The 110,191-nt window shown below is 38.3% G+C and overlaps 1 protein-coding gene across 1 annotated transcript; it reads left to right on the top strand.

Annotated features, from left to right (window-relative positions):
• The first annotated feature begins 34,840 nt into the window (after positions 1-34,840).
• Positions 34,841-84,452, top strand: SLC9A3 (solute carrier family 9 member A3). The gene is made up of 16 exons (XM_059850762.1): positions 34,841-35,375; positions 59,842-60,144; positions 64,811-64,971; positions 66,940-67,018; positions 67,843-68,020; positions 68,893-69,113; positions 71,002-71,204; positions 72,001-72,090; positions 73,860-73,930; positions 76,132-76,261; positions 79,158-79,273; positions 79,897-80,026; positions 80,547-80,723; positions 81,294-81,369; positions 82,732-82,845; positions 84,205-84,452. Exons 1-16 carry the CDS (start codon positions 35,186-35,188, stop codon positions 84,450-84,452), a joined length of 2,487 nt encoding a protein of 828 aa, XP_059706745.1. The 5' UTR covers positions 34,841-35,185.
• The last annotated feature ends 25,739 nt before the right edge of the window (positions 84,453-110,191 follow it).

Here is a 110,191-nt window from a genome sequence, read left to right as displayed (position 1 = left end):
AAAATAGGGCAATAGAACCAAGTGGGCAATAAGACCAATAGAAGGGAAACTTTGCTAATGACAGAGCAGCTTCAAGGTTGAATGAATTTGTCCCACTGGGCAGTGGGAGTGTGCACAACAAGCTTTGTACAAACCAAGTCAGACAAGGAAAAATGAGTGATGCCCAGCACAATGGTCACAGACACATCACACGGGGTCCTGCTCCATCTGCTGTGGTGAGCATGACAGAGACAAGGTGGGGCACTGGTGAGCAGCATCCTGTAATGGCTCATTCTCACGTGGACACTGCAATTGAAAAGGCAAAGTCTGGCTTTGGACCAGTTGACTCCTGAACAGCGACCAGCTGTCCCACTCTCACAGGTATCTTCCACATCCCCAGCAAATATGGATTTGTTTGCTCCTACTATTTCTTGCACAGTGCTGAAGATTTGCTTCTCTGAGGGGAGAGATAGAGAGGAGGTAGAAAAATTGTGCTGGCCTTGCTTTGAACTCTCCTTGCACCTGCTCAAAACGGGCCTATAGAAAGCAAAAGTTCTCCTAGGCAAGACCTGGCAACCTGCCCAAGCTGTTGAAATGATTTGCTGTGACCCTGCTCTGCTACAACTCCATCAATTCTAGGTCCTGTGCAACTTGCCAGTCTGGATGAATATTTCTGCATCAATGACATATTTCTAGTGAACACTGTATCTTTGAAGTTGTTGTTGGACTCAAAATATGACAGGTCATTGGCTTCCAGACTAGTACTAGTCCTCTCACACACATCCTACATAGTTGGCTGTCTGACCTTCCTGACACTGGTAATGTCAAGTTCCTGAAACACAAAGAGAGCTTAGGCTTTGGCAGACACCAAGAAGTTATCCACTGCCACAACACACAGACCTTTCCCACCCTAGGTAAGTTTTTATCTCATGCACATACAAGTCTTGATTTCGTGGAAGGAATATTTAGAATACATGCAAACTTTATTGGAATGCACTGTTCTGGAGATGATACATTCCCCTAGGTGTATTAATCCATGCTTCATGTGTAAATCACTTAACTGCTGAGATAAGCAAGTAGGTTACTACTTCCTAGCAGGAGTAGTTGGCTTCTAGTTGTCAGCTAGCTCCTGTTGCTATTTAAAGCCTCTAAAATCTGTTTACAGAGCTGTTTGTATGAAGGCTCCCTGTCATTTTCATTCATACTTTTTATCCTGATCCTAATGGAGCTTGTTTTACTGTGAGCTTTACACTCACTGGGGCATATTTGAACAAACATACTGTTCCAGGGAAGACAGAATTCCTTATTTTCCAAGGATTGGCTGTGTGATAAACATTACTTAGTTTGAATTGAAACTAAAAATTCAGCCCTAGTGCTGGAATGGTATGAGAGCGAAAATGCCAGAGAATTGTTTCATTATAGTAATTTGAAAAATTCATTATTCATTCTGGTCTCTGGTCCTTTTTCTTTGCCCTCAAAAAAAAAAAAAAAATCATTTTATGGCAGCTCTGAGTAGTTTTATGCTATAAAAAGATGGTTTGTTCCTAAATGTCACAAGTCAAGCAGACAAGGCAGAAGGACGGCTTGGCTGAACAAGGACCTTCTCTTGAAAATAAGATGGAAAAGGAAGGTTATGTCCAGTGGAAGCAAGGTCAGGTGACTTGGGAAGAATACAGGGATGTTATTTTCCAGTGTAGGGAGAAAATTTATGCAGCCAAGGCTCAGTTAGAGATGAAGCTGTGATGATGTTAGAAATGAACTCTGGAGGGGCAATAAAAAGAGGCTTTTTCAAATATGTTAATGGCAAAAGTTAAGGATGGTCACTCACGAACAGGGACAAACAAAAGTGTTTAATACATTCTTTGCCTCTGTCTTCAACACAGGCCAGCAGTTGGACTCAATCACCCTGATGGTTCCCTTCCAACTCAACATATTCTGTGATTCTGTGATTCTAAGTTTTTCTGTCATTCTGTGTATCCACTTAGCCCCAAGGTGTGGAAGCATAATGAACAGCTCTATCAGCAAAGTGTTTTTCAGTTTTTCTCTAATATGTTTTAAGATGAATAAAGGGCATGAACATACCAGAGTTCTATGGGGCATAAGTAGCAAATAGTGATCTGTGGGTGATTGAGAGGCAGACAAGGGTCCTGTGATGAATCTAGATATAACCTGCTGCTCTCTGCTAGAGCATGTCTCAGTAGATGGAAGCACTCAGTATTGAACACTACATATGGGTTAATTGTGCTATTTGCTGTCACATAGTTCTTTAAAAACCTATTCAGACACATTGGGACCGGCGTGAAGAGTAGTTAAGATTGCATTGTTCCTCCTTCATTGTCATGAACTCTGGAGGTGCTTGAGGTTGGCCCAGGAAACTGGCAGTTCCTAAGGCAGAGCAGCTGTTTAGTGCCTACAGTCCTTGCAAATGGATCTGGAACCTTATCTAATCCCGTTTTTTTCTTGACCACAGAGAACTCACTTGGGATAGTTCAGAGCTGAGCATTGTCTTTCAGGACTGTGCCGTTCAGTTCGAATGCAGATTCAGCAGGAGTTAAACAAGTGAAAACAGCTCAGCTGACAGCAGTTGCAGACTTAATAAAATAATAGGTGGGGAAAAGGAGTATTTGCCTCAAATAAAAAATATGTTTCACTAATTAGTTAATATAACTGTGAGGGCATGGTATTTTGTCAGCAAAGGAACTACCGAGACAGGTTTCAGGCAAATCTGACTCCTGAAAAACTAGATTTGTCAGGTATGTAGACATGTCATTAACTTGTATCCTTTCAGGACTTAAGGAAAATTCCTGCTTTTGTTTTTTCCCCAGTAGAGCAAAAGGCTATTTTATTTAAAAGGAAAAAAAAAGAGTTGAATTGATGTTCAACTCAACTAGTTAAGTAATTCACTTAGTTTCTTAAATCCAAAAGCAGCCAAGAACTTCTGCTTGAGCTATAAATTAGGGCTTTTCTTTAATTTAATGTGAGACTCCCATGTTCACAATGCTGCAACACAGATTGGAATGACATTAGGGTTTAAAGACAGTCTCTCTCCATCTCTATGTGGATGTTAAATTTATGATTTTTAGTTTTGTTTAACAAAAGATCTTTGTTTAGCAAAGTATTTTTTAGCAAGATCATAATTACAGAAATGCTGAACAAACCTGGTATCGGACGTTTTCATGAGAACTTGAGATTTTGACCATTATTTTTCCATCCTTCAACAAGAGGCAAAGTCTTATGAGCATTTCTCTGTGTCAGATGTCTGGTTTTGAATCAGAAATTCTCTGAGCAGAAGAGATCCAGCAGTCCAGGCATCTCTCCTAGCAGAAACTCGGGATCCTAATGGAAACATTCCACCCACAATGAGATTTGATGAATCATGGTGCTGGAAATTTGTTGGTCATCTGCAGCCAGAAGGCATGAGATTTGAGAAAGAGGGAACTGATAAGCAATATTTGCTAAATAAGGTTCTTCCCTACTCTGCTCTCATCTTATAAAATCATGTATTTGAGGAAGATCTCGTTCCCATTTACTAAAAGGCCTCCTAAAGTACACAATTCAGTTCAATTTAATATGTGTTTAGCTAGCTTGAAAAATAATGCATTTTTAAACTTCCACATGAGCTGCATTTAATCATTGCCAAGCCTGCACAAACCAGCTCCTGCTGATCTGAAGGTTTCATTGCAAGCTGTATGAATTGTTACAGGGTACTCTCTTGAGACCACAGTGTATGCTAGTTAAAGTATCAGCATGAATATGTTCTTACATGCTAGTACCAGAAATGTGATTTACTAACGTCTAGTAAGACAATCGACAGCACATTCAGTGATTCAGACAGTAAAACTGAGATTGTAAAATCTGCTCCAGAGTTTAATACTTTCAAAAAGAAAATACATAAATATTAGAAACAGGAAACTGCTGCTGTGCAAACACTGTTATAACGTCTGCAACAATTAAGAGGTAGGAAGCCCTTAGGATTTTACTCACATGTGCACATAGAGACACAGGCACATCCCCTTGTGTAAGAGTCTAAAGGTCCTAAGAATTCTTCCATTTTTGGCTCAATTTGTTTCAGATGCAAGCTTTGAATACCCCACCTAACTTGCGGGAAATCCTTTCTCTGTGTTTACAGATGGGGTTTTTTGTGTTTACATCATCAGCAAACCGAGAACAATGGTGGCTTTTTTGTAAATTGTTTTATCTCTTGGAATTGTTAGAGGTCCCACAGCTCTGCTGTCACTAGGTCACTTAGACAGTTTAGCTTTTCCCCATTGTGTGTACTGTGACTGAGCACCTCTGCTTCCATACTTAAGGTCAGACTTCAAAGGATTCATCCACATCTGAAAGCTGGCTGAAGCACTGCATTTCTACAGAAAAAGTAAAAAACAATTTCCTGTTCTAGACACGGTTTTTCAGCTGATATAACTTTACCAGACTATCTAGGCTTGCTCTCCTGAGGTGCACAGTAATGGCAGAGGGATGTGGTTTCACTTGCGTTTGGTGACAGGGATTCCTGTCACGTGTCCTGCCTTAAGTTAAATGACAGGGTTATGATTCTGCATTGCTTACCACCACAGACACATCCTGGATGCAGCCACCCCTCCTAAGGACCTGTAGTTTCATAAGCAATGACCGGGACAGGGAGAAGGGCTGGTCTGCTCTCAGCTCAGTTTTTGAGGTAGCCAGTGAATTTAGGCAATTTTCTTTATGTCATTGTATCTTGATTTGCAAATGATAATGATTTAGACCTCTTTCTACAACACATTAACAAATTCCATATAAGATCTAAGTAAGAGTATCGTTCCCAGAGTCTAAGTATGCTCATCATGGCAATCACAGGCATTTTTTATCCCAAGGACCTTTTGTTAAATGAAATATAGGCATAGGCAGAGACAGAAACATATCACTCAGACACTTAGATTCTTTATTTTTCACTTTTTAAAACTTTGATTTTTAATTGGATTGTAATGTGAATTTGGCTAAAACATGATGTGATGTGTACAGATGATGAATGGGAAAATGCTTGTGTTCAGAAGAGCTTGTCATTTATACAAGAACATTTGCAAGCCATGGCATACATATAACCCTGCAGGAAATAATTTGTTCAAATTAAAAAAATCATTTATTGCTCAAGCTTAAAAGATTTTTTTATTGCCAATAATTGTATGTTTAGTGCTAGAACCTAGATCATGAAACATAACTTCAAATTCTTGTTCATTCATGTATTGGTGAGCAGTATTGTGCAATTCATCTAGAAAAATGGAAAATGATCTTAAAACTTTCTAAACTATTAGTAACTCATGTACTTTCTAGTAAAGTAAAAAAAATAGCTGGCCAGCAAACGCGAAAAGACAACCCATGTCTTTTACTTGTACTTCAGTTTTGTTGAGAAAAAAGCATAATTTTGAGAGATGGCATTTAAAATATATTGAACATAATATATGTTCAATAAAACAATATTTGCTACTAAATTTTTTAAACCTGATGTGCCACCTGAGCTATGCCTTTGCTTGTGTGTTAGCACCTGGCAAACTTTTGTTTGTTGATGAATTTCCTTTGAGACATGATATTATGGATGTTTGAGTATGTCTTGACTGGTTTTGAATCTGGTCTATTATTTCTAACATGTTATTTTTCCTTTTATGCAGCATCTCCTAAGTGTGCTTGATAGATCCAAACTCTGGGTCTGGTGTGGTTTTCCTGGTCCTTCTGTCGTCTTTTCAGTTCTTCATCATAAAGTTTGCAACAATGCTAAACAGTAGTGAAGAGATGTAAACTTGTATTAACTTGGCGATTTCCCACGTAAATATTCTGTTATCAGGTGGTTAAAACCCTACAGGTCACTTTACACATCTGAATATGATGATATTGATGGACTGAATTCCATAGACCTGAAAGTCTATGATATAGGACTTCACAGGATAATGCCTTCTGAAAAAAGACACAATAGGTGTTGGGGTTAGCTGCCTATTCTTTGAATGGTCTTAGTGTGAATTCCTGCTAATAAACAGCATGTTTAATATGCAGTAAAAACAACAACAGCATCTCTGTTTTCAGCTTGTTTTGAGTTTTGTATCCTGTACGTTCTTCTTTTGTGCAACAAGAACTACCAAGATTTCTCTCTGGTTGAACACAGTGAAATATCCTTTGCTAGATATTCTATCAAAACTTCCAAGTTTTGTTTTCAGTGAGCAGTGGGCCCCTTTTTTCAGTATTTACTTAACAGTTCTGACAGCTTTAATGGTAGAGTGGCTGTTTTAAAACCACCTTTCTCTTTTTGCTTCTCAGTTTCTTGATTACAGTCTGTTGTTGCGGTCTGCAGCGGTGGTGGCTGCAACCTTCCCCGAGAGCGTCTTGTGCCATGAGAGCACCAGCACACACACACACACACAGAGGGAGCAACTCAACAGGGAAGACACGGGAGGGTCCAGGCATGGAGTCCCAACAACAGTCTATTAGAGTCCAAGGCTGAAGAAGTCCAGGGACCAAAGGAGAATCCAGGGTATAAATACAGGAAAAGAGGGCGTGGAGAAGAGCATCAGGGATCACACAGTCTGAGGGCTCAGGGGCCGTACACAGGGAAGGGACTAATAGGGAATGCCAGGGTGGATGGGTGGGGTTGCACACCAATGGGATTACAGGGAGTGCAGAATTTACTAGAACACGAACATATAAGGGGGAAAGGCATCGGGAAGGCCAATGGGCCAATGAAGAGAACAGAACTGGGACAAATTAACATAGTGCTGCAGAGCACCATGGGGGAAGGTTCTTTCCTCACCCTGAGCTGTGAGGAATGCCCAGAACTTTCGGTGATCTCTCCAGGGAGTTACAATTGCTCTCTCTGCTGTAGGCTTTCAGGTCTCCATGGTTTATATCGCTCATATTTCCACTGGACTGATGGTTCACATATTTTACCAGAACAAGTAATGTGCTGACCTAGTGGACTATGAGAACTCCTTTGAAGTGTTGTGTTCATCAACTTATCTGCTTTATCTCAACTATGAGTGAGTTAATGCTGCCTGAATAATTGGTTATTACCAGTAAATACATGCACCATGACTTCTCTCACGTCTAGTGAGTCCCCGACTCCTTTAGGACTCCTTTAAATGCTTGGGTTGTACTGCTTCAAACAGCAAGCTGAGATGGACTTGCAACATGGTGCTTTCCATGGTGACTTAATAAATGGCTTGTTACATGGGCAACAGGCTCCCCCAGAAACCAGCGCTGTGCAATGGAACCTTATCTGGATGGTAAAGCAGACCCTTCTGTCCAAAACCTGAAATTTTGGGTAAGTCTCCATCACAGTGGGCAGCTTTACACATGAAGCTGGAGCTAGTTCTGAGCAAGCTGGTGTGTCTACAGAGGGCAGCTCAGTGCCATACAAAAATGTGAGCCTTGACTGACATCGGCTCAGACTCCACTCTCTCTTCATGCTTCACAGTTAGAATAATTGCACAACAAGAGAGCTTTACCCTGAGGTAACCTTAATTCTGATCTCTTGGCCAACTAGTTTTCAGTTAGAATCAATATCTTGGAAAGTCTGTTCCCTGTGCTGCAGAGAGGTATTCTATACTGCAATGCTTATATACTGTGTCATCTTGGTTTTTTGAGCATATGTATCAGAAAGCTATGGGATAAAAGTGTAAACCTTCCCTAACTAATCCAAATCTGCTTGTAATTTCAGACTTCAAATATTTCCTGGAATGCATCTCTTAAGGAACATTCTTATTCATGTCAGTGCTGGTAAATAAGTAATTATTCTTTTTCCCCAGGAACAGCATGGACTCAGCTATCACAATCCTGGAAGGTCAGAGCCTACCTTAATTTTATTAAGGTTGCAACCTGCTATCTCCTCACTGCTCAGCACAGGTCTGTTCTCTGCTCTTTGCCCTGAAAATAGTACAGTGGTTGTGCTGCACTCTGACATATATAGCACTTAAAAGATATAAAGTTTGACCTTGACCTCAAGCCCTTAGAGAGGATTGAGCTTCAAGAAGTCACCTATCAGCCTAACAATATGTTTTCCCTTTTACAAGTCTATAAGAGAGAAGGTAAAAGAAGAGTTTTAGCCCATTATCTTCTTTTTGAAAATTTTGTTATCAGTGTTTCAGAAGACACACTTACTGAATACCTTATTAACTGTTGTATTTTATGTGCATTTATTTAATAAGCCCAGGGAGCTGATGGGAGCTTTGGTGGTTTTGGTGTAACTCTGCTTCTCTGCATTGAATATTTATTTTGACAGTTTGTCCATTAACAATAAAAGCTCTTTCCCTCTTCTTTTCCCCACCTAAGCTCTTTATAATCAGCACAAATGACTACAAGTTTTTTCCCATTTTTTACTATAAAATTACCGACACAGTACTGGATTACATGAAGTGTATTCCAAAATAAACTGGCAGGGATGAACTTGAATGCTGTTGGCAATTGTTGTAAAGAAAACAAAACAAATTCTATCCCAATCTAGGCAAGATTTTTTAATGCAAAAACTATGTAGCCGTGATGTGGGATAGTAAAATCAACAACAACACAGTGCTTTGCTCCAGTACTAACTTTGCCCACAATAAGAATTTCAGTAACAGTAAGTTTTCATGGAGATTGTGTGTGTCTAAACAGGTATCACCTTGCACCTGATATCTCTGTCTCTGTGCTCTCAGTTGTGTAATTGCCTCTTCCCAGCTTTTGGCACTACTTGTTTGATCACATGCTAAGATGACTCAATTCACTAACTGAGCAAAAAAATGTGTGTTTAGCTTGAATAAGTTCGCAGTGTAAGCAGACAAGTGCCAGCATTAACTGAAGATGAAAACAGCATGTGATTAGATAAGGAAAACAGAGGAAAAAGGAAGTGAGATCTCTCAAGTGCTGAAAAAAAAATTAATTTGGCTCCCTGTAATAAAACCCCATATTTAGCTATACAAGTAGACTGCAAGTGCAATAATGATTCTGCAGAGACAAGAGAGCATGCTCTAATGCTCATTTCTCATTTATTTAACTTGCATGCTTGAGAATTTATAAAACAAATTTGCAGAATGGCACAATCATTATTAAGAACAGGCCAGTTTGAATGCAGTTTTTCTTCTGGAGGAAAGCTACACATGACTGTGCAGTTATTATGGTTAAAATCCTGTATTTTCATCCACATCTACTGTATATAGCATTGCAAGTATTTCACTCACCAACACGAATTGGTAATGAAAATAAGCATGAATTAAATGCCATTAAGCTGCATATTGCTAGACTGTGTTTCTAAAGAGTAAATACAGTTTGCTAGGAAAAAGGAAAAATGTCTGCTGGAGTTCCATTTATAAAAATGATCTCCAGAACTTTTGTTTTAATTTTTTTTCACAAATCATTTTTATGTCTGAAGTAGAGAAATACGTAGACCTTTCTTTGAGTAGCCCAACCACTGACAGCAAAATAATGATCAGAAAAATATGTCTAAATTGAGGGTGACTGTTCACTCAAATCTTGCTCAAATTTTGGCTGTCACACAGCTCATGCTAAGGCCCTGCTGGGAGCAGTGCCATTAGCTCAGAATGAGGGCAACACATAGGCAGGGTATGATTGGGCAGAAATGGATTAAGATAATTGTGCAGCCACTATCACCCACAGCTTATGCTCTCCTGCAGAATCCTTGCATTAGCAGTTTTCTCGAGGTTTCATCAGAATCCAGTAAAAATGCATGGAAATAGACCAGATTTCCAAACTGGAAGGTATAAATACATCAGCTTACCCTCAAAAAATTTGAGATGGATCCAGCACCAACTGGGCTTCCAAAGTTTTCATGCTTTTTGGTGGAATATAGGGAGTGTTTGCATCATGGTGGGGGGAGGAAGGATGGGCATTCTCATTATCAGCTAGGTAACTACTTTGTTCATAGGTGCATGAGTTCCAAGTTATGATTTATATAACAGCTGAGTTACAAACTTCATTAATTAAGAAATGAGTTAGTGATTTCCTGTGTTGGACTATTCTATACAAATGTTTATTAATTTTCTTTCATGATGAGTTTATAAGATAAGATTTGTTTTACAAAGTATGTTTTCCCCTTACATGTGAGGCATTTGGACAGACAGTGACAGATGATCTATGTAGAACTCTGGGACTTCTGACCTTACTTCAGAAAAATCACTAACAAGTGAGGAGGAGCAGGCAGATTTAACAGAGGGATGGAAATTTATGTTGAAATGTGCTGGACAGATCTCTTTGAGTCTGACCAAGCCTGCTGTGTACTGGTGTGATCTTGTATCCTGTAGGGCAGAGTGCCAGGTAAGAATATATGGAATGCTGTCATTTCCATTGGTGGAATTACAGGTCAAATTCCAATACTTGTATGTAAATCCCTTTAGGGACAGCATGTCTGGCTATATGGAAATAAAAGTTTAGCAAATAATTTTAAGTAATCTTATCTTTAAAATAGAGGGAGGAACCTCATCCTAGTCTGATTTCACTTTCTAGGTGAGCCCAGATTGTCAGTATCTTAGATCAGAAAAAAATCTCTTGCCAGCAAGACTTTACTCCCTTTATCACCGCTTTAATTTGCCATCCCCCTGCTTCTCAAGCACAGTCCTTCATGGAGCCATCCAGCTTCCCTGCAGTGTGACAATTGTCAGCAATAAAACACGTTAATTAGGCTCTCTTGTTGCAGACAGCCTAATGCATACATTCAGCATAAAATACTAAATTATATTTATAATTTTATTCAGTCTTTTCTCCCTCTGGCCTAACCTCCTCTATGCTAAGCCATTTTTCATAGTAAAAGTGTAGCTTTAGGTGCTTTTCCAAAGCACTATATTCTGTCAATTCAGTACACTCTGTGTTGAATTTTACTTCTTCTTCTTGTCCTAGCTCAGGTACTTCAGGTAGTTAAACTTAACAACCCCGGCTGACCCCTCCACAACCCCCCTCAAAAAAAAAAAAAAAAAACACACCAAATCCAATTAGTAGAGTGATTATAGCCTAACAATAAGTTTTCCCTTTTACACCTCTATAAAAGAGAAGGTTTGAAGCAGAACAGTAATGGTTGGAGTTTGACATCTGCTCATCTCAAGATGGCAAATGAATAAAGAAAATTCTGTCTCACTGGAATTTGGACAAGGATATGATGATCTACCTAATGGAAAAATCTTGGTTTCAAGGTTACCAGTCCATTGTGTACTATCAGATCAGGCAAAGTTTAATCTACTGCTTCCTGTCATGCACCAAGTCTGGTATGGGGAAAGAATTTAGGTGCTTGTAGAAAGACAAATAAATGGAAGAACATTCCACTCATCCAACAGTACTTTTGGTATCTAGATTTATACCTGGAGTGAATTAGACACCAAAATAAAGACTGTTTTGTACTTTTTTCTGGTCTCTGACATGAGCACAATAAAACTAGTGCTAGTGAGTCCAGATGAGGGCCATGAAAATGATCAGAGGGCTGGAGCAGCTCTCCTAAAAAGACAGTCTGAGAGAAGTGGGGCTGTTCAGCCCTGAGGAGAGAAATCTCCAGAGCAAGCTTCAATCAGCCTTTCATTATGTGAAGGGGGCTACAAGAAAGTTGGAGAGGGACTTTTTCCCCATATTAGAAAGAATTATTTCCTGGGAGGATGGTGAGACACTGGAATATGTTGCCCAGAGAAGCTGTGGTAGCCTCATCCCTGGCAGTGTTCAAGGTCGGGTTCGATGGGGCTCTGAACAACCTGGTTTAGTGGAAGGTGTCCCTGCCTGTGGCAGGGGGTTGGAATAAGGTGGTCTTTAAGGTCCCTTCCAGCCCAAACTGTTCTATGATTCTATATTGCACATGAATTACACAATAATGTATTGTATACATTTTGCATTCAGAAAGAGGTCAATGTTTTACTTGAGAAATTTAAAAGTTTCAGAACTGGATCAGTTAAAGGTGCATTTCTTAAGAATGGTCCTATTCCAGCAATGCCCAGGCTTGTAAGTTCTCCCACTTCAGCTAAGTTGGTGAGCTCTTGAAAATAAATAAAAGGTGTCCTTCCTCAATTGTTGTTAATGGAGGTCAGCAGTCTACAGAAATATTTTTAAAAAAACAAGATTGTAAATTACCTAATTATAAAGCCTCACCTATTGGTTACAAATCCCTTTCATAACTGTTATACATATATATAACTTTCCATACCTATTGCATTACCATAGTTGTACTGGTTATTCAGTTGCCATGAAGTCTGTACCACAGGTAAAACAGCAATTTCAGTCAGTCTGAAGTATATTTCATTCTGGTACAAATATATGTGACTAAATGAAGCCAGGTTTATTCATAAAAATTCTATTCCTTTTACAGATTTAGAAGGAAATTAAATTGCAATATCAGACCATATGTTTTTCCACGTATTGTTAGGCTAAAACTTTAACACATCCTGCCATATTGTACTTGAGATTTCATGCCCCCTCTGCGTTATTTGGCTCATTGGCTATTTTCAAGTTTCAAAAGATAAGAACAAGATAAGGAAGAGCATGAAAAGGATCAATGGAAAGAATCAGGAAGGCCTAGAACCTTCTGTATAATAGTGAGTGAACACAGTGATTCTTGAAGGGAGCCACACCTAGGTGAGACAAGAGCAATATACCAAAATTTCCGAAACTACTTGGGCTTTAAAAGAATCATAAAATAATTTGAGTTGGAAGTGTCCTTGAGAATAATCTAGTTCCATCTATCTGCTATGAACAGGGACACCTTCCACTAACCAGGCTTCCTTGAACACTTCCAGGGATAAGGTATTTACAATTTCTCTGGACAATCTATTCCAGTTCTTTACCACCCTTCACAGCAAAGAATTTCCTCCTAATACCCAGTCCTCTACGTTTCTTCGGTTCAAAGACATCGCCTCATGTCCTATCATTATCCCCTTGTAAAAAGTCCCTTTCCAGATTTCTTGTAGGCCCCAGTTAGGCACTGGAAGGCTGCCACAAGCTCTCCCCAAAGCTTTCTCTTCTACAGGCTGAACAGCTCAAATTTTCTCAGCCTTTTCTCCTTGGAGAGGTGTTCTGTTCCTGTGATCATCTCCGTGGCCCTCCTCTGGACCCACTCCATCATATCCATGTCTTTTCTCTTCGGAGGGCCCCAGAGCTGAAGGCAGGACTCCAAGTGGGCTATCACAAGAGACTAGAAGCAATGATAGTTTTGAATCCCAATGTATTTGGGCCAAATTTTGCCCAGGAACACATTTTGCAGGTCTGTAAAGGAAGTGCAGTTCAGGAGAATGGGAAACTCTAAAACTAGTGGCAGGTGCTGAGTTCTATCAAAACTTATTGCAGTAGAAGCAAGTCAGAGAAACCAGTTCTTCAGCTGAGTTTGACCCGTCAATCAGCAGAACATGATGGAAAGGGAGTCCGAAGTCAGCTTTTCCTTAAAGGAAAAGGGAAATTGGTATGTATCTGTAAGACTTTTTTGTCCTAAAACTTAATTGAATAGTTTTGCTTTCCCTTCTTCAAATTAGCCTAAACCTTAAAGATGATAAGATGATAATGCAAGTGGACTGCAGGGAAAAAAAAAAAAAAAAAAGTAATTCAGGTTAACAGAAAGAATTGAAGTGCCTTCACTGTCTTTTGGTAAAATAGAAGCAAGTTTTTCTTCATGGCATGAGAATTTTTATGAGTTGATGAATTTCAAAGTGAACACCAAGCAAGGAACCAACAAAACAAAAACTAAGGCAAATTTCTAGATGCTAAGGTATCTGGCTAAGTTTGGAAAAAACCTTAGTTAAATCAATACAATCAATACTTCTAGGATTTCAACTGTTTCATGAGTTCTAGTGGAATATGCCACCTTTTATAAGCTTTCTCTTTTATTTTTCAATAATTATTTCTTCCTAAGATATGACTATTTTTACACATAATAAAATGAAGTCCAACATATAAATTCTTTTGAGGTTATTTATATGAAGCAAATAAAAGGAGCAGAGCAAGTATGCTTTCCCTCCCTCCAAGCCTTATTTGATCACCCTTTTCCAGGGTGTAAATACTGCCTTCTATTCCTTTGCCTACAGCTAGGTAAAGTAAGGAATTACAAAGAAGCAGTGAATCTAAATTATATAGAAAAGATGAATAAGTACCATACAGAAATGCTAGATCGTGTGGAAAATGTCTAAATAAATTCAGGTGGAGATTCAGTTCTCTGGTGACTTATCTGGGCTAGACACTTGCAATAGTTATTGTGGAAGAGAGACTGTCTCTTACACACTTGCATTCTTTTCTGTGTGCAAGCAACCTTCCATGGCAACATTCCCAACCTTCTCAGAGCACAGGGACGGACAGAAAGCATGGAAGAGAAGCATGTTCCAAGCCTCATATCAAGCATGCTACAAGATGATGGGCAATGCTACTGATTGAGTAGTAAATTATTACCCCCCTGCAGCAATGAGGAAACAATCTATTTAAGTTTGGCCCCTGAGGTGTGGCTCTGGGACACATTACCTCCTGTGACTCCCACTGGAAGGTTAAGCACCAACCTTTGCTTAGGGCTGTGCCCAAGGGTATCTTTTGGAAGCAAATTCGGGCTTTTATTTCTGCTCTTAGCTGTATGCAGTCAGCCAAGAAATGGAATGGCAGCCCTATATTCTGCTGATTGTAAGGGTGAAAGCAAAGCCTGACCAGTATTCAGCTATTCCTGAATCAATTTTGCATCATTGCACTCGGCTGTAGGTGAAATGCTGTGGCTTCTGGAGCTCTAGCTTCATAAAGATGCAGATGAGATTTGAGTTTCACTGCTTTTTTTTTTTATTTTGGGCTGCTTTGGCCTTCCCAGAGGTGGGCTGGGCTTTGAATATCAGAGGCAGATAACTGATGCAAAATGATGGTGGTAACCTGGGTTGTAGAAAACTTTCCCTTTCCAAGACATATTCTCTGTAGGATTCATAAATAAAAACATAAAGCATTTATGGTTTAGCTGATGAGCTTTTGATTCTGCTCTGCTTCCTGTATGTATGTGGTGGTGGAGGCTAAATATAATTTAGTATCTCGACTTTTCCAGTATTTTCTCAGATTTTAATCTGGCTGCTAAAGTGGATGTTGTAGTATATCTTAGTGCCATTGTATAGTGCTGTTAATTAATACATCACATATGGGGGAAATCCTTCTAGGAGTTTTTGATTGACTGTATATGTGGCCAAATAAAGCTCAAAAATAATGTGAATGCATTCTTCCCATGCTATTTGTTACTTAGAGTATTCAGTAGTAATTACTTCTGTGCCATAATTTTGCACACAGTTTTTTGGGGGCATTTCTACATTATAGGAATTTTACCGTGTAAAAATATGTCTGCCTGAAACTAGGAAGCAGGTATAGGCATCTGACTTGCTTTAGCACTCATTTTGTCCTGTTTATTCTGTATTTCAAAGCTATTGTATGGCTTGGAGCAGGCATTAGGAAGTCCTGCATCTTAATATCTGCAGTGTCACTGGCAATTTGGATGTCTTAAGCTGATGGTCATGGAAAGCAGTGGAGTACTCTGTATTTTTCAATAAAATACTCTGTATTTCAATAAAATACTCTGCATTTTTCAGTTTGCACATCTCTACCAGGTGTAGTCTTTAAGCTTTGGGGGCACATTTTAAGTATTTTTCTTGAGAAGTAGGCTGGAGAGGATTTCACATCATGTCATGTCTTCTGATACTACACAATGAGGGATATAAATAGATATAATCAATACGAAAATTAGCATCCTAGAACTTCCTGAAAGTTGTTATTAAGCCTCCACATGCTCAGTTAGTTTATTCAGAGAAGGATTCCCAGGAAGGAGCCAAAGGTCATAAAAATGGCCCTTTGCTCCCCCTGGTTAATGATAGGCTATGGCCAATAGGAGTCCCTGATTCATTGGCAACATTCATATTCCAGTGTCCTGAAATAGAGAAGATAATGATGTGGTAAACAACTCTGCACAGTGGTAGGTGATAATACACAAACAGAGACACATCCCTCGTAGGAATATCCATGCATTTGTCTTTTACAGCAGCTGGAGAGCAATTTCTTATTATTTTGTCTCACTTTGATGTCAGAATAATTATTAAACAAGTAAGTGTCCCCATTTGGCCAATGGTCTTTATAGCAAGTCTGCCCACAAATAGAAAAGGGTGAGAGTAAATGACAAATATGTATATCTCGTGTACCAGTTTGTGCAGATTTGCTAAAACACTGGCAGAAGCCCATACAAAAAGAAACTGTAAATTGTCTGTTAACAATCCTGTCACAAGGAAGAATGTGAGCGTGTCTACGAAATGGGAGTAATTTTTAGAAGTGATTCACTCCACAAGAGCCTTAGTAACAGACAAATGTGGTTTAACAACAGAGACACTATGGTTTAATATCCTCCTTTGGCAAGTTACTGACCAGTTACTAATGGGTACGGAAAGAACACATTGCATCTGCCGATCTTTATTCAAGGCTCTGGGTACTAACTTTAAGAAATGCAGTAATGTGTTTTGTCTGGTTTATGTGTACTTCTGTTCCTGTAGAAATAATGCACTGAAGTGTTTTCCTGCTGGGCACAGTATAAAAACAACCATAGATGGTCACAAGGAATTCCCACTTGTTTGTAATGAGTGGTTCACAGGAGTAGGATACATGGGCACTAGAGATACAGCACAGGACCCAAAAAAATAGACTCTGCTTGTGCCAGAGTACAGTTCTGTCTGCACCCAGCATTGCTGGGAGCAGATGTGTTGAGCAGCACAGTGCAGGGATACAGTGAGAGTTCTGAGCAGCGTTAGCTCATCCAGTTTGTTCGGCCTCGGAAGCCAGAAAGTGACAGCAGTAGCCCTGGAGCAATGCAAGGTGAAGGCTCACTTCAGGAAGCTGATCCCAGGGAGATGCAGAACACTGGCTGTTGCTTTCATATTCAACAAACAGATCCAGAAACTACGGCCTGAAAGTGTGCTGGTGTTAAATGGTGTTCTAAAGCAAGCAGCTGTGTGGCTTGTCTCTCTGACAGTAACCGTGTTTTTCCTTTTTCTTTTCGCAAATGTAAAAGCACTGGTCAGTATTTCTCTGCTCTGCAGTTTGAGAAAAATTTCTCCTTCTCAGTTGCAGATTCTCCCAGCACACCTGCAATATGTCAAGAGACTTTTACACATTATTTTTAAGGAAAGGTTTGAGTGTACATGAATACCAACATCAAAGTGCTTTTATTTGTCTAGGCTTATTGGAGCCAAAAGACTTGATTTGAGTAATTCACTCAAAATCTCAGTCCAATTAGAATGCTTCCATAATATACATCTGAAGTTGTTTTAAAAGATAGATTGACTTAGATTGTGGTTATTTGAGCTCTTAATCTGTTATGACAACAGGTGGGAAACATTACCACTGAAAAAGGTTTAAGTGAATGGTTCTTAAAACTATTTCATTTCTCTTGTAGCAGACCATGTACACACCTCTCTTTCTTCAGTGACAGTAATTTCTTTGCCTACTGCTATTCTTCAAAATTCTGACTTGACTATGATGAATAGGAGATGTCAGATGAATTGGAGGAGTCTCAGGAGCAATAAAGTTTGCTTCTGGAAAAGCAAAAACATAGTGCAGGCTTTGCCTAAGGAAATTTAAGCTAGTTTTAAAAAGAAAAACCATGAGACTGAAATGGATAGGTGAGCAGTGACCAGCAAATATCTGTACTTGGTATTGTGTATGCTGTAAGACCCCTTTTTATTTGATCCACGAATAGCAGAAGAAAGGAGAATTTAAATTTTCTAATGTTATTTTTGTAATTTCATTTTTCAGTTTTACAATTTTTAATAATAATACAAAAATTAATCCTTTCATTGTCGTGAACCCTTTATAATGGATATCCTGTTTTTGTTTTGTTTTGTTCTTGTCTAGAAATCTAGTAATTTTTTCTGTCCAAAAAATGTTTACCTGACAAAACCAGATTGTTGGATAGCTGTGGTACTCAGAAATGCAGTTTGAATATTCTGGGAGTGGCAGCTAAAAGGAGTTTAAGCAACAATGCTTGCTAAAGATGTGTTCTCATGGCTATGAGTAAACCAGCTGAGAAATCCCAAATGCAAGTAAACCATTCACAAAATACAAGGTGTGTGAATGGGATGGCTGAACTATCTTGCTTTCGTTAATAGCTGCTCTTAATGGGTCCGGAGCTACTTTAGATAAACACCACAGATGTAGAAGAAACAGTCAGCAAAGCCTACTTGTGTAGTTCAAACAGAAGCATAAAACAGCATGCTGATCCACCCTCTTGAAAATAATGAAGTTACAGTAATCTCAAATTAATACAAAGAATCAATAATATATGTATTGACTTTTGAAGAAGACTTTTCTTCCTGTAGAGTATCAGAAGTAGTATACAACTTTTCCTAGTAGAAGACTAGATCTGGATTACTGAATCCTGCTTGCACCTTTAAAAGTATGATTTCTTGGGTTGGAAGAGAGTTTGCATGGACAGCAGGATTCATCAAATCTGCCAAGATATTCACCTTCTTATTTGCATTAATGACAAATGAAATAAAAGCAAAAAAGTAAAGAAAGTAAAAATCAACCCCAAAAAAAAGAGATTTTTTTTTTGTTCTCTCCTCCATCGGAGCCTGATAACGGGATACGCTTCTTCAGCTTGTAATATATAATATAAAGTAATTCATGCTTAAGGGAGAAAATGTATAAAATAAAAATTGTAAAATGGATTTAACATCCAACGAACCTCTGACCACCTGGAGACAGATTACCACACTGGAATTACGAAACTCCTGGTGGCAGCAGGAGAAGAATGCTTTGTTAACTAATAAAAGAAGGTTGCTGGCGCAGAGCTGGGCTTCCCCCGGAACCATCAGGGAACACCCAAGGACGATCAGCACTTGGTAAGTATCATCAACCAAAGGAACCGAAGTCTTCGAGAAACATTCGTCTGAGTACGCGACTCCCCTGACCCGATCAGCGCCCGCCGCCACCCAGGAAACAGCGATTGTCCAACCCTGCGCAGTAAAAACAAACCTTGGTGCATATGCGGGGTTACACAAGAAATCGGGGCACCCCTGCCTCAGGCATAAAAACTGTATCAAAGAGCCCCGTCGGAGAACAGAGGGGGATCCAGTGCGACAGAGGTCGGACCCAGGCTCACCCAGCGCCGATCCCAGGCTCGACGCAGTCTCTTTGGCTGTGGTTTTTGAGGACCGTGTTTTGGTCCAAAAATAAAATCTTTCGCATTTATTAATTTGGCTCTCCTGTTGATCATTTCTAACAAGCTGAAAAAACTGGGCAATAGCATCACAAACCTTACAGTGAAAGGAAGGGAATGGCAAAAACCATTTCTTCCTGTTTTGTCTTCATCTGTTCTCAGCTGCAGTCTCTAGCACTGCAAAATTTACCATCAATGACCTACTGAGAGGCTAGAGAGCCACTCCAGGTACAAGAATCCATATAAAGCTGCTTCCCAGTGAGATCAAATTATGGACAGTCATAAAGACTTGTAGTGTGTGCCAGAAGCACAGTTCCTAGGCCACCACACACACCTCCTCAGGCCATTTTCCTGCTGTCCCAAGCAAACGTTTTTCTTTTGCTCTGTGTTCATCATGTCCCTGTTTTTCATCTCAGGTTTTCCCAATTTTCTTCACTACTTACACTGCTTATACTGTACCTTCCCTTAATAGCTGAAAACCAGGTTTCTGACTTTCATTTGTATCTCCTCTCACTCTTAGAAGTTTTGTAATTGAGCACCCTGTGGCTACATACTGACAGCAAAAGCTGCGTTATTCATGCTAAGAACTACCCTAAAACCTGGGATGTGTGAAAGTGAGGATAATTATGTTCAGTTAGTCCCATATATCCAGGCTGACAAAACCTGAAATGCCAGCAAAGCTCTTACTGTGCCATAGTTATTGAATTGTTAAATAATGACTCTATCTCATAGAGATATCTCAGTATTCATAGGTGATGTGCTGTGGTTTTTCAGTGTCTGAGGAGATGCAAAAGAATAAGCATACACCTCAACTTTCCTTAGTAGAGAGGAACATGCAGTGCTCTCTTTTCCTGGGATCTCTTGAGGAAGTTTTATAGACACTTCTCACCCACTGGTAAATCCTCTTTATACTACAGTTAGTAATAAAGCTTACAGTGAAATAAAAATTTGTCAGAAAATATTGATTTCTTGGTGAAGAACGTGAGTTGGCTTTTTCCCTTTGGCCCTGAAGGTCCTGGGAGTCTCATCTTCCTCTGCACTCTGGGGATCATGAAGTGTTAGTGTAGGTTTCATGGTCTGAGGCTTCTGGGCAGCCCGCAGGTGGGGTCTACCCTGAGGACAGGTTTTGATGCCCACACAGGTTGCCCAGAGAAATTGTTGTTCCTGTCAATTCTGATTATTAATTTCTTAGAAGAAAACAGGTGGTTCCTGAACTTTAAATTCTTTGAGTGGCTGTGAGGCACCTGGGGCAGTTTCCTTACAGCTTCAGGTTCTGGGAATACCTGTAACTGAAGAGAATGCCAGACCTTTTCCAACCAAATGTAAACAAGAGTAAGCAAATTCTGCTTTTCAAGGAACTTGACAACTCCTTGTACTTCACACCTGCTTCAGAACCGACTGTTTTAATAGCCTGGGCAGCAACATTTTGAAATTAACTTATTCTGTATTATGCTAAATCTTAGCTCGCTTATTTCTTCACATAGTACTGTACCAGAATAACAAGTTGTACTTAATTAGAGGCCTATCATAAATTGTAAGAATTATGTGATATGTGTTGGGGCATCAACATTTGGAAGTAATATAACAGAAGTTTGTTTTCCAAACATTACTGTTTCTATTCAGTGAAATTACATTTATTTTCCTGTGTACTACAATCAATAACTGGAAAACTTCATTTTCTACTATATCCAGCGTAATAATGCTGGAACATTTTGATTCCTAATCAATTTTAATTGCCAAAAAGGAGCTCAATACAGAGCAATCAGCTTCCAACCAAGCTATCCCACAATGTTTATAAACAGCTGGTGAAAATGAAAATGGAATCTGGGTCCTACTCAGGTATAAGTTTGTAATCAGAATCTATCTTATTAATAGATAGATACCAAAAAGCTAACACTCATGGCAGGAAAATAATAAAAACCAGTTAATTCTGTTTTCCAAAAAAATTTAGGGCAATTCAATAGAGTGATTACTTTATATATGCTCACCATTTCCATCTCTGTTATTTGTAGTTCATTATGACATGGATTATTTTTTAAGGGAAATTCAAAGGTAACCACTAGAGAAAAGCGCTAATTTCTGGATACGTTTATGATCCCAAGCAAAAGATTGCCAAAGGCTACAAGCAAAAATACTGCTGTCTGCCTTCACAGAATGCCAAGTGCAGAATTTGTTTTCCTGCCATGAGCCATCAATCTGCTTTAAAATGTATTTTCTATCAAAAGTATTTCAATGGTCATGATGGAACATACATGTGGGTGTATATATACAGTATAAAATTAAGTACAGAGAAACACTTTTTCTGAAGAAATGTCATAACAGTAAAGTCTGAATTTTCTTTTGATTGGGAGCTTTCAGTTTCTGCTAAAACATTTCAAATATGCTAGATAACAATATAGCTTCAAAAGGATAACATGTAGGAGGAAAAAGAGGTCCTACAGGTAAACAGATCTTTTTGCTTAGTGTGTATTTCCCACTCCTCTGTGATATCTTTGGTGGGGTAGTTACTGTATTCAATTTCCTAAAGCAATACTATTTACAAAGACCCCCAAGAGGGAGAGGAATGACCAAGATTACATTAGGCTTTGTGTTTGATATATGGGAAGTTACTCAAAGCTGCAAGGAAGAACAAGAAGTAGAAGTGGCTTTGTTGTTGTTGCACTTGTTACATTGCCAAAATTTGAGTTTACTGAGGACTACAGTTTAGTTTGCAGACTAAAGCAATGTCTTATTTGATCTAAAATAGGATCATACTCTCATCAGTTCAAAAGAAAATACAAGTAATTTTTATATAATTATGAAAATGCAAAGAGATTTTAACTTTGCAAATACTGCTTTCTATTTCAAGTTTTCAACTGATAAGGTTTTCTTTGTAGCAATTGATTAAGAACTTTTGTAACAGTAGAAATTAAGGCTATTGAAATCAATCACTCCTTGGTTAAAGATGCTTTAAGTTCAAGTATACTTATATTGTAGTAACTTCCAATTTAATACACTTTAAAATATCCAATTGACATTATGTTACAGAAACTAGTCGGGGAAAGACGTAACTGTGTAAAATTCTGAAGTAAATCTTGCTATCTTCTGGACAGGTTTTATGTAATAATTTCTTGGCAACTCAAAAACCACCTCCCAAACCAACAGATGAAACAATCCTGGCAAGCATGTAACAGAAATTATAATTATTTAAAAAAATAGGAAAAGGAGAAGAAAAAGAGAAATGACAATCTTATTTGGAATATTTTGTTCCCTATCTTTCTCTTCAGTCCACATTCTTCTCACGTGATAAGGGTATCATAGAGATAGCTGAATTATGAAGATAGACCACTTAACCCTACTTTTAACATTAAGAGGCATCTCCAGAAAGAAGTTAATTTTTATTTTGGAATATTATGAGTTTTCTTATGGACTGCCTGTGTCTTTCCATTGATTAGGGAATGCTGAAGTGAGTATGGTCCTAACTTTGGTGAGGCGTGTAACATAAGGTTAAATTAAATTGTATCCCACTCCAAAATATTGATATAGTAATTCAGAATGAAGCCACACTGAGGAATCTGGGAAGCATGGCAAAAATACTTGCATCTAAAGAAAAGGTTCAAAGCATTATATGGTTTAAGAGAAAGGTGAGTAAGAGTGTACATGCTAAAGACACATGGTAGAATAACACAGGAAACAAGACAGCAGAATCTTTTGTTCTTCCTATCAATAACAGGAACAAGGAAATATTCTGTGAAATTGTAGAATAATAAACTCAAAACCCATGAACAGGAAAAAATCACTCAGTCTGTAACCACAATCCTAATAATTAGAGTTAGGAGTGGCAAAGAGTTCTTGTAAGCATGAGTCACATTAATTCAAGTAAATAATAAAATCACTGAATGCTCTGGTCTGTAAATATAAATCCTGCCTTCTACATTTTTTTACAACTCTCCAGGCTTTAATGTCTCCTAATTTTATTAAAAACTCATCTTGCTTATGTAAAGTTTAATCATTCAAAATATTGTCTAGACTCAACCCCTAGTGATGATTTTAATTTTTTTAAACTGAATTGCTCATACACTACTATTTTCTATTTTAGAAACTTTCTGACCTTTCAGAAACCTCCCCTGTAATGAGAAACTGACACTGTTTAACTTCTTTTTCCTTTGTTAGATTATTTTCTAGGTCATGAAGCTTCGTGTTAAACGTTACTGATAAGCACCACTGCTAGAGCTAAATGAGATATGAATAAGAATATAAGAACATAAGAAAGGTCACCCTGGTTCAAACCAGTCACCTAGTTCTCTCACAGTGGCAAGTACCTGTTGCTTAGTAAGGAGTTCAAGAGTGGGATAATTGTGGCCCTGGTATTTCTTGTTGGAAGGAAACTGTGTGTTTATTCCTGGGGATTTGTTTGGCCGTTGTTTTCCAATTCCCATTACAATTTTGAGCAGCCAGCAAGTCTTGAAGGTGCTTTGATAGTAGTTGACTGGGATTGACTTCTTTCTCTGTAGCTTGTAGTCCAGAGAATATTAAAAGAATTTTAGTTACGTAGTTCCGTTGAAATACATTTGGGCCTCTTCCTCTTTCCTCTCTCCCACAGCCTACAAATCATTATAAACATACTTCCATTCATATAACTGAAAAATAAATATGATTTTAGGAGTAGTGTCCCATATTAATATCAGCTAAGTTATGATACACTTATTTACATATAAAGATAGCAAAATTTAATCTACCATAATTTATTATATGGGAGAAAGAAAACACATTTGTTCAAAAGAAAAATAAGAAACAGAGATGTTTACTAGTATTTCTTGTAGATCTACCACCATTGATAATCCAAAGTATTCAATCTTATCTAAAGATTGTATATACCAGAATAAATAAAGAGATGATATGACAAGCAGTTTCATTCATCCTTAAATTTGGTGATCAGCCTATAGTAGTCAAGGGTGCATAGTGCCCTTATGCACCGTGTTTTGTAACTAGTAATTAGTCCAAATTAATTAACACATAGGCTTTGATGTAGAAGAGAGATACGTTTTTATCTTACACTACTTGCATATTGATATCTGCTTTTTAATGCCACTAAGGTTGTATATAAGGACTCTCCCAAAGGAACACAACATGCACATTGGGACATCATCATTTCTCTTAGCAATTTGAGATGTCTGTGCCTGTAGGGCCAGAAAATCAAATAGTGTCCTTTGATTAACAAATGTGTCATCCTTGAGGTTTCAAAGAGATTTAGCTGAAGAGTGAGAACTTTAATATGCAACTGGTATTTGCATCTATATGGGACAACAGTTTATAGTGCATTACAGATCCTGAGCTTGCTTACTTGATTGCTTTAGAAGGTACTTGTTGCCTTAACATGGCCATGGTTATTTTCACCCCTGCTTTGACATGGAGGAGTAGGATAAGGATTGCTGTTGCAGGGTTAGTGGGACAGAATATGATGATGCAAGGTGATGCAAACTGATTCAGAACAAACCCAGATTTATTGCCTGACCTAATAGATGGACTGTCATAGTTGTTGTACAAGGCAATAGGGAAGTAAAAACTTCTAGCTCATGTGGTTTCCTCAGATACAGAATGCTGCACTGATGAAGTAGCCTCTCTTTCTTTGCCTCTCTCAAACAAGTAGTTAAAAAAAGAAGGTAAAACTGGACATAGAAAATAGAAGAAATAGATTAAGGAAATTTTAAATTTGTTCAAGAGGAGAAATAAGTCAAGAACATAGAATATCATAGCTAAAATGTTTTAAAATTATTTTACTGAATCTCAATAAGGGACATTGGCTGTACTTCTCAGTGATTCCTCTTTTCACAGTAAAAGTTAAAAGTGAAACATAAATAAGCAGAAGCAAAAATGAAAAGTTTAATTATGCACTGTTTCCTACTCTATCTCAATATTCATATTAATATCAAGAACAGTAAGTCTATAAATTTATCTGGATCTCTGAAATAATGTTTGATGCTTGCTTTGATAGACACTTAGAAGCTCTAGGATTCAGAGAAGGAAAAATTAAGAGACATTTATGAGACAAGAGGCACAGGGAAAAGTAGAATTTTGTTGATGCCCAAGTGTGATCCTGGTTTCCCACTCATGCAGAGAATATGCTTAGGACATATCCATATTTACCTCAGCTTGGAGCTACACCACATTCTCAGTGTTCATCTTGTCAAGGTGCTAAGCTGTTTTTTGTAAACTGCAAGGATCTGTGGGAGCAACAACTATTGAAAAAGCAGGAGGAGAATCAGGCTGGAAGAAGGCCCAAAGAGGAATACCTCAACACTACGATTTGCAGCCCATCTTGTTTCATGTTTTCATTAATGCTTTTGGCATCCACAACTGATTGCTGATAATGCCAAGTTTGGAGTCGCCATCCATATAGAGGAAGACTGTATTGAAAGGACATGGTGATACTGAGGACTCAGGTAATTTTAATATAATGAAAAGGAAGATATACAATAGCAATACAATAATCAGCTAGCTATAGGTTCATTCCTTGGAATCCATCGAAAAGAGTAGGACTTGCCTATGTTATTGGATTTCAGGGTGAGCATTGTGATACGTCCTGGGATGTAGCCATTGAAAACAAATACCATTCACTTGTGCTTCAGGCCGTATTTTTGTGCTGAGGAAGTCTTGCTGCCAGCCTAGAAAGCTCAGCAAAACTTCATTTGTGTGTGTCTTGGTTGGCTCTGTTCAAGAAGGATTAATTAATCCTTCTTTTCGAGTGTATTTTTACCCTTTTAAAGGGTAAAAAACAACAGAAGAAGAAACCGAGTAAAAGGACAAAACACAAGAATAAATATGTTATGAACTTTCTGATTAAGTTTATACAGAAATTATAGGAATATGCTTAACCAGCAGAAATTATTTGAGATAAGGTTTTCAAGACAATGTGTGGCAAATGTATGCAGGAAATATGCAATGGGGTGCCTGAAGTCCCAGGAGATTGGGTTTAGTGACCAGGGCAGTCCTCACAGTCTCATCTTGTATCTCTCTTCATAGCACCATCATGTATCTCTCTTCAGTATTGCCTGCATTTCTATGGGGTTTCTTTTCACATTATAAGATCAGAGTACAGTCCCTAAAACTTGATGATGTCCTGAACCAAGATTAAACTAGTGAGAGTCTTTCAGAACAATTACCTCTGATTTTAGCATCACCTCACTTCAGCACTGCAGCGAGAAATGGCTTATCAAAAGGTCCAAAAAGGAAATTCAAGGAAAACTGTAACTGTGCACCCAGGGGCCAAGTGATAGGATTGAATTCTTAGTCCCAGGAACAAAGTTTCCAGCAGCTCCCAAAAGCGGATGCATGCCTGTGTCATCATATCAAACGGAGTCAACAAGGTGGTACAACAGTTAAAATTTAGAAAGGTTTCCCAAAGTGTGTTTTTACTATGTGGATTCTCATTTTCATGTAGAAAATGAAACTAATACTTCTTCTCTGCAACTGTTCAGCTTTTTTTTTTTTTTTTTCTGTATTTCCAATAGTGAGGCTTTGTAGGAAACAGCAGTTTAAAGTACATTAGTCTGACAAAGCCTGGATCCACTGCCTAATTTTTTTGTGCAGCTTCATGAGAGTAACATTCTCATAATTTCCTTTATTGTTTTCACTTTAAAGTTATCATGTTTTGATTCTTAATAGTATCCTTGAAAATTCACTAATAATATTTCTAATCAAGGCTTCCAGAGGCCAAAAAATTTGTCATAGCAGAGTGATGTAGTTAGTTATAAAATATAGCAGTGTCAAATTATTTTGCATATTTGGATAACATCCCTCTTTCTGTTTGTTTACTCACTCATTTACTGACCACAGTCGGTTAGTTTATGGCTGCTATTTTGGTAATGTGGAAGTGCGTGCTATGTATACTCTGCACTTTCTGGCCTTTGGAACTTCAGTGAGATAAGCAGCAATCCAGTTCAGATTCCCTTAATTCAGAGTGGAGTGCCCTTCGACTACAAAGAATCTCTGTCACTTTTTACACCAGTAGTGACAAACTGACTGTCTCTTCTCATTCTGTTCCACTACTGCCCAGTGGACTGCAAAACAAGTACAGCATTCCTTCTAAATTGATATTTGAAATAACACCTGCAAACATCTCCAAATTGATTGTAACTTTTAGTGAAGATTTGTGTAATAATATATTTACTGTTTTTAATAACCCAAACTGGAGGAAAATTGTAGCAGACACAGGGCCGGCTACGGCTCCGTGGAGGGATGTCTAGAGATAGGTATTTGCTGAGTCATAGGAATTGAACCAGGAGTCCTCACTCTGGTCCTCCTGCTTATCTCTCTGTGACCCCATAGGCTACTTTCCCTAACCCTTACAATTGGTCAGTTTTCAATCCTCCCTAACCCTATAAAAGAGGCTGTCTTGGCTCATTTCTATGGAAGAGCAGCTTCAAGACCCTTCGTGAGACCCTCAGAATAAACCATCGTGGAACCCTTGGCCGCCTTCTCCTCTCTCTTTTCGTCTGCCTCCCGGAAGCCACAGCCAGCCACAGCCCCTACGAGCAAGCTAAGAGCTGAAATCATAAAAGAGCTGATTTTCACTAAGAGCGAGCAAGCTAAGAGCTGAAATCATAAAAGAGCTGATTTTCACTAAGAGCTGACAATCACTAAGCTTGCTAGGGGCCACGGCTGAGCTGCAGTTTGGCCTAGGGCACCCCAGCCTCCAGCGGGCTGAGGTATCCGGCCTTGAGACTGCTTGCCTGGGGCACTTACCCTACGAGGGATCAGCTATGTGGCTAAGAAGCTAGCCCCCATGGCTTCATTTTATTTTACAGAAAATTAGTTCTCTTTTATTTTTCCCTCAAAAATTGAAATTTTAGCTATTGCTTTTGCTTTGGTGCAGAATAAAATAAAATCAGAGCCATGTTAAAATCTTCTGAGTCATGATCAGGGCATTCACCTGAAATACATGAAATTCAAGCTTATGTCTTTGCACTAAACTAGGCAGATTCTTGGTGTTGTCCATTCTGAAGTTACTCCTTCCTCTGTGACTTTAGCCTGGAATACCATTCTGAACATGTGAAGACTTCCAAAGGAAAGATTCATAAAAATATATATGTTCTACTTAAATGTTTGGATTTTAGTAAACTGGAATCAACTAACAAAAATCCCCACAACGATACATCTAATGCATCATTCTAAAATAGCAACAGGTTTTAAAGAACAAGTCAACAACAAATAGTATTGCCTGGCATTGATGTCTTTTTGTACTGATAAAATTGCCATAATCAATACCTTAAGCCATAAATTGTGTTGGCAGGTTTTTTTTTTTTGCATTGTAATTAATTTAGTTATTTGACTCTTTGATTTATGTCATTTAAGTTCAAAGGAATTGCTAATTATTACAAGATTATTGCTGCTCCTCAGCCAAGGTTCACTTTTCCCTTTATCACAATTTAGATAAAGAAAACACATATGAAATGTTGCACTCACAAAATCTCAACTGCCTTGAGATTTAGAAATATTTTAGAGGAAAATTCCTTTATGTGCAATGAAAGAGGGGAGGCTTAGGTTGGGTATTTTGGCATTGGGAAGCATCCAAAAGGTCAGAATATCTTTAAACTATCGGCAGATCCAAGATGCTTAAGGAAGTCCTGTCCTCACAGGTTACTGAGTGCCCTCAAGCCCAGGTAGACCACCTTCTGCTGGAATTAGCTTTGGATTGCAAGGAGGAAAGTTTATTCGTGTGGCTGGTTTTCCACACACTGGTTAAACTGCCCACGTTCCCCCCCATGGCCTAGCAGCTGAAACAAGCATGAATCACTGCAGGGCAGTGGCTGCTGCCAGATGAGCAAACCTCAGCCCGTAATTCATGGAGGGCAGGGACAGCAGGACGCACTTTGGCGAGGCTGGCAGGTGTCACAGGTGATTTGAACAATCCATCTATGTGCCTGCCGAAACAGGAGCCCTGGGGATGGTGTAGTAAATCTGGAGCAGCTTTAGGTGAAATCAGCTGAACTGTTTCATGTCAACATGCACACATTTAGCTAGGCAGGGGAGGCACGAATGATGGATTTCACAAAAACATTGTATATGGAGAATCAAAAAAAGGAAAGATTCCCTCTCTGTAGATCAGCCAAAAATTTAGACCAAGAAACATCAGAGCCTACTTATAAACATAAGAAACAAGTGTAAAATTATCATGCTAGCAATTGAAATTATCTACTTAGCTGCCTTTGTTATTTAAGAGTCTTCCTAGTTTTCCTAAGAAATTAATCTGTTTTGCTTTTCCTCTCAAGTTAAGCGACAGGAAGTTGAATACCTGTACACAGAAACAATGCCAAGGTGCACCTTTACTTTCCTTTTCCCCCCACTGGATCTCTGAAATCTGTGGTTATCATTTCTGTCCCAGTCTTCCCCCAGCTTTTTTAGCATAAAACAAAATGATGATTTTTAAAGATCAGCAAATACAATCTGATTATGGCTAGAGAAATCACTTGTGTCTTGTGTCTAGTGTAAACATTTTTACTGGTCAGGCTGACGTGAGTACCCAGAAGGGGTATATGTGGTGAAAAATGACAAAGCTGAATTGGAAGGAATAGAGAGAGAATCATATCTTAAGTATTGGGCTGAAACATCGTACACAAATTGCATTCTGAGTGTTCCTTAGGTCTCACTAGCAGGGATTCTTGGTGAGTATTGACAGAAGGTGTGCATGAAAAGGAAAGACAGCAGAAACAAGGAGAACAAAGAACAGAGAAATACGAGCAGCATGCCAATAACATGGGAATGAGGCGAGTACAAGACAGAAAGTGTGGAAGATGCAGACTGTGACAAGTGGAAATCTCTGTGGCCATCTTTGACTAATAGCAAGCCTAGAAGAGTCCCAATAAACAATAGAAGAATTTTCCTTGAAATTGGAACTGAAATAAAGAGTACCTTTAATGCACATGGCATTTTATAAAAATATGTGGAGTTTTTTCCAGAACGCAGAGGATAAATAGTATCAGGTGTCTGGTGATATGTAAGAACTCCTTTTTCTGTCCCATTCCCTTTTCACTGTGCATGGCACTGAGAGCTCACACAGATATAATCCCTTATGGGGGGACTCTCCTTAGTGAAGGTCCTAGGCTGTGTCAGTTTGTCATTTGTACTCTCCTACTCCTACTAGATTAGCTTCTAATCTAATATAAATGTGGGTGTTCATTAAAAACAGTAATAGCAAGAACAGCACGCCAAAAAATCTCACAATCTGCCTAAAATATCTTCCAATTTCAAAAATATTTGAGGCTAAAAATGAAGGTTCTGGTAAGAATCCCCTTCACTTGCTATCCTTAAAGTGAGTCTTGTCTTGAAATGAGTTGTGAAGAATTCAGCTAATTTCCTCTTCCACCCTACTTCCCAGCCAAATCTATTTCCAACTACCTGTCTGATTAATTCATTCTCACCCCAGTCTTCATCTTATTCACCTTAACTGGTAGTAATGTGTGTGGGCTGAATTAATATATTTTCTAATGTAATTACAGAGGTTCATGTTTACAATGTTGTAACACAGTGCTCTGCAACATCACTTAGTCCAGCAGTATTTGTCCAACTCCTTGCAGCATAAACTTGCACAGCAGCACTCATTTCACTTGGAGAGTGGTTGGCAAAATGTCAGCTGTTGAATCAAGGAAATTCACTATAAATTTGTGTCGTTCTACATTCATCTGCATTAATTTTCACCAAATTGTGCAGTTTTATTGATACAATGCCATTCACAATTATGACTGTTCTATTTAACTTTATATACAGTTGGCATTATGGAATAAAATTATATACTGGAACTCAAATCCATATGGAATTATATACTGGAACTCAAATTCCATTAAAATCTTAACCTGCTTACGCATTTAATAGACATTCATATTAAAAAAGTGCATTTTCTTGAGGAAAGACAGGAGTGATAATAAGTGATTTATGATAGTTTATGTCGCATCAGGAGATTTTTCACACTTCACTTGCCAAATATTTGCTATTTATTAATTTATTTTTCCTTTAATGAGATTTTTCAGTTTGACAGGGATGTGTTTCTTAATTTCATATCACCTTAAATAGATTTTTGGCAAATGCTAATATTAAAAGTTAGTTGTAGCTTCTACATCTAAATTAGCATAACTGAAAAAGTGTGTGTGCTTTCTGGAGAAAACTGATACAATTTTAGGGATTTTTTAAACTGAAATTGTCTTTTACCTCAGCTTTGAAAAAATTGCCAAGAAGTAATCTTTACAGGACACAGGTCGTGTGAAGGGTATATAAGATACTTGTATAACAATTATACTGAGATACTCATAATTCTTTTCTTTAAGCCATTATGTACACAATATTTCCAGAAATTACAATGCTGGAGTTCAGTCAATTGCCAAAAAAAAAAAAAAAAAAAAAAAAAAAAAAGAAGGCTCAGGACACAACACCATTATTTTTTCAGTAAGTAGAAATTTTCCTTGTGCAATCTTTCTGGAAGTCGGAAAGTATCAGCTGTTGTGTGATACGATATCTTTATTGTAAGCATAATACTCAACCAATGCTTTTTGTTACTGATACAGACCCAGGTTACTGGAAACTGTGTAAGGTTTTCCATAAAGAGCACACAAGAAGATGGACTCTGATAATAAATACATATATGCAAATGTATTCTTGTACAGGTACATATTTTGTACATGAGCTCATGTATACTCAGTGGATTCTTGGTTTATTGTACATGTATTGGTGTACCTATAGGAAATTCATGATAGACAGTCCCCTCCTCTGTCCTCTCTATGTCCTGCTGAAATATTAATGAATCACGAAACAATTCCCTGATATCTACAGTCATTTGATACCCTGCCAACATTAAAAAATTCCATAAGCAGTCACAAGTACACTTTGAACTGTTAACTTCTTGTTGTTAAAAGAAATACAGTGTTGGCCTTTAAACAGTGTTTTAAACCTTGTTTTTAGAAGATGGTACTGACAACTTTTTTTCCCTAAAACTGGTTTCCTCCACCAGCAAACTCAGAATTGGCATGTAACTTTGGTTCCTGTTGTCATGGGCAGAACATTGCCTACAGGCAATCAGAGGCGTGATCTCAACTGCTGCTCCTCCAAGCCTTTGCTTATCTCTAGAAAAGATCTGCTGGAGAAGGCTTTCCCATTTTTCTAGCTCTGCTGCAGGTATTCTTGATCCATGACACATTTAATAATAACCGTCTGGACAACATGGCTAGCTTCAGTACTATCAATAGAGATATTTTTTTTCTAATCAGTCAGCATTTTTTGGACCTAGATTTGGGAAGAATCATGAATATAAGATGGAATACTGGCAGCACTGGTGCCCTTTCATTAACTGCAGCTGAAATGCTTTATTGTGGTATGAAATAACCAGGGCACGAGATCTTTCTCCTTTTTAATGCCTTTATTACAACTGATCAGCTCAGAATGGGGGGTTTGGCCGTTCCGCGGGTTCCGGCCACCACTCCCAACAGTGACACCGAAGACGAGGAACATGCAACGCCACCACCTAGGGGCAAAGCCAGTAGTCCGATCCTCACAAGGGCAGTGGAGGTATGCCGAGGATTCTCCGCTCAACCTGTAGGACCAGGGGGTCCTGGGTCCGACTGACTTCGTTAGTAGTCAGGGCGAGGAGTGATCGAGGTTCTCAGCGTCTCTGCCGGCTTCGGACCTTGGCCCTGCTGTCCAGACACCACCCTGACCTCTCAATTCTGCTTTGGCTCGTCTCTTTTGGGGTATTTTCCAGGATTTGGTGTGGTTCTTGTCCCAGCGCAGTCTGGGTTTTGAGTTAAATTTGCATGTCTCCTGAGATGCAAATTCTCCCTCCCTCCCCACCGTCCGGGGGTCCTTATCATCTTCTTGGCAGCAGGCAAGGGTGGTACTGAAAAAAAGAATTCTCCACAACAGAGGGTTAAACGTCGATACTCAACGATACTCAACAGGTGATTACAACATTTAACTAACAAAAGAACTCTTGGCCAGCGATCAGTTCCCAGCTTAACTTTAAACTCTGCAGCTCCTTCTCTTAAAAAAACGGGTAACTCTTTTTTTACTCAACATGGTATGAGCATACTTGGAATAAGTTGTGACAGTAAAAACACTGCTGACACTTTGTCTCTGCTGAAGTTTGTCGTTCTCCTAATAGCAGCAAACAGGATTCATGTTCATGGCTAGGAACTAACACTCTCCACGGGGCTCAGCAACGGGTTACACAGATGATCAGCAGCTACCTACTTCCTGCTACAGTTTTCTCTCTCGAGTGGCAATCCACAAAAATGTTACTTAGGCATTGGCTACAGCCACCTGTAGAACAGTCACAGAACAACATTTGGGTGCCTAAGTCATGCTCTAAAAAAGATAAAAAAATGTAGAAAGAATTTGTTGTTAGACACTGAAGAATTCTTCAGGTCTTTGTCTACAACATTTGCTGAATGTGAAGGAGATATTTTGCTGTCTGTCATGCTTCCTAAAAAGAGTAGCCAATTCTGTCTTCAGATTTGCTCCCTCTTAACTTCCCACATAATTTCCTTTCACTTAAATAATGAAGAAGGAAGGAAAGTCTCAAGATGTTTCATTGTTTGAAGTCAGTTGGTCCAGTCTGGGGCCTGCACTTGCTTTGAGGTAATAATGACAATAACTTCCCATGGAAATTTATAGATTTTATTAACTAGCTAATTTATTTATGGAGTGTCTCTGCAGGACAGATGACCATGAAAAAGTGTGTAGGTTTTCTCCTTAGTGATTGAAATAATAAAAATAATTTCCCTGTCTTCCAGTAATTTTAAAGAAGTTAAAGGAGTCCTGTTCATTTTTTACCTCTGATAAAACCAGCTGTTTTGTTAGGGAAGCAAAAAGGTAGTGTTTTTCCACAGAAAGTCACAGAAGGAGCAGACTGCACACAGATAGTTTTGGAGCACACAAGAGCGGAGAGGAGCTGCTGCTGCTGTTGCTGAGGTGTGTGGAAGGGCGCCCTCAGCTCTGCCCGTCGGGAACAGGATGCTTTGCTGTCCTTTTACTGCAAGGTGATGACTATCACGGGTCCGTCTGCCTGCAGCACCATGGTCCCGTGATATCATGGACCACGCAGGATAGCAGGCAAATGTTATCAGCAAGAAAACGGGCTTTAGGGGTCGAGTAGAACCTCCTGAAAGGTCTCACGGTGTAAGCATAAAAAAAAAAAAAAAAAAACCCACACAAAAAACCCCAAACCAGACAGCGTTTTAGTAGTTTTTAATACAGCGCATCTTAACAAGCAGCTGGAAGCAGACCTAAGCGGAAAGTCGAATGTTGCACGCTGCTGTCCTTTCCCCGAGCACCGTGGGAAGAGGTGCTCTCTGGTGGACAGAAGGAAAAGCTGGTCTGAGGAGCGCGCTGCTGCGCCCTCGGTGAGCTAGGTCGAGCTCAGAAGGGGACTCGAGGCTGAGAAGCGGAAAAGCGTGCGTTTCCTCTGTGACAACCTGCCGGGACAGTGAGGCTGAGGGAGGGAGGCTGATACAAAAGCATCCAAAGCGCCCGAACGGAGACCTGTGGATGTCCCGCGCACCCGGCTCGGGTGCGGGCGCGGACCCCGGGCTCCCCTAGGACATGCCCGCGGGAGCGTCCCAGCCCCGGCTCCGAGCGCCAGCAGCTCCGGGCCGCTGCTGTTCGCCGCCCAGCTGCCCAGGGCCGCACGGACACAGCCCAGAGCCTGCGGCCGGCCCCGCCGACCCCCGGGCGCTCTGTCAGTCAGGGCATCGCCGTCCCCGCACGGCAGCCTCTGCGGGAGCGGCGGGAGGCTCCGCCTCCGCCCGATCGGGAACAGCCTGATAAAGGCAGGTGCGGGCGAGCAGCGGGACCCCAGCTCGAAGCATCTGCTTGAGCGCGGAGCCCCTGACCCGTCCTTTGCCACCCCGCGCCAGGCGACGCCCGGAGCAGCCGGTGCGGACGGGACAGGACGGGACAGGAGGGGACCCTGCCGCCGCCGGCCGCGCGCGCCGCTGTCCCGCCGTTCCTGAGCCGTCGGGCGCGTCTCTGCGAAGGGACAAGGACCTCGCCCCCAAGGACCTCCGAAGAGGCGGGATCTCTCCGGGAAGGGGAAGCAGGATTTTGTTGTGTGGATTGAAGATGAGGCAGATATCTGGAGTGGCGCTCCTCCTGGGGCTGATGGCTCTCCCAGCGGCGCTGGGACAGAGAAGCTCGGAAAGCCCTAAAAATAGCAACGAAAGCTTTGCCATCGTCTCTTTCAAATGGGATCACGTCAAGGAGCCGTATGTCATTGTACTCTGGATACTTGTGGCCAGCTTGGCCAAAATCGGTGAGTCTGGAGTTACATATTAATACATGTCCTCTCCCTTTCCCTCCCCCCTTGCCCTTCTCCCACCCAACGTAAATGAAGAAAGCTTATCATAGGTCCGCTGACCCGTTTTCAGGGGGTTTACTGTACTCTGTCCTGATTTCATAATACTGCCCTACACGGTGCTTAGCAGTGTGATTTTCACCAGCCTCGAGGGGTTACCTGGTTCGTTTTCACCGCCCACGACAATGGCTTCTGCATCTGACTCCTTGTGAACCCTTTCATTCCTTGAGACCTTGCATTCCTCTTGCTCCCAGGAAAAACTTTTTTGCAAAAGTGAAACAGAAATCGGGCCTTACTGCTTACACAATATCTATTGCACTCCATGATATGCTTTTCTCCTGCCGATGGTTGTTAGCTATATCAGCTGATAATATATTAAAAAAAACCCGCTGCAAACAGCACATATGAATTTAGCGTTCTCAGCTTTGAAGTGCATTGCTAGATCAGTGAAAGAGCATCGTTTATAGAGAAAGGTGACACATATTATCAGACCATCTGATGTAGCTGAAAAAAAGACGAGCTTTAGAGCACCCAGAATTTTCTTCAAGAAATTGGAACAAGTGAAAAGTCAGGACTTAGCCTAACTTCGGTGTAGTTTAAATGAATCTATATGAATGCTCCAACTCTTGTGTTCTGAACTTATTGACTTTTTCCTAAAGCGATCTTGTATCAATAATGCAGTTTGCTGAACGAGAAAAGTCACTGTTTAATTAGAATGTATTTTACTTGATTGATGCTATTACTTTCAGACCTTTTGTCTTTGGATCTAAAAACACACCTCCAGTTTGGCTAACACTGTAAATGCCATTTTCATTTAATATAATCAGTCTCATCTCAGAAGGTCAGCTGAAAATCCTACTGAAGACTTTTCTGAACTTGTACTGTTAATACTAATTTGGTATACCAGAATCACATTCCATAGATTTTTCATGCCACAGAGAAAGATGTAAAAAGGTATACTTAGGTATATTCTGTCTAGCACATAAGAAAAGCATAGTGAGACCTGGATGGAAAATGCTGTCTCCAAACCCCAGAAAAGTATTTTAAAAAGGAGTAGTAAGTTACAAGTTGGGGTGTACATAATTTTCCAGCAGTATTTGCATCTTGGTTTTTACTTGGTTAACCATAGATATATAACTAAATACCTTTATCTGAACCTGTTTGACTACATTATGCAAATAGCTTGTCTTCAGACAATTGCTGCATCACCAAGATTACATAACAGACAATTATGTTTTAATTGACTTTTATTGATGAGTTATAGCAATTAGAAAGCTGGGGAAACCATATATAGGAAACAACGGACAACACTGAGTACCTATAAAATTGTGCTGAACAAAGTAATAAACAGGCTGCTTGTTTGAACCTTCTTTTTGAGATAGTCTTCTAAGTGAGTATACTTATTAAGGCCTTGTGCTGTTTGGGCTTTGCTGTTCTGTACATGTGGCCCAGTTGTACAGTGTAATATTAGCGGTGCACAACCATACCAGTTTGTGTCTAAAGCCACTGAACCCAAACACAGGACAGTTAGATTGTGCTATACTTAAATTGCAAAGGCCTGGATTGAGATTAGTTGAGATTAATATGAGCCATTTTACCATGAAGTCCTTGATATAAACTCTTGATAAAGCACTTACTGTCAAGAGCCGAGTGGTGCTGATTCTGTTTTTAAATTCTTTGTACTTCTTTCACAGCTACACAGAGCATGTCACTTATTAGTAGATCATACCTACCATCAGCTCCATCACTTTTCTTCTCCAAACCTCTCAAGCTTTGTATGTTTCTCTCTTCACATTTGTATTTTTCATCCTATACTTCTCTGGACATAGTTTTTGAAGAAGCAATGGATAACTGCTGTATGCCCCTGAGAGCCTATGAATGTCTCTGCTTTCCCAGAGACATTCCCATCCCAGAGACCAGTCACAAATAACACACAGAAAAACAAGAATGTACACTCACTGTTCAACACATTCTTAATGAAGAAATCATGAAGGTGTTCATGTAAGTCTGTGAGAAAAGGAACTGAAAAAAATAGCTTTTCAGCCTTCTGTCTGCCTTGGTGTGTCAAGGGTTCTGGAAAGTAGGTCAGAAATCTACGAGAAGATTTTGAATTGCAAAAGTCCTGTGCTGCATCAAAGAAAGTTTACATATTCAAAAAAGCAGACAAGAAAGAAAATATAGAACATCTGTCCTTGGTTTCTTTAGTACCTGAAGCAGGTCAGTTGTAGTGGAGTGAAAGTGCTGGTTTTGCCGTGGGTTTTTCAGCAGGGAAGGAGCTGTTCTTACACATGCAAACTCACTTTTCCATGGCTACAGGGATTGGGAGTTATTTTACTGATGGATGATAGACAACTGGGTCAGCAGAAAGTGTTCTAGGAATTGCAGTTGGTACCTGGGGATAAAGGTATATGAGAATTGGAATAGCATTAGTGGTTTAGTGTTGATTTGAATTTTTGTTTTTTTCAGAGTTTTTTTTTAGATTGGTTTTGTTTCATTTGTGTGGAATTTCAGGGTTTTGTAAAAAACAAGTTTCAGTTCATGATGTTATATGACTGAGAGAAGCACTTTTTATTAGGAGATTTTTGCAGATTTTCTGGGGCTTGATGTTCATGTTGTGTACAAGGTATTCTGCAACATAAACTATTGCATGTTAAATCTCATAAGTATCCCAAATACATGAGGAAGTGCCTAGTGTTTTGGGCTTTTGGAGAAGGAAACTGCTTTTTTAGTTTTAGCTTGGTCTAGTTACTGGTCAACTCTAAATATTGCTACAAATGAAACTGGAAAAAGAGTCTTCATACAATTGGCTTTCATGCATTATAGAAAATAAAAAATTTGTGCCTTCCATGAAACTTCTGATGCATCTTTGTCTACTGTTTAACATATTCTAATTTATTTGATTTGACCCACTTCATCTGAGATATTCCTACTCATCATTCTTCCACTTCACATGAAACATTCTTAAGGTTCATAATGTTCTGCTTTGGCTAATGATCTTTATTTCCTCTTGGTAGGCTGTCTTATCACTACAGAGGAATATCCTTGTGGGATAGGGCCAATAAACTACTTAAATTTGTAAATCTAAGCCAGAATATCATTTTATCTACATGAAGAAGGTACATGAGGTACAGCTGAGGACCCTCTTAGTGGACTTCAGGAGTTCCACGTCCTGGTATCTCAGTGCTCCAGATGAAATAAGCAATACCACTGAAAAAGAATAACCTCTAAATGCACACATGTGTGCATTTATAGCTACAGACAGTACAGACATTTCCTGCTGTAGGTAGAGGATATACCATTTTTAAACAACACGCTTACACAATGTATTTCTGGTTTAAGATGAAAGACACTTGTATGCTGACCAGACTCTCACGTTCTTTCTGAGCTCACTTGGCCATGTGCTCTTCTTCTTCTTGATATGCCTGTCACGCATAACATCTTGGAAATAAACTTTAAATAAATAGATGCACAGAAGACACAACCAATATTTCAGCAGGAAAGTCTCTACAGAAAGATGTAGGAACAGGTGGAAGATCAGAAAACTTTGGAAACAAGTAGAAGAAGGGAAAGAATAATGAGCTCAGAAGCTAAAAAATGGCTAAGAGAAGAATTTTTTTAATACTGAACAGTATATACAATTTTGCGACAGTATTTCTCAGGCCATGTCAATGAAAAACAAAAAAAAAACCAAGTATGCTTTCTGCTTGAGGGATATCTAGTACATGTTTCCATACTTGTTCAGAATCTAGGAAACAGAGAGAGATTGTATTAATATCTTCATTGGAGGTTATACTGGGGAAATTGTGAAATTTCTTCTTGCAGTTTAAATCCCTTTCTGAGCTCTAATATTTTTATAACATTTTTTCAACATTTTTACAGAAGAATAGGTAATTGTCCTAAAGTAAAAAAAAAAAGCCATTCAAAGCAGCCTTTCTGTCTGTCTGGCCCCCTGGGTTTGCTCAGTGTATTCAGATAAGCAACTGGAAGAAATAGTGGGAGAGTAAGTGACTATGAACAGGAATGAGGAAGGATACACAGCCTTTTCATTATCTGAGTCAAACCTCTTGCCAACTGTTTTTGTTGGTATAGGTTATGCTGAGTCTAAGAATGTCACAAAAGCTTTTTTCCTCCCTTAATTTCTGTGTAGTTGCATACAAATTCTAAAGGCTTTTATATAAGAAATTAAAAAGTGGGAGTGAAATTTGAATCCAGGGCAGCTGATAAATCTGTCTTCAGGAATGCCACAATGCTTTGGAGGAGGGGGAAGAAATGATTCAATAACAGTGAGCAAACACACAGGAGAAGGCTGGTGAAGGTACTGTGTCAGATGGACTTGTTGTTGAGTCCATCAGCTCTTGAGACCCCGGGAGGACACGAGATTCAGAGCACAATGCATCTCTGAGCTCAGAGATATGGGTCCCCACAAACAGTCTGGTTTCTGCATGCCTGGGCTCCTTCACATTGTCTCAAACTACCCTGAGAAAGGAGCTCTTTAGAATATTTTGTTAACACAAACAATTGCTGTGGAGAATTTTAAGCATGTTAGGGATGGGCTAGGGAAGGAACTGTGAAAGGCAGGTCTAACCACCCATCTAATTTAGACTCCTGGGGCAATATTTTCTTTGAAGAAATCAATAACCCTCCTTCCAAAGCAAACTGTCATAACAAAAGCCCATTTGACTCCAAAGTTTCTCCTCCTGGCACTCTAGCTACTGAAAAGTGTCAGTTATGTAGAGAAAGTGATTTAGGGTATTGTTTTAATAAAACAAAAAATGTGAGACTAGCTCTTCTATTGTCAATTCTTCAGTAAATGACATAGTTAGAAAAATGTTGAAGGGTGCTTAGCAGAACTTTACTGCGTGTATTTAACTGAAAATGGAGTCAGAGATTCAAAGGTGATGATATCACCAGATCCTGCAAAGTTTAAAACCTCCTCATGATTGTAGATCTTGTTAAAAGTTGCCTTCATTAGCAAGTGATAATATGGAAAAAGTCTTTACATTGTGACTTAAGAAGTCTGGAGTTGGCTATCTTCTCCCATATCCTGACAAAGATAAAAAGGGGAAGATGCTTCTTTTACCTTTATTGTGAAGTTAGTAGAAGCTGAAACAGGTTAGCACACTTAGAACAGAGGCATATGCATTTTCTCCCTGGATAGTCATAGAAACAGTATAAAATTGTGCTGGCAACTTACATATCTGCAGTGTCTTCATTTTTGTGTGATGCTGTATTTACTTTTCCAGCGTGCTCTTTAAAATACCTGTGAGCTAGGAATGTTAAGTACTGTAAAATCTCTTATCTTTTAAGGAATTACCTTCTGTATCTAACATTTTATAAGTTTTGGGCATCTGAAAAGAATATTTCCAAAATTGAATAATTGCATTTCCAATACTAGGAACAACTGTGTGAGCCATATTTTTATTAAATCTATCATCTGTAAGTGACTAACTATTCCCACATTTTAATTCCATATTACTCTTGTGCCTTACTCGTAATTTTCCTGTACTTCCTGTCTCCCTGTAACACACATCTATCTTCTTCCCCCTCCCCCTCCAAGTCTTGCAAGTCTCAAGTCTTAATTATTTAGAGCAGGGAAGAAGATATCGGGATAGTATAATTTGACAAGATTCAGATTACATGCCCTGGCAAATAGCAAATGTACAATGGCAACTTGTGCGAATTACATAAGAAAACAATGGCATTTTGAGAATGGCCCTGAATTGAATACAGTTCAGGCATGCATACCTAAGGAAGGATCTCTGCCATCAATTACTTTCAGGCACCTGTGTGCAAAGTGCTCAGCGTTCTCTGCAGAACAATGGAATCCTTTTAATACTGTAGTCTTAGGATTGTTGAAACCATTGATTTACTGTCTTCAGAGCTCAAGCCACTTATTACCAAAAGCCATCTAGGAACCCCAGAAGTGGCTGTAAATCTCTTATGTGGCAGCAGATCACAGCCCCACAAGGAATAAGACCAAGCAGCAAATCCTTCTAGGTGTACAGAAGGAGGTGTACACTTGGTCTTCAAGTGAAAGGCTCTGAGGTCCCCCTTCGTTTTTTGTGGACATTTGTGTGTTAGAGATGCTTAATATGGAAGCTGGTACTGGAAATCCTGAGTTATTACTTCGTTTGACATGTACGACCAGAAGCCTGTCAAAGATCAGTAGTTTTACCACAAGTTTGCTTTAAGAAATGTTTGGAATCCAACTAAAAGAGTTCCCACCCCTATTTACCAGAGTTTTAATTGCTCTGAATTAACGGGCTAGTTAGTTCTGTATTGTATGGCAGGCTCTATTCCAAGATAAAACATTGAGTCCAAAGTCATAGAAGAATATTTCTTATCTGAGTATTCTTTTTCCTTTCAGGAAAATGTCTCTGATTTTTCTCTTCTCTCAGCAGCAGTGAAGTTAGACTAATGGCCTGAAGAACTAGAGTCTTTATTTGTTATTTGGTTTGTTGACAAGCGGCAATCATTTGAAACTAGAGACCATTAAAACAGTCTTGGTAAACCACAGAGCATGGTGGATTGGCTGTGTTGCAATACTTTGTTTCCTTTTGTAAAGCAATTTGCAGCGTATTTACCCCTGTGGAAGGAGAGACTTGATACCCAATTGGCTGCTATGTAAAGCACTGTAAAGTCATAAATACTGAAACTACAGGCTGACAAGGAAGAGCTGACCAAGACGGAATGCAAGACATCAAGTGGAAACACTTTTAATTAAGGCACGAATATTTAATGTTCATTCATGGAAGAAGAAAACTGGAAGGTGTTCTGAAAGGCCTGCACACTAAAGAGATGTTTTAAGTACTTGGATCTGGAGAGTTTTCTCCTTCCATTAATGAAAATAGAAGCAGTAATTCTGGATTCATTAAAATGTGTCTAGGACAGAATTCTGCTTTTATCTATTAAAAAAAAAAAAAGCCTTGGTTTTTGCCGAAGCCAAATGTAAAATAGCAGTAGTCACACACCAGGGAAGAAAATCTCAGTATAGATTGTAGCTTGATTTTCAAAAGCATGTACTTATGACTACTTTTGCTTCAATTATAATTTTTTAAAAATGGGGGGGGTGGGAAAGTTTGAACTAGTATCTTTATGGATTCAGCTAGTTTCATCAGTTAAGCTTTGAGAAAAATATTAAATATTAAGAAACCAGTAAAGGTCTTGAGGCAGTGAGATTTCACAATGAAAATCTCCCAGGTGCAAATAGATTGTAAACTGATAGAGAGCCTAGCTAGCTCCTTTATTAAAATTAATATGGTATCATTCGTTTGGTGATATAATAATATTCCAGGGACTAGGTGATACCAGTTATGATAAGATAGCTTTATGTTAATGTTATGTTATTGATACATTAACAGTTGTACTGAAGGTAAAGTTGTTATGTGATCATACATAAAACTAAATATAGATATAGTTAGGAGAAATTACCATTCTACTCCAGTGAAATACCAAACTGGTGAATATCTAGATGTAAATTTTCAGACTTTGGCAGCTTAGATATATGCTTAAAAAATTCAGTTAATAAATGCTACTTAGTGGTTTAAGTGGTTAAAATATTAATTCCAGAATGACTGAAGCAGTCTTTGAATGCTTCCTCTTCTGTCTGTGCACAGTCTAGAGTTTGAAGTGCTCTAAGACCTGGTTTGAATTAAATGTCCAGATTTTCTGTAGAAATAATTCCGGCTCTAAACTATTCCATCCTATTTAGTTCTGGGAATGAATTGGGGACAGTAGTGAACTGGGGAAAACCGTTTGATACTGGGTCTCCTACAGAGTTCACAGAATCATAAAATAATAGTGTCACAGGCTTGTTGAGGTTGGAAGGTTCCACATCTGGTCCTATGCTCCAGCTCACCCAGGGTGACCTACAGCTCATTGCCACCATCGTGTCCAGACAACTTTTGATTATTTTCAAGGATGGAGACTCCACAACCCTTCAGGGCAGCCTGTGCCAGTGTTTGGCCACCCTCACACCTCTGCCAAGCTGCTCTGCAGCCGGGTGGCCCCGACATATACTGGTGTGGGGGGGTGTTCCTCATCAGTTGCAGCGGCACTTCTCTTTGCCAAACTTTATACAAGGTTCCTGTCAGCTCATTTCTCCGGCCTGTCAAGGTCCCTCTGGATAGCAGCCACCCCAAATTTGTGTCATCAGCCAAATGGTTAAGGGTACTCACTGCCCCATCATTCAGACCATTAATGAAGATGTTAAACAGGACTGCACTCAGTTCTAGTTACCAGCCTCCGACTATACTTAGCACCTCTGATCACCACCCTCAAGGTCCGTCCATTCATCCAGTTTTCAATCCAGCCCACAGCGGCCCATCCAGCCCCTACAGCAACAGCCTGAGGCTGCTCTGGGAGGCAGCATCAAAGGCCTTATTGACGGCTCATTAGAAACTCGTCAGGCACTGCTCTCCCCTCATCTTCCATGTGCATCACTTTATTGTTATCAGGTCAGTCAAACACTTTCATGTAGTGAACCATGCTGACTCCTCCTGAGAAATTTCTTGTCCCTTGTGAGTCTGTTTACCGAATTAGTTGCTCTGTCAGATCTGCAGAACCTTGGATTAGCAGTGGTCATACACGGGATCTTTATTTGCATCTTGGTCAAAGAAGGCAACATTTCTGTATGCAGTTGGTACACTTTGGTTAGCTGGTACAAAATTGCACACTACAGAGAAGTGAAGAATACAAGGTGTTCATATAGTGGCCACATGATCATGCCATCATGAATTAAATAAAGGAATGACAAAGTACCAGCATAGTTTATCTCTCCTCTAAGCTAGGTGCTCTCTGATCAGAGTGGCTTCAATTTTCTGTTATGAATGGCTTTCACTCACCCTTTGCCTTCTGTTACCTGAAACAGTGTGAGTTTCATCTCTTTATTTTAGCCAAAGCTTTCTCCAGGATGAACTGATATTCCAATGAGAATTATTATTATTACTTGATGGGAACATGCAGTGAGATCTGTTAACTGGTAGTATCAAGCTCAAGCAGCAACTAAATGAGTCAGGAAGAACATGTGTAAACTCAGAGGTGGTGTTTGTAGTGTACCCTGTTTCCTACAAATCCTTCTCCTGCACGCAAGCTGTATGCCAGAAAAGCACACCTCTGTGGCTCTCAGTACTATGCGGCTATTACTTCTGCATCTTCCAGTTGCAGCACTGGCACTTTGCAACCTCGTCTCAGCTTGTCCATTTTTAATGGGCTTTTCTCAAGAAGACTTTGTCCTTCTAAAAAAAGAACCCTAAATTATGGCCATAATGGTCTTCTATTCCTTCCCAAAATTATACTCATTTAGCTAACTTCATTTCACTTCACAAAGGACTGTGAAAACTCTGACTCTGGATAGGAGGACATTTCAACTATTGACCTGGTATTTTGTCAAGAAACACTATTGAATTGTAGATAAAGATATTTTGAACTCAGTTACTTGGTCAGATCAATGCTGTGGATGATCATTACTGGAGGATAGTGTATTTTTTTTTCTAAGTAGAACTACTGCTTAAGTGCTGTGTTAATTCTCATGCCTCTCCATTGTTTCACTTGCTAGCATAGGAGCCATGTAGAAAAGAAAGCACAAATAACTTTAGGTAAAAAAGTATTTGAAGTTGCATGCACAATCTTTCTGGTGTAATGAACTGAGAAAGATAGTCTCCATCCAAAAGAATGAGCACTTTTAAACTGAGCAGTGGCCTGAGCAAGAATGAAAAAGTATGATAAAAGGTATGAGATGAAGGGCAGAATGGAAGCTACAGATGAGGGTGCTATTACGTAAGCATAAAATCATTGGAATTAGATTGTGAAAGAACAAGAAAAACTGCAGAAAGAATCTCCATATTTACATTCAAAGCCTAACAAATACATAAATGTATTAATTAATTTCTCAATTTCTGTTGCTTTGTCATCACAAAGATAAGCATTTGACGGTCATTAAAGGTTTTCTGTTAACATTTTTTCTATTCATTGAAAGGATTTTGTCATGAACTACTGCCTGACAGATTCTATAAAGACTTCTGTTAATCATAATGTCTTAACATGAGTTAGCAATGTAAGATTTTTTGGACTTTGCTCTATAGAGCTTCGAGAGGATTGCTTTTGCTCTTGGGCAATCTGTCCTCAGGAGGATTCATCCAGTAGCTCTCCATGTTATCCTGTGCAGTACAGTGTATCTGCTGTACAGACAACATTTCTTAGAGAAGATGAATAGGCATCAAATCACTGAGCATCAATTTTTTCAGCTCACTGTCATGCTAAGTATTCTTTCAAATGAGGGAGCCATGTTTCTACCTGGTCCCAGAAATTCTGTAAATTTTCTGGGATATTTGAAGCTGGATCTGCCAATTGCTACATGGAGCAAAGTCTTATGGTTCAAGGCAAGAATAAAAGTTAGGTTAGAGGCTCACTCAGGCCAGATAACTAAGTGGCTGTGAAGCATCTTTAACAGACACTGAAACTTGTACTGGTGAAAACTTACACTACTTATGCAGTAGAAATGCCTGGAAAAGGAAAGCGGGTTTTGTTACTTTCTCTGTGACAAAACTTAGGAAAAAAGTCAACAATCCTCCAAAATTTTTGTTAAAAATGAAGAACCATAAGTTCAGAAAATTCAATTTTTTTTTTCCCAGTATGATAGATACGTCACTGAAGTTAGTGACAGATTAAATTTTGTAATTCACCTTCCCCCTCCTCTGCTCAAGTTAATTAAATCAATTTTCAGACATTCTCTGATCTTAGGGTGAGGTTATTACAATTTACATGAGCTTAAAAAAAAGGACTGTCACATTTACCGTGGACTTAAGGAGAGCAGCAACTCCTTAGTACACAATACATTAATCTTATTTGAACCTTTTGTTCCCTATCCTTTCAGTAAGCAGAAGAATATGTTGTTTTCATGTCTTGAATACTTGTACTGAAGAAAATGGTAATTAAGGGATAAGCTAAATATTTTTTTGAACCAAAATTATTACTTTTGAGCACTCAATAAGGCATCTTAATTCTTTAGCCTTTCTTACAGCACAGTTGACCTTACTAAAAACCATAATTTTTAAGGCATGTTCACTTGAATAATGCTGTTTGGTGTTTGAAAGTATGAGGATGTAAAAACAGCAGGAGGAAGTATGAAGTTTCCTTCTGTTTATTGTGATTTAAGAGTAAAGATTAAAAGCAGTCCAAGATAAACCTGCCACTGCAAGTGGAAATTCAGCTTGTATGTGGGTACTAAAGTGCTTGTGTCAGAAAAGACCCATGCAAATGTAAAGGAAAATGGTCCTACATTTTCCTCTTGCAACTTGGTCTAGCATGTGTTGTTGCATTTTGGAGGATCCCAAATGTGTCGAAAGTCAGGAGAATCTTGTTGATAGGCCATCATGTGATAAATGCTTTCTGATTATAGGGAGATGAAGAAGTACTACTGCCAGTGGTAGGGCTTCTGCTGTAGTGCCTAAAACACAGAATCCTGGATCCAGCCAGGACAGGGTTAATTTTTGCAGCAGCCAGGAGGGGCATGGCAAGGAGGTGATTCTGTACCCCTTAAGTCATTTTCTGGGGAGGGTGAGAGGGTTCCCATGCTGGGTTGTGTTGTGAGGCAGAGTGGGGCCAGGGTATTGACAGGGGTTTTCTCTGAGGGGTGGACAATAATGTGTGAATCAGTCACTGTTTTTCTTTTACTGGTCTGGCACTGGTATTGCTTCTTGTTTTATTTTATTGTTGCTTCCTGGGCCGCATCAGAAGCAGCATGGCCAGCAGGTCAAAGTGGGGTGATTCTCCCTCTGCTCTGCCCTGGTGAGAGCCGGCCTGGAGTGCTGTGTCCAGCTCTGGGGTCCTCAGCACAGGAAGGAAAGGGATCTGTTGGAGCAGGTCCTGAAGAAGCCACCCAGATGACCAGAAGGTGGGAGCACCTCTCCTATTAATACAAGCTGAGACCATTCAGTCTGTTTGAGAAGAGAAGGCTCTGGGGAGACCCAATTGTTGTCTCTCAGTACTTAAAGGGTGCCTAAAACAAAGACTGAGGCAGACTTTTTAGCAGGGCCTGCTGGGATAGGACTAGGACTAATGGTTGTTAACTAAAAGATTCAGGATACATAGAAGGAAGAAATTTTTTATGACTAAGGTGGTGAAACACTGGAACAGATTACCCAGAGAGGTGATAGATGCTCAGTCACTGGAAATGCTCAAAGCCAGGTTGGATGGGTCTTTGAGCAACCTGGTCTAGTTCAAGATGTCCCTGCTCATTGCAGGGGAATTGGAGTAGATGGCCTTCAAAGGTCTCTTCAAATCCTAATTACTTTGGGATTCAACTGAAGTTTAATTCCTATATATGTGGTAATAAAAGTAAAAAAGAGGGACTACTGTGGATAGTTTAGTAATTGTTTCATACTGAATTCTTACTGCTCCCAAAGTTTAATTTCTGCACAGATGTTTTTAGGAATATATGCAAAATCTTTCCCATGTTAGAAGGGATCTATCTATATGAAGCACATTCTTTTACAATGAAAAGAATCCCATGTTCATATGACTTTATACTATATATCACACAATAGAATCATGAGTAGTCTATGTATGTGGCATTCAGGGATTTTTTTTTTACTTAGGAAGGGATTTGTGTCTGGTTTCTACCTTTCTTTTTTCTTGTAATAAACAGTCATCTTAAGTACCCAGAATATTTGAGTTGTGAGCTGGCCTTCAAATACAGCTTTAGCCAGTTGTTTTGTTCCCTTCCTTTTTATTTCTCCACTGTGGAAAGTAATGTTAAACTAATCTCCTTGTGAACTCCTTTTGCACACTGTCCTGTCTCATTTTGCCTGTGCATTTGTGTACAAAACACAAATGCATGACTGAAAAAACCAGCTGTCTTACCACCTTCCTACTGCATTTCAAAACATCAAAGCTATTTTCCATGTACTACATTTTGCAGTATATGGACCCTAATTACACTACAGTTACCCTGCTGCCACCCTCGTGTACATCACCTCTCAAGTGAGATAATGAAGGTATGAAAGTTAACGTGTTACTTAACTGGAGAAGCTGTAGGGGATAAAAATCAAAAGTCAAGCTGAAGCACATTGGATGATAGCAGTATCTCAGAGCCATTTGCAGGATAAAATTAGAGTGATATAAACTACAATGCATCTTGCCCTTAAGACCAAGGGAAATAAATCACATATCTGGATTTCTGAGCAAATTTACTTTCTTACAGGCAGGAATGAGTGCATTCAGTAACAAAGCATGTCACATTTTCTGTTTTCTGTTGCCTAACCCAGAAACTTACAGGCTTGATTGGTGAAAATGGTGTTTTCTTAATAGACCGAGTACTGTGTAACTATTGTAACATGAGAATTGTTGCCTCTTTCTTTCCCACAGATCACCTTGCTCAGTTCTTTACCATATTCTTTCTGACTAGCACAAGTAGTGTTAAAAGAGCTATTCTGTCATGAAGTAAATTCCATAATGTATTCTCTGTAATAGTGTATGGAGAAACAAGAAAGTGACACATTTTATCTAGAGCATTCTTAAAGACCAAAGTTTTTACTTGCTTCTCCATTTTCTGACAAAGTTTTGGGATCATAAACCATTCACTGAGATGTCTCCAAAGCCCTAAAAACTTAGAGAACTGTGGAATCATAAAATGATTTGGGTTAGAAGGAACCTTAAAGATCAGTTTCTCCCAGCTCTCCTGCATGGGCAAACACATCTTCCTTTAGACCAGGTCACCCACAGCTGCATCCAGCCTGGTCTTGAATACCTCTAGGGATCGGGAGACCACAATCTCTCTGGAAACCTGTTCCAGTGCCTCACCATCCTTACAGCAAAGAATTTCTTCCTAGTATCTACCTTCCTTCAGCTTAAGGCCATTTCCCCCTTGTCCTTTCACTATGTATCCATGGGAAAAGTCCCTCTCCAGCTCTCTTGCATTCCCCCTTTAGCTACTGTAAGGTTGCTATAACATCTCCCTGGAGCCTTCTCCTCTAGGCTGAACAACTCCAAGTCTCCCATTCTGTCTTCACAGAAGAGGTGCTCCAGTCCTGTGATCCACTTGCTTGCCTCCTGTGAACCTGTTACAACAGGTCTCGGCCCTCTCCTTTGCTGGGGACCTCACAGCTGGATGCAGAACTCCAGGTGGGGTCTCACCAGAGCAGAGTGGAGTGGCAGGATGTCCTCCCTTGCCCTGCTGTCCATGCTGCTTTGGAAGCAGCCTGGGATCCAAGTGGATATCTAGGCTGTGAGCGCACACTGCTGAATTGTGTTGAGCTTGAGAAGAGACATCATCTCTTGTCATTCTGGTCACCTTATGTCAATACGGAGTGTTTATCTTTAAAGTATTTCTAACTTTTTGGTTCAAAATCTCACCTAGAAAATCTGAGATGACCAAATTTCTGGCACATATAAACAATATATTTGTGTTTCTGAAATTATGTATAGGAGTTGTAGTCCACCATGAAACTCTTATCAAGCTGCTGGAGACTCTCCTCCAACATATAACTGGAAAAACTTTGAAGCTTTTCAGGGGGTGCAGTAGTATTTACTTTCAATGGAAAGTAGACTGGCATATTTTGTTAATTCTCTCAAATTAAATTAATTTTCAGTTTTAAGCAAGGCTACTTGACATATGTGTGTTTACTTGGTTGGGGTTTTTTGGTCCATGGGCATTGCTAGGGAATTTGAATACCATAATGCTTATTTAATTTACTGCTGTAATCAGGAATACTTCCACTGTAATTCCATGCTATTCCACTTGTATTAATTAAAATCTTACTGGGGGGTAATGTAAGGGGCAGGAAGCAAGTCAGTCTGCCAGTGCCTGAAAAAAAGTACTTTCCTACCCCATGACTTCGAGCAGCCTTCATAGCTATTTGCCCTAGCCCTTAGGGTTTAATTATGTCCCTCATGCCCTTCCTAGCAGAAACAATCCTTACTATGCCTTGCTGGAAGCAGTACAGGGGAAGAAGACTAAAGTCCCTACCATATAAGGACATTTTCAGAGTTTCAGCCTACTACTGGTATTCATTAAATGAGTTCTTCCTCATCTTCTTTTTCTTCATTTACTGTGGACCTCAACCAGGGAGAACAGATTCTGGTTTTTATTCAGGCTTTGGTAATTCCTTACACAATTTATCATACAACAGAAAAACTGTTTCCTATATTACTAGTAACCTATTTCTGTGCAGTTTTTTATCTGTATGAGCAGATGCCAAAACATTCCCATGAGGACGTCTTAGTTTCAATTAATTTATCATATCAAAATGGAGGTTGAAAGGAAAAAAATATGAAAATTCATAGTGTGAAACTCAGCTCTTGTCATTTCTTTATTTAACCCATGTTGCTGGAAAATAATTTGGTATTTTAAAACTAACAAAATGCTTTCGCTATCTGTCAATAACTTTCAGTGAATCTTTGAAGACAATTTTAAAGCTGGAGCAGTTGTATATATTACAACTTAATTATAATACCTTTACATAGCAAGTGAAGCAGTTTTATGATTCTTTTACTGTCCTGTTTTATATCCTCTACTATACTTCAAGGTGTTTCCAATGCGTACTTTGCTCTCATTTTGAAATATTATTTTTGACTGTTCCCATTTTTCTTTCAGTGCTGTTCAGTTCCATAAGGGCCAAATGCTACCACACTTGCACTGCAGTGGGACTGCCCCTTCTGAAAAGAACCATTTAGCATAATTATGATAAACTGTGCCTAACTGTTTAAACTTCATTATGTTCTAAGTGCTTATAGAGGTAATAGTTGCTTACTCACACGCTTCTTTGAGTTTGGCTTGAGGCTATCTTACTATGTTATGACCTATCAGCTGAGAACCTTGACCTGTATGTTGGTTACATTTTTAATTGCTAACATGTTTTGTTAATTGTTCACCTACAGAGACCAGCTACCTAAAATTTCCTCCTTAATGAGCTCATTACAATGCTGTGCACTTTGTAAATGGTGACCATCACATGTGTGACAAATAAAGCAAGCTTTCTTGAGCTGGATTAAACCAAACTCAAACCAGTCCTTCCATATGAAGGACTTTTGTGCCTTGCTTAGGAAAAATATGGCCAAGATTAAGTATAAGTAATATTAATAGTCATGGTCACGTAGTATATTTTAAGGCAGTACCAAGATCCAATACTAGAAGTGGATTTTATCTCTTTTTACAATATATATATATATTACATCTCTGAGTTTCTTCAGATATAAAATAACTCAATTGTTTTTTTCAATAAATCTCTTGTTTTTTCTAGATTGGGTAAAAGCATAAGGTACTGATTAATAAAATAATTTCATTCTGTCTAAGGAGTATGGATAGAAGAAATCCTTAAATCTGTTCTCTTAACAGATTTTTGCCTGTTGTATATAAATAATTCAAAATGGCAGCATCAATTCACAATACTTGTTTTGTTGTTGCAAGGTCCACAGAACAGAATCCAGAGGACTATAAAATATGCTATCAGTGCTCTGAGCAGGAAAAAAAAGAACTGAGCACACTTTGTTGATAAAGATTAGAAAGGCAAATATAGAATAATAATGATCAGCTTCAGTTCTGACAAGTCTGCCCAAACATTTCCTGGACAAACTAGAAATGCAGTTCCCCCTAATGCTTTGAATCTTTGCTTCAACTGTACCACTCTTAGAACACAATGGAAGATATTTTTTTCTTTAATTTAAGTCTAAATTCATCTGCAGATAAGACAGAGTAAAATAGTTTCTGTGTAGATAAAGAAAAGATGAGATAAAAGTATGAAACTATAAGAGGATTATTTTTCAGCCACAGGAAGTCACTAGAGTTTAGTTTTTGGACAGATGTTATGCAGAGCTTGGGTTTGCTCTTTTTTGATTTACCACTACACAGCTGTGGGCCTTCCTACTGAAGGTTTCTGATTACTCATTTCTGCAGGCATTATCAGTATTCATGTAGATCTGGCTATTGTTCAAGGAAAAACATATAATCCTGAGTACTAGGGGAAGGTGTGCAATACAGTAATAGCAAGGGCAGTTTCACTCAGAGGCCGTGACAGGAATTGACATGAGAATGGGAAGGGGAAGAGAGGTACATCTGTACAAAGTGAATGCAAGGTGACTGTGAGTCACCAGTGTGATAAAGAATCCAGGATGTAGCTGAACTATAGATTGTGATAGGAAATTATTAATGCTGTTGGACCCGCTTCTACTATGACTCATGCAGAATGCAATCTATATTTCTGATGGCTCTGAATCCACAAAGTTCACGTGAACTCAGTTTGAAATAGACAGAACTGAGGCCTGAAGAGCAGTGGTTTACTTTCAAAAACCAAAGACAAGCAACAAAACGTGTGTTTTTCTCTGCTTATATAATAGGAAATTAAGGAATTAATATTAGGGCAAACCAGCATTTAAGAAAATCGATATCACTTCTGCAAAAGAAAATGGACATCATGTATCTGTGAACAAGTTCAGGCTAGAAATCAGAATGAAGTCTCTAACTGTGATGAGGGCTGGTGGTGTACCTTCACATAGACTTAGCTGGAGCAATAATCCTCTGAGATGAGGATCATTAAATATGATGGTGTGATAACGAAGGTCTGGATAAACAGCCAAATTGCCCTTTTAGTATTTATGGTTCTTGATGAGAATTCCCAGATACTCTGTGTGGGGTACATAAGCAGCTGTAATTAGTTGAAAGGTGTGCCTATGGCTATGCAGGCAGAAATGCTGTTTTTGCTAAAGTAGGAAACTCAGGAAGTCAAGTTGTGAAAAACATGTTAATAAAGAGATCCAGTACAACTGAGGTCAAAGCACTGAAGGATGCAAAACTGGTGCATCTGTGAAAATAATAAAAATTACAAGGATAGACCAGAAAATGGAAGATCTGAGAGTATAAAGAAATCAAGTATAGCATGTGCAGGAAGTTTATTGGGGAACTAGTAGGTGGGCATGACTGTTGAGAAGTAAAGGGAGCCATAATAAAGGATAGGAGAATTATAAATAAGTAAAACTTCTTAAACAGGAAATGGTATAAAAACCGTCTCTTAGTAAAGTATGGAGTAAGCAAAGATTAGATTTATCAGCAAAACTTCTGGAGAAATTTGAGATTAAAGTGTCAGAATAAATAAATTGGCCTAATAAACAGAAGAAAAAGTAGCATTGAAGAGAACTACTTTTAAAGCTGCCAACATGATTAAAAATGAAACCAAAAATGATCATTATTGTTAAGCAATTTTCTAAACTGTTGCAATGGGGAAGTCTGCTAAGGATTTTGTGCTGTCCATTTTATAAGAAAAATTCACTGTTAGACTGGACAAGGTGATGTGCAGACTGGGACTGACATACACTGCCCTCTGCATCATGAGAGGACCACAGCACACACCAGAGGGAGCCAATTAAACCCAGTGATTATATGAGACCCTTGGTAAACCAAGAGTGAGAAGTGGTTTTAAAACAGTGACTGCTCATCTGCTTTTTAGATGTCAGGGCTCCTACTTAAACAGTTTAATGAGAAACAATCTCCAAACAATCTAATCTAATCTAATCTAATCTAATCTAATCTAATCTAATCTAATCTAATCTAATCTAATCTAATCTAATCTAATCTAATCTAATCTAATCTAATCTATATTACTCTGTTAAAGGAGTTTGCAGACTATAAAAAAAAAATAAAGACATAGAAAATACACAACTGTCTCTGTCCCAGTTCCTACACCATGAATGCTGCAGCCTCTTGCAGGGGTGTGTATTGGCTGTATGTATTTGTACAGCACTGCTGCTTCTTTTTTGGTGTGGCAGATGCAGCTGGTCAGTCTGAGCTGTGACCCACTATGTGGCTGCAACTAAAGTGTGGGGCTAGGGAGCAAGAGCGTGCCCAGGGATCCATGACTTTCAGGCATGGGAGAAGCAAAATGATCCTTTCTTGAAAATGCATGCTGTATATTATATTTTAGAGGGTTTGGCCATGTCTTACTCAGGTAGACCAACATAATAGCAATGGATTCTTTTGAACTACATTACCGACCAGCTACAGTTGATACAATTTAGGTCACAAACTGGTATTTGTCTATACTTTGAGCTATTATATAGGCAAGATAAACCAAATTTTTCTCCAGGTATGCTAGAGGAATCGTGTTTTTTTTTTTTTTTTGGGGTTTTTTTTTTTTTTGTGTGTGTTAAATAATAACATATATCTGCAGAAGGCACCACTGAAAAAATTGCAAAAATGGCAGAACTAAACAGTTTTTGAATTGAATTCTTTCATAATGCTAAGGAGAATGTGAACAGGTACATAAGGTAAGATAGAAAAATTTCACGCTTGCCGGTCAGTGTCCAACTGCTGGAAGAGATTTAGAGGGAAGAGTTCTCTTTGGGCAGAATATTCTTCTGTGTAATTTATTATGCCTTCTCTTAAGAAGTCTCTTGCGCTATTAAAAAAATTTACTGTGTGTTGCCTTGGAGATCCTGTTATTTGCATTTCTGTAAAGTAAAGAAGCACAAAGCAGCTTGCTGTGTTTTGCTCTCGCTTTGGTCAATGGCAAAGGTTTTCACCAGCTGCAGAGGATCAAGTCATGGAGCTCCAGTTAGAAGCACCCATGGCTTGATGAAGTATGTCAACTTCAACTTTATTAGTGGAAATATAAAGTCAGAACTGGAAAACAGACTAATAAGGGAGTGTCAGTGCATATTGGAACCACTAGTAAAAATGCATGTGGGAAACCTCACGCCTACCACTAATCCTGATAGGAGGAGCTTTGAAATGTTTGTGGATTCATATCTATGCTTTTACAGGAACTATGGAAATGATAGGCTGATCAAATTTTAATTTTTTAAATTATTTTATGTGTCTTTGGATTTTATCCAAAGATACATGGAAAAAAATCATCAGAATTATCATCATTATAATAGGTCAGTTTTTGATTTCTCTGGATGACACATTGTGTACTGTGCACATCTGCTAGGTTTTGTGATTTACTAGAACACTGATACTAACTGCAAAAATAATTTCACTGTTTTCAGAGACTTGATTTACACTATCAAAGTTAATAGAAATGTAATTATTCATTTGAAATAGTGTTGAAATGACTGCATAAATCCTGAAATTTAGCAGTATTTTAAATAGGTACTTTCAGATTTTTGTTTTTGCAGTGGTGTATTTTCAAAAGGTTGTGAATCTATCTCAAATTGGTAACTTTAGCTGGAAATAATGCAAAAAAAAAATCCTAGCTCTAGCTAAATTAAAATATTTCCTTTGATAAGAAAAAACCAGTATTGATTAAAAATAGGTTTTGTTAGAGATAATTTAAAAAAATAAGTGAAAACCCTACTTCAGAATTTGTTTTAGGTGTTTACAAACATTACAGCTTGAAGATGAATTGTACAGTAGTATCTCTTCTTTATTATGTTTAAATCAATTTTTTCTTTCTTTTAACCAGTTTTCCTGACTTCATTTCTTTGAGTAAGTGAGAAAAAGCTTATTCTGTTGAATCACATCTTCCAAACCAGTGGCCTTAGAAAGCAAGAGATAGTTCACTAAATGCTGTAAATTCCACTGAAGGATTTAATCAAAGTTACTGCATTTATAAAAGGACATAAATCCCAATTTACTTCTTAAAGTATGTCTCATTCTTCGTGTTAAAAGAAAGTGGTTCCAGTCACCACATTCATAGACTGCTGATTTGTTTTGTCTTTCTCATCAGATAGCTTAAATGCCACAGGCCCTTTTCCTGGATCTCAAAGGAAGCATCTGAAAAAAATCACAGGATGTTTATACTGCGCAACTGTTTCTTAATTTTGTAGAAAGCTTCTAATTTGGTGATGCTCAGCTTGAATTTAAACCCAGTTTACCCAGTAGCCAGTCCAACCCACTTTCAAACCAGGTACAGCATGTATTGGAAGTGAGGCAGATGTTTAACTTTTTCTTTAATACTGCATCTAGACTTAGGCAGAAGAATTCCAAATGCTAAATGTTAAAATGTTAAATGTTAAAATTTATGGATCACAAAATTGCCCTGTGCACAGTCATTTCTTTTATGCCATGAACTGTCTACAGGTGTTCCTCCTTTACCCTTTCCCTCTCCCCATTAAAATATATTAACAGCGGTGAAAGTAGACAATTACATCTCTGGGTCTGTAACAGAGTAATTCATCTGAGCAGCACTGCATGCTATCCTCCTTCCTGATAGTTGAAATTTCTTTCACATCAGAATCAAACTAAACTCTTTGTCCATTAGGAGTTCACAAACCTTGCTGGATTGTATTTTGCTCCTCAGTCAGGTGAAACACCAAGTCATGCTAGACATTTAAGAGTTATTAAAGCTTCCAGTTCTACTTTGTCATGGGGACACAATTAATTTTGTGGAACAGATTTTGGATCTCTTTTAGACAAGTAAAGGCAAACTTCATGAAACAGTGCTATCATTATGTGAGTTTGTAATACTCTCAGAATATATCAGAGACGTTGCTTCAGAATAATGAAGGACAAAAATAAACATTAAGAAATGAATTTGGAATTAACCTATCTCTATCAAATTCCACAAATGTAATAACTACTCATAATGTACAATCTTGATTAAATATATTTTATACACACAGCCAGAAAAAAAAAGAAATCAATCTGTGTAGGTGCAAATATGAGCTCAAACATTAATCTAAGTTCCAATTGCATCTCAGCCCAAAGCTATTTTATTGAATTTCATCAGTTGTGGTATTTTCCTTTTATTTGTTTCTCTGCTTATAGACATATTTCTGTTAATCATATAGCATGCTATCTGCCTGAAGAGTTAGCTAAGCAGTTGTCTTAAAACAAATACAGTCTGGTTTTCAGATTTTGCTTGGGCCATATACAAAAATGAAAAGAGGTGTCTCTAGACCCCATTCATGCAATAACTTTCCTGTCTACGGCCTGCATCCTTAAACTAACAGAGCAGAAGAATTTATTGCTGATAGTATTAAAATCTGGCACAGATAATCAGTGGGTTGGAGTTAAAGGGGACTGAGACAGATAAGACAGAGCTGATTCACTGGGAAAAGGCAACATTTAGGAGGAGAAAATGTTATAACCAAAATCAGATTGGTTTCCCAGCATTTAAAATTGGTTTTGGTTGTAAAGGGGGGAATTCTACAAAATATGAAATTTTAGCTGGACATTGTTTTTTTCCCAAATGCCTAGCTTTGAAAAGTCTTCACAGGTTCATTTTAAATTTTTAACTTCTTGTAATCATGGCTTATCTGCTAATGTAAGAGTAGGAAAAACAGACTTTGGTTAGCAAGACTAGCTCAGCAACATTCATTTTCAGGGATAAGGAGATAATCCCCTCTCTGTGAAGTGATAAATTAGTTGATAATTCACTGACTGGAAGTCCAAGGAATCAAGAATGACTAGTGGGAAGGACTTTTGAGAAGCTAAATGCCACAATTTGTACACTTGTACACATGGAATAGTAGCTAGTTTATTTTTCTTAATTTGATTTCCTCTCTCTTCTTCTTTATTAATGCACGCCCAAGGGATTTTATAACAAAGAGAGGAAACTTAACAGAAGAATCAGAGTTTTTTTCTGTGAAGTGTCATTCATCTCTTCATTACATGACACGATTGACATAGAAAGCTGGCATGGTTTAGTCAGCTTCACTGATAGCAGTTTGTTTTCATGTCTGGTTGCTTTTGTATTAATCCTACTTTTTAGCTGTGCTCCAACATGTTTTCAAGTCTTGTCTGCAAACACCCAGGGACATCTACATTCATACTCATTATTGGCATAGGGAGGCTGTGGTCACTTTTATGTTTTCTATTCTGATGAGACCATGAAGGTTCTATAGCTTAAGGAAGCACATTATTGTGGGGCTGCTGTAATGATGGATGGTGCCTGTCTAGATGCAGCCAAGGCAAAAGCTGACAGTTCAGGAGTGGGGCCCTTAAAACACTCTAAAAGGTAACTAGTAAATGTTTGACAAGGACAAATACTTGGATGGGAAGAAAAACAATGGTCTTTCAGTAAAGTAACCTGGTCTAAGATCTCTGCATGGTCATTGGAAAGATTCTTCCACTATGGCTTAAGAGTCTGGAATTCATAATGATGGATTTTTGTCCAAGCTAGTTCTTAGCTAAATTGCGTTAGCATTGTAACAGCTGATGTTCAAACCAGGAGAAACTTGGTGGCTTTTGCTAAAATTTCCTTCCTGAAGTGTAACTCACACTTTCAACACAAAGCTATGTAAGTAAAGCCACGTTTATTGGGTCAGTTTCACAAAGTACCAGGGTTCAGGCCATCTGGGACACATCATTACTCAAGATAAACTGAAGGACAAGCTTACAGAAATCCCAAGAAAGTCAATTAAACCACCCGTCCTTACTTATTATCAAACACTTCTGCCTCTTCCTCCTATTTTATGTTCCATCTTTCTTTGTATACTTCACTTCTCTCTGTTCTTCTCTCTGCTTTTTTATTTTCTTTTATCTCATACTTATCAAATGCACTATAAATATATGTTGCCACATGTATTTGCAGTCTTAGTTGTGTTTCTGTCACCTTGAACAGTCTTGTTTTTTCTGTCTGGTTGTGCCATCTCTCTGTCTCTTTAGATTTGCTCATGGAACTCAGTAATTTTCCCTCCTTCTAATCATTGGCTAGTTTACTAGTTTGACCACACCATACAGTTACATGTTTTGCTGCGATAGATACTATATATTCTTTGTCTTTATTAACAGATTTTACAGACTATTGTAATATACAAATTTTGTGACACCTTATACAAAAGAAAGCAGCCTACTGCAGAACCATTTCAAACAAACCATTTCACACAAATACATATTTGAAGGAACCACTAAAGCCTCAATTCCTTCGGAAAGCCTCTGAATTATGAGAAATCCTTATTAGGGATGTCTTGAAGAAAAGGCTCAAAAGGGATCTCCCATGATATAAGCTTCATTTTTTTCCTGCTGCAAGCTACATTATCAGAATATTTATACACTTAAAAAGAGTTGTCTTGAAACTAGTTCTTGCAGCATCCTTATCATATCTTCCAATAAGCCTGTTAATAAACTGATCATTTTTAAAGACAATAAATAGGAGGCTGGATGTGTATTTTTAGTTACAGAATCAAATCATAATATCATACATTTCCAGGACTTCTCCACTGCTTTTCAGCCTTGCACTTACTGCTTTGCACAGAACATCATCTTTCCCTAAACAGATCTTGTTAAAAGAAGATAATCCAATGAAGGATATAAATGTCATGCAATATTGGCTCCATATAAGTTAAAATATGCTGGATAAAATCTGAAGATCGACTCCTTTTTTTTATTTTATAAGTGTCCATTTCCCAAACATTCCATGCAAGCTTTTGGATCTAATCACAGTGAAAGCAAAAAGTTTGTGTGGAGTCAAAATTGCCAGCTAACAACAGTTGTTGCTCAAATTGTTTCTCCATTTCATTTCTGACTCACTGTTTTTGTATTTCCTTGCAGTTTTCCACTTGTCCCACAAAGTCACTCGGGTGGTTCCAGAAAGTGCTCTGCTGATTGTCCTTGGTCTTTTCCTTGGTGGCATTGTATGGGCAGCAGATCACCTTGCCTCCTTCTCCCTGACACCAACTGTATTTTTCTTCTATTTGCTGCCCCCCATTGTTTTGGATGCTGGATATTTTATGCCAAATAGATTGTTCTTCGGAAATCTTGGCTCCATCCTTTTGTATGCTGTCATTGGGACAATCTGGAATGCTGCCACAACTGGTTTATCTCTCTATGGTGTCTATCTGACCGGAATAATGGGTAAGTTTGATCTGTGAAGACACAGTTATGAATGCCACTGTATATACTGTTAGATGGGTGATAAATTACAATGTGACAACTCATTCCAGCAGAAAAATTCAATTTTAATGGGAGCAATTTGTAATATCTTTATCAAATTTAAAAATGACCTTTTCCTTAGGGAAAAATCTTCCCTAATGAAAGTATAAAAGCTTCTTGAATCCATGTCTCTTATACTGTCCTGCTCAGGATTCTTTCTCTAATGGACATCTGGACAAAAATACACACTAAAGGGCTTGTTTCTTTCTGCTGTGATAGAAACCTTAAAAGTTACTCTGAAACTAAAGAGTCTTTCTGAAGTCAGCTTTGGTATTATGTGTTAATTTTACTGTTATTTAATATTAAATGTTATTATTGTATTTAATGTTATTAATGCAATTAAATGCTACTTATAATAAGTGTTATCCAATATTAAGTGGCTACTGAGTGGGTATATATGCATGACTCATCCACACATCTCTTTTGCATTTTCTGATTTTGGAAATTGTAACTGAAGATCCAGAAGTTTCACAGAATGAAGTAGCAGATATCTTACCAAAAAAAAAAAGAAAAAGAAAAAGAAAGCCATTTTAATGGGAGCAGTCCAAAGGGGCTTGAAAGGGTGGTGACACACAATTTCCCAGACCACAAATAAAAAAAGTGAGGGTTTCCTATTGCTTGTGCTTTCCACAGAGGAGCTGTGGATGGCCCATTCCTGGCAGTGTTCAAGGCCAGGTTGGATGGGGCTCTGAGCAACCTGGTCTAGTGAAATGTGTCCCAGGTAGTGGAACTGGAGGGTGTAAGAAGTCCCTTCCAGCACAAACCATTCTATGATTCCACAACATACTTCGTCCTAATTACACTGTGATGTAAGGGCACAGGGCTGCTAGAAGAGGCACAGAACAGCAGTATTTAATCTCTACTTTCATTTAAGACTCATGTTATGTAATTGCAGATGTTTGTAATATAGGCAGCTATGATGGATATATTTTAGATATTTACCTTATTATAACTCTTATTTTAGAAGCAGTAATATTTTCTTAAGAAGATACAAAGGAGACAGCTCAGATGCAAAAACATTTGACATTTTTTAGGTAGATATGAGGTTTACTGTGCTTTAAGCAATATATTTAATCCACAATATCACATTTATAATTAAAATCAGGTGTTCAGAAAGAAAATATATGACAGGGATATTTCTGCTGCAGATTGGAAAAGGATTTCTTTATTTAAATATCCAAGATGCTTGGAACAATTTAAAGATATCACCAAAAATATTTTCTTAAAAAACCTGTTCCCAGAAATATAATTTATGATAATTACTATAAAAATATGTTGCTCTAAGTCATTAAAGGGAAAGGATTGATTTCTTTACAATATATGAAATATAAAAGTTGGCTGTTTTCCAAAAAAAATTATTTTAGGAGGAAAATTCACTTTAATTAGTCTTCTCCTCCCAATCTGTAAACAACTCATGACTAACTGCAAAAGCTTGGTTTGATGGCTATGTGTTCTGCTTCATCAGTATGAGAATCTGTTAGTGACAATGCATACTAGAACTCTGAGGTTACAGCTACACAGGACAACCAGCCCCTACCACAGGTCACAGCTAAAGTTCTACAAAAGAAATATGGGGATATTAATAAAGGCAAACAATAAGCTGACATGTCTGGCAAATTTTAATGTTTAGAAAGAACACTATTTGTGTACTGTGGGGGACCTGTCTTTGCCATGAAGACCTACTAGAGTTCTAATTCCAGCTGTGAAAAAGGCTAGACAAGACTGTCCCTGATTCAAACTATGTCATTCTCCAGCACAGCTGAGTAGGAGTCTAAAATATCTACATGACACAGACTTACTAATCCACTAAATCTATTGTGTTGACCTCCAAGAGGTCAACAAGATCTAACCACCACACTGTGAAAAACCTTGCTATTGTTACTTGATGAAGATTGGAGAATGCTGAGTTGCTCAGTTTCTAGAAGAGTTCATAGTACCTTCTGTTTGAAGCTCCATGGCTTATATTTATTTCTATCCCATTTGTTCTACAATTGAAGTGAATAATGATAAAAGTAATATTACTAAAATGAAGAAATGTAAATCCACTACAGACTAAGATGAACTAAAACCAAAGAACTTCTAGCTTTGTCATTCAGTGGGCTTGTAGTACTGTCCATCAATAAAAGAATGCATAATCCAAACTGGACTGCATAGATTTCCTACATAAATAAACATAAAAGCAGCTCTTTGTTGGCATTCAACACCTTTGAGATATAATAATTTGCAGAAGGAAAATTGAGAAGGTGGTAATGATGAAGAAATCCATCTTTAGAACAGAAATAAAAAGATTAGCACATTAATTGTTAACCATTAGTCGTATCAGTCTGCTTCCACAGAGTAGGAAGAATTATGTAATTGCTGATTACAGGGAGCTGTTCACTGTCCACTGGAGAACTAACACTTGCGGTATTGTGGCTGTGACTAGTTCTTAGAACTAGTCACTAGTTTCTCCTGTACAATCTAGGTCATAGCTGTAACATGCTGAGTGTGTCTAAAGGTCTTAAACTGGGCCCAGTGAACATTTCTTGGTCAGGTGTCACTGATGAGCTGGAGGAAGCCATGGTCGTGTACCAATTAAGAATAACTGCTGTCATTACTCTAGATGAAAGTCTGATTTAGAAACTACAGGCCTCTTGACAGTGCTTTGTAGGAATTATAGATGTGTCCTAATCTCCCCATAAATATTTTCTTACTAGATTTGCAAGTCTTCAAAGAATGTACCAATGATTATAATTGGTAACACATAAAAAAGATAAGCAATCTCAGTGAGCCAATTTATTTTCAAACCTTATGTTCTATTATACCTTGATATCTGATAATTATTGTCATTGGGCTTGTTCCTTCCTTAGGCCTGCCTGAGAAGGACAACATTTGGTGGAACCATTGCTTAGATTTAGGTTCAAGGCTGTTGTCAGAATTTTTGGCACAGACTTAAGGTCACTGCCTCAACCCCACTTGCACACTAAAACTGGTAGGCTCAGTCCTTCTTCACAGCCCCATAGGTCCAAGCGTGAGCAAGACTATTTATATTCTTGAAAAAATAAGGTAGTTATACATCTGTGCAAGCTATGAATTTCTGTTTTCAGGGCCATACCAAGATCCCTACAAACTGTATGGAAACCTTGGAGATAATCTGATTGGCAGATAGTAGCTAATAGAATATATACATCTGCAGCTCCACCAGGATATTGGGCATTGTCACATTTGTTTCCTCCTGCCTCTGACTGCCCATATAAGTATCCTTTTCTTGAGTAAATAAGCCTATGCCATTTTGTATCAAAACTATTTGGAATCTGGTTTCTGTTTCATTTACATTCTTGGCACAAACCATTTTGAATTTGAAAAATTACCTTTCAGTGTTTTTTCTAGAGGGGTGGCCATATTGTTCTGGAAGTACCTTATAGGCACTATTGATCCTGTGACTATGGCTACTGATTGTCATTGTCTGACTCATGCTTCAAAACCATTTAATTAGATGAATTTCTTCTTTACCTGTAGAAATTATATCTGATAATTTTGAGCATGGGCCTCTGCATTGTGTTTTAATGAATGAATTCTCAACCTGTTCCTTCTTGGCTCTTCCTCATATAATTTCTAGCAACATCACATCTTCGTAAACCTTACTTCCTCCATCCATTAATGAATACAAAGGGAATTTTACTGCTCAGAAATCTTTTCCCTAGAAAAAAATGACTAGGTTTCCACTTTTGATTTCATGAAGAGGGTAGATTTTGCTAGGCATTTAGGAAGCTGAGCAATGCATTTTTTGTGACTATGCTACTTTTCTTTTTCTGCTACTTTTAAAATTACAGTGAATGCTTGTCTTGGTCTGTTTGCATAACTGAACAAAACAACATTAATAACTAAAAGCAGGTTAAAAAAAATACCGGGTTACACTGTCACCAGAGTTTTGTACCTTCAAAACTTTTGAAATCATTGCCAAAATTCCTTAGGGGCTACAACACAAACATGTTGAGGTACATTTTGGTCCTTCATCTATTTTATGGTCCACTTGCAGACAATTTAACAGCCTCATGAATCCTAATTTGGGAACAAGTAGCTTAACCACACCTATCAGTGAGTAAGGAGGCCACAATTGGTGTTCACTTGTACTGAGTGCAGTTAAACACCACTGTAGCAGTTCTTACTGACCAAAAGTCAGATTTGACCTGTAACATGAAATATTTTGGAACATTTACTTCAGAAGTGCTGGTATGGTCCTCTTAAAATCTTGTGAGTTCTCAGTCATCCTGGGATAATTTAGTCAAGTTAGACAAAACATGCCACACACAAATAGAAGGCTAGTTTAGATCTGGAACTGTCTTGTCACAAGAACAGGCCAGTACTGGTCCTGCTCCCCGAAGCAACTTTGATCCACATGGGCCAATGCTGAATCCAACAAAACTTGTAGAACACAACATGACTCAGTGCAGAACTTTTTAAGTAGTCACTGTAACACGCTTTCAAGTTGATACCTTGGCATCTCTATTTTCCAGTATTTGGCATTATCTCTAATATCCCAGTCTGTCATTGCTATTGATAATACAGAGATTATTCTGCTTATAATTTGTTTGCTTTGTTTTGGAAGGTGAACTGCAATCTGGGCTGCTGGACTTCCTCCTCTTTGGCAGCTTAATTGCCGCTGTGGATCCTGTGGCTGTTCTGGCAGTGTTTGAAGAAGTCCATGTCAATGAGGTTCTATTCATCATTGTTTTTGGAGAATCACTTCTGAATGATGCTGTAACTGTGGTAAGTAAATTATATATCCCAAAGTCAACCTTACTCAAGGGGATTTCTTCTGAAGTGCATTTTCCCCTTTAAAGAAACATTATACTCTCTGTGTGTATCTACTCATGGGCTACTGCAGAGCAGCTCATGGTGTTTTCTGTCTTGCTTACAAACGTCAGATATTTGAGCATGAAAGCTATTTGGAGCTGGTAAGTGACATAAAACTCACAGTCCTAGGTTAGACACTCCGAATGAAGTTTCAGGGGTGCACATTTTATTTGCCCTTGCTGTTTAAGTAGGGCTTTCATGACTTAATGAAATCAGTTTCAGGGATTTTAAGCCTTCCTTTGCTGTTATTTTTAATGCACATACATTTTTCTCTATATTTGTGTTATGCCCATAATTTATATGCATACTTCAGCCAGTGAGAGAGAGAATACTCTTCAAAGTGTTTATGCCTGCTCCCTTAGTTCTACTTTGATGTTTATCAAGCAGATACAGGACAAAGAGCCAATTTGGAAAAAAAAAGTGTGACATTTTAGAAAGTTTCTGATTTATTAAAAAAACCATACAAACATTATTTTTTAAATTTAAAAAGGCTTTAACAGACATGGCAGAATCCAAGATTTCTACTGATTTTTTTTTTTGATTGAAACACCTTTTCACACAATTTTTTTTCCCCCCTGAATAAAATTGTCAATAATTTTGTAGTTCAGTGCTAGTGGTGAGGGACCAGGAAGTCCTAAGGCAGAAAGATGCTATGCAACCAAGTTGCTGTGCAGCTTCAGTTCACTTTTGGATCATTTACAATTCCTGCTCATCTGCAAGGGAGGGTAAGATGTGTTCATGAGGCTTAGTGACTTTTTGCAGCCAAGAAAACAAAGCACTTCAAGGTCATTGGCAGCAGCCTAACTGTTCACATGAGCTTGAAGATGACAGTATGGCTTCCAGAGAAACCTAACTGCCCCTGGATATCGGTATCATTAGTACTTCTGGGGTATTGCCAGAAACAAATATAAAAATAAATGCTGATGAACTCAAGTATCAACATCACTGGCTTTCAAAAGGAAAGGAGATTTTGCTACTGTGAAATGAACACAAACAGTGTACAAATAAAAGAAAGTTTGATTGTTCATTGATGAAAAAACAGAAGAGCAAGTATGATCCAGAGGTAGAAAGCACAGTCTATGGGGAAATTTAAAACAGTGGAGTTGCTACTTTGAAAAATAAAAGACTGGAAGACAGAAGAAAGTGGATGATATAGCTTTCCTTAAGCATAAATATGTTAAAGACTACTGTTACAGAAGAAAAGTAACCTGTACCCCATGACTGGGTGAAGATGATAAGAATTATTAAGTTTAGCTGCAACAAGGAACGCTGAGAAAGCCATAGTAAAGTCCTCATTCACCACTGGAGAAACTAAGACCAGATTAAATTGGTATGTCACAAAAATGATACTCATTTAAACCTCCTTAGGCACAGGTATGGAAAAGGTGAATTCATTACTTTCAGCTCAATCACTGTTAGTCAATTATTTAAAAAGTTTTAGCACAATCATTATATTCTCTTTTATGTTCAACTTATTCAACATATTTCAATTCAGTATCTTATTTGCATCTTATTATTGTCTTATTCAATATCTTATTTATCTTATACATGTGAGTAAATGAATCTTTCAAATACCTGGATTTTACAGAGAGGAGTGCTGTAGAAAACACACCTATATGTAACAATGCTTCTTATACATAGGGGACATACTGAAGGGAGAAATGTATTGCTGCGAGATGTTATTTTTTTATTTTAAAAAATTGTTTTTCCTTGGCCTACTGCATTTCTTTTATTTAGAGAAAATATAAAATTCTCCCTTGAGACAGAATTTCCTTCAGTCAAACTCAATTTCAGACTTCATAATGTTGAGGCCCCTAAGGAAATTATTTTAATAGGCTCAATTCAGGAGCAATTATTAAATTAGTCTACTTTTCTTTCCAGGTGCTGTACAATGTGTTTGACTCTTTTGTTGCGATAGGTCCAACGAATGTGACGGGGATTGAATGTCTCAAAGGCATAGGTGCGTAGAAGTGAATTCTGTATCACACAATTGGTGTGTATATGAAACAAAATATTACTATTCTGCTATTGGTAACAGTTATTTTCAGCCCTTTTCATTATTACTCATATTCACACACTCTTATGGCAAATGTCTTAAGAAAATAAATAAATAAACATTCCTGAATATTTGGGAAACTTAATCAGATCTGTTTTCTTTTGAGGAGACTCAACAGGTCTGGAGTTCATTTGTTGAGAACTGAAATTAGGGAAATGCTCTTAAAAACAAAGAAAATATATATAGCTATTTTCTTTGTATTTAAGAGCATTTCCCTAATTTCAGCCTATGCTCTCCCTCCATTCCAGGAAAGTCCATACTGCATACAGGCATTGCCACTCCCTATCACTGATCACCATCAAGCAATGTTTGCCAGTAACTATCAAGAAATTTTCCCCGAAAAATAAGTCACTATTTCCCATTCCAAGCATTGCACAAAATGAAATTATCTTATTAATAAATGTTGAAATAGTGATTTTGTCATATTCTATAAAATGTTTTTGTAAAAACAATTCTTTACAGACCATGGGAAAAATTAGCATAAAGAAACGCAGTGGGTTTGAATAAAAGTAAAATGGTGAGGCTTAGCAGTAGTAGCCTTGTTTTTCTACAGAATTCTACATTCACGTACCAAGTGCTCAAAAGCCTTGAGCCTAGAAATGAATTTGACATGTCCTCCAAATTTTTCTGTGATTTACTGGCCATTTGCTGTCCTTTCTGTGGAAGAGAACTAGTTCAAACCATTATATTTCTATGGTTTAAGTTGTGTTAGGTGTTTTGTTTTTCAGTGTCATTCTTCGTGGTGAGCCTTGGTGGGACACTGGTTGGCATTTTCTTTGCATTCCTGCTCTCATTGGTCAGTCGTTTCACCAAGCACGTGAGGATCATTGAACCTGGATTTGTGTTTATCATTTCCTACCTGTCCTACCTCACAGCAGAGATGCTTTCTCTTTCTGCCATCTTAGCGTGAGTCTCTTTTTATTACTGACTACGAAGGGGATGAGAAGGGAATATGGTTTTTAAAAACATTGAAAGGAAAACCTAAATTATATTGGACAACTATAGAATGCAACACTCATTAAGTTTATGCTGGATAATATTATGTTCACACTGCACTAGATTATAGTTTGCCAATCCTGTCATTCAGCCTTGAAAAGGAGTGCAAGTTTTCCTGTATCTGCTGAGCAACATGAGAACTCTTTGCAAAATAGAGACATGACTCTTTCGACTCTGTTATTAATAATACTTCAAACTTAACAGTTGTCCATTTGTGTTGACATATTTCCCTATAACTTGAAACTAAAGCAATATTTTTCTAAGGCACTGTGTAAATGTCACTATTCTCTGCTCTCTCTCTCTGTCTTGGCTGGCCATTAAGGTTTGCCTAAATGTTGCCTGTTTTGGCTTGAGTACTTCTGTGGTCTTTCTTAGTCTCCATTTATTCCCAGCATACTTTTCTTCCCAGTTTTTCTTGTCATGTTTGTAAATGATATAGTAAGTGTATTCAAGTTCTGAAAATCTTTCTGCAAACAGATCATTAGTTTAAGATTATGTCTAATGTAAACAAGGTTTAGAAACTTGCATTGAAAGCAGTATGGTAATCTGAAGAGAATTACATGCTGTTGTGTTCTAATGAAATCCTGTCTTCACTCCACTTGAGGTCACATCATCATGTATGTTTGAGATATGCTTTTTACCAAGGGTAGACTCCACAAGTACTCGTGAATGTATCTTTTCTTGGGAATTAATAGTGAGTTTTTATCACTATGTGACAGATGGATGGAAATAATATTAAATGTTGCAACACATATTTTCTGAACAATTGCTTCTTTTTCTAGGATAACCTTCTGTGGAATTTGCTGTCAGAAATATGTTACAGCTAACATATCTGAACAGTCTTCTACAACTGTAAGATATACTATGAAAATGCTAGCCAGTGGAGCAGAAACTATTATCTTCATGTTCCTGGGTATTTCAGCTGTGGATCCAGATATCTGGGATTGGAATACGGCTTTCATTCTGTTGACTCTGCTCTTCATCTCAGTATATAGAGTCATTGGTAAGAGAGTGACCTTCCTGTTCTTGCATTGTACTGCTGATGTAATCACATATTCTTTAGCCCTCTCCCCAAAAAATATTTTGAGTTCCAGGTTTGCTCCTTTTAAAACATTCCATTTATTTTGTTGATTTTATTGTTGGATTTGGATTAGAGTAGTAGAATAAGCTCTACAGTAAATTGAAAATATAGCAGGATTTAATATCTTATGATGCTTGAGAACATGAGTAGCCCAGCAGTGAACAAGAATCATTCAGTGGCTAATCTTTGTTGACCCAGCAAACGGTACTGGCAAAATCTCCCAGTAAAACTGACTTTGTTCTTTAACTTGCAACCTAACAAAAGATGTGACTCTTGTCAGCTGTATCTTTCCTCCAGCTCTTTCAATTTGGCACTAAAGAGATTGTCTTAAGCTAATGTTATGGTTGACTTCAGGTTTTGGGCACACAGTGATATCAGACCATACAGAATTACATTGCAGGTTCTCTGGCTTAAGAAATAATTCTCAGAAACTGATGAAAAACTGAGTAAATAAGGCTGTGGCAGGTAGAGATTACCTACTGTCAATTTACTGGGTTTATATAAATTTGCAAACATTTCAAAATACCAATGATGATTTGCCCAGCTACATAGCTCTGCTGTAGTTTTGCTAAAATCCAAAAGAGTTGTAGAATGAAATACTTGAAGACAGTAACACACATGGGAATTTGGTGTATGTACTTAAGCTGGTTTAATTTATTCCCAGGCGTATCTGCCTGTTTGTTTTGACTTAAAGTCAAATGACAGGTCACACATCCATCTAGCTGGCAGTTTTCCTAGATTCTGTGCTCTTATTTTCTCTAGAAGCTCCTGAGCTGAATGAAGTGCCTACCTCCTTGCCCTCCTTTTTCTAAATATTCTGCAAGCATTGTTCATTTAGCTGCCTTTCAGTAACTGCAAATGTGCCTGAGGTGTTTTAAAAGAGTTTTCCCGGTCTTGTCTTTGACACTTTTTGTATTCCTCAAATGAGTGGTTAACGATCCTTTAATAGATGTGATGATAAGTAAATAGTAAATATTCAGCAATAACAATAAGCACCCACTAAAGTAATTGATCTTAGACATTCACAAATTACCAAATACCGGATGATATTGGGCCGTACATAATTGCAGTTCTCATTCCCTGGAGATTGGTAGAATTTTCAAGGTCCCCTCCTCCAGAGGCCCTCCTTACAGTGACAAGACAATTCTCTTGGCACAAGTTCAAAGTTCTTTAAAAAGAGAAGAAACTGTTTTGCACTGGTTAACAGCCCTGGCCTGCAGCAGTGGGAAACAAATGCCATACCAGTCACACGTGTGGTGAAGCTGTTTTCCCTCTGTATGGTGGGAGTTCATTGAGATAGCTAGAGCCTTAGGTCTCCTGCAGCAGGCAGCATCTCACCTGTAGGTGTGGAGACAGCGTCAGCATAACTAAACAACCCTTCATAAGACAATGACTTAAATGTAATTTTCAGTGATTTGCAAAGGGTACAACACTTACTCCCTAAATCACTGCTGTTTTAACCTGTTTCTGTTAACTGACCCTGTGCATATCACTGGTTACAGTGCTACAAAACCTATTCCTTCTTAACGAATTTCCAAGGTCAGCACATGGCAGAACCTTCCCTGGAGTGCCTGTGCCAGAGGGCAGCACTCTCAGAAGAGCTGCTGGCTCACAGAAGTGGCTTCACCTAATTCCTTCGGCTTGTTGTAATGAGAAGGCACCGAGTGGGCAACACAATGATAAGAGGGGGGAAGTAGATGGTGAAGATTGTTATGAAGGCAGTCTGATGGCACCATTTCTCTTACTCACAGCTGGGATATTGATGTTCCATAAGGGTATTTCTAGACATGCTGACATTTGTTTGTTACAGGTGTCATTATACAAACGTGGATTCTTAACCGCTACAGAACTGTCCAGCTGGAGATAATAGACCAGGTGGTGATGTCCTACGGCGGACTACGAGGAGCAGTTGCTTTTGCTCTTGTTGCACTTCTGGATGAGCATAAAGTGAGAGAAAGAAAGCTGTTTGTCAGCACAACTATCATTGTTGTGTTTTTTACTGTTATATTCCAGGTAATTTAATTTCTCAAGCATGCTTCTTGCAAGGAGAAGGAGTCCCCCAAATGTACTGAATGCTTAAAGCAGTTCTCAGCTGAAGGTTGCATATTGTTTCACTGAACTGAAAACATAATTGAATTTGTAATTTTAGTAACAAAGATCCTATTTTATGTTTTCATGTGGGACCACATGGGGCAAAACACAATTTCCTCTGTGCTAAAAATTGTTCAGTCTTAGCTGCTTGGTATTAATAGTGCCAAGTTAATATCTGATTTAACATCCTTCACCTCATGTGAATAACTATAGGGAACAGTGCTTTTAATGGGGAGATACAGTCATTAAGCTGATCTACCTGAGTTTCAGTCCTTGTTTTAAAATATAGCAGCAAGCAGTGGGACAAGGAAGTATTTAACATCCAAACAAAACAGCACATTCTGGATGAAAAAAAAGTAATTTAAATGAAAATATGTCAGTAGATAGCAGCTTACAATATTTTCTAAACTGCAGTACAGAAAGTTTAATTGTGTTCACAAACTCCTGATTTGTGGAGAAAATACCACATTCAGTGGCATAGGAAACACTTCTTCCACTACAGTATTTTTCCAGCAGATTATATATATATTTTTCCACTGTTGTCTTTTCAAAGCTTTATAATACGAGCTGAGGGTACTGTATTATTTTATCTTCTAGAAGGAATAGAAATCAACTGAGAAAGTATGTGAACCACTAAATAAAACACAAATGTGCTTTAGTTCTGTTTAACCAGTCTAAGAGGACTTCCAAGCATTTATTGTCATGCTTCAATCCTTAGGGACTGACTATCAAACCTTTGGTACAGTGGCTGAAAGTGAAGAAAACTGAACACAGAGAACCAAAACTGAATGAGAAACTTCATGGCAGAGTAAGATATTTAAAAAAAACCTCATGGTATCTTCTGCATTTTTACAGAGCACCTTAGGAGAAAACAAAATTGTTATGAAAATGTCTTTTTTTTGTAAGGGAGTGGGCTATCAAATTTCAAGAGCAAAATCCTTCAAACATTTCAAAAGGTTTTTGTACTGTTGCTGTTTCTCTTTGGTTGGAGTCCTGTGAGAAGATTTTCATATGAAAGTTCTGGTCTTTCACTTGAGAATTCAAAGGGGCTGGGAGTCCTGGGGAAACAGCACAGATGGAATATGCTTCTTTGTCTTCATCTAAAAGAGAAGGATGATTGATAATTGCTGGGGAAAAGCATGTCCAAAAATTTTTATTTTTCCTTCTCAGAAACTTAATTTTGGGAAAAGGTAAGAAAGCAGGCTTTGTAGCTTGCATATCACATAGAAAAATACTCTGCTACCCAGTACAGAATAATTATATACTGAAATTCCAGACTAATGACAACAGTTTCAATTCAGTGTGAGTGTTGTGTCCCAGGATTTCTTTACCCTTTTAAAATATTTTGAAACACAAACTCTTCCAATTGACTTTCACACCACATTATAAAGTTTCCATTAAGTAAAAGAAAACTTTTCAATATAAATACAGGTTAAAGGATGGAAGACTATAAGACATCACAGAATCATCAAGGTTGGAAGAGATCTTTAAGAACATCCTGTCCAACCATCAACACATCACCACCATAGTCACCCCTAAATCATATCCCCCAGTACCACACCCAGACAGCTCTTGAACACTTCCAGAGACAGTGACTTCACCACCTCCCTGGGCAAATTATTCCAGTGCTTACCACTGTTTCAGGGAAAACTTTGTTTTCTGAAATCTAATCTGAACTTCCCCTGGCACAACTGAGGATCATTTCCTCTGGTCCTTTCACTCGAGACATGGTAGAAGAGGCCAACACTCACTTGCCTACATCCTTCCAGGTAGTTACAGAGAGTAAGCCTCCTTTTCTCCAGGTTCAACAACCTCAGTTGCCCCAGCTGCTCCCCACAGGACTTGTGTTCCAGACCTTTCCCCAGCTTCGCTGCCCTTCTCTGGACACGCTCCAGCACCTCAATGTTCTTTCTGAAGTGAGGGGCCCAGAACTGGACACAGGGCTAAAGACACAGCCTCACCAGTGCCAAATGTCAGTCCTGCTGTTCCAAACCTAGCACCTGTATATTCTGCAGTAATCATTCCAATGTTCAGAGTGAAATGTTAATAATCATACACAGAAAAAGGCCAAATTGTACCTGCAGTTGCCTTGGTTTGAATCAAGTGTTATAAGCCTCCAGATTTCTATCAGCCAGATAATATACTCAGTATGAAATTTTGCCCTAGATATTAAAAGAATGGTGCCTACTTCTACTCTGAGGGGAGTATGAACTCCTGAAACATCTAAAAAGAATTACTGCGGAAACTGCTCAACTGAAATAACCACCCACACTAATAGTGGCAGATGTACTTAATAGGGCAGAAATGGAGATGGTAAAATGGGGCTTTAAGTACCATCTCGTTGAGACCCTTGTAATTCAAGAACACTTAGTGAATTTATGAAGAACTGGTTAGAAAGTTCTGGAGCTTTGAAGAAAACTTATAGTAGTTAGTACTTCTGTAAAAGGGGAAAAATTTTATAACAGCCAAAAAATTATTCTGCATAGTCCCCTGGTACAACTTGAAATAAATTGAGCTATTTTCTAATTATGCTTTTTTATTTCTGTAAAGATACTAATTCCATTCTCACTTTCCTAGGCCTTTGATCACATTCTTTCTGCTATAGAAGATATTTCTGGACAAATAGGGCATCATTATCTGAGAGACAAGTAAGTAGTAACCAATTTAGAATCTGGAAATACTGCTAGGAAATATTATCTGTACATTATAATTTCTTAAGCCTGTGAGCTTAGGGAAAGTAAGGATAATGTAGTTAAAGAGGTTGCATACTGAAAATACTGGAAATACAGCAAATGTCAAAACAGTGTATTTTTGTCCCCTTACAACTAGAACCTTTTCTTTCTTTTCCACAGTTCAGGTTATGCCTTTGTAGGTGCTTCAGTTCACATACAGGGGTCATTCTCTCAAGATTAGAGAACTGACTATTTGCAGAAGTTTTCATCTAGAATGTTAATGCTGGTTTTTCTTTGTACTACTACATTTCATGAACACTATTTATGTGTGAAGGCACTAAAAAAGTTCAGCTACAACTATGCTAGCTGTTTATCCTGTCTCTACAAGGATGTGTTTAACACCTGTGAAAGTTATGGCAGGGGGTGCTCTGAAATTGCTCTGACAGTTTCAGCCTATTAGTCTGAAACCAATAGTGAACCATCTCCTCTGTTTATAGTTGATTAATCTAGAGAGAAGCAGAAGCACTCAGCTGAATGATACACCATTACCTTTAAGTACATGTGAAGATTTACCCTTGTGATGGACACACTTCCATACCCAGATAAATAAATGTGGTAAAAAGGACATTATATCTGGACATCCTTAAGACTACTATTTTGAGTTATTTCTCCCTGGAGTCAGGTCATTTCATAGGTGCAAACAGTCACAGTTTTGACCTGCTAACCTCTTGCTGACTCAACATGACAATCCCAATCCAAAAGCTATGTGATTGTGTTAGCTTTCTGCCAAGCACACCCCTAATGCTTTTTAAGAAGCTGAGTCTGTTAGCTTAGGTTTAACATCATGCAAAACAATACAGTTCTTAGGCTGAAGCATGCTTGTACTGGAACTCAAGCAGAATTGCTCACCTGCACCCAGTTATAGAGACAATCTCCTTCCTTTCCTTTTACTCTTCATATATTTATGCAATAAAAATTTTTCCTGAGGCACTACAGAGAGAATAAATCTTCTTTATTTTGGTCTAAGTTTGTATTTTACTTTTTGGGAATAAATTTCAGTAGGCTATATATAATATAGGCAAATATGTCTCCAGTTTTGCTATATTGCCTCAAAGATAGAGCTATATTTTTAAAGTGGCAGATTAGCATGTGACCTCTTGCATGTCAGAAAGTAATCCCCTTGAGTAAGAACAGAAGGAATAGCTTAATGTAGATTCATGATTGAGTATGTGGTTTGATGACAAACGTATTTCAAATGAGACCATCTTAAGCCAGCCTTTTGGACTCTATGTACATGGAAGTGCTGTTTCCATAAAAAAAATGGCAACCCCTAGCATCCTCACCAATGGGTTTAGCTGTGGAAACCTGAATTAAAGCCTTATGGTCAGATGTTCTGGCCAGCAAAGAGGAATAGTCATCAATTATGTGAATAATATTTAACACAAAAAGGTTTAAGCAATCTGAATCAAAAACTGTAAACTCAAAATGGCCATTGGGTGAGATGGATAGAGTAATTGTGAGCAGTAGTCTCCAAAGCTGCCTCATGCCCTTTAGATGAAGTGTTGAGGAAGTTAGTCAGAAGAAAGTACAGCAGTTTTTAATCTTTTGGACCCTAAACATGACAGGGCAGATATTCCACTCTCCGACAATCTTGGAAGTGTAAGTCATTGAAAATACACATGGCTGCTACCTCCAGAGCAGAGCACATCAGTGGCATGAATAAGGCCCTATGGTAGAGCTTCTGGAAGGGCACTGTCACTCTAAACTGATGGTCTGGCTGTCTTACAATACACCTAGGGAAAAGCAGATTACTTTCTCAACAAGGGAAGAAAATTTAACATAATCAGAAGTGGAAAAATAAGGTAGCATAATATCCCAGAGTATAAAATGTGCTACAGACTCCAAAATAGGATACTGTAATCACAGCACTTTTGTAGTAGTGTTGGGTAAGTGAACTGATTAAATGCTTTGTGACAGCTGTGTAAGTCTGTAGCAGGCTTTTCCTTGACTTTCTTTACATACTAATAGAAAAGTTTCAAGACACAAATCCCTCACATTACACCGTTCACTCTTTTTTTCAAAATGTTTAGCTAAAAAAATATAATTTATACTAAATTAAAAATGCTTTGAAACTAAAATTGCTTGATGCCATTAACACAGTTTGTTTAAATTATCAGGTGGTCCAATTTTGATAGGAAATACCTCAGAAAAATACTGATGAGAAGGTCTGCTCAAAAATCAAGGGACCAAATCCTTAATGTTTTCCATGAGCTCAACTTGAAGGATGCAATTAGCTATGTGGCTGAGGTACTTATGAACACTTGTTGACATATTATAGCGTCATTTGGAATTTGTTTTTTTAAAATTTGTACTATAACCTAAAGTTGATCTATTGCAGGAGATGCCTAAAGGAAAACTATTTCCATCTCAGCTCTGCTTTAATTTATTTTTTTAATGTGTTTTGAGTGTCAGTATTGCTGTTTTGAGAAGCTGTAGTTCTCAATATTGTGCCTGATTGCCAAATGCTAGTATATTGTACTTCAGTGTACATTTCTGTTGCATTTTACTGAATATCTTTGTTTCTATATTCATTACACGAAAAAAATACTGTAATTCTGGAGGGATGTTGTCTTTCTAAAGGTACCAGCAGGGTCTGGCTCCTGCAGGATAGTGGGTCTATATGATCACAAATCTGATTTGAAGAAGCTCACTTCTCACATGATGTGCATATGTGGCCAAAGTGTGGGACTGCTAATCTCAATCTGCCAGATCACTGTAACACGCACCAAAAAAAAACCCCCCAAAAAACTAAGGGTAACTTTAATTCAATGGAATCATAACCCCCACGATTCAGTAATTATGGTAAAATATACTACAAATATCAATTGCAATTAAAGAATTGTGAAGTTAGGGAAACGTAAGACTTGGAACAGGAGAAGTTGCAAGAACTAGTATCATTGATACTACTACTACTACTAAGCTCTTTTTTTTTTTTTTTTTTTTTTTTTTTTTTTTTTTTTTTAATGAGCTATAGCCAGGCAGTCTTCTTCAAATGAAACATAATTTTGGAGATTGAATTCAGAAAACAGGATGAAATTGAGAAATTATGTTAGTATGGAAGATGGAGAATAGTTCAACAAGAAAAGCAAATTCTTCCTTTTGAGATTTTGTAAACTATCCATTTGGTTTTTAGACCATCTGAACTCAAGAACTAGTTTTCTTTCTTGTGATTCTTTCTGGGTCACACCTCAGAGGAAGAAAGTTGGATAATGACTTTGAGGTGGACGACTACAAAACTCATGTTCAGATTCATTGCTCAATCTGTTCAGTAGATTCATTACAGTGTTTCTTCTCTTTAACAAATGCAAAGGGCTTTATAGATCACTAATACACGCAGATTTAGAATCAGAATTTTTATCCAATAATGTCTATGATCCCATATAGTAAAGACAGATTTCTAAAAGTTAGTTCACTAATTTTTTAGGAGATGAAACACAGGGGAACTGCTTTTTGTTACCTTAGTCCAAATCCTATTTGCGTATATTGTTTCTTGAAGATAAATTTTGTTGGGCGAATGTCTACTGATCTGATAATAATAGAAAAAGAAATTGGAAGTTCTCCAAGTTCTACAGAAGTTTTGCAACACGTTTTCTTCCAGCAGAAATTAATTATGAGCTGTGAATCCTAAAGTAATTTCACCTTTCTCACTTTATTATTGTCTTCAATATACATTGCTTTAACAACTAAAAAGTTGTTAAAGCAATGTATCATAAGAACGTATTAAAAGAAAACTTAACTTTGCAAATATATCTTTGAACTAAATATCTCTGAATTACAAGCTGACATTGAAACTGAAGCTATTTCTTTCAGGACAAGTAAAGACCTGCCTCCCCCCAGCTACTCACTCTCTTCTTACTTGCAAGAAACTGAGTTTAAAAATTATTTTTAAACTCTTCAGTTTCTTGCAAGTAAGATCTTTTCCTTTGTTCAACTCTGCTGCTGTGGTGCATCTATATAATAAATAAGAATTGAGAGAGTTAAGTCTCTATTTAAGTAAATTCCTTACAGTTGAGAGGGGAGAACCTAAGCCAAGAAAATCAAAAAAACCCAGAGCAACTGGAGGGAAGTGACTTGATATACTCATGGTTCATAACTTGTTCTGGCTAAAATACCTTCACTACTGATATGGTATGATGTATGTATGAAACATTAAACTTGATTTGAAAAGAAAGTCAGATTCACTTAAGAAAATGGATGGGACAACGTTCCCCCAGAATTCAACTTTATTAACCTTTTCTGCCTGCAGAGGTCCCAGTGTATTTCTTAATGCCATTGGTAACCCACATACTGTGATATGTATGTGGGTTACCACATCAAAAGAAAACTTTTTTTTGTTTGTTCCATGAATATGAAAATGTAAAGGGAACACAGTACAGTTAAAGTTGGAGAAATGTAGATAAAATCTCTGTTCTGCAAGGGAGGTGATTTTTCTTGATTATTACTGCTTAAAATCTAGAGACCTGCTATGTGATTTCACTCCACTCATTCAAAATCATAGACGTTTTCAGCCTGAGTAACCACAATGTCACGGAACAGATACCTTTTAGCTAAGCAAAAGATTATGTAAGGTGTAGGGAAAAGTACGAAGACATAAAACTGAGCTTTTCCAGCAGTTCATTTCTGTGACACCAGTTTTAAAATGAAAAGAAAATCTCATATCTTCAATATCTCATGTTTTCATGCCATAACCTCTTTTTAATAGTCTTGTAGACTTCTATCACCTCTTAATATTTGCTGCTTCCAGTCTGGTAGAGAACAGAAAACTTAATGTTGTGTCTTTAAAAATGCTTCTGATAATGTGTTGAAGCATAAACATCCTTATCTATGTTCCTATGCTCTTGGCTTGCAGCATTGTACAAAGTAAAGTTGCAAATCTATTGAGGCACAGGAAATCATTCACTTTTCAAAATCAATTTCTAAAAGTGGAGTAGATTTTCTCTTTGCTTCATTTGTTGGGATAATGTGACTCAATGCAAAGAAACCATAAAACCTAAAAATGGCTTTTATTTGTTACCTAGATACAACTCCTCCGATGCTTCTTGTGCCATTTGCATAAATAGTCTCACAAATTATCTGTATTCTGACATGCATTTTGTCCTAGGTTTTTACAGCTGTAATATGTCTTGTTTCTTTCCACGACCAGGGAGAACGTAGAGGTTCGCTGGCATTTATACGTTCTCCAAGTACAGACAACATGGTAAATGTGGATTTCAGCACTCCACTCCCAAGCACTGTGGAAAGCTCTGTCTCTTATTTATTGTAAGTAATGTGGACTTATGGGGTGGTGTATGAGAGGAAATTGAAACACTGCTAAAAATTTGAAAAATGCAAATTACAGGGGCTTCAGTCACTACTTTTTTGAACTTTAATTAATATTTTCTCCCACAGAAAATGGGTATATATGGATTTATAATTTATACTCATATTTATAATTTATATTCATATTTTACATGCAGTTTTTTTCGGTAAAGTCTGGTAATATGAAGCAGACATCCACTGTATATAACAGTTCACCAACTGTTATATACAGGACTAGATGTTATTTCTGTGTTTGCTCCAGAAAAAGTAAGGAGAGAGGCAAGGAAAAAAATTGCCCCTTCGTTAACTTTTTGATGAATCTGTTACTGAACACACCATGTGTCATGTAAACTGTGAAATTAATTAATACTACATACCCCTGAAAGACAAAAACCAATGATCTTTTCACATTTCCCATTAGGCATTTACTCAGTCATTGTAATTTAGCCAGTTCTTACTCTTTTTTTCTTTTTTTTTTTTTTTAACTTCATCTTGTTTTCTCCTTTTCATTCCTCGTCTTCCTGTTTTTTCTTCCTTTTCAGCAATCACTGATTTTAAAAACCACTGTTTGTGTTTTTCTTCAGGAGAGAAAAAGCTGGACCAGTTTGCCTTGACATGCAAGCTTTAGAGCAGAGAAGGAAAAGCATCCGGGACACAGAAGATACACTTGCTCATCACACCCTACAGCAGTACCTGTATAAACCCAGGCAAGAGGTGAGAGCCAGAGGCTAGCATTGGACTGTTTCCCAGTCTAAAATTAAGAGGAAATAGGAACCAAAACTTGCGAGTGAAACTCAAAAGGAGAGAACCCACTGCAAAATCTGCACCCTTGAGGAAGACAGGCTCTTTGTGTGATTTCCCATTTAAGAACATGGCATTTTAAAAGAACTAGACCCTTTGAAATCACTGGGGCCAGTGGAATGCAGAATTGAGTCCAGCAAATGTTCTGATCAGGATTAAATGAAGTGTATCAACTGAAGGGATTCAGACACTTACAGGGGAGAAGCTTACTTTGAATGACTGACAGTCCACTCTTACACACTTAAAAATCCTGGACTTGTTTCATGAAGAAAAAAGAAAAATGGGAGTTTCATTAATGCCTTCAGGCTAATCTTTAGTTCACTTTTTCTTACGGAGTTGTTTACATTTTCGTGACACTGATTGAATGCATTGATTCAGGGCTTTCAACTGTATTTCTCAGTAAATGAATATTGTCTTCCCTTCCTGGCCACAGCACAAACACCTGTACAGCCGACATGAGATCATGCACAGTGAAGATGACAAACAAGACAAGGAGATTTTCCATAGGACAATGAGGAAGCGCTTAGAATCTTTCAAGAGTACCAAACTAGGAATAAACCATTCCAAGAAGCTCAATAAAATCCACAAACGAGACCGGGGCCAAAAAAGGGTAAAATACTTTCACAAGGACCCAGATACAGCCACCTATTATACAAACTAATGGGTGGGAAGGGTAGGGAGGACTCTGAAGGGTCCTATGTCCTGCACTTATCTCTGTCCTATAGAACTTAAAGAATTTAGAGGACCTAAGAAAGAAAAGATAAAACTAGGAGGTAACTCTAGGGGCTTCTTCTCACATTCTGCACTTCTCTATGCTTTGGGACTCTTCTTCTGGGTGAGAGATTTCTGATCACTTGAAAAACAACAGACTCTGGACAATGCTACTACACTGTGGGAAGGTTTTGCAGGATAGAGGTAGCAGGATAGCATGGAGCATTCAACCAAATTTGTGTGAAACTAAGAGAGAACACACAGTATAAAGAGAGCCGAAGTTTCTTTTTATACTGTCTGTACACACTTCAGGTGTAGGTGAGAAATTAGTGGCATCCATATTGAGTCTCAAACAAAGATTACAATGGATTTTAGGCTTCTTCTGCTGAACTCACCATTTCAAAGGGTATCACTGCCAGTGCTATCTGATGACATTAGCATTTTTGGTCACTTTTTGCTTTCTTTTCAGAGAAATGGCAGTGTCATACCAAATGGAAACATTCCTTCAGAAAATCCAGTACAAGATTTTGCTTTGAAGGAAAAAGGTAAAAAGACTCTTCGACTGTATTCATTAACTGAATTTTACCAGCTACATTGCCAGCAAAGCATCACTAGAAGATTTTGTGATATGCCATAGCAAATCTGACAGTAAAAAGGGACTTCAAGTCATAGTTCAGAACTTGGAGTGGTGATCTGCTTCATGCTTAAATGTAGTGTTAAGAAGTTGGTTTTTTAGGAATCTGGATGACAAACAAAATTTTAGTTGGCCTTTTTGCTCACATTTTAAAAGTATCACATTTATATTCTGTAAACAAAACAATGCAGCAGCTACAATATAAATGAAATTTCAGCTTCTGTTTGGATAAGGTACACAGAGCTGCTAATTTTTTTCATCACAGCAGGACATGTCTACCTAAGATATCAGCCATATAAAATTCAGTAGCTGAGATTGCATTCTTATTCGAGTTTAAGTCCACTGTTTTAGAAGGGTCAGAATCAGAGTTGAGGCTAAGCAAACTAACTCATAGAAGGCGTAGCTTTGGAAGGAACATGTAGTCAGAGGTCAGTTCCAGCACTGCTTCACCCTCCATGAACAGATCTATCACATAGATCAGGCTTGGAAGTATAATAGGAAGCTGACCAGCCTGGGCACCATCCCTAGCAAAAGCTGGTCTTGCATATAATGCCCAAAATTCTTTCTCGTTTTAGCCATTTTTTTGGCACTGGTGTCAGACATTGCCATATGCAATGGATGCTAACATGCTTGTTACCCAATTTTAAATTATATGTGTCACTTCAAACTGAAATGTGGTTAAAAGCTACTGAACTAACTTTGATTTGTGTTCTTCCCTCTGTTTATGCCTGTAACTCCTTGATCTCAAAGACAACTCAAGTAAAATAGAGGGGGATTTATCTTTTCTCAGTAGCTCCAAGCAAATATATTTTTCCTTATGTACCTTCTTTGAATCATTTACTGAGTGTTATTTTTTGTTTGTCTGAGAGGAGCAGCACAGGTTGGCTCCCCAAGTGTAATATTCTAGAACTACTTTGCTTGGGAAGAGCCTTACGAATACTCATTAGTAGGTCATTCAATATTGTCTTATTAAAGAACTCTGCATAGAGATGTCATCATCTACTTAACACCAAAAAAGTTTAATTGGAAGACAGACTTAGCAAGTGGTTTAGCAGCTATTGTAAAACTTATTCTACTGCAGTAAAAGCAGCAATGACCTCATTAGGTTTGAAACTAGTCATTATACTAATGCTGACCGTGTCAAGTGATGAAAATCCTCGTTAAAGATGTATTTTTGATAACCATGACAGCATTAAACCAGTAGGAAATAGCAATTTCTATCAGAACTGATACAAAGCTCTAATGAAATTGCATTTTTTTCCTTTCCCCCTAGATCTGGAGTTTTCTGAATCAGAAGAAAATAACGATTATGAGACATTGCATCTAGGCAAAGGAGTTGATTTCTTGGCTAATGTGACGAAACAAAATTTCACAGATTCTCCTGCTGGTAAAAATATTTATTACCTACAAAGATTTTTTTTCCCCCTCAAATATAACAAAATGTATTAGAAATGCCAATGAGTTAGCCTGTTTTTTTTTTTTGGTTTTGTTTTTTATTTTTGTTTGGGTTTTGTTTGTTTGGTTTGTTTTGTTTTTTTGATTGAGTGATTTTATGTGCTCAATCAGAAAATACAGTTGCTTAATATTAATGTTAACATACAGATTTTTGGATATTTGGAGGTATGGAGAGCACCACTTTTGAAACTGACAGCAGTTGTGAACATGACTACCTAAACCGGTTTTAAAGCCACTAATTATTTCTAGCAGCAGAAAATGTCATTTTAGAATTGTCTTACTTCACAAGACCAGTCAATACTAGTCCTCTGGAATTATTTTTCACTTGCATTGGAACTTCGTTGTGATAAATTTTGTTCTTCTTATTTCAGGCAAGATTTCTACTTTTATGTTCAAAATCCCATCAGATCCTTACAGGCTTATAGAAGTCACTGAAAAGGGCAGATTGCAGCATTTTTGGAGCACTCCATGCTCTTGATTTCCAGCCCTGAAAGACTCCAAAATATTAGATTGGAAGCTTATAAATATATATAACAGGAACCATATCATATGGCTTATGGAGTTATAAAATTCAGTACTTCTCTTTAGCCGTTCTGTGTTTAAGTTTTTTCAGTATGCCACTGTTTGCTTCATGTGTAATTGGTACCTACAGTGAAGAAAAACACTTGTGTCCATACTCTTGTGGCAGACACCCTTAAATGCAGTTTATGCATGACACTGTTTCATGACAAATTCTATGTTTGAGTACGTATAAAGACACCTAGAATTAAGTGGATGGTAAGATGAAAAATGTTTATGTAGAAGCTTGTCAAACTTGATAATGTATGAACAGGCTCCTGTGTCTTACTTTAGACTGTTTCATGGCCTGCCATAGCTACCTCACACTCATCTGTTTATGGAGTGGTGAAGTCGGGGGTTTTTTCACATTTTTTAATGCATTTGATTTGAATTTTCTGCAGTTAATTTATGCTGTGGTTTTTTCACCCTCTTGCTTAACACTTCAGGACTGAATAATTCTTTTATTGATTTTATTTTTTGTCTCAAGATATCCCTAACTTAGTTGCACATTTGATGTGACAACCAATATTTATCTTTATTGAAATGTAGTATACATCTAGCTATAACCAAGATATATATGTGTGCAATGGTCTGTGTATTGACTTAGTCACACAATACCAGCATATCAGCATCTTTTTTCCAACAGCCTTTCTCTTTTTATAAAGCATCTTGCTGTATTATCAAGAAATTATTTTGATTACTTTTCTTTGTCACTCGTGAATTTTTTTTTTAGGAATTGATAACCCAGTATTTTCAGCTGATGATGACCAAAGCATCTACATGAAGTTCTCACCATGGTTATCTGGTGAAGACACTGTGGTACCCTCACAAAGGGCCCGAGTGCAGCTCCCATATTCTCCAGGCAACTTCAAACGGCTCACTCCAATCCGGCTCAGCAATAAATCAACAGATTCCTTCCTGCTAGCAGATGGCCCAGAGGACCGACCCAGATCTTTTCTTCCAGAATCAACGCATATGTAATATTTTAAAAGATATTATCACCTTTATTTTTTAACCAGACTTCTTATCAATCCTGAGAAGTAAACTTATTCTTGTTTTTTCTTCTTTCAGAAAATGTCTTTCTTTCCTGATTTCTTTGTACAACTTAACATCTTTTACTTCCCTCTGACTTAATTAACAAACACTTCTCTATTTTCCTTCTGCAGAAGAGCTGTTCAACCATTTGGGGTCCAATGCCTTGCTACTTTTACAGCAGATAAGGGTCCTTCTCTTTGTTTTCACTTGAATATTTTAAATGCCAAGAAAATAGTATTCCAAGTACCAGAATATTGGGCATACATTTTCAAGAGGCTTCAGGTTTCGCGGTTAGTCAGTCCTAGATGATAAAACTGGTAACAGAATTCCCTAAAAGGAATAAAATTTTTTGACTGTGTTACTAAGAAGACTTGAATTAGCTGAACATTTTTCCAGATTATTTATCCAGTGTCCAGGGAGAAAAAATGCCCCACTGCTACAGTGCAACTATTCAGTGACACTACTGATGTACCATTAAATTACATAAGAAAGGGGATTAAAATGAATTGTAGTTACTAAAATGCATCAGATTCTCCTTGTGGGGATAATTACACAACAGAGTTGTGGAGAAACAGAATTTCATTTAGAGCTTTATCCTTAGACTGTGAATTTACCTTAATCCATACCTTATTTTGAAACTTGAAAAAGGCTTAGCTTTCTGATGCAGCAAATAACTTGTTGCTTCTAATGTGTTAGAGGCTGGGTTTAAATTAATATCCCAGTTGCCCTTTAACTTCTGCTGTATGGAAATTTTCCACACCATAAAATCAGCTTTCTTTTTAATAATCAAGTCAGGTAGTGCTTCAAACGAGGTGGGTCAGGTCCACAGTTCAGATGTAATTGAATAGAACACAGGGCACTTCAGGGATTGTGCAATGAAACACAAAAGTCAGTGTCATTGTGAATACACTTTGGTGGAATCCATGGTCATAAATATATGTCTTAGTGTCCTCTTAGTGTGCATCAACACAAAAAGTGAGTTGAAAGTATTCTGTAGCTGGTTGGTGAAACTTTGTTCAGACAAACACCTCAGGCCAAGAGCGAATACTGTTAATTTTGACATAAGAAGAATTCCATACCTCTTAAGAAGAAGTAGAAAAGGTAGTTCCATTTTTCCTCTGTTCTGGCTTCTGCCCTTCAGAAGATGTGGTAGTTCAAGGATAATTAGAGGAAGCACATCACTTTCTTTACAGGAGTGGCCTGTAGGTCTGTGTTTGGTTTCAGTACTGAGTTTCTTAATAATGCATCTTTGTTTATTTTTTAAATGATGTTTTAAAATAAACACTGTGTTAGTTAAAGGACTGTGAATTACAGTCCAATATCCTGATTAGAAGTGTGAACAATGAGCAGCATTCCAAAAGGAAAATTTCACCTTGACACTTATCCACATTGAAATTCCCTTCACTTTTCCTTCCCCACTGAGAACATTGTCACAGAATATTGACATATGACCTGCATAACATTTTCTTCCAATCCTTTGTTCTTTTCCTCCATTTAATTGCTTTATTTATAATTCACTTTATTATTAAGAAGTGGTATGTGTAAGTTCATTTGGGGGTATCTTTGATATGTCAAAATCACTGGATATTTGACTAATGTGTTTCTTAATAAGGGTTTTGCAAAGTTAGATTTTCCAAGCTAATAAGCATACACCTTGATTACTGTCTGAAACAGTCCTCTGAATGATCTCCTTAACAAAATTCTCCTAATAGGAGAATCATAGTAAAATTTCAATTAAAAGGTTTTGAAGAACAATGGAAACTAGAAGCCAAGAGTGGAAATGTTTACACTAGTTTCTCTACATACCTAATGTATACAGAAAACAGATCATATGTTCTGATCAATAAGAGATTGATTCCCTGGAGTGAAACCCTATTTGATTGAAAGAGTACAATTTGTTTCAAAAATTTCTGAAATATTTCTTTGCTGAGAATCAGGACTGTTTAGAGATACACCTTAGTGACCAGATGATGGCTCCATCTCCTAACTATCTGAAACAGGCAGTTGTTCATCTAAACACTGAACTAAGTTTTGCCTGACATTCAGCAAGGATAAGAAGTTTACTCACTTCAGGTTGTCCAATATAGAATTGGATACAGAGGAGAGTTCTTCAGGAAAAAAATAATCTTTAACCACTCACTTTCATAAGACTTTCATAAAAATAGCCAAAAGCAAAGCCCAATAGCCAGCATACTAACAGATAAACTGTGTACAATTAGAAAACAAATGTTTCTATTTAATTATGCTCTCTAGGTGATATGGACCACGATGTTGAAATGACAGAATACTCCTCTTCAGATGATCAACTAAACCAAAATGGAAGTGTTTCAGTGAATCCCCTCCACTTCTTCCCCTCTTGTCTTCAAATGCCTTGGACACAAAACTATTCTTCATTGGAAAACAGAGGGAATATATCTCTTTCTGCTGTCTCTGAGTACATTGCTTCATGTGACCCAAATGTACCTGATCTCTTCTGGGAATCTGGTACAGATATGAATAACAAAGAGACAGTAAACTCAGGTTATTGTTCTGAAGTTAGCTTCAAGTCAGAGAATTCACAAGAAGAGAATACTCTGCTTATGTTTGAAGGGCTGGAAGACTCTTACATGAAGGAGCCCCAAGAGAAGAAAATGTTGCTTGATATAGAAGGGAATTACAGGTCTGCTGCAGCCAGACGTGTACAAAGCCGACGCTCTTTCCACAGGCCAAAACCTCTGCATCACCCTAAGCTTCAGAAGCTGGCATCTCTTCCAGCATCTTGCCACGTCCCTCCACATTCCTTGGAACAGGAGGAAACACAGCTGTGAGCCAGAACTTAATTGAAAGAAGAAGATGAACAAAGGGCTTTTGTAAAAATAGAGAACAGCCTATTGGGTCATAGGATCTGCTCTAGGATGGCTTCAGATGGAAAGGGAGTGGGGTCCTGTGATGTCAGAAACACTTGAGCTTTTCTGCTGCACTTACATTTTTAAGTTCTTATTCATAATGAAAGAGTGCATAGTGAGAGGGAATTATGACTCCTTGTTATTTTTTCACGTAGACTGTTACAAATAATCTATTATTTTTGGAGGGCTAAACTAAGAATCTTTTCAAATGGTAAATCCTTGATGTTTTTTGACATGGAGATGGTTTATTATGCCATTATGCCATAAATACATTTAAAGGAATAGGCTGCATTTGCTGCTTCAGTAATGGAATTAAGCATTTATGCTACATGAAATTAAAGTAGAAGAAGCCAATGGTTAGCCTCTTCCCTGCTACTCTGATTGAAATGGATCAGTGCCTTTTATAAGTGCAAGCTACAGAAAAATATTTTCCTGCTCTTGAATATTTGTGTCACTGAGTAATTGTGGAATATTGACTCTCGTGTAAAACTTTCCAGGGAGAGGAAAGTCCTGGAATCTTGAAATTTATTCAAGTACTCCAGGAGGGCCATTTCCTTCCTTCACCTTCACTCCCTCAACTTGGTAGCACTGGAATGAAAGAACATCCAGAATTAGCTCAGAATTTTAATTTGTGTGGTCAGAAGCAATTAATTTAATATTCTTAATTAAGCTGCTCTATTTTAAATAGCCTCACTCAGACAGAAGTGTAAATATTTGTCATTTTTACTGCTGCTTTGGAAGACACCTTCCAAATACTGTTAGATTATCTTGTTAATTTATGTATCACTTTCAATAGCTGATCAGGATAGTGGTCTCTCAGATGGTGTTCTGCATTTTGCCACATGATTTAAGTGCCACAAAGACTCAGGATGCTGATGGTTCAAAGTATTGTACAGAGGCAGTTTGGCTACTGTGCATGTATATAACTACTTGTATTAGGAATGTCCTTTATTTTTGTACGTGGTTTTCTGTCAAATGATAGTCATGGTTGCACTAGACACTTACTGCATATGAATTAGATCTACATCACCTTGAAGACAGATGGAGACATCAGTGAAAGCCAATTCAGATGAAGACTAAATAAAAGTGAAAACTCTAAGACCTCTCATACATGTATAATACTACATGTATAGTCCTCTGGCCATTTTGCCTTGGATCATTCCAGTCTTAAAATTTTGGCTTGAAATCTTCAGTGGTATAAACTGTAAAGGTTCTATGACATTAATAGAAGGAGAGTGCTTAGCCACTTCTGTGGTCCTAATGTGTTCCTACTTTCTATTTTATATCAGTGTAAATTATTTGTAAATGAGCTGTCACCTTCAGGGAGGTATCTGAATGGTTTAAGACTGGATCCTGGACAGTGGCTTTATGTGGTAAATTTTTTACTTTATCTATAGAAATTAATGATTTTTTCACTCTACCTACCCAGATTTTGAATGGGTTTGAGATGATTCTGTGTCAGATATCAAAACTGAGATTTACCCAGACACCCAAGAAGAGTGTAGCAATGTGTGAAAACTCATGCCCACATTCTTTTTCTATCATTGTCCTATTTCCGAAATCTGTATATTAGGCTGCTGCAAATTGCAGAGATGTGATGGCATATACAAATCTAGACAGATACAAAAGCTGCACCTCTAGAGACTAGACTCAGAGAAAAGTGGTTCTTTTGATATCAGCTGCCACAAGCAGCTGCCTGTTTGGCTGTCACTGTAGGCAATTATTCAAATCAGGGTCCCTAACTGGAAAGCTTCATCACCCAGAGTTACTCTCGTTAAAATTCAATAATATAAATACAATTCTTGTGAAACTGAGTACATGTGAACATACTATTTTGATGAAGTAGAGCATATTAATGCCATTCTAGATATTATAATTGGAAAAAGTATTTTAGTAATTGGCATAGATATGTAACAGGACTGTGACTGATCCCAAATATTAGTACAAGTAAAGTGCAATGTGCCAAAAATCTACCCCTCTGTCTCATAGCATAATGCATAAAAGCCAACACCAAAAATAGGCAAGATGCTCATCAGGTGTTGGCTTTTAAACAAAACTTTCATTTCTTATTGGTGTCATACAGAAGTCATTGCTGTGCTGCAGAGAACCACACTGTGGACTGTTTTCTGCATGCTTGTTAGACAATTACCAATCTGTTTTTGTACACCTCAAAGGCGTACCTCAAAGGTAGGAACCTCAAAGAAATATTTGTAAGCTGCCATCAGCAGATGGGAGTTTTCAACACATAACTGTTGCACAGACAAGAGTATTCAATTTTGAAAATCACATTGTATGTTTTTATAGCTCTGGTAAACTTTTAGGCTAAAGAAAAGAGGATCCATAGACATCACCATATTTACAAACATAGCAGTCTCTCTGAAAAGTCAGCAGGATCCTGTATGTTTTCAAGGGCTGTGGGCTATAATATTATAAAACAGAGGAATATCACACCATTTCAAACAGTAGAAATGGAAAGACACTATTTATAAAGGGCTTATCTCTCTGTTTCATGGCCTTAGGCATTTTCTCTATGTTGCTCAACATATAGAAAACTACAGCTCAACAAATATAGGATAAAATGGGCCATTCTGATAGCGAAGAGACCTTTCCCTGGAATATTTTGCATAATTCCTGAAGCTCTTATGCCCCTGGAAGAGGTTTTCTAGTAGAATTGATTCTACACCAAGATTTTGGTTGTCACAGTTTCTCAATTTGAAATGTGATGAAAAAAAATTTCATGTCCCCAGTTTCCACATTTGAGAATGTGCTCATAGTTCATAATACTCATAATAATGGATTATAATTCCTTTTTTTATTAAGGGCAATTGATAAATAGACTCTCCCACTCTCTACCAGGGTAAATACAAGAAAGCAAGTTATAACAGTTGATAATTTGTCGTACTTTTTTCTTTTTTTTTGCATTCTCTTTCATTGTACATTCACATTTCCTGTGGTATGTACCTGTGGGTGAAAGTGGTTACTTCTTCAGCACAGTTTAATCAGTCAAGTACCATTGATTTCTATCACAGCAATATAAATTCAGAGCTGCTGAGGATACAGCTATTTTTGTCCTGGTTTATTAGATTGGAATGATCAGTTGACAACTCATTCACCTCTGATGAGGCCAGTTCAGTTCTTACTTCCCTGAAAACTCTGACTCTAAATTTTTTTTGTGACATACTCTGTCAGAAAAAGGAAAGCTTGGCATTCCACAGTTGCTATTTAATAAGTAACTATGGCCTACCTTCTTGCAAAAACATGAAATGAAGAATTATATTTTCTTCCTTCTACATATTTTGCTCCATGAATAAAGTTCTTTTTTACAATGTTTATTATGCTGCACTATGATCTAGCAATGTTAAAAAACCCTAGAAGTGTTGCCTGCATTGAGTTGAATTTTGTCTCTCTGAGCTGTGAACCTAGGTATTGAAATATATGAAATTATGTTTTACAAACACATGGTCTAGTCAGAGATTTACGTAACAAAGGTTGCAAAACAATCACGTGCCTTAAACTGTCACTCTCTGGAGTGCTGTTGTTTGGAGATACTTGTGTGTACTTTCCAAAAGGTGTCAACTTACTTCATATATTTTTAAACAAGTCAAGTTGTTCTGCTAATGTCTTTATAGAAATGTTTTAATAGTATATCATAATGAGAAGTTTGGCAATAAATTGTATCACTTTGGTGGAATCACACTGCTTTGGTAAGTGATTTAGAAAATAATTTATTTATTACACTTGGAAAAGACTTTGTATTCAAGACTTCTGAGAAGTATGTATTTCTGCTCCCAAATCAAAGTTAAAAAGGACAATGAAGTGCTGCTGATAATTCATGTCATTTATAAAACACAAATCATTAAAAGAAGCAGCAAAACTGGTAGATTTCCTGAGGATCCTTCTGACAGCTGCAACACTTTTTGTATAGTTCTAGTCCCACTGTAGTCAATGATAGAATTCCAATTGACTTTATAAGCCACTGTTTTCACCCATAGAGCAGAAAGGCACATATTTCGTCAAGTAGAGATGGAATCATAACAATGATTTATAATTTATATTTTATGTAAATGACATATGAAATCTCATTATTATTATTATGCACCTGTATCGGGGCAATTCAACATCATAGAAGCAAAGTTCTGACCAGTCTTAGAAAATTATTTCATCAGTTTCAGGAGAGCTAAGTGATAAACTGGCTCTAGGAGGTATTTATAGTTTATTTCAAAGCGTGATCCCTCAAGTGTTATCGACAAGGGAAGAGGCTTCTCAGACCAATCACAGAATACTGCAGTGCTTTCAGGAAGCACACACGTGCAGGCACAAAAGGGAGCCTGTAAGGCAGTGTAGCTGGTACTCACGACCAGTGTGCAGTAGCTAAGAGTGGGGAGAAACCTTACGTGGGCTAAGTATGTACATGTGAATACTCGTGATAGGAACAATGAAAACTGAAATGGGTAAAACTGACCTCAAAGGAAGATTACATAGGGAGGTGCAAAATACACCTATATCACCTGCCTAATAACCAATGCTTAATTCCCACCCACACATACATATTTTCAAAGGATAACTCTATAATGTGCAATTTTAGCTGGCATCTTAATACTAACATTTCCTTCAGTGTAAAAGCAGTAGAAATGACAGATAATGTAGTCACAAATAATCCTGGACCTACAACCCAAGATGTGAAAAAATAATTCACAGAAGTTTAAACAAGGACATAAAACTCACTTATCCAGTGACGGCAGGAAGGTACTGAGAAACACCAGGATGATTACACAACTTGTGGCCATCCCATACTCACTGGCTCAGAACATTACTTTATAGAGTAGACAGAGTTTCACCTAGGAAATAGAAATGGATTTTGATAAGACAGGATAGAATGCAGTGACCAGTTGAAGGGAATGCCAAATGAGCAGCATGACGAGCAACCTGTTCACATGCAACCAGTCCCCTAAATACCATCATCTATCTTAGAGTTGTTCACCCTCAAAACACCTTAATTGCCTCCTTTCCCTGTCTTAGCTTCCTATTCAAAGCATCTTATGCAACGTCTTTCAGAATCCCAAGACGTATCCCATTATCCCATAGGCAGTAACCCTCCTTGTTCTGCAAGGTGATACAGAGCCCATCCACGTGACTGACCTCAGTGGCTTTCACCACACAGACAATGAGGCTGATTGTCCTCCTGTGACAGCCCTGGAAGAAGCCAGATTAGAGTGCCCCCGGATCTTTTCTTCAGTTGTAATGGTTTCCTGACTATCACTGTCTTTCTGTGCTCCTCTGTGTGTGTGTGAGGATGAACTTAGTGCTTCATAATCTAACAGTTTCATTGTAGTTTCTGGGGAAAAAAAGTTCTATTGCCACCTGCTCAGGTTTTGTGTGTGATAAAAAGTATTTTTTGAGTTGGTGGGATTATCAAGATAAATAGCGTTACCTGCACTAAACTTTTTTTTTCTGCTAAAAATTGGTGAATTCTATCCATCACATGACATGCATAAAGAATAACAGCATCATTTCAAAAATGGCAATTATAATTTAGTCAATTAGTATTACTGAAACTCTTAACTAAAAAGGCTATTTATAACATCACTCCAGCAAACTCCTACTTCTTCGACAAGTTTAAAAGCCAGATCAAGCTGACAGGTAAAGTTCAATCCTAAATTTAATCCCCTGAACACTGCCTATATTTCTTAAGATACTGAAGCTATTCAGACATTCAGAATATAGAATCATTTAGGTTAAAGAAGAACCTTAAGATCAATAACTCCCACTGTTAATCTAACACCTTCAAGCCCACTACTAAACCATGTCCCTAATCACATGTCCAGGTCTTTTAAATACCTCCATGGATGGTGACTCAAACACTTCCCTGCGCGGTCCCTGTCAGTGCTTGTCAACCCTTTCAATGAAGACATTTTTCCTGTTATTCAATCTAAATTTCCAATCTGCAGCCTCATGGGGCAACTTGTTTCCACTTGTCCTATCACTGAGGAATGAGGCCACAAAGCTAAGCTAAAAAATGTCTGAGACATAGATATGTTGGAGAGCATCGAGTGTAGGATGACTGTAAAGTCTCATGCCATAACACAGATAGGTCTGCTGTAGAAATATATTTCACCGGTCAAAAACAGCACCCAAAAGTGTCAATGGAAGAAGATTTGTGTTAGATTCACCACTGGAGTGATTGCTGAACCACATGGGATAGGTAACCTTTTTGGAGCATTGTAAAATAGATTTTTTGGCTGCATTGGCATGTGAATGGTCTAACAATAGATGTAAGTGTGCTGAAGAAACAGCTGAAGTGAAACAGCCTTTATCATACAAGAGTAAGCAAAACACTGAGAATATAGATAAGGATTACCATATGGATACAAAAATGGACCTAATTTGGACAGAAGATAACCCTTTTTTCCAGTGCTGCAAGTCTTTTTACTGCTCTTAATCCAATTTTTACATTGCATATTTCCTTCTTGTTTTGGAACAAATACAGCTTTTTAAGAAATTCTAATTCTTATACAAATCATTAGGGGACAACCTTGTGTTGTGAATGTTTCATTTCTTTAACAGGCTTGCACTGTAAAACATTTAGACTTTTTTTAAGTGACAATTTCGAAATTACCAGAAACTGGTTTTGCTCATGATTTTGCTTAATGTTAGAATGATGCTTAATTCTAACATGAAATAGTCAGGAGGACAGAGATAGTTTAACCTATCTTCCCAAGCAAGCACTGCCCTTCTAAACAACTAATTTCATAAGGTGGAAAAGGAAGGGGTGGCTGTCTTCCCCTCTTTTACCTTCCTCCACACCTTGAAACATGTAATTAATATCGTCAAGAATTTCCAAATCATGTGGTGATTCCCACCAGAAAAGAAATCTGAATGAATTTGTCCTGCTGTGTTGGATCTGTGATATACTCTGGACAGGCCTAGAAGAAAAGAAATTCTATTATGAAGGAAGGTAATGGTACATTTGGTATACATGTGGTAAATATATGAAGAGATAAGCAGTTACTTTTCTGGGAGCAACTGAGTGTGACCAATAGGCCCTTTTTTCTAGATTTCACTAGGATTCCTAATACCTATAGCTGTTAGCAACACTACCAGTTTGCAGGAATGGAATAATGAGTTTGAATAGCCAGTGACCAGTAAATCAGATGTTGTGACAGTTTGTAGGAACCTTTGTACAGCAGTGTCAGAAAAAAAAAAAAAAGACTGGAACTGAACATCCCGATGTGCTTTGTGCAAATTATCAACTTAAATATCTGTCATGAGAGAATACAGGCTCTTGACTACATTTCTGCCATACCTAATGAGGAAATAGTGGCACATTTTAAGCATTCACCTGACCCTCCTGAGCTCTGAGTCCACTTCATGTTACATTCATATTCAAACATCCTTGAATAGGTAAATAAGAAGCAGTTATGCATTAGAAACTACCTACATCTAGCTTATGTAAAGAAATGAATACTTAGACTTTTCTGCAAATAATGAACCTGGTTCTACATCCTCATTGTCAGTATTTTCTTTTGCTTTATTGGACTTTTTAGTTAGGCTCACTTTTAGTGATGATAAATATGTATTGAGCAATTGGGAGGCCTAGACAGCGAGATCCCTTGACAAAGGAACATTGCACAAGTACAGAGTACAGCATGTGACAGGTGTTAGCAATCCATGGACAGATAGTTTCAGGGAAGCACTTTTTGAGTAGCTTTACAAGTTTATGTTTCAGTTTGCCTTGCAAACAGTTAGAATTTTACAACAGGAGACAGTATGAAAAAATTATTAGATTAGATTACAAAATTAAATTAGATTTGACTAGATTAGATTACAGGATCACTAGGTTGGAAGACACCTTCCAGATCTTCGAGTTCAATCAATGCCCTAACACCTCAACTAAACCATGGCACTGAGTGCCACATCCAATCTTTTTTTAAACACATCCAGGGATGGTGACTCCACCACCTCCATGAGTAGACTAATCCAGTACTTAATCACTCTCCATAAAAATCTTTTTCCTAACCAACCTGTATTTATATCCAACCTATATTTCCCACAGCTTAACACTGTGTCCTCTCATTCTGTCTATTGTTGCCTGGTGAAAGAGACCAACCCCCACCTGACTACAGCCACCTTTCAGGAGGTTGTAGAGAGTGATAAAGTCACCTCTGAGTTTCCTTTTCTCCAGGCTAAACAACCTCAGTTCCCTCAGTCATTCCTCACAGGGCTTGTGTTCCAAGCCCCTCACCAGCCTCATTGCCCTCCTCTGGATGTGCTCAAGCATCTCAATGTCTTTCCCAAACTGAGGGGCCCAGAACTGGACACAGCACTCAAGGTGTGGCCTCACCAGTGCCAAGAACAGGGATGACCTCCCTGCTCCTGCCGGCCACGCTGTTCCTGATACAGGCCAGGATGCCCTTGGCTTTCTTGGCTGCCAGAGCACACTGCTGGCTCATGTTCAGCCGGCTGTCACCAGTACCCCAAGCTCCCTTTCCGCCAGGGCACTGTCCAGCCACACTGTCCCCAGCCTGTAACGTTGAAAGGGGTTATTGTGGCCAAAATGCAGGACTCAGCACTTGGATTTATTAAACCTCATCCTACTGGACTCTGCCCATCCATCCAACCATTGCAGATCTCTCTGCAGAGCCCTCCTACCTTCCAACAGATCAACACGTGCTCCCATTTAGTGTCATCTGCAAATTCACTAGTGGAAGACCAATCCCCTCATCCATGTCATCAATAAAGATATTGAACAGAGCTGGCCCCAGCACAGAGCCCTGAGGGACACCACTGGTGACTGGCCACCAGCCGGATGAAGCACTGTTCACCACCACCCTCTGGGCCCGGCCATCCAGCCAGTGCTTAACCCTGCAAGAATGCTCCTGTCCAAGCCGTAGGACAAGATTAGATTACGTTAGGTTAGATTAAGTTAGATTGGAAGTGTTACTGGACCTGCTGCTCACCGAGATGGGCTCTTTAAAAGAGGCGAAGCTTCACAGCGGCAGCCCGGAGCCGCCCGCTGGGCCCGAGAGGCGGGATTCTGTCCCGGACGGATTGGGCTGGGCTCCGGGAGCGCCTGCAGTGCAGGGCTGGGCTGGGCTGGGCTGGGCTTTTCGGAGCCCACTCCTCTCCCCGGCACTCCGCGCTGCTCCCGGGGCCGAGGGCATCCTCCGGGCCGGGACTCCGTGCGGCCGGGCCCGGGGCGCCTCCCGCCGTGTCCGTGCGGCCCGCGGCTCTCCGGCCTCGCAGCGCCGGCCGGGTAAGTCCCTCTGCAGCCGCTCGGGCTCCTCCGGCTGCTCCTCGCCGGAAAGGCGCTGGAAGGGTTGGGATTAGCAAGTTTTAGGAAACAGTCTTGTCCTCGCTGGCGGGGTTTCAGAGCTGCAAAGCTCTGATAAAAAAAGGGATGGCAGGGCTCAAACCGCCCTTGTGTTCCGCTTTAGCAATTTCCTTAGACAGTTTTCCAGGGGTTCTCCAAAGATCACCGGCTGCTTAAACCGCGCTCCCTTTAGTCCTGAACACAGTGGTGCTCACACCGAATTGTTAGGTTTTCTCGAGGTCTTATTTCCCTGGCATGAACATAACCTCCCTGACAACTACAGTTTCACGTAAAATATTTAGGAAGCTGTTTGCACTATGGTATGATGGCCTTTTGTTCGGGAGAAAAAATATAAGGGCACACCTTTCTCCCATGCTCCAAGTGCCTGATGGAGAAATGGACTCCAATTATAATATTCAAGTAGAGCCACATGCCATGATTATGGTACCACTTGCACGTACAAACAACGTGACCTCCAATCTTTATGCTGCCATCACTATAGAAAACAAAGTTTTCTTCATACCGTAAGCCCCTGAAAGGTGTGCTTTGGGGAATTAACATTCTGTGTTCTACAAAAAACATTGCTCACCAACTGCTAGTTAATAACATTAACTTTTTCTCCCCTTAGAGAGAATCATTTAGAGTGAAGATCTCTAAGACTGAGTCCAGCTGTAAACCTAATACTTCCACTCCACTAAAACATGTCCCAAATCACCACACCTGTGAGTCTCCAGAGACAGCAACTCCACCACTGACTTCCCTGGGGATCCTGTTCCAGGGCTTGACAACCCTTTCAATGAGGAAATTTTTCCTAATATCCAATCCAAACCTCCTCCTGGTGCAACTTGATGCTGTTTCCTGTCATCCTATAATTTCTTATTTGCAAAAAGAGCCCTAGACATGCTTTGCTCAATAGTTAGAGAGTAATTAGATCTTCCCTGCACCTCCTTTTCTCCAGGCTGAACAACCCCATCTCCCTCACCTGCTCGTCAGACTTGATCTCAAGACCTTTATACAATTTCATTGCTCTTCTTCAGACACCCTCAAGTTTAACATACAGATTCAAGGCTATTAGTTCTTATGTTTAAACTGTGAAAATCAAGAAATCAGAGCATGCCATATCTTGTTTTTTTTTAATATTTTATAACCTGGCTATTTTAATTTCTCTTCCCCTTTGGCAGATTACCTGTTTTTTACATCTCATGCCCACAGGTTTCAGCCGAGTCAGAGCTACCTCTTTTGAAGCTGCAGATCACACACTTCAACTGGTAAAAATAGATAATATATTTTTGAGCAGCAGACCAGGATGTTAATGATTCACTAAGCTGTCAGTAAAACACTACAGTTCCTTTTGACACACAAGACTTTTCTGCACTGCAAGAATTTCTGCTCTGCCTGAAGCTTTTGCATTCCATGGCACATTCTAAATTCTCTTTGTCTTGCTGAAACATGATAATAATGTTTGTTGATCATAGTGCTTCATTCTGCAATCTGAAGTGATGCAGTTTTGAGATAATCACTTTCCTCCCATCTTTTACACCGCTTTTTTGGGGTGTAAAGGATTTTTGGGATATTTCAGTTTTTATAACCTCTTTTATAACCTAGGTATGTGATTGCTTTCATTCAAATAAATATTTTATTTTTAGTGTCTTCTAATTACTTGGAAAGTAACTATAGAATATGCTTTTAAAAACAATCTAATTTCTTTAAAACTCTCAGACATTTATTTTTTACATGATAATGTACCTTTGGTTCCTGAATGGTCACCTTGCATCCTGGTTTTGCCAACAGGTTTGACTTTGTTGCTGAATTCTTAAAAAAATATTGTAAACAGGATGAATAGTCTTAAAGAAAATTTTAATTTCTTTTTCCAGAAAGTAAAGCTTCATAGACTAATTTGATGTATATTTTTAGAATGAGTTTATTTTGTGATGCAAATCTGTTTCTGTTCCATACCATTGACACTTAAAGAGGATGTTATGTGTTCGGTACTTTTTATGTCATAAAAGAGTAAAAATTTTGATGAAGGGTGAAGTTTAGCTGTCCCTGACCAAAGGAAAATGTGATGCATGTAGATGTAACATGTTACATTGTTTAAAGAGTTTGAAAGTGCGGTTACATTTGTCACTTAGATGTACAAGGGAAGAAAACCAATTTTATGTGCAAATAGTGTTTGTTGAGACTGTAGAGGAATACTAACAGAATTTTAGAATAACTAAATTTTCAGTGGTGGATTACAGATGTGATGTGGATTTGTTTTATTTCTGTGTTCTAACATCAAGCTTCCAGCTTAAAAAATGTGAAATATATTTGATTAACTTTTTTGCCTTCACACAAAAGAAAAATTGTTACTGATGCTCAAATTGCTCAGATTTTAGACTGGATAACTGGTTTATAAGGCTGGCCAAAATTTTCAGATTAAAGTTTGTCATATTTTGATGGTATAAAATCCAACTCTCCACCTTGTGCCTTAATATTAGTCATGATTGTAAAGTGGACTAAATCACAGGCTTAGTGATAGTGGAAATTGCTATCTTCCATTTTCTGATTGCTATATTGCACTTGGATCATGGAAAGATTTTTGTATCATTCCCACCTGAGGCCATGTTTAATGTATTGGGTATCAGAGGTCTGCACGTGCAGATGCATTTCAAATGCATTTGCATTTCAAGGCCAAACTGATCCTTTTATCCTTCCTGTCCTCCTCAACTTTTCCCTGCCCTTTCTCTTTCACACTCCCCTTTCTCTATCCCTTTGCCTTTAGCCTTTCCCTACCTTTAGCCTACCCCCTACTATCCATCCTCCAATGGATCTTTTATCTCCTGGCCAGGCAGTGGAACAGCTGTTTGCTGTATTGTTGTTGCTATCTTGTTTTTGTTTGTCTGTGGTGTATTTTTTGTTGTTCGTTCATTTTGAGTTTTTTTGTAGCTGAGAAAGTTATCTCAGCATGCACCATGAAGCAGTAGAAGAGCATTTTGCAGTATTTGGAAGCAGTTACTCTAATCTAGTGGAGGTGTGTGTGATTGGCAATGAGGAATGTTTCCTGGGAGCACTTAGTGTTTATAAAACTACATAAAGAAGGGTGGTGTAAGCTGAAAGACATGTCAAGTGAAATTTAGAGTGACATGAATATCAGTGCTTTGCATTGTCTTGACAAAGTGCCATTTATGCAATTACTTTTTGCATTGAAATCAAGATGCAGGAAGTCTCATGATGCATCACCAAACCCAAGCTCCAAAGACAAGTCTTGACAGCTGTTGAAGTAGAAAGGTATGTTGAATGTAAGTGCAGTCAGGGAAGTGATAGCAGATGTGTGTGCCCTTAAAAAAGGCCTTGAGACAACAAAAAGTGTTTTGATGGATGTAGGTGATGATTTTATGATAATGATAAGTAATCAAGAGGTTCAGGTAGCATTTGATAAATCCTGTATTTTGTATCCAGGTTTCCATTCTCCTATGAGAGAAAAACAAAATAAATGAGTAAACATTCACATTCTTCAAGAGTAGCTTGGTCCCTGTAGGTAAGTTCTGAGGGAAGGGGCAGCACACCATCCTTCCTTCTGCCTATTTTCATCAGCTTTAGAACTGAGTACATTCAACAGGCTGCTTCTCACTTACAAAAAAGAAAATGGAGATTTCACACTTCAATTACAGCCATTGTGTTTTATTACTTAGGGAACTTTGCATTTGGCTTGACAAACAGGTATGACTTACAGAAGCAGAACAATACAACAGTGTTACTTGCATGCAGGTTTTTGAGAAAGGCTTGGATTGGGGGATATTTCAGTACATGATTGTAGCTAATCAACAAAATTTAAGATTTTAGTATATATAGGTTAACTCAAAGGACTAACCAAAACCTGCCAGAATTTGCATTTCAAATTTGGAATACAAGAGCAGATGCATTTACACAGGTTTGTTGGAGAAAAGTATGTGCTTTTTTTCTCTCTAAAGTTTGTGCATAAAGTGTGTAAGCAAAATAATGCCAGAAAAATGCTTGAAAGGAAAAGAAAGTGCTGGTAGTATCAAAAAACATTGCTGTTAAAGAGGAGATTTTAAAGAACAAATTCATTGATTTGGTCAGGTAGTTTGACTTGCCTTGTAGTGCAACTCTATTACTATATCCCCATAATTCACAAAACATTGTTAGTGTTCAGTGCTTATTGTTGTCACATAAATAGTGAATTCAAGCCTGATTCAGTGTATATTTTTGCTATGCAATATTGGCCATTAGGAAAATTCAGGCTCTTTTATGCATAAGCAAATTGTTATTAAATAAAAATGCAAAGAATATCTGTAGTGATCTTCTGTGGGATCACAGGGAAGCTCAGCAGCTTTTACCTTCATCTGGTACACAATGGGGAAGACAACATGTAGCAAGTGTAAAAAATCTGTCTGTCATGCCTGTTGAGAAGCAGTCTAGGTGTAGCAATACTCTGTTCAGTGGTTATATTCTGCGAACCCTCTGTTCAAAATCAGTTCAGCATGGGGGACAAGTTTAAGTTCAGTAGATCATTCAAGAGAGAATTGGAACATTTTGAACTTTTTTTTTTTGAGTTCAACAAATGTCTTGCTATGAAGACTGAACTTACCACCTTATTTGTCTTATTTGCCTTTGAGCTTTAATCAGCTGGTGAACTAAATTTAATTCCTACTGCTTTGACCCACAGAGAATTCTTGGGGCAGTGAGCGAATCTTATTCAAGTGAATTGTATTTGATAGAGTGTTTTTTCTGCTTTTTGGTGCTAGCAAGTAGAAGCAACTACACGTCCTTGTAGAATAGAGGCTAAGTGGATTGAAAAAGTCAGGCAATCAAAATCTAATTTTCTGTCTCAAATACTATTTATATTTTGTGCATTTTCAGATTCAAAGTATGTGTTGAAATAGCTGGAAAAAAGGCTTAAGATTTAACTCTAGAAAACAAATCAAACTATTTCTTTTGCCTCAAAGGATTTTTCTTTTGGAAAGTATTATCTCAAGATCAAGCCTAGTTTTAAGGTTCAAAAATGACTCTGTTGCTAGCAAATACACAGAATTACGATTAACTCTGAGATAAATGCGGGCTCTAAGATGCAGCTGATGAGGAGATAGATCAAAGGGGTCGGAAGTACCTGAAATCTGTGCTTAGAGAGAGGCTAAGTCTGTGTAGCAGCAATAGCAAATGTTTCTCTGACTAGTACTTGCTATATGGCTATAAAGGTTTTCACTGAAATATGAGGCTGGCATAATCTTTTATGATTATCTCAAGTCAGTACACTCCAATTTTGTGTGGAATTCTTTGTCACTGCATGCCAATGAAAATAAGTGCAATGTGCCAAAAGGAATTGGGAGGTCTGTGATTGTCTCCTTTTTCCTCCCACTTCCAGATGAGTGAGCTAGTGGGAAAGTGAGCTAAAGAAATTCTTATCTTTTCCTGTGACTCTTTGTGAGGCAGGCTACACTCTCAGGATCACTGTTTGCTCCTCTTTAAGGAAGAGAGATCCTGAATCTTAGCAACTGCTTAGAGATGTTTGCTTCCTGAACAGGTGCTCTTTATGGTCTGTGTTTCCACATGAATAACACCATCCATCCCTTTATATTTTAAACAAGAAATGATGAATAAATAAACAAATTCTGGCATACTCTGTGTACTGTAAAATATTCTGGGGGACACAATCCTGGGTCACTCTGCTTCCTGTGGTCCAGTTTTCTGACTTTAAAATGGTACTTGTAAAACTCATCAGTTCATTACAGTGCCAGACCAAGCTCACTCTTCTGTGAAACATCTGTAAGACTGGGCTGGAGAACTCATTACTTCCAGCCTGACCTGGAATTGATGAATTCATTACTGGCTGAACAGCAGATCCTGGAGGGTCATGATCAGTGACACAGGAACTAGTTGGAGACCTGTCATTAGTGGTATCCCCCAGGTTTATATACTGGGTCCAGTGTTGTTTAACTTGTTCATCAGTGATTTGAATGATGATGCAGATGCCTCCTCAGCAAGTTCACTGATGACCCAAAGCTGTGAGGAGTGTCTGACACTCCAGAGAGCTGTGCAGCCCTTCAGAGGGACCTTGATAGGCTGGAGGGATGGGCAGAGAAGAACCTACAGAAATTCAACAAGGGCAAATGCAGCATCCTGCACCTGGGGAGGAGTAACTGTGACCACAAGTATGGGCTGGGGGGCAGACTTCTGGAAAACAGCTCTATGGAGAAATACCTGGGGTCCTGTTGGACAACAAGTTGTCCATGAGCCAGCAGTGAGACCTTGTGGCCAAGAAGGCCAATGGGATCCTAAGGTGCATTAGGAAAAGCATGGCCAGCAGGCCAAGGAGTGATCCTGCCCCTCTACTCAGCCCTGGTGAGGCCACATGGAGTGCTGTGTCCAGTTCTGGGCTCCTCAGGACAAGACATGGAGCTCCTGGAGCGGTTCCAGGGGAGAGTTACAAAGTTGATCGAGGGTCTGGAGGATCTCTCTTACAAGGCAAGGCTGAGGGAGCTGGGCCTGTTCAGCCTTAGAAGGAAGCGATTTAGAGGAGACCTCATCAATGTCTATCAGTATCTAAGTGAGGAGTGCCAGAAGATGGAGCCAGGCTCTTGTCAGTGGTGGCTGGCTCTTGCCAGCTGAAAGGACAAGGTGCAACGGGCAGAAACAAATGCACAAGAAATTCCACCTGAATGTGAAGAAAAACTTCTTTGCTATCCAAGTGACCTGCTGAGCCACTTAGATACTCATAAGTCTATGGGACCAGATGGGATTCATCCAAGGAAACTGAAGGAGCTGCTGGCAGATTCACCAAACCTCTGTCCATCATTTATATTCAGTCCTGGTTAACCAGGAGGTCCCAGACAGCTAGAGATTTGCCAGTATGATGCCCACCCACAAGAAAGGCCAGAAGAAGGATCCAGGGAATTACAGGCCTGTCAGCCTGACCCTGGTGACCTGGAGGGTTATGGAGCAGATCATCTTGAGTGTGATCACACGGCACATACAGGACAACCAAGGGCTCAGGCCCAGCCAGCATTGGTTTAGGAGGAGCAGGTCCTTCCTAACCAACCTGATCTCCTTTTATGACCAGGTGACCCTCCTGGTGGATGGGGAAAAGGCTGTGGATGTTGTCTGCCTGAACTTCAGCAAAGCCTTTGATACTGTCTCCCATAGCATACACCCAGAAATGCTGTCACCCCAAGGTTTAGACTGGTGCAGTCTTTGCTGGGTTAAGAACTGGCTGGATGGCTGGGCCAAGAGTGATGTGGTGAGTGGTGCTACATCCAGCTGGTGGGTGGTCACTGGAGGGGTTCCCTGAGGCTCAGTATTGGGCCAGTCCTTTTTAATATCTTTATTGATTACTTGGATGAGGGAATCCAGTACACTCTCAGTAAACTGACAAATTACATCAAGTTGGGTGGTAGTGTTGCTCTGCTGGAGGGTAGGAAGGCTCTACAGAGGGATTTGGATGGGCTGGATTGATGGACTGAGGCCAATTTTATGAGGTTCAACAAGACCAAATGCTTGATCACAATAACCCCATGCAGCTCCATGGGTGAAAAACTCCAGCTGGGTGAAGAGTGACTGGAAAGCTGCCCAGTGGAAAAGGACCTAGAGGTGCTGGTTGGCAGCAGGCTAAATGTGAGCCGCTGTGTGCCCCAGTGGACAAGAAGGTCAAGAGGGTGTGGCTTGTATCAGAAATAATGTGGCCAGCAGGACCAGCACAGGGATAATCCTCCTGTACTCAGCACTGGTGAGGCTGCATCTCAAATCTTATGTGCAGTTTTGGGCCCCTCACTCCATGAAAGCCATTGAGGTGCTGGAGCATGTCCAGAGAAGAGAGTGGAGCTGGTGAAGGTATGGAGGATAAGTCATATAAGGAGCATCTGATGAAGCTTGGATTGTTTAGTCTGGAGAAAAGGAAGCTCAGGGGTACCTTACTGCTCTCTATAACTGCCTGAAAGGAGGTTGTATCCAGGTGGGAGTCATTCTTTCCTCCCAGGCAGCCAGCAACAGGACAAGAGGCTTCAAGCTGCATCATTGGAGGTTTGGGTTGGACATCAGGAGGAAGTTATTCCTTGAAAGAGTTGCCAAATATTGGAATGGACTGCCTAGGGAGGTGGTGGAGTCACCATCCCTGGAGGTGTTCAAGAAACAGCTGGACCATGGCACTTAGTCCTCTGGTCCTGTCCACTCCTAATCATTCTGTATACTGTGAGTCATTGCTCTCACTTGAATACAAAGAGCATTAGGAGATGCCATAAATGTGCAACATTACAATCAAACTTTAAACTCTCTGGATAAAGTATTATGTCATTTGGATTTACTTAAGATTAATTCCTCAGTATGATGAAGCAATAAAGTAATTGGAAATAGGTGTTAAAAATCACGTGTATGTCAAATGAGAGGAAAAATAATGGGTATGTTAATACATAAATTACATTAGGAAAGTTGTGTGGAACTATTTGAAGTGTGTATTATTTGTCATGCAGAACAAAGCCATACACAGGTGTTACCTTTAAAAGCAGAATCTGGCTGAAAAGAACTTTTTAAACTTGACATGTCATTGGATGTCTTTTGCTGACAGTTTAAGTGGGAATATAGCTTTTTTGGTAAGTTGGTGGTGAGACTTAGTGGCTATAAACATTTATTAACAGCCTAAGCCTAGACTATATGATTTCAGATAAAATAAAAGACATGGTTGATGAACTACTTTAAAACTTTCTGAGTTTTTTCCCTTGCAAATTATTTCAGCATTTGTTTTTGGTCTTGCCACCAGCTCTGAGCCTGGAATCTTGTGAGCCTGCACAGCCCATCTTTTCATTCTCTCTTTGATCCTTGGAACATGAAATGGAACAAGTTTTTCTGGCCAAATTAGTTCAAGGTAATCAGCCAGTGTATCAGATTATTCAATGTCTGTCCCACTGCCTAGATGAGAAGACAGTTCCTTCTATAGGTTCCCAAAAAACCCCAGAGACAGCAAAATATTGCAATCAGGGAAGAACTATGATTCTTTGTGTTCTTTGCTTTGCCTAATAACATTTCCAGGAAAAACTGTTTCAGTCCTTCACCTGTCCTCTGTTGCTCAGTGTCCCTGGTTTAGTGTTCTTTTGCCTCTAATGCATGATCCAAAAAAAAGTAGGATGTGGAAGTGCACATTGTCATGTAAGCTCAAAGCAGGAGAGGAGATAGTGGTCAACGTAATACATTATTGAGACTCTTTGAAGATTTACAGACTGCTATGCCAAGCTTCCCCTTTTTACAGAAGACTGATCTCTGAAATGTACCATGAATATGAGAATAAGACTGTGGAGTACCAGTAAATATAGCTGCTCTGCTGCCTGGGACCGAAGCAGCACCCCAGACTTTTAGTAACTTGGAAATGGAGCCCTGTGCACTGCTTGGAGAAGTTACTATGGCCACTGAATATGAAAAAGCATTTTTTCTTGAGTTTGAAAACCACACCCACTCAAACATTCCTGTGCCAGCTAAAATACACAGCTGTAGATCAGGAAAGATGAGTTCTCTCTCTGTCAGTACTCTTACTGTAAGGGAACCACATCCTATTGTGCAGGTAAGCCAAATCAACCAAGTTAAATAAATGTTAGGGGAAAAGATTAGTTAACGAATACAGAGATGTAACAGGGATGAGTCGTTATTGAAAACAAGAAAAAGAGATGAAGTAAAGTACTGCAGATCTAGTTTTTGGCTCTACTTAGTGCATAAGAGACAATTGTTGGAATGAAAATGTTCAGAAATGTGACATCTTTGTGAGACCTGACTAGATATCTTATTTTTGCCCAGCTTTTAGGTTTTTTCAGAGCTGTGGTTAGCCAGCATAAACAGTAGGAGCAAGGCTTCATTAGGAGTTAAGATTCTTTCTAGCTATTCAGTTTTCATTGTTTCTCTCTATAGATGGACACAGTATGAAGTGCCATTATTTCTTCTTTGGTATTTCAGGTTAATGGGAAAGTGTTTTCCTTGTACACTGTTATCTTTGCCAAGATTTCCACAAAGGATACAGACATTCTTTGGCCTGGCTTTTTACAGGTGCTGCTTCTATCATGTATTTTAGATAATCTGTCTCTTGGCTGCAGAAACATAGCAGGATTCCTCAGCTATGGTGGGAGTTGTATGTTGTCTGTGCAATCTGAAGTATTTACTGCCTTACTCTGAGATACTGATTTTAGAACTGCAGAGCTGCAGGCAGATTTCAGTCTCTTCCTTCTCTTTGAAAACTTGGTTAACTTTGTTTCCCTGTATTCAGAGATCAAAAAGGGGCTTCTCTTGATGATAGAATATAACCTTTTTTTACAGAATATTCTCCTCATCCTTCTTCACTAGCTTATTTGCTTTACAAATGCCTTGGTGTCATCATAGTCTGCTTGGAGTGGCCAGCATTGTCTTCTATTATGCTACATGTAGCTGTCACCCTCTAGTGTTAGTATCTATTGCAACAGGGACATCAAGATTGATACAGGATCTAGAAACTATTGATTTAGCCTGGTAAGAAAGGAGGATGCTGGTGCACTTGCAGAAGGATAGATTTTGAAGCTCGCAGAGACTTCAGCATGTTTCTTCTGGAAGGCTGTTGCATCAGTGATGAGTGACATTGTGAAAACAACCAGTAAAATTCTCAGTAGATGGTCAGGCCAAATGAAGAGGCAGTACATGGAAACAAAAAAAAACAAAGCCTCAGGTCAACAGTTTAAGTCTCCTAAGCAGTAAACTCCATGCCCCCGACTTCCCACTAGTTAATGTGTGGCTGGATCAACGTCAGAGCAACAGACTTTCAGAGACTCTTCACTGATTTATACAACTGGTATGTGAGGAGACTTATATAAGCTTAGAATGCTTACAGAATCAAAAACATTTGAAATAAACTAGTAATTGTTGTTGAGATGAATAACATTAATTAAATGGAGTCTTATTGTTAATATGCAAAGTGAAATTCCTTAATTTACACCTTTTTTCCTTTTCTTTTTTAAACAGGAAAGAGCATTTTCTCCTGATCTGAAATGGAATTTGTCTGTTCTTGTGCCATTGCATAAGCATAGATCATAGTCTAATGCATAAATTAGCTCTAAAGCAACTAGTAGGAATAGGTGAATATGTAACTACATTACAGAATCCCAGAATGACTGACTGGGTAAGGTTAAAAGGGAGCTCTGGAAGTCATCTAGTCCAACTTCCTTGCTCAAACAGGTTCCCCTAGAGCACATTACTCAGGGCTGTGTCCAGATGGTTATAAAATTGATAGGTGAAAAGAGAAATAAGATCTTGGAGATATCCATTAAATTATTAGTTTACAATCTTTATTTTAAATTTTGCATTTTAGTAAAATACTTATTTTTGAAACCCAAGAGTGGCTTTTTAAATATTCTTTTGAACACTGGGTACTGCAAATATTCAGTATAGCTTTTCACATCACAGTATGGGATTGTATGACATTGAAAGAACCCAAACATGATATACTCAGAGAAGAATTGCTGCATGTCTTGTTGAACAATTTTTAACATCTTTTGTATTACTAATTGCATTATATGGCATCCCTGTGTTATTAAATGTATGTAGGACTGGGTGGAAGTGTTGGTTATTAGTATCTGTTATTTCAAGAAAAGTAAAGTACTTATTAAGATGTCAGTAACAGTGGTGTTTACAGAAAACTAGTATTAAAAATAGTAGTAATAGTCATAAGTAAGATGCATCTTAAAAGACATCTGTAGTTCTTAATATGACATTTTTTCATGTGGTTAACTAGTATTTAAATTCAGCTAAAGGTGCATGAAGAGATTGTAGTTATTATTTTTTATTTGTAAGAGGAGATATTCTAAGGTACTTTGAAATAATAAGTGGTAATTATGTTTTAGAATAAATTAATTTATGTAAAACTTAAATTTACTTTCATAAGTGGGCATTAATTCTAGTAGGATTTTTTTTAGCATCCTGGAATTTACCTGAAATTTATGGGCTGACGTGATGTCCTGAATAGACCAAGATGTTTTAGGGGAACTAAGTCGCTTTCTTGATTTTATTCTGAGTGACAATTAAACAGGGGAACTTCCTTCTGTTGCATCTTAACAAATGAGAGTGTGATATTCGTAGTGATGAATGTACTATACATAGTAATGAATGTAGTTCTGAGGAGGTACTTTTTAATTGGACAATTTGAATAAAGTAATATATTTTGTTGTTACTGGCTTGTTTGCAGTGACATTCATTAAAAAAATAGGGATTGATGCATCCTGAAGGATGTAGTTTACTCTCGGACAAGGTCCACATCAGATAAATTCTGTTGATCTTTCCTCCCCATTTAAAAGAGATACCATGGAATTTGTTACCAAATTGTATAATCAAGTAGAGGAGGAAGTCTATGGAATGTTGCTGTTGCCCAATAAATGCCTTTGGCAGCTGGGGAGTCTTGGAGAAGCATGAAAATTGGAGGAAGATAGTGACCAGGTCATCATTACTTTTACGGAATTTATTAAACAAACTACAGTCTTAAATATCTTTTTCTCTGTTTAAATAGCTGAATTTATCTGATGTTATATATATATCACTCTTTATCACGTAGTGCTTCAGAGACAATTATGTGTGCAGTGCTACTAATATTAATATGAGCAATTCATAAGCATGCAAAACAAAGTATTGTCATCAGGTCAATGTGTCAAGCTGGCCCAATTAAATTGTAATATAAGGACATAGAATTTCTTAAGAGAGAAATATATGAAGTAATATATTAAGTATATTAATTTACTTCAACGAACCATCTCATTTCTATGCCCTATGTCTGTGAATAGTGTATGATTGATTTGCTGAATGGGGAGACAAATTTTTTTGCATTTTTATGCAGATTTACAAACTGTAGTTTGTAAATGAGCAAGAGAAATATCTTGGCTCTTTAGATCAAGGAGGACTTTCATTGGAGAAAGTGAGAAAGCTGCAAGATTTCCAGGTTTTGACTGACAAGGCAAAGGTGATGTTCTCTTTCCTTCTACACCCACCCAAATCCAAACTAAAAAACTCAGCACAACAGAACACTATTTTAAAAACTAGATGCACAAAAATATGGTTTGGATTTTTTTCTTCTTTTTCTCCCCTAATATCAATATTACAAGAAAGGAGTGCAATCAGTGCCAGACAATTGTTCATTAAATATGGAAGAAAAAGATCAAATCCTTAACAAATACCTGGTAAATACCTGAGTAACATAATCATTCTGACAGAGAGGAGGAAGGCTGAGCTGAAAAAAATCAATTTGTATAAGTGACTGTGTGGTACTTCATTGCTCCTTTTTTTTTTTCTTTGTAATAAGTTTAATTGCAATTTTTGTAGTGAAAACCATTATTTTACTTCATTCTCGTGTAAAATAGTTGCTGTGATGTTCATGTTATACTCTGTAAAAGCTATGATTTTTTTTTCAATCATTAGCATTACTTTTCCTGTGCAACTGTGCCTTTCATAATAAATTAACTTCCTTAGCTCTTTGCAGATAAAGCTGATGTAAAATCTCATCCACA

The sequence above is a fragment of the Haemorhous mexicanus genome, chromosome 1, assembly GCF_027477595.1.
Source record: "Haemorhous mexicanus isolate bHaeMex1 chromosome 1, bHaeMex1.pri, whole genome shotgun sequence".
NCBI classification, from domain to species: domain Eukaryota; kingdom Metazoa; phylum Chordata; class Aves; order Passeriformes; family Fringillidae; genus Haemorhous; species Haemorhous mexicanus.
Note: the sequence above shows the minus strand (reverse complement) of the source record. Positions and strands in the feature narration are given on the sequence as shown.

Coding starts and splice junctions, on each gene's coding strand:
- SLC9A3 (XM_059850762.1), top strand. CDS start 35,186: ATGAGGCAGATATCTGGAGTGGCGCTCCTCCTGGGGCTGATGGCTCTC. Junction 73,931..76,131: donor CATCATTATCTGAGAGACAA/GTAAGTAGTAAC, acceptor TTAAATTATCAG/GTGGTCCAATTTTGATAGGA. Junction 76,262..79,157: donor CAATTAGCTATGTGGCTGAG/GTACTTATGAAC, acceptor TTCCACGACCAG/GGAGAACGTAGAGGTTCGCT.